The sequence below is a fragment of the Micromys minutus genome, assembly GCF_963924665.1.
Source record: "Micromys minutus genome assembly, chromosome: 3".
Taxonomy (NCBI): Eukaryota; Metazoa; Chordata; class Mammalia; order Rodentia; family Muridae; genus Micromys; species Micromys minutus.
The window spans coordinates 83759255-83903433 of record NC_137972.1 but is presented as its reverse complement, the minus strand read 5'-3'; the positions used below and the strand labels follow the sequence as shown (position 1 = coordinate 83903433).

General features: G+C 45.9%; 1 protein-coding gene across 1 annotated transcript; it reads left to right on the top strand.

The window, feature by feature from the left end:
- Positions 1–63025: 63025 nt before the first annotated feature.
- CEMIP (cell migration inducing hyaluronidase 1) lies at positions 63026–128863 on the top strand (the record flags this gene model as incomplete). Its single annotated transcript, XM_080913865.1, has 28 exons — positions 63026–63119; positions 67156–67302; positions 67765–67903; positions 69769–70005; positions 73494–73673; positions 76424–76494; positions 77499–77594; positions 78425–78546; positions 81609–81741; positions 82501–82692; positions 92848–93023; positions 93744–93953; positions 100470–100675; positions 101518–101587; positions 103375–103503; positions 106353–106438; positions 107212–107343; positions 109487–109522; positions 109604–109759; positions 111980–112160; positions 113286–113501; positions 116339–116550; positions 117779–117964; positions 121282–121486; positions 121662–121748; positions 123178–123335; positions 127060–127160; positions 128736–128863. The coding sequence occupies 28 exons, from the start codon at positions 63026–63028 to the stop codon at positions 128861–128863; spliced, it is 4086 nt and encodes a 1361-aa protein (XP_080769991.1).
- Positions 128864–144179: the final 15316 nt, after the last annotated feature.

Genomic DNA, 144179 nt, shown 5'->3' with positions numbered 1-144179 from the left:
TGCAATGGGTCAAAGTGTTTGGCTACTTCTGATTCTTCTTTCAAGCCATCTCCAAGAATTTATTAAAATCTATATCGTCACCGATTTTAACAGTGCCAGGCTCACCAACAGTCAATATTTCTAAAGTTAAAATTTAATTTTAGTATGTGAAAATTATAGCTACATTTATTTATTGTTGTATTTATTTACCACTAGTAAAGTTGAAGATAATTTTCAAGTACTCTCATCTCATACGTTTACTTATGAGGTGTTCATGTTTTTATTATGTCCACAGTGCCCATCAATTTGGAACATTCTCTCTTCTAATTTTCACTTACAAATAAAATATGGTATGTGAAGTATTTCCATGTAATCTATCAGTTAGCTGCATCTTGATCTCTTTATCAAGGAAAATTCTAGAGCTACCTGATGAACCATGAGTTGATTTTTAAGCCTGACCTGTCTGGAATTCCTTTCAGCTCCTGGTGCGAGGAGATATGCTAACTCCATTATCCCTTCAATTACTAACCTGTTAGCCCAGCACAATTCTATCGAACAATCTTTTCTTTATCCACTGATTGGCGATGCCAGGAAGAGTATATTTGATCCAGTTATCAGCATAGAGATAACAGGAATGTGATAAAGCTAGCTCAGTAGGAATTCAGGCAGACACTTGATCTGACCATCTGGGCCAACTTCAGTGATTGTCTCTGAGCAGGCCAAGCCTGGATATGTCTGGGAGTGAAGGCTGGGGCCAGCCTGTAGTGGATGTGCTCTGAGGGTTAGCCAAGTGAGGATTAGGCTGTGGTGTGCTGGGGTGCTGGCTGCTTAGTGTAGGAGCCACAGAGCCCTTCTGCAGAGCTGGCTCGGTATCTGTTCCCTAGGTGTCTCATCAGCCTTCATGCGTGGCCACACACAGTCCTTCCTTTCACTTGTCTTCAACTTCTGAAGTCCCTCTACTAAGCATTGACTGTCTCTCAGGAGACAAGGGTTTATGTTGGATTTAATTCACAGATGGTGGAAGAGGCAGCTGTAATCACTGCTGTTCTCTCTCTTCTCTCAATGTCTCCACTCTTTTCAGCCACATGAGGTGTGGTATGTGGTATAGAAAAAAAAGAAAATAAAAGAAAAGAAAGGAAGGAAGACATTGTCTCAAAAAACAAAACAGAACAGAAAATACTGCACCTCTCCAAATCAATCAATCAACCAATCAATCCTGGGAAACAGGCTTTCACACTTTGGGACTTTTTTCACATCTTCTCATCTTGTGTTGGGACTCCTTCCTTATTCTGTCATGGGCATGTTTTTGAGGGATAACCATAGTTTTATCAGAGCCAGAGAGAAAACTTGCATGACCGTTGACATCCTGCTGTGACTGCTCATGTTTGAACTATTTCACTCCTCAGCATGGGAGAAAACCCATTGACTTTGTTCTCCATACCTTGTCAATTATCTGTGATAAACTGGGGCTATTGGTCATGGTGACCAATGGCAAAGCATCCCATGGCTGGGTAGCATGGTTCTCTCCAGAGTCTGACCCAGGTATGTCCCCCCTTCAGTTTGTATTCTAATGACACACCAAGACTCTTCATGGCCCTTTGGAGCATAATTTTTCTTCCCCATTCTTCCCTTCTATATGTTCTGTTTCCTCTAACCAGTCATTCAACAATCCATTTTTTTTCTTCCTGGTCCTTTCTGAGCATCATCCTCTCCGCTGCAAGGCCTTCTCAACCCTCCTTCTCGATGTGTGCTATTGCTGGGTAACAAAGCATGCCCCAGGCCAATGGTTTAAACAACCAACATGTCTTCATCCTGTGGACTGGCCAGCTGTATTAACTGATGTAGACAGGGCTTTTGATTCCCGTTGAGCTCTTAGGTCTACATTTAGTTGGCAGACAGCTTGAAGCTGGTTGGTCTGGAACAGCTGCATCTACACGTCTGGCCTTAGAGTCAGCTGTCTGCGAGGGGAAGAGGGTTGATGGGACCACATGTCTTTCATTACCATTAGATCAGCCTGGAGTTGTCCTGGTGGTAATTAATATAGTTCTGTGAGGTAGAAACAGTATGCATTGTCTCTCCGAGGCATCTCCCAACTTAATGCTGTAATTCTCCTTTCCTTTCTATTAGTTTAAATTAGAACTGTCCCCCATTTGAACTCAGGCATTTGAACACTTGGTCTCCAGTGGTGGCTCTGTTTGGGGAGATTTAGGAGGTGCAGCCCTGCTAAAGAAACTATGTCCCTGGAAGAGATCTTCAAAGGGTTAAAACCGAGCTTTTAAATTCGTCCTTTACTTCATGTTTGCATTTAAGACACAGAACTCTCAGTGTTCCTTTTCCAGCTGCCATGCCAGCTGCAAACTGTCATGCCTCCCCACCAGGATGGACTTTATCCCCCTAGAACTGTAAACCAAAATAAACCCCTTCTACAAGTTGCTTTTTATCATGGTGTTTGATCAAGGCAATGAGAAGTGACTAATACTGTTTCTTTCTTCTTCCTTGCCCTTCTAGCTGAAGCAAGGCCAGCTCCTAGAAAGAAGAGATTTAGATTCTGCCTCCTATTGGGAGAAGCTAAAGTACATGGATCTGAGGAGAGGCAGGAGGGGAGGAGGAAGGAGGGCACTGTGAGGTCAGCCTGCCACACTCACTTTCAGATATCACGACACTGGGGACAGTGGCATGTCATGTTGCACTGTTTATCTCACCAAGCCCCTGTTCTGCTAGGGTGCTTTGTGTTCATTTCCTATGACATCTAACTGGCAGCTCCGTCTCCTTGTGGGACAGATGTGGTAGCCAGGCAGGATGAGAGTAGGAGAGAGTGCATGTCTAGAATCTCAGCTGCAGATCCTAAAACCTAGCTTAACCTGTCAGAGGCTGCAGGGCAAAGCCAGAGCAAAAAGAAAGCCTAGCGGTCCCTTGACCATTCCCAGTGCCCTGTTTCTGACTCCAGCCAGCACACCAACCTCACCAGAAGGCAGCTTCTTTCCTACCACTGCATCAGCAGTATGGGCCCCAGGGCCTGCCCACACACCGGATGCTGACTGGGGCATAGCTCCAGCACCAGTTTTCATAGATGGTCTCATCACTTTTAAAATAATGACCATGGGGTGTGGGCTAGCTAGAACAGTGACATCACTTTCCAGTGATTCTGGGTCAGTTCTCACTGCTTCTCTCTGAATCTTTAAATGACTGAAATGAATCTTTCTGGTTTGGTCCATGTTCTGGGAACCTTCCTCATATGTCCACATGCCATCCTTAAATGTGATCAAGATGGCTTCAGATTTCAAGCTAGAGGCCCCATGTTTTAGGTTCTGGAACTGGTTTGTGTGGGAGCGGGTACTGTTACTGACAACATAATTTCCCTAGTTTTTATGTGTACAGTGATAGTAATAAGTCTCTGGTTTGGTAAAGAAACCAAAAAAATGAGTTGGCATCTTCTCTCCGAGTCCCGTCCCCATCACTTCGGTCTGCTATAATAAATATACTTCTGGATGGTGGAAGTCTGAGGTTGGGATGGCAGCATGGGAACTCTGATGAGGGTCATCTCTGGTTTATAAACAACTGTCCTCTGGTTACACTTTTCACATGACAGAAGAGAGAGAATGTGTCTGTCCAGAGTCTCTGTGTAAGAGTGTCAATCCCTTTTATGAGGGCTTCACATGCATGGCCTAGTTACTTCCCATAGGAAGTATACATACTGGAGGGACCTAAGCATTTAGTCTGTGGTATAGCTGCTGGGATTTGTCAACTGCACAGAAGGCCTGAGCCAGCATCAATGAGAGATGACATTTCTGTTAGGTAGGGAGCAGTCATTGTCACAAACTATTTGGTCAAAGGAGGTAATGCATAGAGAATGCTGGCTGGATCCAGCCCTTGCTAGAGTTAAAGAAGAGATGACTCACTGAGTGACTTGCTCATTCCAACATGACAGCTGTGTTTCTGGATGAAGAGAGCAGCAGACGGGCTCCTGACTGCTTGTCATAGGGCAGAAGCACTCCAAGAGAATAGATGATCTGTGCCTGCGCCTCTGCGAAGACACTGTCACAGGAATGAACCACTTGGAGTGGGCATGGGATACAGGCCTTCTGCAGAATGGCTTCTCAGAACTGCTGTTCTCTGTTGATACCTTACAAAGCTCAAAGTAAGAGACTGAGTTCCCGGTTTGATTGTAACTGTTCCTCTCTCCACTGCCCAGTCTATATGTTCTCAGTTAGAGTCCAGAAATGGTCCTGACTTTCTCTGCTTGAATGAAGAGGTGAGGAGTCTCTGCAGATGGTGATACAGAGCAGACTTTATTACCTAATGATCCCCTCAAAGTTGTATAGAACTTCTCTTGGGGCCACAGGAGCCTAGATCTGTCTGTCCACCTTTGCACATGGAGGCCAGAGGCATTGTACAGAATAAGTATGCGCATGTGACATGGCTTTGGGTACCTTGATATGGTCATCAAAGGAGCAACCAGGGGTGCAACTGTCTACTTAGCAGATATACGGAATGCATTTTGTTCAGTAGCTTCGGGGTTAGCAAAGGCCAACCCAAGAAGCTTTAATTCCCAGACTGGTTTAAATATCAAAGCAAATGAATCATAAAAAAAGAAAATTATTGAAGTGCAAAGTGTCTGGGATTGAGAAACAGGTGATAATGGTGTGGTGTGATGGTAGTAGGAATGATGGAGACGGTATAGCGGTGACAGATGGTGGTGGTAATGATGACAGCCTGGCTATAGTTGTGGTGATGGTGATTGTCTTAGTTACTGTTCTATTGCTGTGAAGAGATACTGTGAGCAAGACAACTAACAAGAGAAAGCATTAAATTGCAGCTTGCTTACCACTAGTTTCAGAGTGGTAGTCATAGAAGGAAGCAGAAGGCATGGCACTGGGGCAGTAGCTACATCCTGATCCATGGGCAGCAAGCAGAGTGGGGTGTGGGGGAGGGGGTGCTGGGCCTTGCTCACCCCATGGACCTGGGCAGGTATCACACGACTCTGGCATCTCCAACATCTTGGGGTCTCCAGTGAAATCCAGACTTCATTTTCCCAGCTTTGTGCAATGACTTCTCTGGGCCTCTGTACAGGGACACCCCTATACATGCCTGGCCCCAGCAGCTTTTCTTAGCCACAGAGGGAGATTCTATAACTCCTTTCTTGTCTCCTTGATTCTAAAAACCGGAACCATGTGGCCAAAGCTGCCAAGTTTTGCTGCTTAATGGAGCTGGAACTTGGCCCCTTCATTCAATTACATTTGCATCAGCCTTTTGTTGTTGATAGTTTCCTTCACTGCTTCAATTCCTTTCCTCAAGTTGAAAGCTGAACTGGGTAGGGTCTTGCACTGAGGTCACCATTTCCTTAACTACATTTAGCCTTAGGCTCTTCTTTAAACCTTTTATCTCCTTGAGCACAGGAATTGTCTCTATTACACTTCCTGGTGCTTCTTTTCTTCTCAAACTGTACATTTTGTGTTTCTCTTTGTCTAGCTTGCTCCATCTCATATAGAGCTGCAGAAGAGTGATTACTAGTAAACATACAACAAAGTCAATACTAGACTGTCTTGAAATCTCCTCTGCCAATGCAATTAATCCAAAAAGCTTCAGGCAGATTTTTAGAACAAAAGCAAAAAGCAGTCACATTCTTTGCAAAAATATAACAAGAATGGTCTCCAGACCACTTCCCTTCTGACACCTCTTGAGTTGGGCCTTTATCATTTAAATCACTTTCAATACTGTTTTCTGTCATTCTACTATAATGACCTTTAAACCCCACTTACACTGTTCAACCACTTCTAGTCCAAAGTCCCAAAGTCTTCCACAGTCCTTTAAACAAAAACATGGTCAGATCTATCACAGCAATACCCGCCTGTGGCACCAACTTCTGCCATAGTTGTTGTGAAGAGACAATATATGAGCCTATAGGGGCCATTCTTATTCAAATAACCACAATGATGGCAGTAGTGGTAATGGTGATGGTGGTAGCTACCAGAACATTGGATAAGCCCTTACACTCATTTTATTCTGATTTTCCTCCAGCCTATGAGCTTGGCTCACAGCTAATGTGGAATATAAGAGGTATGCTATCTCATCTCAGGACTCCCTTGGACTCCAGATCTATAGGTCTTTTCTCTGCTCTGATTCATTTTTCTATTGTGGATAAGTAACTATATCTCCAAGCCTCAAAGATCCTATCTGGAATTAGTTGGATCTTAAGAGTTCTGTTTTTACAATATTTTGTTATTATTGCATTGTGCTGGCTATGTGTTGGGGTGGGGTACATGTATAGTGGTCGGAGAACAATGTTGTAGAATCAATTACATGTGCTCCATGGATTGAATTCAAGTTGTCAGGCATGCTCACCTTTACCCACTAAGCTATCTCACCATCTCTTCAGATCTCTTTTGGGGTCTAAACGTTTTGATATCCTTGTCTGGCATCTTCCTGAAGAATCCAGTGCCTTCTCAGGACTGTCATTGGAAATGATGTCGCTGCTTAGCTAGGAATGTGTGGAACTGTACCTCCTTGTTTGGAAGATGTAATCGTGGTTCTCGGGAAAGAGTTCTGGAGTATGGGTCAGCTTCAATACCAAGTGCTTGTGTGAGCTGGGATAGGTGGCTTTTATGAGCCTGTCCCCAAACAATGAAAGGACAACTTGTACTACATTATCTCTGGGTTCCTTCCAGCTCTGACAGGAGGATGAGGACACCAGGTTTCTTTGCCAATTTTTTTTCTAACTATCCTAAGGCTAATTCCCAGGCAGGATCAGGCTTGCTTGAAGTATACTTATCTTTCCCAATGTAGTCCTGGCTCCTCCTTTTTTTCACCTCAGGTAGACATTTACACCCCCTGGGAAAGACTCTGATGTTAAAATAGATGTTTCCCTTTAATGATGAAGCCAAGATCTTCCCTCCAATTGATAACAAACTGGCACAGAATTCTCACTTTAGTACTTGAATGTAGGAACAAGCAAAAGCAACAGGTTGGTTGTTATTTCCATCCATGTTAGGAGAGCTTCAATGCCTCTCTGACCTAAGAAGAGCCAAGGTTGGGGACAGACTCTCTGGCTATACGCAGAGCCACAGTGGCAGCTCTAGTTTTACATACATCCTCGTTCTTGTGTGAGTTTGCCTGCACAGAGGCTTCAGTTCCCATTTCCACATCTCTCTTCTTCTTAGCTCCCACACCACATGAAAAGCAGGAGAGGCACATTTATCCCAAACAGCCCAAAGAACAAGCTTTGAACCTCGATAAAATCAGAGATCCCATCAGCCCTGGAGAAGGCTGGTCGGCTTTGCTAGCTGCCTGGCAAAGTTGTTAGGGGCGGTTTGCATTCTGGAAGTCAGATCCAAGGCAGAAGGAACACACAGAAGAAGATGATTATGGGTGTTTTGAAAAACCTGCCTCTTCCTGCCCAGCCCGGGACAATATTTACAAAGAGGGCTTACGAACAAGCAAACCTTCTTTTCAGGTTAAAATCACCCACCAAGGCAGGTTCTTCCCGTGCCCAGCCATGCCCAGCGCCAGTTAAAGGTTTGGAGAGTGAGTTTGTCAGCCAGCTACTGCCTTTGCCTCGGTGGTTAAGCTGTGGTTTATCAGGCTCAGGACCAGTGTTGCTCTCACTTCTGCAGCATACAGCCTCTTTATAAGGGAAAGCATTCCTGAGGATGCCCGGTGTTGACTCAAGCTACCTTTCTTATTATGTTATTTAAATGTATGTAAACATTTAAATAACTAGGTAGAGACCCGTCAGCTTATACTTCTTATACACTCTTAATCTAAAGCAAATTTACAAATGATATGCAAACAAAAATGGAACTTGAATAAAACCCAAACTGCTACCATGAAGTTTCTCTCTCTGGTGGTGGGCTTAGTGGGAAGCAGCTTACCTCTCGATTTCGTATGTCACCTGCTAGTGTCTTGATTTGATTTTTCACATAAAGGACTATTGCTTGAATCATCATAGACCACTTTTTCTACTTTTTAAACATGGGACTGATTCTGAGCCACAAGGCCATTATCCACTTAACCCCACTTAACAGCAGGAAAAGAAAATACCAAATTGTTTCTCTCTCTGTGTGAGTACACGTACATGCACATATGTGTGCAGGTGCATGTGGCATACATGTAAACATCAGAGGTTAATGTCATCCTTAGTTGCTCTCCTCTTTAATTTTTGAGGCAAGGTCTCTTAATTACTAATTTTGCTTCCCTGGCTGGCCAGCAAGCCCTAGAGATCCTGCTATCTCTACCTCCCAAGCACATCACTGTGCCTGGCTTTCTTTCTATTTTTATGTTTTTAAACTTTGGTCCTTGACTGTCACTCTCAGGTCCTCATACTTTCATGGAAAGCATTTTATTCTCTAAGCCATGTGTGCAACCTGGGGATTTCATAGCATCTGATGCTTTTTTAGAAAACAAATTCAAGTTCTAATTGGTAGAATGTTCTTCAGTGTGCATTCAGTTACCATTAATGAGTGATGAAGAATGCCTCTGTTGGCCCACAGAGTAACCACTGAGATGCTTGCAGTAGGGAGCTTGGCATGCCCACAACACAGGGGTCACATGACGACCGTTCTTCTTTACCTACTAATGATTGTACTCCCAACATTTGTTAGATGCTCCTAGACGGTTAGCCTTGACTATTACCTTAACATATTCCCTAATGCAGTGTGGGTAGTGGAACATGAACAGCACTTTCTTCATGGTGACATGTTCACCCTGCCAGGTCACACAGTTCTCACATGGTAGAACTCAGAGACCATGCTTATAGAGGCTCAAGAACCATGGTTTTGGAAAATGTTCTCTGAAGAGAAGCATTGTGCTTGCTCAGAGGACAAAAGCTCTCCCTACAGTGTGGGATGACCCAGGAGAACAATTTTATTTCATAAAAAGGAAGGAGTACATTTGATTATTTGGTTACCAGATATTTCTGGAATTCTATCCTCTGCCTGTATGTCACTCTGAGGACAGAGGAGAGGGCAGTGGTAAAATGCAATGTGACTGCCCTCTTGGACAGCTGCTTGGGGGAGTCTGGAAGCTCTTTGGAACTTATTTCTAAGATAGACTATAAGCCCCAGAAGAAATTTATGGCTAACCTTTAGAGTCGTGGGACCAATGTCTTGTACAGTTGGGTTCCGTTTGGTCATTTCCTCATGACTACTCTTTTCAAGAGATGTCTGCCCATTTCCAGGGAATGGAAATTCTAGGAAGGATTTGAAAAAAACAAAACAAAACAAAAAAACCTTCGCTGTTAAGACTAATCTTAAACTGGGTGTTGTGACACACTCCTATAATCTTAACCTCAGAGGATTAAAGCACAAGGATCCTGAGTTTGAGGCCAGCCTGGACTTACATAGTGAGTCAAGAAAGTGAGCCATATGCATGTTATGCGACAGGAAAGCTAGCCGTAGTGTGAACATGGGACAGACACAGAAGCAACACAACAGAATCACCACAGAGAGCAGGAGAGAAGTTTGAACACATCTGTTATGGAGTCTGTATTTAATAAAGCCAATTCTGTAAATGAAGAGCCATCAGGCTGAAACAGAATGAAGTACAGGAAGGCATCTATGAGGAGGTCAGCAACAGAGCTGGGCGATTCGCAGCAAGTTGGAGATGCATGGTAAAGGCGAGAACCCACTTACTGAAAACTGTACCTGATGCACTTGATTGCCAACATAAGCTGTTCTTCAAAATGCAGAGAAATGGAATGAGATGCCAGTTGTATATGTGAATGCTACTGAAGAAAGATGCGGGGGCAAACTAGTGAGGTGTTTTTAGTTTCTCACCTGTAGCCAGGCATGGGGACTTGAGCAAGTCATGGAATGGTAGTTGGAAAGTTTGCAAATGAGCATGCTAGCAAGGTCTCGGTGTCACTTCTTAGACTTTAATTTTAACACACACCCAATGCATTTAAAATATTTATTTTTAATTAGACATGAATGTTTGCGTATGTGCAAGTGTAGGTACCTGACAAGGCCAGAAGAGGGTGTCAGATCTCCTGGAGCTAGAGTTACAAAAAGTAGTGAGCTACCTCCGTGGGTGCTGGGGACCAAACTCAGGTCCTCTGTAAGAGCAGCAATAGTTCTTAACGGCTGAGCCATCTCTCCAGACCCTTGGACGTCATGTTTCAGAACTTCCCAGGGAAGATTACAAAGTTTCAACTACAACATATTTTTAATTGAATGATGATTGTAATAATGAAAATTTGGAAATTCCCAAACATCAGTAGGGGAAAGGTTCAGTTCATTATTCTGCCTCCACTGTATATAATAGTATGTGGCCATTGAAAAATCCCCCAAAATGGCATTTAATTTTATGGGAGAAATATTCCTGTCATATAGTCAGCATATGAATCACTCTAAGAAAGACTGTTGCTGCTGAATATTTCTTCAGACCCATTGTCTATCTAGACTGAAGTCTGGAACTGTTATGGAAACCAATGTGTTAGTTTATATGACTGCCCTTAGTCCAAGTGCTGAGGATCTAGGTAAGAGTCCAGAGAACTTTGTGCCTACAAATGAACTGTTTTCACTTTTCTCTTCATTTTTTTTTTTTTTTTTTTGGAGGGGGAAGGAGGTTAGATCAAACTTTAGCACTGAGTATTCTAGAAAAGCTGAACTCCCATTTGTTTTTTTTTTTAATGTTATTTTAATGGTCATATGATATACAACACTGAGACATTGTTAAGATCAACCGTAATAAGACAACTGAAATAATTAATATAGCTTAGAATTATTTTCCATTTTGATTTGGGTAAGATTAGCTTTGGGTTGAAAAACAACTGCTAATTCTCTTTCTTGAATCATCTCAGCCTTTAAAACTTATGCTTAAGATGACTCAGTGGCTTGGCTTCTGGAGATCTTGTCTGCTCTTTATCCATCTAACCACCCACTAATCTCTCCACTAACCAAATTTTTTGCCCCTCCCTCCCTCCTTCCCTTCCTTCCCTTCTTCTTTCTCCCTTCCTTTCTTCATTCCGTTCATAAATCGATCTATCCATCATAACTCCTCACATCTGGTTACCTATGCAACTATATATTCAATTCCACTCACCCATCTCCCTGTCTGTTCAATACTATCACATTGTAGGCCTCGTAGTGGGTGCCACAATCTTAGCCCAAAACTTTTCTCTTAACTTGCTTATGTCTAGTAAAAAGTGGGACAGGAAACAGATACAGCTCAATGTGAAGAATCCTGTAAAAAAAAAAAAAAAAAGAATCATTTTAATAGTCTGTGTCAGGTGGGTTAGGAGTCCCTAACTGGGTGACATCTGGTAAAATCAAGAAAGAAAGAAAACATAGAATCTGGCTTTGGAGGATGAACAGTTGCCTAATCCTGAGTGAAAGCCATCTGTGTCCATCATAAAGCTTGCAGCCTATCAGAGCTCTCATTCTTTAGGAAGGCGGGATTTACTCAGGGTGACAGATGCACTCTACATAGTACTCTTAGTCCACAGCCCTGAAGGGCTATGTTGGGGCGTGGTCTTTGAACATGCTCAAGAAAATGATGACTCTGAAGACTGAGAACACGAGGCCAAACATGGCCCACAAACATCTAGATTTCTCTGGCATAATTTGGCCACCAGTGTTCAGTGCCTAGTTCCCCGTACTCTGTAGTCAAGCTCACAGAAGTACACTTTTTACTGTGAGCCCGTCGACGGTTCTAACCTTTGGTGGTCAGTCTCGGCAACTCCGTCATGAAGAGAGTGTTCCTCAGTGTTCTGGTTACCTGCACAGCACAGCATATAGGAACTACTAAAATGCTTTCCCCCCATGTTCACCCGAGGCGAGTTCCAGACAGAGGCTTGGAAGTCCTTTGTGTAGAGTTCTCTTCACACTTTCCTGTGTGAGTTACTGTTCTTATCACTGTAGCCGTATTCCTGTCGAGTGAATAAGGATTTAGTTTAGCTCAAGTTTTTGGGAGGTAAGTCCATCATACTGGTGAAGGTACGATGGTAGGCGCTTGCGGATGCTGCTTCCCCACATTTCTGTGGTTCAGGAAGCAGAGGGAAGATAATGCCTGTGCTTAACTGGCCTTTTTCCATATCTGCATTTGATTAAGCCAGGGACTCTAGCCCATGAGATGGTACTACCCACATCCAGGGTGGACCTTCCCTCTTCAGTTAATCTTGTATGGAAATGTCCTCACCGATATACCTCAAATATACCCAGATATACTTACTAATGCTTTAGGCATTTTTCAATGCAATAAATATGACCACTGAAATTAGCAGAGTCTCCTATTTGTCTTGCAAGCTGGTGTACAAATCAGGGAGTTTGGAGATAATCTTGAGACTAAAATGTTGTCCGTCAACTGCGTGGTCTCTCATCCTGGCTGAGGCTCAGGCCTGTCACCTGCAGAGCAGACTTAGTGTCACTTGTATGTGAGCTTGCTGTGGGGACTTGTGCTAAGGCACATGAGGTGCAGAGCATGAGGCAAATTAACATTATTAGTCAAGGGGAGTGGCTTTTGTTATTGCTCTTATTACTGTCACTTGTAGGGACATTTGATATTTTCAGCTCTGTTGGAAGAATCTTGTATTTTTCTGCAGGCACAGTTGGCTCGCTGATCAGACGAAGCAGATTTATGGTTAAACATGTTTATGAAAAACATGCAGTCATGTCCTTTTTAATGCAGCAGGAAAGCAACTCATTAGGCCTAATTTATTAGGCTGGGAAAATGCTGGAATGAAAGTGTTCATAAACACAGCAGAGGCCAAGCAGTGACCACAGCTCTGTATCTTGAAAGGTTCAGACGCTGTGTTCGAAGAGGGATTGGTGGGGGACTTGGGGAGGGTGATCTTGAGTGACAATCAAGACTTCTCAAGATCTGTGCTAGCAGAGACATCTCTACCCCAGAGTCACACTGAAGTGCAATGGACAAGCTCCACGGCACCGCAGCCTTTTCCCTTCTCAGAGAAGGGTTCATTTTGCTTCCATTCATGTATCTGTCTCTTTGAAATAAAGGGGACCTACAAGCAGTGCCTTTGATTGGTTTTCTCCCACTTCAACCCCTTAGCATCTGGGCTTCATAGGGACAGGAGAGCCCCTTCCAGTACCTGGCCTCTTTCCGACTCCAGCTTCGGAGATGCCAGCAGCCAAGGTTTATTGGTTAAAGCTGAGCCAACCCCTCCTACCATCCCAGGGTAAAGTCCAGACGTGCTGGCTAGTTCCTGGGCACAACTGGCAGCCTCGCTGCTGTTGTCAGCTCAGCCTGGTCCCCTGAACATCTTTCTCTGCTACAGCTGGGGTGGTGCCCTGGCCAGGCTCCTGTCTCAGAAGACCCTCTCTAAGTTCCAGGTTTCCCTGACAGTCTCCTGTTGTTTCTTGAGTTCCAGCTCCACTCCACCATCTTCTAGAGGCCTGTCTGCTTTCTACTCCCCAGGCTTCTCAGAAAAACATACAGCAGGTGCCATTCCCTTTCAGGGTCTTCAGGTGGTTCTTCAAGGATAGGTGTGCTCTGGGCATGTGCAGATGAGGCATCTTAGCCTCACAGTACACAACAGTGTGTGTGTGTGTGTGTGTGTGTGTGTGTGTGTGTGTGTGTGTGTGTGATGCTTGACTTTTGGGAACTACACGCTTGAAATCTGTATTTTCCTCAAACTTAATTGAATTACCTTTTCCGCCCAGGGCAGAACTAAATTCCATGTTACACATTGATTTACTTACCACCTTAAAGTGGTCCCTCCCCTCTATGGTATAAAAGCTACAGTTTGTGACTTCACCTCTGATTCTTTGTTTCGTCAAGGATGTGTATTCTGTATATTGTTTGAGGCTGTGAATGAGATTCATTGCTGAGTTCATTCTTGTTTCTGGATTGTGGTGATGTTATTATGGTTTTTCATGCCAGAAGAAGTTTTTATTTCTTCCCCATCCACCATGGGAACCTTTTAAATTTGTTTTTTTTTGGGGGGGGGGTGATTCATTTTCTAAAAGGTAGCTTTGAGTGATAGACTTAATTTTGATCTACACCTGGACTGAAGCAATGCTGTCCTGCACCTGTTGTGAACAAGGACAGAGGCGTTCAAAGACTCCATGAGCTGTGGGGAGCAAGAGCTGTCAGTTACCCTTCTGGTTGTTGTGACAAAATGCCGGGCAAAAAGAGCTCATAGCTCATGCCTTATGAATACAGCCTATCACTGTAGGGAGGTAGGGGTGGGGGTATGAGGCGGCAAGCATGCACAGTCAGGAAGCAGAGAGCTTGAATATTGACCCTCGCTTCGTTTTCCCCTTTATCCCTTCTTCTTCAGCACAGGACTGCAGCTCAGGTGCTGTGGAAACAGAGGGCAGGTCATCCCTCTTTCTTTTACGTCTCTGGGAAAACACCAGAGCTACACAGCCCCAGGTGATTCTAAGTCCAGTCAAGTTGACAAAGAAACTATTTCAGGAGGCATCCAGGTCGGTCTCTGCTGGGGAGCCTTCTCTCTCCTCTGAGGCCTCTGTACCAGTGGAACAGATTTCTGACATGTGTTTCTGGTTCGGTGTGTCCTCCTTAGTGGGTACGATCAGTGAGGGTGACACCGCCCTTTGAGAGCATATAGCTACAAAAACAGACCACGACGAGTTTTGAACCATTTACCTGGGAAAACGAGATGAAGAGTGCTTTCCAGACAGCTTGGCCACGAGGATAAAATAAGGTTACTTGGACCCTGTATCCACCAGATTCTTGGGGGATGATCTTCCTCACCCCATCCCTCCCTGACCCTTCTAACTTCATCTCCCCCCCCCCGCCCCCTCCTATTTGCCCTTCCCTCCTCCTTCAGCCCTCCCCTCAACACTACCTTCTCTGCTGTCTCTTAGTTTAAAAAATGTAAAGGTATGGTAGAAATCTTTCAGTTAAAGAGTTCAAACCAGTTCCTTTTAAATAAAGAGAATCAAACAGTTTTTTTTAAAGGCAAGATATTGTTTGGAAACCTAAGGAAACATGCTTGTTTGCAAAAGAAGGGAAGACTCCTATATCTTCTGGGAGCAGTCGAGTTCAGGGCAGGATTAGAGGCCATCAGAACCGCTTCTTTCTATTTTAACTTTCTCCCTGCAGCTTAGTTCATGGTGAGGTGCTTTTTCCAGAGCAGAAACTTTCCTTGGCCGAGAAAAGGCGAGAATAAATACTTTTCCTGGGATGACTCCATCGCTGGGATGCCCTCTTTCCAACATTCCCCCACACTGGAATTCATGCTTAAAAACCCAAGCAAGCTGAGAGGCACTGGCTTTTTCCAACAGACCCTTTTGCAGGGCTTTTGTGGTGCAAAGGCAGAGATGGTCTCTTAAGCCTGCGCTAGCTCAGTGTAGGCTCTTTTCTCCTGTCTGAGCTATGGCTGCTTCACATAGACCAGTCCTATTTATGAGTCCTACTCATACAAGCTAACTTTTCCTGGCCCAGGTAAAACTGTTTCTCCGCCTCTTGAAAGCCTTCTCTGATTTCTCCAGCTCTGACAAGTTTCTTTTTTGAGAGCTTTCAACGCTCCTTCTGAAATGGGGATGTTCTTGTTCTTCCAGCATCCTAGCCTTCTTCTCCAGTTGGATTTTAACTCTCCTCTTGATTTCATGTGTGTTTGGAGTAGACAGACCTCAAGACATGCCATCGGAGGGGTGGAGAGTGGCAGAGTTAGGTGAGGGAACTTCATTTCTGTGCAATCCAGAGCTCAGAAATGTGTATGTACCAGATAAACAGTTGGTCCCTGAGCATAGGAACTGCTGCTTCTTTTCTTCCATGACAGAGTCAAAGAGTTTGTTTCCTCTCCCTGTTTCATTGCTGACATATTTATATGCCTGATGAAAAGGCAGAGAAATCTATTATGTTTTTATGTGTGTACTATGTACTCTGCCTGCTTGTGGAAAATAATGAAGTTGGCTCACAGTAAAGTGTTTGCAATAAGGCTATTTATGTGGAAGTAGACATGGAAAGCCATTGTGTTAGAAGAGTTAAAATTATAACACTGCCCGAAATAATGATAATAATAAATATTATTATCATATATACTTGAAAGGGGCTATGGAAGTCTGTTGGTCAGGCTGTCCTGGAATGTGTAGTATCTTGTCATTTGAAAGGATAGGACTGGAGAGAATGGTTTAAATAATTGTACACTGCTTACAGAAGAAAGAATTTCCATATATAAGGTGTGAATAGGGGCAGAGAGGATGATGGGAACATTGGGGGTAGGGTGTGGCTGGATGCAAAGGGTGTGATCCTTAATTTAGGAGGTTCCTTTATTTTTAAATGGTTGTATTTGTTTAACATAGAATGATTCTGGTGTTGAGTCAGTCTTTAATCTTCAGCGAGGCCTTGATATGTCCCATCTTTGTAAAAATTACATGATTAGAGCACATAAATCACTTGTTATAATTGGTTGACTAGCTAAGTATTTTGCTTTTTAGGCACTGTTTGGATATAATTTGTATACATTATTTATACATGAATGTTATTTATAGAATGTGAACAGTAACGTGTTTCCCCTTTGCTGAAGGCTGTCGGAAGGATCAAAGGAATGGTTGGTTGTAGACATTTTGTAGGAGTCAAGCTAAGCAAAGCAATGTTACAGGGACAATTCCCAGCTCTCAGCAACTCAAAGCAAAACAGGTTTTATTTCACGTTGATGATCATGCTCAAGATGGATGTTACTGAGGAAATGCCCATCAGAGTTACTGGCCAGAAGTTGCACCTTGGCATGTGCTCTCATGATCACCAGGGTGGAGGAAAAACATGGTGGGTTCCATGCTGACCTTCTGCATATGATACATGCTGCTTCTGCTCAAATATCATTGGACAGATCAAAGCACAGTGCCACATCCAACTTCAAAGAGAGATGAGAAAGGCAGACTTATCATGGACTTCTAGAAGACCAGGATGATTGTGGGCATGTTGAATTCAGGTACTATTACTTGCTCTAGAATTTAAAGTGCCCGTGATTTGTTCCAGACAAGTATAAATGTTCCACTCTTCAGCTAAACAGAATCCTTGCATACTAAGCTACAGAGAGCCCTTGGCCATATTAGAATATTTAGAGCTCAGCAGGCCAACCTCCCAATGCAAACAGAAGCTAGTGGGCTGTTTGCTAGTGATTGAAGAGCGTAAAGAGATGTCTTACTGCAGCTATCTCCCACTGGTCATTGTTGGTGGTTTCAGGGAGTCTTGTATAAAGAATTCAATGTGGGGTTCACAGAATATGAGCTCTGTGATTGACTAGTAATGTCTAACATGGGAAAAGAAAGTGGAAGCCAGACCTTTGTCATTCTTGATCTGTTTTGTCTCTTGGATGGAAACACGGAGGCTAGTGAAAGGATTTGTCTAAGAATAGCTAAATGGGGAATGGTTTACAAACACCTTTCCCCCTGGCATGCATTTGGGGAGCCTGGTGAGAATTTAGAAAGAATTCACCTCAGTACACATTGTTCTGTCGTAGGGTACTCGCCTTTGTTGGTCCGACCAGGCGTGGGTATCTTCATTCCTCTTTGGTGGGGTCAGATAAGCCAGTTTCCTAAAGACCCAGAGAGGAAGCTGTTTTTCAACTTCCCACAGGCTATCCAGAAAGACTAGTAACCAACTCATCCAGCCAGTTCTTTCCCAAAATACCCACTCCCGTTTTAAAAAATGAACACTTATATAATTCTTCAAGCAGCCTCACCCATTTCCCTTCTTGCCTAGATGCCATGGTTGTCACGGTGTGGTTAGGTTTTCAGGAAGCCATGGAGAGGCACATGGGAAGAGTTGAAATCTGGAGCCATACGGCAAGGAGGTCTGCTTTACTCATGATGGCGCTGAGTCTCGCTCGAGAGCTGAATACTTTCTTCAAGATGCTCCAATATGTCTGGCTGGTTTGGCTTGCACATGTTTGCTTTAAGCAGGAGGTCAGTGGCTGCAATTCGGAAGTTGCTTTTCATCTGGGTTCTTGTCACACCCATTTATGTCTGGGTTAAGGCAGGATGTGACCTGGAGTGAGAAATCTGGTACATTTCCTCAAATTAGGATCTACTAAGGCAGCTGGCAGTACCGCTGTGTGTGCCCTCAGGATTCTCTAGAGCATTCGTGAATAGAGGTTGAGGGGATGCATCATTTAGAAAGAGGGCTAGATTTTTCTCAGTGAATCTCATTATCATAAGGAAGAAAATAACAGAGAGAATAGCCTAGGGCGTGTGCATTTATAACACCACCCAGAGTTCATGAAAGCCTTTCATAGATGGGTCTTCTTCATGCTGAGTAAAACTCAGTTAAATTGAAATATTTTGCATCTTACCTTCATTCAGGCAGTCGGGGGTCAAGGATGAGCTGGCCTAACCCCCATGGGTTCCCTCAGATATCTTCAGAACCAAGTAAAGACATCTCAAACTGCCCAGCAGCCTGGGTAGAGAGAGCAAAGCTCAGCCTGGGTTTTCCTCACCCATTGTTAATCCTCTTTTCTTGGCCTCTGTGCAGAGCTTTCCTGGAATTGTGTATAATTGTACAAAGGCAATATACCCTGCTTCTGCATGTCTGTTCCCAGGCTGGCTTTCCTCTGTTTAATCTGGAATTCTCCTGGGCAGTGGTATTCTATGGTAGTTTGGCTACTCAAACTGGCCAGAGGAAAGTGGGCAGTCTGTTCCTTATGAATACCGTGAGACACATGTCTTTCCAACTGCAAAGAGTGATGCAGGCAGAGCCCAGGATTTGTCTAGAGGGCTGGTGGCACAGTGCATGCTCTCTATTCTGGCAAGTTTGCTTTCCTGGGATCTTCTGATCTTAGGACCCTGCTCCCCAGAGGCCGAGCTCCCCAACCCCAGATACCCTGAGCCATGGTAATGCCCGCCTTATAAAGGGAGTAGTAATTGGTCATGAATAGAGAGGGCAGGCTTAGCTACTTACTAGCTATGTGACTCTGAGATGCCCTCTAAATTTTCCAAGCCTCCCTTTCTTCATCTGTAGAACAGGGTGGTAATAACTAGTTAAAGCTACTGGATCTGTACTTGATACCTGAGGATTTGGATATACCCAGTGATGCTCCTCTGAAGAAAACCAGTTTCCTTTTTTCCAGCAGACTTCAATTGCAAATAGCTTCTTGGTTAGGGTTGGGGCTTTACATGTACTTCCACGTTTCAATGCTGGGAAGTTGTCTGGTTTGGACCTGTACCTGTGCAGGTGTTGTTTGTGTTGTCACACTTTGTGCGTTCATATGCCCATCAGTCCTGTTTTGTCTGCATGACTCTGTTTTCTTGGAATCACCCAGCACCTCTGCCTTTTACAATTTCTATGCCTCCTCTTCCACATAGACCCCTGACCTTCGAGGGAAGGGGTTTGATAAAGGCATCCTATTTTGGGCTGAGTGCTCCAAAGTCTCTTACTCTCTGCACATTGTCCAGTTGTGACCCTGGATATATTAAAAATAAAATTTCATATTTTTTTTTAGTTTACAAAATAACTTGAACAGAAAGGCATGGTAGAATTTAGATATTGAGGATTTAGAGATGGAAATCATGATCCCCATTCTTCATTGGAACAGATAACCGACTACTGAGACAGTACAGGGTAGAGGATGGGTGAGAATTATGATGGTTCACACTCAGGATAGCACATGGAAAACTCCATTCTCCACTGGATTTTTGTAGTCACAAATTTTCATTTCTGTTTCACTTTATTCCTGGTAGTTTCATATGCCCATGTTGTCAGTGACCAGAAAGACAGACAGAGACCAAGTTGAAGGATCATGATGAGAAATGATGACCCTTATATAATTAATAACCATGGGGTTAGAATGCTCCAGGAGAGAAGCATGAGAGCATTTGCATTTAGGAAGAGTTTGGGTTAAAGAGGTAGGTAGGTAAGGGCAAGGACGCTCGCTAACTTGGATGCTTTGCCCTTAACCAGGCTAAAAAAAAAGAAAAATGCAAGAAGGATTTCAAATAGGTGGTCAGACTTAAGAAATCTTCAAGAGAAAAGTTGGAAAGTTTTGTTCAGGAAGATGGAATGCCAGGCTCCTGCTTGGGGTATGAGGTAGAGAAATGTGTGGAGTGGAGATAGGGTGAAGTCAAGGTTGATATACAAGTCCTTTAGACCTGCTTTCTTTTTTGGGTCATTTAGATGCGCCTGTGAAACAATAGCACAAAGCTTGGGTTGACAGGAGGTGGGGCATTACTGTTACTGGGGGGGGGGGATAGATAACTCTGGGTGGCAAATTCCTAAAACAGTCCACGGCTGTGCCTTTCTGCCTTCTCTTGGGATTACAAAGAGGTACATGTCAGAAATTCTTGGATGCTCTTGAACTTTGTAGAGACCACCATAGCAGGGGTGGCTTCCAGCTGTCACTGAGTGCTCAGAGAATGGCATAGCCAGTTATCTTTTCCTCCTTGGTTATTGATACTTGAGACCCTACTTCAGTGATGGATTAATTTGTCTACAAGTTGGGAGAAAATGGAGGTGTGCTGACTTGTTCCAGCCTTACCTGGTTGGAATCTGATAGTACCTGAAGTCATGGTACATCCATGGGCTTTAATGTATGTTCGAGTTAGGACAGAAACCCTATGGATGTCCCTCTACACAGATGCCTGGCTGCATAAGTGTCTTTAGTGGATGCATTTTTCCATCAACCTCAATGTTTTGCCCAGAGCCAGATCTCTTCAGCCCTGAGAATGGTCTTTTCAGTGACATGCATGCCTCTCTCTGCTGCTGCCCCTTAGGGTCACCACCTCCGAGACCTTGTAGGAAGTGAGGGTGATGGATGGTTGTAATGATCTAATGGTGTTTTGATGGCCCTCTCATGTGTACAGTCATAGCTCTGTCTCTTTCCAAGCCAAACTCAGCCTGTGCCAGGCAGCAGGTCCCTGAAGCAGGGGGCCAAGTTCCCCCTTGGCCAGGGTATCTCAAGCCTCCCCTTTAGCTCTTACCATCTGGCTCTCAAGCTGATTCTGTTTTCACAAGCCTCTGCCTTCCTTAATTTCCCACAGCAGAACAGAAGAGATTATGGACAAGCCCCTAAAGCTTGGATCTGACTTCAGCAGAGTCTTTTACATAGTCACTCGCTGGGTGATGGTGAGCCTGGTAGAGGAGTCCAGTGCTTGGAGAAGGAAATTCAGACACGTGGCTAATGGTTTGGCTTTCTTTCCCTCCTCATGTCACTTGTAGCTAAAAGGAAGGTATTTTCAGTATGAGAACATCTCTGCCCCCAGTGTGTTGCCATTTGGTTCATACTCTATGACTGACTTCCATCTGCTGCCACAGAGAACACCTCACTTTGCAGCCCCTCAAGCAGATGGCCATGAGGGAGAGCCAAGTTTGGGAAAAAGGCAACCCAAGTGAGAACATGGGCTGGGACTTGAGCCTCGCAGGAGCTACTGTGTGGATGGTGTGGTCCTGCCAAACATTGTCTAATATTTCCCGAGGCTAGGCTATCTTATACACTAAAGCAACAATGGCAAAACCCAATTCCATTTTACACTGAAGGATAGAATAGGAAAGAACAGGATTTCAGGAGGGAACTGGAGAAAGAGGCTGTCATAGTTCCTTGTTGAAATGAGAGTATGCGGGTGTTTCTTGTAAATGTGTGAAGCTAAGTACAAGACACACCGTGGATTAGATCCAGCTTCCGGTGCAGTGAGACCCCTCAGATGGTGAGCAAGGAACAGAGTGTCTTCTCCAGTGACCCCACTTTGCTGTTGACCCCACTGGGGAAATTTCCTGTGGCAACCTGAGACCAGAACTTAGGACAGGGATGAGAACTCCGGACCCTCCCCTTAGTGCAGAACTCTTCTAACATATCCCCACAGAGCCGCAGGCCAGCTGTGTCAGAGCTCTCCTTCATTCCCACAGACCCCAGCGGTCCACTCCTTTCTGTAATCCTGACATTACCATGCTATTCCCTAGACCTCCCCTATCTTGAGAAGAGATATGAGGTGTCCTTGTCCTCTCATCTCAATCCCATGATGGGTTCCTCACAAGCCAGATGTGGACAGATCTCAATGGGTTTACTAACTGTCATGATGTCAAAGGAGGCACTAGGCATGCCCAGTGAACTGTGTCTGATTGGACCTGACTCCCCCTTTCTCAGATACAAGAGTACAGCCCCACTTTTATCTACTCAAAACAGGCAACTTCCCACCCTGGAGCATGCAGGGCTGACTCTTCCCCCAGAACTGTTCTTGGACACATCAGCAAATTCCAGTCTCCTGTCTTCTTACCATGAAGCAAATTTGGCATTACACTTAGTGTTACTAACTCATATTTCATCCATAATTTGAGAATCTCTCATGTTATTAGTGAGCCCATTATGACAGAGGTTCACCCTTCAGAAAGTGATCTGCATGCACCTCTGAAGAAGCAGGTTCTTCTGGAAAAAAAAAATGAACAACAAAAGAAGAAACCCCAACAACTCTGATCAATTTGGTTTGAGACATAAATGTTCTGGAATGTTCCCCAGCTAGCGGTTTACCTGTGAGCCGTAACAACAACTTTCATATCCATTTAGGTTAATGTGTTTTCATCAGTTAAATAACTGCAACGAGCTCCAAGACTGTTTATATGCTCTGTCTCCTTCTGGGTTTTCAGGACAAACCTGTACTTCAGGTTGGTTTAGTCTTGGTTCCTCCACTGATGACAAAGAAAACCACTGAATGGAATATGCCATGTACCTCATCACCGCACTACAGGATGCCCATAGTTTTGTGTAAAATCTCCTCCAGTAACTATCTCTGAAAACCTATATTGGCATTATTATCCATTTGCAAATGGAAAAACTGAGGCTTGAGGAGATGAAATGATGTGGTGAAGGACTTACTTGTACCAGGGTTAAGATTCAAGTTCTGAACTCTAAGGTCCCACTTCTCACCTCCACCCTCAGTGAGGCAGGCATTATTTTCTCTTCTTATTCTTGGAAATGCTCATAAGAATTTCCAGGACAAGGCTGGGCTGTGACGGCTTCTGCCTGACCTACTATTTAAACCACTCCAAATGCCGAGCACCTGCCAAGTCCCGGTACACATGGCCAAGGTTCAAACAAGCAAGCTAGGCCATTGCGCTTTTCATTAGCATCTGGGATGAGAACAAAAGTCTCCATCAGCCACTCAGCGCTGGAGCCAAGCCACTGACTTCTGCCTGGCCAAAGAGCTCAGGTATTCTTCAAGCCAGAGGGACTGCCGGACACTCAGGGACTTTTCAGACGCTGAGCGCGCTCCTTTCCTCACGAAGATCTGTGGGCAGTCCTTCCATGGAACTGTTTGGTTGCTTTACCACTTGACCATTGCAGGCTCTCTAAAGGTGCATGTAATATGTTTGGTGCTGTCCAAAACACCCAAAACACTAGATAAGAGCGGAACGGGTCCATATTGTTACATGATATGCGTTTTGCATTTCTTATAAAATTTATTTTTTCTCCAGTACACAGGCTGGGTATTTCTGGTATCTGCTCAGGTAGTCTTTGCTCCCAAGAACCCTGCTGCAGACTACCTCATGCGTATTGGAATCTATAGCCCTGCATTCTGAGTCTTACTTTGAAATAAGAAGGAAGGTATTTCCATGTAGCATGGTGTCCATCATGAATGTTACCACACTGTGCAACACTGTGTTGTGTTATGACATTTGGGGTTCTTTTGGGTTAGTGGTGTATAGATGAGCTGTGGCTTCATACTGAAGTTTATTTTCTCAGGGTATAGCTGAGAGAGAGCAGAGATCTCAATGTGAGCTTCAGAGCCGGAAAACCCCTCGGCTTTTAAATTCTACAGGCCTCAGATCAGAGTTTCCAGCTGCAGCTGTTGTACTTAGCACAGACTGTGTGTCAAAGCAAGGGTCAGAGGTGACAGGAACAGGCACAGTTTGACCTTTGACCTTTGTTAGTATAATCTGAATGCTTTCCAATGCAGCATTCATTCTTCAGGGTGATGTCCATAGTCCCTTCTGCTCTGTCTTTAATTTGTAACCTACACATTCCCCACTGAAGGGACATGCTCACAGGTGAGTCTCTCGCCAGTTCTTAAGTGGAGATTGTCTCTCCTGTCCAGAGTCCCACAGTAAGACTCAGAATTGAGGCTGGTCTTTGTCTTTCTAAGGTCAGACCCTCCCCTTCACCCCCACTGTGCTATAGCTTGACCTTTTGTCATTTCATTAGCAAACTGTTACCAATATGGCCCCAATGACAAGTTCATTCCATGACCCCAAATACTTAACTCAGAACTCTGTAACTGGGACAGGAGGATGGGTGAGAGTCAACGAGGAAGGCTGAGTAGGAGGAGGGAGAGAGAGAGGAACAGAGGGAGGGAGGAGGAAGGAGGGAAGAGGGAGGAGGGAGGAGGAAGGAGGGAAGAGGGAACAGGGAGGAGGAAGAGGGAGGAGGAAAGAGGGAGGAGGAAGAGGGAAGAGGGAGGAGGAAGAGGTAGGAGGAAAGAGGGAAGAGGGAGGAGGGAGAGAGAGAGGAACAGAGGGAGGGAGGAAGAAGGAGGGAAGAGGGAGGAGGGAGGAGGAAGGAGGGAAGAGGGAAGAGGGTGGGAGACAGAGAAGCTACTTTCCGACCACCCACCAAGCAGTGACTAGAAGATGAAGGGAAATTAGCTTATTGACAGAGACTACAGTTAACTGGGCTGATGCTTTTTAATACAAAGTCAAAAACAGTGAGTGATCTGTATAGCTCTTTAAAAACTCTAGCCCTCCCTCTTTGGAAAAAAAAATTTTAGGAAAATCCCTAACAAGTCCTAACAGGAAGCAAGCATTTTACTTTTGTGCTGACAGTTAGGGAATACCAATGCACCTGGGGTGTGGGAACACTTTGATAAGCTTTAGTAGAAAAAAAGAATGAAGACCTTCTATTCCTTCAAGAACACCAGGCTTCTAAGAAAGCAAAATTAATGCAGCAAATTACAAGTCTGGCCAGTTTACAGGCTATCTAAATTGTCCTTGACTCTCCTCGTATTTTGGGAGAGATGTAGACAGGAATTTGCATTATCTGTCAGGATCTCAAACAGGTGGCAGGGAGTGAAAATGGGTATCGTCAAAGGGTTAAAGGAGAGAAAGGGAAAAGTATTTCTTACTAAAAAAAGCACTTAGATTTGTCCTAACATTTCTTCTTCAGAATGTGGACCCCAGGAATTGGTTCCAAAGCTGGATACGAAGGTTCAGTTCACATATCACACTGTTTAAGATACAAAGTTTATATAAACCATTTGGGTCACTGTATCATCAGACTTCTTAATTTGAAAGATGTGGCTTGATTGCTGAACTTCATATTTTAAACAAACCCTGTATCTTATTGTTTGGAGAGGAAATTAACCACCCCCCCTTCTCTCTCCAGTCATTATCCCTTTGGTGCTAAGCTCTTCCAGAGTATTCAAGAAGTTTATGATCTGAGAAAATGGCAGTAACTTGTTAGTGTATGGGTGAATTTTTGTTTGTTCCAGCCTGTGTTGCAAGTTCCATCATTAAAAAAAAAAAAAGATTTGCTTCATGCTTTCAAGATAGTTCAATTCATCTAGGCCTGAAACTGAGCAGGTGTCTAGAGATTGGAATTACAGTCTGGATTCTGGATTGTTCTCCCTTTCTTTTGATTGAAACATACTAATTATACTTATTTATGGAGAGTATGTTTTCATATGTGTATATGTTGAGATTAACCAGTATTACAGAGATACAGGAAGAATAAACTCTGCCATCACACAGCAGAGAGAGTGTAGTTGACAAATACTTAGATTTGTAAAATATCTAGAAAAGATGTTTTGAACATCTCATCATAAAGAAGTGGATTTTTTTGTTTGTTTATTTGTTTGTTTTGTTTTTCTGGGAAACCCAGTCTTTCCCTCTTCTCCACCGAGAATTGTTGATGAAATTATAGGTGTAAATAGTCTTTTGGCAGCCATGCTAAGATTCTCAGTTGGGCACACATATACATCCTACCAGTGCCCCAGGACTTATGTGCTCCCCAGATGCCCCAACTTTATAGAGCATGTGATACAATCTGGTTATCTTCATCCCTGCCTCTAAATGCTTGCCATTTCCTGTGTCCCTGGCAACTGCTCAGCTCTCAGTGGTGAACTGGGCTCTCCTTTTGCTGCTTGAACATCCTGTGGTGGCAGTTGGTCCCCGAGCCACCTAAGACCTCTGCTGTTCCCTGAGGGATGCATCCTTACTGCCTTCCCCCACTGCCCAGTTCCTTGCTTTCACTGCTGGGTTGAGGTTCATTCAAACGCCACTGAAGGTTCCCATACTTTTTGGGCTACCCTGTTGCTACCCTTGGCATACTTCAGGTTTGCAGTCCTCAAACTGTGGAACTCCACCATAACCACAGAACTTTCTTGGGCATTTGGGAGAAAAAAAGGGGTGGGGGCAGCTGGCCTCTACCCAAGTTCAAACAAAGCTCGTCTCCTCTTGACCTGTAAAGTCTTGGGAGATTGTGAGGAGTTATTAAAACAAGGTTGTGTAGCTGAGCTCCAGACTTACTAAAGCACATCATAGCAGAGGGGAGAATCTCCAAGGGTCATCTAAACACCTCCAGAGGTTACTGGGCTTGTACATGGAAAATAGAGAGGCTGGTAGATCACTTCCCCAATTATCAGTCCTCTTAAAAATTGTCAGGCTTTTCTCTAAGAGCCTCTTATGAACTCATACATTTTAACCCAGCACCCCAGAAAACAGACATGTGTCTGTGAGTGCCCATGTGTGTTTGTGTCTATGTGTGTCTTTGTGTATCTGTGTGTGTCTGTCTCTGTCTCTGTCTCTCTCTTATGGATTTCTCTGTGTGTATATGTGTGTTTTTGTGTGTCTGTCTTTGTGTCTCTCTGTAAGTATCTGTATATATATATATATGTGTGTGTGTGTGTTTGTGTATGTGTGAGTGTGTGTGTGTGTGCGTGTGTGTGTGCTTGTCCCCAGTGAGTGACAAGTCTTGGTCCTGGTCACACCTAGTCCAATGTTTATGTTCTAAGAGGATCTGGAACAACTCTGCCTAGAATCCGTTTATCTCTCATCTATCTGTGGTCCAGGTTTCTAGTCTATGCTGACAGCTTTCACATCCACTAAGAAGCTTTCTTTGTTCCGCACTCCTGTTGTCAATTGCTTAACATTCTGTAATTTGGTTTCTTTCATATCTGTCTGTTGAACCAAGTTCAACTTTCCTGCAGTAATTATCACCATCATGGAAAGCCCCAACTGAAACTGCAGTCACAGCTCCTAAGATGGCCTGCTGAGAGGCCATCCTCATTCCTTAGGTGTCAGCCTGAGAGCAGCAGGGAGGAGGATTAGGGCAACCCTTAGTTTGGGGTGTCCTGCTGGTTCTGGAACTTCAATTTCTCTCATTTGATTGTTCTGCCACAGCTGAGACCAGTCCTCAGGATTTTGGAGCCCCCTCCCTCCTGTCTAAAAGGCAGATTAGGTGAGATGGTCCCTATGGGATTATCTTTATCAAATGGCTAATGTAATCTTGTATGTTAAGCAAGTGCTGACTCCGTAATGGAACTTCCCCCATCCCAAGCCTTCCATGTGGCTTGGGAAGGCAACTGAGAAACACTTATGGTTCAGGAGACTTATGTCCTGCTGGGTTTGAGAAGCGTGGCACCTTGACCCCACTCTTCGACCTGGAGGATCTGGTAGGTATGGTAAAGAGGTTGGTAGCCTTGGGAGGCTGATGGGAACTCTAGGAGAGATCTAGGCTGAGGTGTAGGTAGGAGGTGAACAAAACTGTCTGGAAAGAGGATAAGGCCTGGGCAAGGTACAAGGTTCTAAGAGGCACACGGATTAGGCAAAGCACAGGCTGTAGGGGTGGGAAAAACAATAGCAGTGCCTGCTGGTGACATCCAAGAAAGCTGTAAATTCAGGCATAGTGGCAGCCATAGTATTTCTGAATGACTGATCTCTCCTGGGAGGGTAGAGGAAAAAGCGGGATGCAAGGAGGTGGGAGGGGCAGCTGGACCTGGGCTTCCATCAGGCAGCAGCAGCTGGACCGGGAAAGAATAGCCTCTGACTAGGAGTCCCATGTGGAAAAAGTGAATGCTGGAAACCTTCAAACAACCCCATACATTAAAGTTCAAAAGCCAGGGCTGGAGCTATGGGTTTACAGATCTTTGCTTCCTTATCCTGACCCCTCTCCTTACAGATGACCAAATTCTAGGTGTTAGAAAGTTTTAATCTTGGAATGTCAGTACTGAAGGTCATTGTCCTTAAGCTGACCACAAGGCACAACTTGTCATCAGTCTTCTTAGAGGGCCCTGGGTACAACTGCTGGCCCTATGGCTCCCTCCAGGTCAACAGTAGCAATTTCTTTTCTTTTGGCATTCCCCAGGCTGTCTATGTACTGAAGCCTGAGAAAGGTGAGCGACTGAAAGAAAAGGGACCTGACTCGGGCATTTCCTGGCTGTCATTTTGTTGTAAGCCTCACCTGCTCAGTCCTACAGGACAAGAATGTGCTTAGGAGAGCTTGCATGCCTAGCATACACTACCACAAAGCCCTTCCTTGTCGGCCAGCTTTGATTTAAAAAATCTGGTTGGAAGCTTTTGCCCTTTCTACATTTAGCACATTTCCGTGGGTGCAAGCTGGTGGCATTAGAGTCACAGTTGCAAGTAGTGCACTCTTTGATCTGTATTGTCTTCAGGTTACTGTACTGGACACTGCTCCAAACTGATGTAGCTTTGAGATCAAGCAAAGTATGAGTGTGTGTGTGTGTGTGTGTGTGTGTGTGTGTGTGTGTGTAAGAGAGAGACACAGAGAGAATGAGAGAGAGACAGAGAGATGAGGAGAGGAAGAGAGAGAAAGGAAAGGAGGGAGGGAAGAAGGCAGGAAGGAGGGGAGAAAGAGAGAGAGAGAGAGAGAGAGAGAGAGAGAGAGAGAGAGAGAGAGAGAGAGAGAGAGAGAGAGAGACTTATGCAAGGCGTCTTCAATTCCATTTAATGGATGCTTTGGTCCAAAAGTTGGTAGAGACTGAACATGTATAAACATCAGGATTCAGTGCCTGCTGTCACATGAGGTATCAAACAATCACATGTTCTTTGCTTAAGTTATCTCAGAATGAGCTGGTGGTGGTCGAAGTGCAACAGGCTCATGGAGAACCTGGCGTCCATGAGTGCCTTAAAACTCTAGAAAGTTCACACTAAACCCCAGATACTCCATTATCAATGGCTACCCAACGGTCTCAACACTTTGATTTTCAAAAGAAGCAATATTTTTCTTTTCTCACAAACCCAGGATGTGGGCAGCTCAGCGGGGTCAGCTGCTTTGGTCATGTTCTGCTTCAGTTAAAAAGCTGGGGCTGGAACCATCTGAGGCTGCTCACATGTCTGGCAGCAGGAGCCGTCTCCCCACAAAGACCTCCTCTGGGCTACAGTAGCCTTTCCATGTCTGGCTTTTGCACAACATGATAGCTGTGTTTAGACCGTGAAAATGAGGCATGGGGAGTGAGGAAAAGGAAGAAGAAGATCTAGGCGGACCTAAGAGGGGCCACCAGAGTCAGAGTCTGTGGAGGAGGGTCAGCAGATTGTGTTGGCAGAACCAAGACATAAAGAACAACCAGAATTCCCACATGAAGAGGAGGGTCTGCTTCCCAGCAGTGCCTAGTCTAGCATAAGAGCATAGGGGCTCCCTCAGCATAAACTCATGGGTAGCTTTTGTCATGCCCGGGGTCAGGTTGGCCCTGGGTGGTATTGAGCCCTTTGGGGACAGTTGATCTGTACTCTTGAGCCCACATGGAAGTGGGCTAATGGAATCTATTAGGCAGTCTTTAACAGTCTGAAACTCTGGGGTGTCTCAGGAAGTCTAGGAGCACATGCAGCTTTTCCTTTTATGGACTGCAGTCGTGATTGAAGATCAGGTGCGTGCGTACCTGCATTTCTAGAATTTGTGAGAACCTGGAAGTCCTTGCAGGTTTCCTCTTCTTAGGGGACTCCAGGGAGGATGCTTCCATGGCCGCCTGCTCTCTCACTTCCCACATCCACAGGTAGGACAGCTTGGAGCCCGTGCCTCAACCTGAACAATATTTTCTACTTTTTAAGTAATAATATCTATAAGATTTAGGTGAAAATGGAAAGATCCACACTTTTATTTTTAAGTGGCCTTTTCAAATGTTAAGTGCTTTGTTGGGAAACATCAAAATAGGTCATGTGTAACTTGGTCTGCTCATAAAAGCAGCCTCATGTTTGGTATATTTAGAGAGGGGAAGAAACTTTTTCTTTGTAACATTTTTTTTTCCTTTTAAACCAAAAAGTGCGTGGAAAATTTCCCCACCCTCTCTACTGCTGGTGGTTTTCCTGGCCTCAGAACCCTGGTCTGGGATCCTGTTGCCCTGACTGAAGAGGGAGATCCAGTGAGCTCTGTGGGACCTGAGCTCTGCCTCTCAGTAGGCATTGTGACAGGGCTGAGGCTGGTAACGGCCAGCGTGGCAGAGTTCTGAGACTCAAGTGCCTCCCTTTGTAAGGTTAGGCAGTAATTTAAAGTAAATTGTGTTGACCACTCTCTGGCTGTCCCTGTAGCTTATATTGAGGTTTTGTTCATTTGTACCAAAATTGACTTGAGGGGCTGGGAGCTAGCTCAGTCACCCATGCCAGGGAAGCATGAGGACCGGAGTTGAAGCATTACTCCCACTGAAGATGCTGGGTGTGGTGCGCCCTGCTTATAACCCCAGTGCTGGGGAGCGGTAGATCCCAGGAGTTCAGTATCCAACTGGCAGTGTCAGTGAGCATGAGGTCCTGGTAAGGGACCTGTCTCAAAAGACAAGGCAGATGGCAGTTGAGGATTCCACCTGAAGCTGACCTCTGACCTCCATGTATTCCCAATAACAGACAAACAGACGTACACTCCAAAACACAAGCTAAAATTCAGCTTGAAGCCCATCTTGAAACACATACGTCCTCTATCTCCCTCTTCCTTTCAGTATCTGGTCTACCCAGCGTTTTCCTTCTTCTTTTCCCTCTATGTTCTGCAAAATTTGGTCTAGCACCAGATTCCATGTTCAGACGTCCACAGTCCAACCAACAGAGCATTCAGCAAACATTCACATTCTCTAAGGACCTCGGCTGCAGAAGGCATAGTGGTGTTTGATAGCAAGCCAGAATAGTAGTTGGTAATATGAGGACCAGACTTGAAAACCAGTAAAAGGATTGGATGCTTATAGCCTTGTTCTAGAAAAATTATCTCTCACTTCTCCCCAGCTTTTATCTACACCATCTTTCCAGGGCAGGACCCTTCCTGGTAAAAATATTTAGCAGTTCCTATTTCTGCAGTTATTGTGAGAACAGGACCCAGTGTCTTCCTCTAAAGGCTGAGGAGCAGCTAGAGCTGCTAAACCCTCAGAGTGGTCCTGAGCCTTTCTGGATATTCTGTAGCTGCCTGGAACCATCTAGAAAGCATAGAGTGCATGCCAGGTACCTCAAGATGCATATATCAGGCAGATTGTTGCCATGCAGATCCTGTGATACACAGGCATGTGAAAGGCAGGGGCTGAGATGCTAAGGGGGTGTAGAGAACGAGGGGTAATGCTTAGAATCATATAAGCAAAGGAACTTTCCAAGTTTTTCTGGAAGAGCTGTTTAATGTGGCAAGACAGACAAATGCCACAGTTTCTCCATGCAGGCCATCAGCATGTGTCTGTCCTCAAAACATTCCTGAGAGGCTTCTGGAAGGAAACAAAACCAAATAAGAGCTGTCTAGATTGAAAGCCACCCGAGTTCAGCAAGGCTCTGAGCCTTGCTGCGCCAAGGAGTTGAGCTAGCTTGCTGGGACTCCTGTGCTAAATATTGTCATATGTTTTCTTCATCCTCATCTGCCTTTCATCAAGAGAAAGTGCCTGGATATTGCAGAGCATCGGAATCAAGTAACCTTGTATTTATTTGTGAACACTGCTAACTCACATTTCTTGTTATTCCGGATGCTCACTTGTGGAAGCAAAGCCATCCCAAGTGAACAGAGCTTACGGTATAGCCAGGGTGGTAGCTAATATAGTACCCTCTACCAGGAGGTTTCACCTACACCCACAAACCCTCCCATCTGTCGTTTTTCTCATGGGACTGCTCTGTTTTCTGTCTAAGCAAGACCCATTTCCCCATTTAGCTGCCCCAGGTCTCTGTAGATCTTCCCTGGTCCTTGCTTCTGGCTCTCTGCTTGTCCATGTCCTAACTATAGTTCAAGTTTGGGTGAAATGTTCTGTCTCTCTGCTGCCCAGGAGCTGCTGATTGGGTTAAACTCCTTGGTAATGATGTCTGAAGCCTCAAAGTCCCCTTCTTAAAGTTCTCCTCTGTGTGTGTCTGCAGTTCACACCCACCTTGCTTATGGACAGGACCACAGACATCTTTAATGGTCAAGGCCATCCCAGAGCCTGGTCCGCAGAACTCTCAGAACCATAAAGTACTTACACTTGGTCGCCTTGGATGGAAAATGAGGGACTTCCCATTATTTTTCCTTGAGATCACATAGGTTGAGCAACTAGCTTCAGTGTTTCAGCAAGGAAAAGCAGAGTGATCCTTCAGCCTTAGGCTTTCCTATCCCCCAAACACATGCTCCCTGCCCCTGTCCCAGTCTCTCTAAGTTACTGTCATGCTTGACCTCAGGTAGCACAGAGTTTGAGTCTTGAAGTACTTAGCACTTATCATCTGAGGATAACCAAGACATCCTGGTGTGTGCAAGGCCCTCAGAGGGCAGAGAGAAGCCCAGCCAGGCCTGAGGTGAGGTGAGGCTGAGGCTGAGGCTGCTCTGGCAGGACAGAAGCAGTAATGAGGTAATACACTCTTCAAGAAAAGAGGTGTCCTGCCCCCTTCTCCCCAAACAGGAACCCTCTATATTAAGGATACTTGTCAGAAGGCTCTGGAGTTAAATGTGTGTGTGTGTGTGTGTGTGTGTGTGTGTGTGTGTGTGTGTGTGCATGTGTGTTGGAGCCCTAACTAAAGGCTATCTTAGTTCAGATTAAGGGGCTGGGCTATACCTCAGTGCTTGCTGTCATGCAAGGGGCCCTGGGTTCCATTCCCAGAACCACGTAAACTGGGCACAGACAGTCTACATCTACAATGCTAGCACTTGGGACGTGAAGGCAGGAAGATGGGCTACAAAGCCGGTTTAAGACAGGCCTGGGCTATGTGAAACTTGGTGTCAAAAACCAGGAGTGAATTAAGACAGACAAGGGAAATTTGTCTCACATTAGGGAGTGACGAATGGAACCACGGGACATGAAGGACATGGCCACCCAAAGAGATTAGCTGTAAAGTCATGGTCTCCCCGGGCTTTTTTGAAATCCGCCCACCCTATCAGGTCCTGCAAGAGTACCTGAAGAGAGTTTCTATTGCTGCCTAGTAGGTCAGACTTCCCACTGTCCCCTGCTAAGCCTATAGGGTGACCATCCTAGAGCTCAGTGCTATGAGCAGAGAATGCTCCTGTTTGTCTTTCTGTTCCTACAGCATCTCTGCAGCCCAGAAGTCAATTGGGCTCAGGGCTAGGCCAGATGTCTGTCCTGGTGCTGACTTAATGGGGTGTGAGCAAGTGTCCCAGGTGGCACTCTTTTGGAAACTTCACCTGCCTACATTCCCAGGGAGCCGGCACCAAAGGGTCTTGAGTGGTGGCTCTCCATTCAGGTGCTTATCCCTCTGGGTTTTTGTCAAGTATTTCTGAAGCCCTACTTGGATTTCATCACAACATATACTCATTACGCACCCCTCTTTTGTCTTCTCAAGTCTTCTCTGTGGCTGTGGTGAAGCTTGTGTAGCTGTGGAAAGAGAACTGTAGGAGTGGGGGGAGGGTTGGGACTAACTCATCTAAAATCGGCCAGCGAGGAAAGCAAGATGGGGACTTGGGGACTTTGAGTTGAGGTTTTTATGAATTCTGTAATATTTAGGGTCCTCCAAACACAAAGGGAAGAGAAACCCACAAGTTTCTACTTATAATGGCAAATGGGCAGCAGGAGAGGGGCCACATGCAGAGAGGATTGTGGGAAGGCAGAAGCCAAAGAGGCCAGTAATTTGCAGAGGCCATTAAAGGTTCCTGGGAGTTAGAACTATGGGAAGAGATGAGAACCCCGGGCCAATAGGAGCAGAGATGACTGTCTGCAGTATCCTACTCCATGAGAGGAAGACTGGGCTCTCTAAGCTGCCTGGCCCAGTTCTGCAAGTCATCCTGGCCCGTCCCACCTCTCTGGGTCCTGCTGGCTTGTCAATTCCTCCCTTCTTCTTGGCTCTGTCTCTAGAGCTATGGCAAGACTGCTGTTATGAAATGTGTGCTTAGATTTTCTGGAAACTTCTTGAAGTCGGAAAGAAAAGTCTGCCTGCTGGTTCTGAGATGGCTTCCTTGCCATCATTGCCTCCCCGAGGAAGTAAACAGGTTTGAGCTCCAGGGAGCTGCCTGGGATACACTGCTCAGATTGTAGGGTGCCACCAGCCTGAAGTGTGGGCAGCCAGCCTGCAGTGCCCAAGTGTTTGCCCAGGTGCCCTTGACAGACCAGGCTGGGCACATGGGGGTAGGGTAGGGGGCACTGTGGCCAGAGGAAGAGCCCTTGAGTGTCCAGACCAGGAAGCCAGATGTGTTTGATGTTGCATTAAAAGTCCCAGAAGTCTTCCTGGAGGGCCTGAGCCCAGTGGTCAAGAAATAGGCAGCTTGGAGGCTGCTTGGCTCCCCACTGTGGGGCCACGAAGCCTCAGCTTCATTAGTTGACAAAGCTGCTCTTTGTCCTCAGCAGCTACAAGGAGAGGAAGGTTCAGCATCTCTCCCAGCACCTGGGGCCTTGGTCAGGGATGGTACCCTCCCTCTGCGCTCCCCAGAAGAGCAGCTATGCCCAGCTGAGGCAGCAGCTGCAGTCCACTCTAGCTGACAGTTGCTGGAGCTGCAGATTTTCCAGCAAATCTGGAACTCCAAAAATGTGTGTGAAATCTCTCAGTTGCTACAAGTTCTTACAAACAGTGCTGTAGGCTGAACTAACCACATCTGCAGGCCAGACTCTCCCTGGCTAGTGAGTTAGTGACCACTGTTTTCAGCTTGCAGACACCCAGGTCCCTCATCTAGCCACAGTCTTCATGTCAATAACAGAAAATGGAAGGAAGGGAAGGAATGACTGAGGGAGACTCTGAAGTCCAGAGATAGCAGAGCAAATGCTCCCCCACTCTTAACATGTCTTGGTTTCTTGCTGTCACCCTGACACACGGACAGAGGAAGGCAATGAGAGCATGCTCTCTCTCTCTCTCTCTCTCTCTCTCTCTCTCTCTCTCTCTCTCTCTCTCTCTCTCTCTTCCTCCCCCCATGCACCCATCCATCTCTTCCTCCTTTCTTGCATTTGTAGTCTTAGTCCATATCACTCCATTGGGTTGGTTCACAAGATATGTGTAGAGCAGGTCTTTCTATCTCTGTTATCCCCTCCTTTGCTCATAGTTTTCTTTTTCCCAGATCCTTGGTAGACACCAGTGCCCAAAAGGTGTTGGTCAGTAGAGGCTGGCCAGTCAGTGCAGTGGGCCATATCATTAGGGTCCAATGACAGCATCTCATGGGGAAGGGGGAAACAGGAGGGGGAAAGGCGTATGCTCTGGCGTCAGATAGAGTCAGATGCAGCCAACAAACAACTCTTCCTAACTGGCCATATGACCTTGAGAGAATTACCAAACTTTCTAGGACCTCATCTGTAAAACAGGACATCCGTTCCTTCTTGGTCACAGTCACATATTGAGATGAATGGAAAGTGCCTAGCATGGTTCCTAGAACATTATAGGCTACATTTGTTGTCTTAGTTAAGATTACTATCGCTGTGGTGACACACCATGACCAAAGCAAGTTGGGAAGGAAGGGGTTTATTTTGCTTACACTTCCGGATTATAGTCCTTTGTTGGAGGAAGGCAGAACAGGAATTCAAACAGGGCAGCAACCTGGAGGCGGGAGTGATGCAGAGGACAAGAAGAAGTGCTGCTTATTGGTTTGCTCCTCACAGCTTGCTCAGCCTGCTTTCCTGTAGAATCCAGTACCACCAGCCGAGGATGACCTCATCCACAATGGGCTGGGTCCTTCCCCATCAATGATTAATTAAGAAAATGCTATTCAGTCTTTCCTACCTCCTGATCTTGGGGAGACATTTTCTTAATTGAGATGCCTTCCTCTCAGATGACTTTAGCTTTTGTCAAGTTGACATAAAACTATCCATCACATTGGTGTTACAAGTGTTCTTGAACTCCTTTTAAGCCAAATCTCTTCCCCAAAACACAATACTAGAGGTCTTCAACAACCTACTTAAAAACTCATTCAGGTGTCATCTGTGCCAAATTTTTATTTCTTAGTTGTGTGTGTATGTGTGTGTGTGTCTGAATATATATGTCTGTTTGTCTGTGTCTGTGGGTCTCTGTCTATGTCTGTGTGTCTGTATATGTCTATGTTTATGAATGCATATGTGTACTGAGGCCAAAGGGCAACATCAGCTGTCATTCCTCGGGTATCATCCACCTTGTAGTTTTCTAACTGGCTTTGGACTCACTAAGTAGGTTAGACTGACTGGATAGTGAGTTCCTGGGATCCACCTGCCTGTCTGTGTTGAGATTTCAACTGTATTGCCACACCTAGATTTTTTAATGTGGAGTCTTAGGGACTGAGCTCAGGTCTTCATGCTTGTAAGGTGGGTATGCTGTTCTCTTAGCTCTTAGCCTCTGAAACAGTCCTGGTCACCTAAGTCCTGATCACCTATCAGCAGTGCCATCAGCAGCTCCTCAGCTGCTTTTCATTCTTCTCTCCCACTGTCGACCCTCTCCATTCCACAGAACCCTTTTTGGGCTACCATGTTTGCTGATACTCTCCACGTGTTTAATAACTCTCCACAGAAGCCTTCTCTTGCTAGACAGTGAGAGGCAGACCAGCAAATAAAGTTTGAGGAACTTGAGGACAAAGGGAAGCCATGGTCTGGTTGGGTGTGGAGAGGGTTACCATCCTGGAGACACTGGAGTGAGACTTGAGAGATTAGATCAGGGAAACAGGAGGAAAGGAATTCCGGAGACCTGTGGAGGACAGTGTGGAGGACTCTGTGGAGAATCAAGGAGCATGTGGGGAGAGATCTGGGAAGTGACCTAGTTTGTTCAGGTAAGTGTTCAGGCCATCCTCTGAGATTAAAAACAGTGGAGAGAGAGTTTGGCTAGTGAAGATGATACCCTGAACAGGGCAAGATGTCCGTAGTGGTGTGAGCCACACAGGAAGAACTGCCTAGTGACCAGGACAAGTGTAGTGAACCATTAGAATAACACTACGCACCTCCGTGGCCTGTCAGGAAAACTACTGTGCATAGCCCACTGTTCTGGGTTCTGAGGGTCAGAATGAAGAGAATGAGGAAACTAATGGGTCCTAGGACCTGAAACTAGTAAGTAGAGCTAGGCTGAATTTCTGACTTGTCTAGCTTTGTATACATCCAGCCCACACATGCTGCACTCCCATGAGGCTGGGTATGCTTACGTTCATTCAACAGGCAAAGACACCTGCCCAGAGGAAGCCTCTCTTCTGGACCTGCTGCTGCCTCTGTAGGGCATGGATGACACCGAGTGTGGGTAGGAGCGAGCATGAGTTTTACAATCTGAAAGCTTTCTCCTTAACCCCATCCCTCTCACTCGGTGTCTGGCATTCCAGCCTAGGCTCAGAAAAACGAGCCCCCCCCCCCACACACTCACACACACACACACACACACACACACACACACACACACACACACACACACACACAGAGAGAGAGAGAGAGAGAGAGAGAGAGAGAGAGAGAGAGAGAGAGAGTGGGGGGCAGGCAGGCAGACAAACAGACAGACAGGACAGACAGACATAACTTTACCAATGGCAAATCTAAGGAAGGAAGGGAGAACAGGAATTACCCAAGGCCTCCACAAATATGAAGCATGACCAGGTGCAGATAGAAGCCAATATTGAGAAGCTGGCCAGATATATATCTCCAAAGGCCACCAAGGCCTTTGCCCTACAGCCGTGCTAATTAATGGGTCCTCACTTCACCCACTAGCCTAGAGAGCAGCTGGTCAGTGAGTGTGGACTTCCTGCCCTGTGGCCACTTTCCCCTTTGCAAGACAACTTGAAGCTTCTATGTTTTACTCCTCCACCCACCAGCCTATGTCCCCTGGCAACACATACCCTAGGATCCTCTGTGCATCTGGGGAAAAGGAGCCCAGGCCAGGAAAAAAAAACACCATTAAAATAAGCAGAATGCCAGGATGGAGGGGGTGGGAACAGCTGCAGTCACTTTCCTAAGCTTAGGCAGGTTACAACTCTGCCTGTTCCTTCCTCTCTGGGCTTTTTGGATGACCATGGCCTCCATGGTATAAGAATGCTACTGAAAGCCACCCCCAGGGTGACTCACAGGCTGTGGCAGCCTAAAGAGGAATTTCTACCTAATTCAGTTGGAGCTTTTTAAAGCCAGTTGAACTCAACCAGCTGCTGTACAAGGACACCCTTTATTTCCTGTGTCCCTACACTACTTCAATGCCTGTCACTACAGAGTGACAGGGCTGTGGGTGGAATGAGGAGGTGACTCGCAGACATCAGAGATGTTCAGAGATGCTGAAGACTCCCTACTCGTTCTAGAATCCAGCAAGGCGTGAAACCAAGACAGGTGCCACCTCTGTTGGGTGAACAGGACACCAGAATATGGGGCACCACATGTTCTTAGCATTAGAAATAGCCTCTAAATCACCTAGTCTAGAAGCATGTATTGGGAAGTGACTATAAACTAATGCATGGTGTCATGAGATCATGGCACAGAGACCTGTCATCACCCTCCAGGTTCTGCTTCTCAGGTCACCTTCTCCACTCTCTCTCCATGGTTGTTGTCTAGGGAGGACGAGTGTCCTTTTGAAACATTTTTTCCTGGGCTGATTTTAGCTTATTTGAGTCTAGGACACCATACATTCCAGGCTTTAACACTCTATGTTGACTTTGGCAGTGACTGGGGAGCAGTCCGGCCAGGACTGAGGTGGAAAGTCTTGTAAATGAGCTAGACAGAATCATCAGGTGGGGCCATGTTAAGTCAGAGGAAATAGGAGAAAACTGAGCCTAGCAGTCTTGTGCAAAGATACACCTGATAATTTGTGACGCAAGCAGACATTCCAGGACTTGCTCTCCTATCCAGAGTTGGGAGAGTTCCCTGATACACCCCTTCTACCCACCCTAGCTGCACCTCAGTCTGACATTGTCCAGGTTGTGTACACCCTCTGCTACACCCACCTGATTCAAGGGGCAAAACATCCTATACCCACCCACATGGATCTAAGTCCCCACACAGACCATTAATTTACTTTAGGCCAGACCAGGTGGCAGAAGGAAGGAAAGACCAGGGAAAAGACCATCAGAGCACATTGTTTGTTTTCCTAACCTTCTGTAGCAGCAGACTCATAGGTATTCTATTATGGAGCTAGATGTGTCCCTCCCACACATACACACACACATCTGCATAAACTCAGTCACTTACTCTGCCCTCTTTTCTCCCAGCACACAGATCTCTATGTTCAGTCCCTTTTGTCATACTCTCTATGGCATTCTGTGGCAATAATTGACTATGTCACTTGTTATTCATTTGTTTTGATACCCAGTAGATTGCAAGCTCTAAGAAAACAGAAAACAGGGCTGCTCTGTTAGATACTGGTTCCCTAGGGACAAATCTAGTATTGATAAGTGATAGATATCCTATCAATGCTTCCAAAATGAGGAGCTGGGGTCTTTGGAGTGAGAGCAAGTGAAATGTAACCTTGACTCAGCTGCTTCCTTCCTGGCTGTTATACAATCAACACACTGAGCATCATTCTTTCCCATGTAGTCAGAAGCAAAGTTATGCACTAGACCGAGAGGGTACAGTATGTAGAACACACGGACAGAGCCTAGAATGGTCTTCAATAGCTCTCACGGGCTGAATGACCTCAGTCTAGTCCTTATGATATTCTTTTTCATCCTTGAGTGACAGACAAGACCATAGCTTGACAGAGGCCCAGGGACTTGTCCAATGGAGACTGAGAAAATGACAGCTTTACTGAAATGTAATTTGCATCTCTAATACCTTCCTTGTAAGTGTGTGGTTAAGTAGCTTTTGTAGAAGGTCTTTTAACTGGTACCAGTATAATCTACTTTTAAGTCATTTTGTGCCCCCCAACTTAGCAGTCATTGGCTATTGCTGCTTTCCAATCATCTTTCTCCCGGTGCCTGACAACCATTCAGCTGACTTCTGTGTCTGTGACTTTGTCAACTGTGGACATTTCTGATAAATGCATCAGAATCAGACAAGATGTGGCCTTTCTGGTCTCTTTCACTGAGCATATTTTCAGGGCTCATCCTTATTCAAAATGTATCAGTACTTTGTCCCTGTGTCTGGCTGACTAATATTCTAGTGTGTGAAAAAAAAAAACATATTTATTTATCTATTCATGAGTTGATGGACATTTGTGTTGTTTCTGTTCCTGGCTGTTCTGAATGATAAATGCTGTGTGTAAAATGTAGATTTTCCCCCATGGGCAAAGATTTTGATTTCTCTTGGGTTTAAATGTAGGAGTAGACACTCAGGGTCCTGTGGTGACCCACTGAACAAGCGCCTGGCTGTTTCCAGGTAGCTGCACTGATTTCCAGTTTGCCAGCAGCAGATGAAAGAAGCCTGCATTTGAACCCAGTTTGAGCATTCATGCTGGGTGGATGCATGGGCTCTGAGTTGTCACTACACAATCTATAGTTGCAGGTCAGGTACCTAGAGCAGCTTATTCTTGGGCTTGAGACCTGGACCAAGCCTATATGTGGAGCCTTTACTCTCAATCTGGACCTTTACAGGACCTGGCTTTTCTCTGGGGGAAGTGGAGAGTAACCTAAATCCCTTGTTATGGACGTATCTTGTAGGGCTGTTTTCTTCCAGTGAGGATCAGTTCAGGGAGGCTGAACCCAGAACATCCTAACAGCCTGGAATATGTCGGGACAGAGCTTCTCAGCAGCTGTGGATGGCAAGAAGGTGGCCCTAACTGAGCAGGTGGTGTGGCTGGCTGGCAGCCAGATATGGCAGGTGGACTGCCAGCCCCACAAAGTGCCAGACAGGCACTTCAAACACTCTGATAACATTGCTGGCCTAATGGTGTGGGCTTGCCTTTAGATAGGAAGGAACTCCTGTGAAGAAGGGGTGTGGGAATTTGCACCCAGAAGCAGTTGACCTTGATGTTACAACACAGAGACAAGACCAGGGCACAGCCTCTACAAGGCCAAGGCTAATTGTGTCTGTGTTCTCAGGCTAGTGACACACAGAGATGGCTTTAGAGACTGTGTGTGTGTGTGTGTGTATGTGTGTGTGTGTGTGTGTGTGGGCGCGCGCACGCACGTGTTCTGTGTTTGTTTGAGCCATGATCTCATTTTATAGGCCCCGTTAATCTGGAATTTGCTGTCTAGATCAGTGTAGCCTTGAACTAGGACTCTACACTACGTCTTAAACTCACACCTCCCCCTTGAACCTCTCCAACTCCTGCCTAATCAACATCTACACTCAATGGCTGTGCCTTGGTTCTCAAGTGAGGAGGGACTTCCAGAAGCTCGCTGCTTTTCTCTCAGTAAGGGCTCCTCTTTGTTAACCTGCTTCTCTCTCTTCATCAACCCTGACTGTGACATGGGCAGTTACTTGCCCTACTAGCGATCACAGACTTCCTAGGCCAGTGATTTCCCAGCTTCAGCTTGGTAACAGGGGCAAAGGAATCAGGGACACCTGGCGTTTTTCTTCCTGTGAAAGTTGTGTGTGGTTAAGAGTGTGCCACCTTTGACCTCTCAGCTTTTCATTTCCCCAATCCAGGCTTTGTATTCTGATATCCACAGATACTTCCTGCCATCTTGTGACTAAGTCACCTGCACTGCCACCACTGAGCATTCTCAATGGTGGTACTTACGTTTTTTTATCATTCTAGAATGTCAGTACCACATGAGGACCTCCGAAATGATTCCCAGCCTCACCCCTCAAAAACCCGTCATCCTCTATTCCCTAGATTGAACCCACCTAGACCTAACTATACAGGTATATATCATCTACCAAGGCCCTCAGTGCTTACATGGCCTGTGCCTGAGTTATCAGAGTTGTCAAGGGGGCCTGAAGGTGCAGAACAGGAGGGACACCTGAGAATTTGTAACTGTGCGATAGTGGAATTCTTATTTCCCTTTATTTGACGTTGCTCCCGTCTTTGTTCTGACGTGGATGCTAGCACACCCGTATAGAGGTCTAAGTAGCTGTGTGCATCACCGTGTGGTTCACACCCTCTGCCTCTCTGAGCTGGAGAAAATGCAAGAGCTTGAACAACTGGTTTGGAACCTAGGATGTATGCTGTGTTTGTATAAACCACTTAACTTCCGAGGTGAAAGGTAAATCTCTCAATGGCCAGTACAGTGAAGGTCCCCTAACCAGAAAACTACTCAGACAGAGTGTGAACTTGGAAATAATCTCTGCTTTTAATCTCTTTCCTTTGTTTGTGATAATAGCTACTGGGAGAATGTTCTTCATCTCCCATGAAGCACAGGCCCTATTTATATAACACAGGAAACCTGAGCCAGCCTGGCATTTCCTCTGCATGCCTTCTTTTAAACTGAGATGTGCTTTTAAAAACAAAACAAAACAAAAAACAAAAACAAAACAAAAAACAAAAAGCCAATCTTTGTCCCTATTCTCAGTAAGTTCTTTTATGTCAACACGTTTGAAGGGTTGTCTTCGCTCCCTTCATCCTTTGTCTGGACCCAGGAAGGCAGACAAACAAAGGAGGAGGAAGACTTATGTGCTGTTAACTTAATCGGTTTATTTGATTCTGCTCCCATCTTGGTTCAGATGTGGATTCCAGCACGCCCTTATAGACGTCTGAGTAGCTGTGGGCATCGCCCTGTGGTCCACACCCTCTGCCTCATCATCATGAATCCTCCCAGGTCGTCCAGGTGACCCCGGGGTCCTGCCCTGGGATGCAGAATGAGTCAGAGAATCACTTCCTCTGTTTTTATAACATGTTAAACACGAACAACAATGAGGCCGATACTCACAGGAGAGGATGTGGAATAAGACAGAAGTCCATGCAGAAGTCAAACTGTCCTTAATGGATAAGGGAGTTGGACTCTTCTGGTTGCCAGGAATCAATGTTGGCTGCCTTCTTCCAGCATACAGGTTAGAGATAACGGAAGAGAGGGTTTATCCTGGACTCAAAAGCCACCATAAAACGGGATTAGGTCAGGATAAAAATGACCACTCATGTTCAGTTGGTAAAAATCTTGGCCTAGTAATTTCACTAATGGGAGATTCTTCTAAGTCTCCAGGGCAAGCCTGGCTGCAAGAGGCAATCCTAAACACTCTCATTTCTGGTGATATGAACAGAGTGCATACTTCGCTCAGGCTGAAACTGCTGGTGCTGCAGAACCCCTAAGAGAGTGACTCGGTTCCAAAGCACAGATCTTAGAGTACAAGGTGGGGTACCCTGGGAAAGAGATCCAAACAGGGAGATCAAATTCAAAAGGTCAGCACATACTCTACTCTGAAGGCAGCTCTGTCCCTCTAATCTTGTGTCCCCCACCTCACGCCCCCACCCCAGGCCCAGACACAATGGTGTTTGTGTGCACTGAGCAGATAAATGATGAACAGGTTGAATTTTATGGGCCCATATTTTTGTAACAGTTGAACATGAACCATTTCTTTTTGTTCAATAGAATATGTAACGCATATGTTGATCAGAATTGAGGCTGCAGTTCATTGAATTTTCTCTGTGAGATCCTTGAATAAGCCAAGGGTTCTGTGGGCCCCCCCTTTCATGTTTTAAGCCTATTTTATATTGGCAAGTGACTATGTGCTACAGAGTGGTACTTCTTTTTTGTTTTGTTTGGAGGCAGTGTCTTATTGAGCTCAAGTTGGCCTCAAAGTTATTACGTAGCCAAGGGAGACCTTGAACTCCAAATCTCTTGGCTCTACCTCCCAAGTGCTGGGGTCCTAGACATATGCCACCATATTGCTTTATATGGTGCTAGGGGTTGAACCTAGCGCTTCATGGGTATTAGGCAAGCAGTCTACCAACCGAATTATGCCTCTAGACCACAAAGCTATATTTTGATGCACCCATGCATGGTGGAATGATATCACAGTAGTTAGCAGCACTATCATCCCAGATGGAACAAGGGGAATCCGAGGAACAGGCACAAAGCTACAGTAGGCAAGGAGGAATCCTTTGGACATTTGTAGGTGACTTTTGATTACATGTATATTTCAAAATCACAGAAGAAGAGAATTCTAATTACAACTTCAGAGATTTAATTGCTGTGGCAAATAGAATCAGGAAAAGGCTGGAGTCAGGTGAGTCTGGTCATCCATCCTGTGAATTTCTGAGGGCTGTGGGTGAACTAGTGAGAACAGCCCTAACTGACAATCCCCTCTTGTTTTTTTCTGCCAGGATACCCCTCCTCTCTCTCAGTGAGAAATAACTTTTTCCAGAAGAAGCTTCTGGAAGATCTTGGGCAATGCAGTCAACTTGGGTTAAACTCGGGCCAGTATCCTGGATCTTTGCTCAGCTCAGGAAATGTAGCCAAAGCTGGAGGCGGGGACTATGCTTGCTGCTTGGCCACCATTTCTGGCTAGGAACCCAACATGGGCTGTAGCCTGAGGACCCAGGGACTGCTTCGAGCGCTTGGTAGATGTTCTTACATTTCACCCTCAGTACCTTCTCACAGGCAGGGAACTTGAGGCTGGCCTGTGTGACTGTCAGTGTTCTGACTTCAGAGGCCACAACTCCCAGAGGGTTTTATTTTCAGGATTTATGAACACCAGTATTGCTCTGAACATTTAGAGAATACAGTTGATGTGTGCTTGGGCATGAGTGAGTGTGAATGCATTCGTGTGTGTGTGTGTGTGTGTGTGTGTGTGTGTGTGCATGCACATACATGTGTATGCATGTACAAGTACTTTCCTAAACTGACTCCTCCCCAGCTCTTGTCTTTTGGGACAGGATCTCACTGTGTAGCCCGGACTGACCTGACATTTACAATTCTCCTGCCTCAGCCTCCTAAATGTTGAGAATCTAGGTGTCAACCACCACGCTTGGCTATTATCTGAATTTCTCCCAAACTACCCAGTAGGTAGAATACACTAACCTATTTCTGTGCTAGAGTGTAGCCTCAACAGAGAAACATGAAGGTAGATGGTGGGAAACATAGGGGAACATGGGAGAAAAAAAAATATGCCCACTAGATAATGTCATAAAGTAGTTTGAATAGTGCAGTTTAAAAGGAGCTTGTGGAAAATTCCCAGACTCACAGAGCTACTGTGTGGTACGCGCTGGGTGTAAGCTCCTACCACTTGACAGGCAAAGTTCCTCCTCCCCAGTTTATGGAAGCTTTGCCATGTGCTCTGCTGAATGCTTCCCAGTCATGTGAGGATGCTTTTTCAACTCCCAGGACCTGTCAGCTGAGAAACCTGGAGAAAAGAGAGGCACAGACACCACTGTCACCCTCCTCCCAGCTTCTTATATATGTGGTCTTATTTTCTGTGGCTTCAGTTATCCATAGTCAACCATGGTTCAAAACTGTCAAGGAGAAAACTTAGGAAATACACAATTTATATGTTTAAAACTGAACAGCACTACCACAAGTCATGTGACGATATCTTAGGGCATCCCATTCCTTCCTGCCCAGAACATTTCTCAAGTTAATGCATCCACACAGTGTTTACTATCTGTTGGCCTATTTGAAACCATCTCAGTTCTCAGTCTGTTGCCGTTGCACTAGAATGTGCCCAAATGATCCCAAAGCTCCTTTAGTGTAATGTGTACACACACTTTGGAGCTGTCTGTGATTCCTGGCATTCACCAGGAGATGTGGCTTGTATCTCCCACAGACAGGCTGCTACAACACCAGCATCTGCCCAGTCTGGCCCAGTAAGTTGTGGAGTGGATATGAATCAACGATGCCTACTTTTGAAGCATCTTGACATAGTATGTATGTGCACAACTGGCTATGACTTAACATGAACTCCTCATTACACATGCAGCAACAAAGATGCATCTATAAAATGCACTAAGTGTGAGCTGTCTTGCACAAAGGGTCACATGCTGTACAGTTCCTTGATGTGAGTTCTATAAGAAGCAAACTGTGTGCTGTCCTATGATACTCTCAACTGGAGAACTGGTTGACCTCCATGAATAGACTAGGCTGGTCGAAGAAAGAGTTACTGAAACATCTTGTTCTGTACCTGTGTGGGTCTTTGGTTAATAGGCATAATATGTTTGCCCAAACTCAAGACACACATACTTCAGCTTTGAGTGTCTCATTCACGTGGATGGACTTTGAACTCTAGTGTACAATTCGTATATCAAACTCATTAGAAAGGAAGCAGTTTCTTTATTTGGAAATGCAGCAAAGGACTAAAGTTGATTTTTGAATGGATGGAAACATGGATAGATGAGTAGTTACTTACATAAAATGTCAAATAGAGCATGGTGTTGCTTGTAATAGTGAGTTGTAAGTCAGTAAGGATCACTGTAAAGGGCTTATAAGTTGCCTGTGTATCTGAGCATTCTCACAGTGGAATTTTGTACTGATAAAGAAAGCAATTATATGGAGCCCTTGAGTTTCCTGGTGGCCAGTCAAAGGTCCTGGGACTTTGAAGGAACTTCTACAGGCAGGAATCTCTGTCTTGCATTTTCCAGTCCAAGCTCATGATCTTAAGTGCTGAAGTATTAAAGTTCATTTTCCCCCTGTAGATAAGGCTGAGGCCCAGGGCCTTGTGATTTCCAGCCATGCCTTGCCAAAACTCACTTTCTTCCTGAGAATGTGGGCATTTGTTGCATAGCCCAGGGCTTCAGGTCATACCTGAGAGATGGGAAGCAGGTAACACAATGAAACAGGCTCTGAGAGAAGCAACTGGTTCTACTGTAGAGGTCTTGCCTACTGGCTTCCTGTTGGTGTATTTGGAGTGTTAGGAAACCACAGTAGTTATTACAAATAAATAACCCGGGAAAGACAAGTCTCAGATCAAAGAACTCTGGGTCCGATCTGGACCCAAAGCAGGCATGGCCCTTGGCACCCACTGTGGCCAGGAGATGGGGGCATGGAGAAGGTCCGTCTGCTTTGTAAACATTCCCTGTCTCAGCCCTTCCTGAGTTGGTAAGAGCCTGAGAACAGCAGCCTGTAGGAAGGCTGGCTCTCTGAACTGTTGCCAGGACTGCTAGGCTAGATCTGCCTCATGACCGTCCAGCCTGCCTGCCCAACCCAACAGGGACCAGCTGGAGCTTCTGGTTATGACCCAACTGGAAGAGATCCTTTGTGGGTGATTGTATGTCTCAAAACTTTCAGGGGATCCCTCTCTCATCACCCCCTCTAGGGACTGCGGTAACCCTGGTAGCAGACATGATGTTGGGTGAAAGGAGGGGGAGCAGAGAGATAACATGATAACAGCCTATTCTCTTCCTGTGGATCTAGATGAGGTAGAAAGGTGTCTCTGGGGCCAGCAAACAAGTGGCCTGGGCCGGGACCTCTCATTACTCAGAAGCTTGCAACTGATGAGGAGGCTACTGGTTGCAGAACCACATTCTGAGTAGCATTAATGCTGGCCATGGTTCCTCGCTGCATGAAGTTCACATTTGCTAATCAAATCCATACTCATAAACTGTGTTGAGTGAAGGAAGCAAGAAGGCTATGAGAGGTTCTGAGGGCAGGATGGGAACAGGGTGTTCACAAAAGCTCTCTAAGAACAGGAGCATGCGCCGAGCCCCCAGGCTGGAGGCGTGGGGAAGGGAAAGGATATTAGAGAGTGGGGAAAGTACAGGAAAAGATTCCAGGGGAGCATGGGCTTGGCACCTCCCAGGAAATGTTCAACAGGCCAATATAGCTGGAGCAGACACGGGTGTGCGAGGAGAATAAAGAGCGGCCAGCAGAAGATGGGGTGTAACACTGCCATGATCGTTCCTGGCAGGTCTATGGTGAGTGTGAAGAGATGAGGGTTGGGAGTAGGAGGCTAAAGGGATGGTCCAATGATGTGTTTTCTTTCCTTTTCTTCAATGGTGTCAGCAGTTAAACCTAGTCTTGCATGCTGGGTAAGTGCTCTATCACTGAGTGATAGCCCCAATCTTTTAATATTCAATTTTATTTGGGACAAGGTCTCTAAGTTATCTAGACTGGCTTCATACTTGTAGGCCCAACAGGTCAGGTCCTACCTACCCTGGTGACAAACCTACCCTGGTGACAACACTGTTTACTTCCTTTCTGGGGTGGCCTACATTTCTTGGGAACAGGCGTGCTGCAGTTTGGAAAAGGAAGTATTTTGTCTCTGTTTTATGAGATCAAAGAGACCTAGAAGAACTTTCATCTTGCTTTCCCCTTTTGGCTCTTTACTAGTTGGAACTGTTTCCATAGTGAATGTCAGAAATGGAACTCAAATTGGCTTAAACAAAATAGAAACTTTATTGCCACATGTAATTGAAAACCCCAAGGATGGTATTAGTTTCAAGAACAGTTGGATCTAGATGCCCAAAGCTTGTTCCTTTTCACCTCTAGACTCTCTGCTCCCCTGTGCATGCTTCATGTTCATGGGGTAGAGGCTGGCACTTGCCAGCCACAGTGGGGTGAGAACCTGTATCCCCAATAACTCTAGCCAATGCCCCTCTCTTCATTAGGCCATGCAGCAATCTCTCAATGAGCCTCGCCAATAGAGCCATTCGTGGTTTCCCTCCAGAGTGCATGTAGGTGGCTTAGCCCCACTCAAACCGGTAAGAATATCAAGGGGCCAAGGGGAGTGCAGACAGGCAAGCCAAGCTCCCAGCGTACCATGGGGCTCAGAAAGCCTGTAGCATGGTGCTGTCATTCATGTGTTTTCCTGCCCAGCTCCTTTTCCTCCTTCGCACCAAACACCGCATGTCCTCTCAGTCTCCAAGCCTTCAAATTAATCACCTTCATTCCAAAGTGTGTCTGGACCCTCATCTGATGAAGTCCCCAGGCCAGTAACATACTCACCCGTCCCCCGAGTGAGCATGTGTATCCGTTCTTCAATCTATTTCCAGCAGCATCCTGATAATTTGCTTGTTGGTTGGTTGATTGTTCATTTATATTTTTGGAGGCAGGATATTTATCCCTGGTCGGCCTTAAACATGTAGTAGTCCTTCTAATTCAAGCTGCTGGATGCTGGAATTGCATGTGGTAAGCCTGCTGTGATTAGCTACACTGTAGTGTGAAGGATGCCCAGTTCACAGTATAGGTCTCCAAATTCCGCCATGGTCCCTTCCTGTGTAATAGGTCTCAACCCCGTGAGAGCTGTATACACACAACCCATGACAGTGCTGGGACTGAACTGAAGTGCAGGACACAGTGTGTACAGAGACTTGGGGACCTGTTTGGTGTGAAGCGCCCTAGCATACTGAGTAGCCAGTGAGATTGGGATAGTTAAGGGAAATGGTTTTCCTTTATTTTAATAGAACAGAAAATACTCTTTCGTTTCACTGTGCCTCTGAGAGAGCTCTGCCTGTGCCAATCATCCAAGGGTCTGGCAGGACTACAAAAGCCTGAGGCTGGGCTGTGCCCAGGAACCAGATCTCTGGGAAGTGAGGAAGAGACTGTAAGCTTGTCAGGTCTACACTGTGACAGCCTTCCCTACACACACACACACACACACACACACACACACACACACACACACTCACACACACATTCTTTCTTGTTAATCACTCTCACACCCACTACACCTCTCAGCTCAGCTACTTTCCTCTCTCTACTTGCCTTCTGAGCCCATGGTGCACTTGCCTCTGGTGCTATCCTCTTTTCTGTAGTGGGGGAAAGTTTTGGAATCATACTCTTCCCAGGCTTGGTGGATCATGCCTATAAGCTCAGCAATTGGGAGGCTGAGGCAGGAGGATTAACTAGAGTTTGGGGCCAACTTAAGATACAGAGTTTCAGGCTAACCTGGGTTATAGAGTAAGACTATCTTGAACAATACTAACTAACCGAGTAACTAACTAACTAACTAACTAACTAACTAACTAACTAATAACTACTTTATATTCCATCACACAAAAGTAGCTTGGATGCCCAGAACAGAACCATGCACAGAGCCCTTAGACACAGCTGACTTTCTTCAGCTGTCTCTCTGACAAAATTTCCCTTCCCATGTGTACTGTGTGGCTGGAAAAAAACACTTTCCTGAACCTACCACATTACTGTTCTTCCCCAGGGTCTAGCTACAGTTTTTATTAAGGCTCACTCAGGCCTTGTGATATACTTACCATGGTTTTGGAGGCATTTCTTCTCCAGAAATAATGGTCAACATGGTAGCCATAGATGGGCATAGCTCAGGACAATGGCAAAGGCACAGAATGAAAACAGTGGCCAACAAGGGAAATGCCTCCCTAGGTCAGAGAGTGGATTTCCCACTAGCCAAGTGCGTCTCTACATTGGACCAAGATATTTCTCTGACATGCCCAATTCCAACTCTTTATTTCCTTCCCTGCCCCTTCTTCACTCCCAGTAGAGTTACTAGAAGGTCACTACCCACCTCCTAGGCCCATGGTAGTATTCCTGTTGTCATCAGCTCTGCCCCACTTATAAGTCCCCACCTCAGACACTCTTCTCCTGTGTATGAACAGCTCCACTGTGTCTTACTTAGGTCTCTACTGACAGACAGCCCTTTCCTTACCCTTTCTCTTCTGCTCCACCCACCTCATCCTGCCAACTCCCAACACCAGCAGATATTCACATCTGCTTGTTTGGTTGGTTCTTCTGCTTTCTCCACCCAACCCCAACTGTAATGATGTAGGGCAGGGTGTTTCCTGCTGCATCGAGTGATGACCTGCCTAATAGGCATCAGTGTGTGTGTGTGTGTGTGTGTGTGTGTGTGTGTGTGTGTGTGTGTACAGCTTTATAAGCTGGGCCTGCATCCTACACTGACCTGCTTAGCCTTGGCATCCTCAACTTTCATGCACACCCGAATCTCTTTGTGGAACTGTAAGCTTTACCCCCTCACCCCATGCTTACCCTAGAGAGGGCAGTATGGATCTCCAGCCCGATGGGACGCCTGATAGGAAGGGGCACTTGGCAAAAATCTTTCTTGAGCCTCAGAAACAAGTGAGCATGCACGGGGAATTCTCAAGCCAGAAGGAAGACCTAGTCAATTGCTGATGCTAGGCTTTTTACTTGAAACTACAGCTGATGAAGTGTCTACCACTGCTGTCACTTTCTGAGCCAGGGAAGACATGAGGCCAGCGTCTCTGACTTTGTCCCACAGGAACTCTCCATGTTCTGTGAGTCAGCCAGATGCTCATGGTCTTATGTGTCCTGGCCACAATGAGTTTTCCCAGTCTGCCAGGAACAAAAGCCTTAGACAGACGAAAGCTCAGGAAACTACAGTTGAGGTCTAGGTTAACTTGCCTTTGAATCCAATTGATGGTTCTTGTTTCCAAATTCCTACTGGAATCGGCACACTTGTAAGGAGGCCGAGGAACCTGGGCTGGGCAGTACAGATTCATTGCTCTTTCCAGATGAGGAACACTTTTCTATACCCTTCTGATGGGCAGAGAAGACTCCGCACATGCTCCTAGGTAGGGAAGGACAAGAGGCTCCTGAGAGAGGCATGTCACAGTAGAAAAAAGGATCATGTGCCATGCAGACAAATGTTGGAGCTAGAAGGACAGTGGGGAGGGCACAGCTATTCGTACCCAATACGTTCTACAGGCCTCTGTGCTGAGGAAGACATTCTATGAGCTTTTCAATGCCTTCGTGGGATGCAAATCCAGCTCAAGCTCTGTTTCTTTCCAAGTGAGATGCAAACAACTTGTGAGGTAAGAGGCAGCCAGGACCCCACCCCACCCAGGGATGTTGCTAGCACCAGGCACAGATCGAGCAGCAGCAGGGGGAGAAGCTGAAGCCGGGTTGGCAGGGGTGAAGCTCAGAGCGGCAGACATGGTGTGAAGTCCCAGGGCATTTGCAGCTAGAGCGGGAAAAAGGGCGTGTGCAGGCACCATGAAGTAGCTCAGCCATACCTGAAGGAAGTAAGAATCATCAATTGGATTCAAAGGCAAGTTAACCTGCATGAGCAAGTGAGTCTTAGGGGTGTGTCAGGCATCTAATATTGGGGGAATGAAAGGAAGGGACATTGAGATACTCCATTAACTTTTATAGCATACAGTGGTCTCTCTGGAAAATACTGGAATTACTGGAAGAGACCAAGACCCTCCTCTGCCACAGCCTCAGCTCATCCCTAACTGAGCTACAGGCAAGCTGACCTTGGATTTGGCAACTATATCCATCAAGACTTCCTCTCCTGCTTCATGGTGTGTGGGGTCAAACCCAATTTGACATTACTTTCCTCAGGTGAAAGCAAGGCTTAAATGGCAGACAGAAAACCAAAGAGGAAGAAACAATATTTTAACTTAAATGAATCCAGTTTCAATATCAAAAAACTACACTCACCTGTTTTGTGAAGAGCACCAGAGTCCAAAGCTGCAGAGTGACTAAGCGGATAACTCGTTTGTTCATTCAGTGAAGAGCTGGCAAACCCTTTGGTGACTGTCCAATGCTGACTTGGCCCCCACTGTATGCCAAGCCTCAAGCTGATGTCTTCATTAAAGAACTGGGGTTGTAGAGTCTGGACAGTAAGGCAACTGTGTCCCCAAGTGGAAGGCACAACAACCCACAGCTTAATGAAATACCCTTCAGAAAAAATTTAAGCAGGGCCTAGGGAGCTAACTAGTCAATAAAGCGCTCACCGCACAAGCATGAGGATCTGAGTTCAAGCACCCACATAAAAAGACAGTGTGACAGTGGGTGCTTATAATCCCAGCACCAGAGACACAGAGACCAGTGTTCCCCAGAGCTTGCTGGACAATCAGCTTTCCGTAACTAGTGAGACCCAGGTCCCACTGAGAGACACTGTCTTAAAAAACAAAAAAGTAGATGCTTCCTAAGAAACAACACCTGAGGTTAACCTTTGATCTCCTCATACAAGAGCACACACCACATACAGATGAACATGCAAACACACACACACACACACCCACACCCACACACACACACACACACACACACACACACACACCTGCAGATGCAAAGGAAGAAATGGGGACTTTAAAGTCAGGGAGAACTCAAGGAGGTAGAAATTGAATATTCAACAGTAAATTACAAAATGTGTGAAGTGGCAGCTGAGTGGACAGTGGTAATGTGGGGGACAGTGGTAAACTGGGGGACAGTGGTAAAGTGAGGGACAGTGGTAAAATGGTGGACAGTGGTAAAGTGGGGGACAGTGGTAAAGTGGGGGACAGTGGTAATGTGGGGGACAGTGGTAATGTAGGGGACAGTGGTAACATGGGGGACAGTGGTAAAGTGGGGGACAGTGGTAAAGTGGGGGACAGTGGTAATGTGGTGGACAGTGGTAAAGTGGGGGACAGTGGTAAAGTGGTGGACAGTGGTAATGTGGTGGACAGTGGTAATGTGGGGACAGTGGTAAAGTGGGGGACAGTGGTAATGTGGGGGACAGTGGTAAAGTGGGGGACAGTGGTAATGTGGGGGACAGTGGTAAAGTGGGGGACAGTAGTAAAGTGGGAGAACAGTTTTTTTTTTCTTTTTTGGCATTTATGTATTTTATTGTATAACTATTTAGTGCAAGTTTGGCATTCAATAATTCATGATAAGCTATAACTAACTTACCTTGTACAGATACTTCTCTATCAATCGGGCTCAATAATTTATTTTTTATTAATTATTTTATTTATATATATCCCAAATGTTGCCTCTCCTCCAGGTTCCCCCTACCAGAGTTCTTTACCTCATCCACCCTTCCCTTCACCTCTGAGAGGGTGCTTCCCCTTCCCCATGGGGCATCCTCTTTCCCTGGCGCATTAAGTCTCTACAGGATTAGGTCCAAGCATCCTCCCTACTGAGGCCAGATAAGGCAGTCCTCTGCTTCATATATTCTGGGGCCTGGGACCAGCCCGCGTATGCTCTTTGGCCGGTGGCTTAATCTCTAGGAGCCCGCAGGGGTCCAGGGTCTAAGTTAGTTGACACTGTTGGTCTTGTGGGGGACATTTAAATTAAAGAGGCAAATCGTAGACAGTAAGGGAGACCTGTGGGTGTCAAGGGGACAAGGCTGTGGTACAATAAATCTGCTCTCTGGGTGCCATGTGGTTCTTTGTTCTCTTTTTCAAGCGTATCTTCATTCCTAGACCCCAAGCAGTGGTCCTGTAATGCTGAGTTGGGTGGACAGAGTCATCTTCTTCCTAGATTTTCATCTCTGTCCTCTTCTTTCAGGAGTTGGGTTTTACTAAATTCAGGGGCCACCAAGCCTTCCCATTCCATGATAAAATAATCCGAGCAAAATTAAAATGTAATGAAAAATGTAAGTAACCAAAGAAGTGTCTCTGGCACTCCATCCCCAGCCCCTGAGGCAGCAGGCTAGCTCCCAGTTTTTCTGTTTTCTCTCCAGTAAACAAGCTGGCTACACCAGGCATCAGGACCCTGAGTCCAGTGGTGCATTCATCACAGTGCATTATCCAGGTAGAACCTATGCCTGGAGCCCAGTGTGTGGATTCCATTAGGTCGTGTTTATGTTTTCTCCCCATTCCATAAACATGTTGCCGTTTCCTGCTGGCCGTCCAGGTGACAAGCTTTGAGAAAGCACTTCCTGTTAGATGTACCACCAGCCCATTACTGAGAGACCACCAGCCCTATTTAATCATCCAGGCTGACAGTTGACTGAGTCAGGTAGTGATCACAAGCCAGACATAGGTGGTGACGATGTGCCAACATTCAAGGAGGGTCATCCTGGACCTGCACTGTGCCACACGCTTTGGGGGGGGGGTTATCTTGCCGTACCCAACAGCTCTGTACCTCTGCATTTTGAAGCTGAGAAAACTGAGTCTTAGATTGCTAAAGGACTGATTAAACTCACACTCAAGTGGCCCATCAGAGGGCCTTGCAGTGCATCAGGATTGTCAGCATGTAGCCAATTCCTTGCCGTACACTCACAAGGCTGACACTTAACTGCTGCTTGACAGGTGTCCCTTTTGGACTGAATCAATACTCTGCATACGTCACAATCACTTAGAGGATTTTTAGAGAAGGTTGTGGGACCCTTAACAGGACAATTTCTGATTAGATGGTCAGTAGGCCCGAAACCGTGTTCTAATCCCTGTTGCCCACACTGGCCCAGATCACACCATGAGCCTCCTTAGCTCTAAAAAGACTTACCACTTCGGAGTGCTTTGTCTGAATCACTGAGCACCAAGGCTGGTGGTAACCAGAGCTGAGTGTGAGCAGATTGTTTACGTCCATTGCTCACTGTGGAGACCCCACCACACACTTGACTTGCTTCGGGACACACTTGACTTGCTTCAGGTTGCTAAGAAATTAAATTTGGGGCTCGGGAAGTAGCTTGATCAGTAAAGTGCTTTTCACGTAAGCATGAAGACCTGAGCTCAAGTCTTAGAATTCATGTAAAAAGATGGAAATAGTAATATATAGTTATAATTCTAGTGCTGGAGAGGCAGAGACAGGGGCATTGCTGTGAGTCATTAGCTAGCCAGCCCAGCTTTTTGAAAAAATTATTTTATTGGATACTCTTTGTATTCACATTTCAAATGTTATCCCCTTTCCCCCTTCCCCTGTTTCCATCCCCCCTCTCCCTCAACTTGTCTCTATGAAGGTGCACCCTCTCCCAATCACCCTCTCTACCTCAGTGCCTTGGCATTCCCCAACATTGGGAAAACACGCCCTCATTGGACCAAAGGTCTCTTCTCACACTGATGTCAGACACTGCTATTCTCTGCTACATATACAACTGGAATCATGGGTCTCTCCATGTGTGCTCAATGGTTGGTGTTTTAGTCAATGGGAGCTGTGGAGAGTTTGGTTGGTTGATAATGTTGCTCTTTTTATGAGGTTGCAAACCCTTTCTGTTCCTTTAATTCTTTCTCTAACATCTCCAATGGTTAGCTGCAAGCATGCTCAACTGTATCTGTATGACTCTAGCATAGCCTCTGAGGAGGCATCCATATCTGGTTCCTGCCAGTAAGCACTTCTTGGCATTAGCAATAGTGCTTGGGTTCATTGGGTGCATATGGGGTGGATCCCCAGGTAAGGCAGTCTCTGGATGATCTTTTCTCCAATCCCTGCTCCTCTATTTGTCCCATTATTTTCTCCCGTGAACATCTTGTTGTTGCTTCTAAGAAAGACTAAGGCATTCACTTTCTGGTCTCCCTTCTCTTAGAGCTTCATCAATTCTGTGTATGGTTTCTTGGGTATCCCGAGCTTTTTGGGGTAGTGTCCACTTATCAGTGAGTGCATACCATGAGTGTTCTTTTGTGACTCGGTTACCTCACTCAGGATGATAGCTTGAAGTTCCATCCATTTGCCTAGGAATTTCATGAACTCGTTTTTTTTTGTTTGTTTGTTTGTTTGTTTGTTTGTTTTTAATAGCTAAGTTGTACTCCATTGTGTAAATGTATCACAATTTCTGTATCCTTTCCTCTGTTGAAGGACATCTGGGTTCTTTCCAGCTTCTGGATATTATAAATAAGGCTGCTATGAACACTGTTGAGAATGTGTCCTTGTTAGATATTGGAGCTACTTTTGGGAATATGCCCAGGAGTGTATAGCTGGGTCTTCAGGTAGTAACATGTCCAATATTTTGAGGAATCGCCATAGTGATTTCCAGAGTGGTTGTACCAGTTTACAGCCCCACCAACAGTGGCTTAATCAGCAAATTCTAGGCCAACCAGAGACCTTGTCTTAGAAAGCAGCATGGGTAGAACTTGAGGCCTGACACCCGAGGTTGTGTTCTAGCCTTACCATGACCATGTTTGCATGCATTCACACACACACACACACACACACACACACACACACACACACACAGAGAGAGAGAGAGAGAGAGAGAGAGAGAGAGAGAGAGAGAGAGAGAGATAAACAACGGGAAGGAGGGAAAAGCTAACTGAGGGTTATTTTTTTAACTTCACTTTAAGTTGACACAGCCATATGTGGTAAGTAGATACTGAATTAGACAGTGGAGCTCTAAATAAACAACAACAGCAACAGAGGGAAGTGAGTTGTCCCTTGCAGGGTAAAAATGTAAGCACCTATGCTGAAGTAAGCGTCTGCACTTACTGCAAATATCTGGTGTGCTAGAGGGTTGTGCCTATCATTTCAATTTCGGGCCCTTCTGCTTAGAGTGATATAATTGGAGGGGTCCCTGAAGACAGAAGTCTGGTTTACTTCTTTCCACACTGGCATAGTGCTCGTGGGGCACTAAGTGTGGAGGGGAGCAGGGTACCAGGGCTGCCCTTTCCCGGCTGTGCCAGCTGTGAGGAGCTGATGGTGAAGAGACCCATGCAGCGTTCTTGATGCTGTGCTTGAGTATGGAGTGAGTTTGTGGTGAGGGTACAGCCATTATGTATGTACTACAGTACCCAGGCTGGCTCCTACAGTTGGCTCCAGTGGGAATTTCCCAGATCTCTGGGCAAGAGAGTGAAGATGGGGTTGATGGATGACTATCTGAACCTCTGCAGGGTACCCAGGACACGTGTTTACAATACAAACTGTGACTTAGTGGGAAACAAAGGGAGAAGGCATACACCCAGTTCTCCGGGTTCCTCCTTCTTCCCAAACAGGATGGTAAAGAAGGTGCTACGTGTCTTGTAACTTTGGTGGAAGCATTCTGTTAGACACTGAATCAGGTCTTCCTTTACCTCATTCTTCTCAATGCAAGCAACCTCCCTCTACCCTGTGGGTCTCAGTTTGTCCACCTGTAGATTGGAAAGTAGCAAACTAGATCCTTGCTACTAACAGTCTACTACCCAGTCATATTGGCCTCACTTGAAAGCGGGTTAGAAAGCCTCAATCAGTGCTAGATAAAGTGACACATGTCTGTCATTCCGGAACTTGGGAGACTAAGGCAGAATCATGACTTTTGAGACCAGCTTGAGCTAAAAAGCTTGTTTTCCCACCTCTCCAAACAAAGCAAGAAAACAAACAAACACCCAACAACAAAACCTCAAAAACAACAACAAAAGAATGACCTGAGTGTGATAGCACACATTTACTCCAGCATTTGGGAGGAGGAGGCAGATGGACCCGAAACTCAGTGTCACCCTTTGATACACAGGGAGTTTGAGGCCAACCTGGCATGCATGAGACCCGTTTTTAAAAACAGCAGCCCATGAGACAAGCAAAAGCCGAAAAAGAAATGCAAAACCAGTCTCCTTAGACCTGCCAGGTGAGAATCTGCTCATAGAAGTGTTTCCTTGGTAACAGGTACCCACAGAGAAGTGAAGCTGGGAGAGGTGTCTGTGGGCTGGAGAAGAAGATGCAGAGTATCTCATATTAGGAAGCCAGTGGGCTCGTCTTGGGAAAAGCTGCTGGGGCTCTAGTCTTTGCAGTAATGAGGCAGGTCTCAGCAGGTGCGTGTGATGGAGTGGCCCATGCCCAAGAAGCCAGTTTCATGGAGTAGCCTGAAGAATGCTGAGCATTGGGGGCTAAGGGTCCTCTTATGGTACCTATATGAGGGACAGGCTAGACTTTGTGACCCTGGAGTCCCTTACACAGATGTCTTACATATATCATCAAAGTATATTGTGCTAATGGGCACCCAGAAAAGGGCAAAGGGGTGCAGAACTAAGCGAATTTCCTAGAGATTCAACTTTCTGTTCACCCATTATTCAGGGGAGTATTCAATCTGTCTACTCTCCTGGCTCCTTCTCCTTTAAAGTGCTCTTTCCAGATCAGGTGGCCAGAAAGATACATGTCTCTGTCAGGAGAAAGCTAAGTCTGGGTACAGATGAGGTGTGACCAAGGGGACAGCTGTTGCCTGGCTTAAGAAGGGGGTGGCTCCCTTGGAACATATTGGAGGTGTCCGCTTTGTTGTGTCTGAAGGGCTTTCTGCCTAATGATTGAGATCTTCTGGCTCCTGCATTTCAGTTTTGCCATAATTCTTGGTGGCCACTGGGACATCTTGTGGCTCTCCAGAAAAAGTCTTAGCCAATACTGGATAGGTGGTCTGGCTCTTGGAACCATGATGGAGGTCTGGGGTTCACTGAGAGAAAGGCTTGTTCTTATGAAAGACGGTTGAGGCCACAGCCTTTCTGACCTTTAGAGCATTGGTACAGACGTCTGCCCACATCTCAAAACCTTGCTCCAGCTTTACTTTAGGATCACAATTAAGTCATCAGGGGATATAATTGGTAGAGATAAAATTGGTGTGCCAGTTTTAACAGGGTGAGATGCTAGAGTCAGACCCAGGGGTTAAAATGGCGATGAAGCTGCCTTCCAGCATAGTCTCAGCCCTTGTGTGTGAGAATGTGCCTTCTAATGAGCATCCTTGGGAACCTATAGACATACTGAGGTGTGAAGCCTACTTACTGACAATGTCTTGTGTTCCCACCAGCCCCTGTGTTACGAGATCCTAGGGTTAAACTGCCCACAACTGACCTTAAGGAACTGGAACCATAGCCCTGGAGGAGAGAGCTAACCTTCAAGCTTACCACCTCTTAACTGTGATATTAAGCAACACTAACTTGCGTGCCTCAGATGCTAAGTTTTTTGTCTATAACTAGACATTGCACAGAGGGTGGTTGTGAGAGAGCACAGTGGTCACTGCGGAAAGGAACCAGGCGGTGGTCATACCTAGCAGGGGCCATGCTCATGTCTATTCTAACTGCCATGGGTGAGAAAACTCAGCTGCAGAAAGATTGCAACCATTTTCAAAGATTTGCACTTGCAGGCTTTCTGTTCCTGTAACAAGCACCTGTGATAAATCAAGTAATAAAGCAAAGAGGTTTATTTGGGCGCTCAGTGTAGGAGGTCCTGGTTTGTGATCAGTTGGCTGTGGGCCCTGTGTTGAAACAGCACATCGTGGTGAGACTATGTGGATGGTAAAAGAGCTGCTTGGTTTATGACTGGCAGGCAAGCACGAGAGAGGAGGAGAGTCTAAGATAATGTACTAGATCATCTGTCTCATGCCTCTCATAGGACATTCGGGAGTCAGTTTTCTCCTCCCACTTTCGTGAGGCAGACGCTCTCCTTTTTGCTACAGGGCTCTGTATTCCAAGTAGGGTGGCCTGCAAGCTTCCAGGTGATTATCTCTCTACCTTCCTTATTGCTGCAGCTTTATGTGGCAAGGACTTTTACCTACTTAGCCAACTCATTGGCCTCATGAACTGGCCATGAACTCTATGATCTGATTGCTCCTCACAATCTAAGTCCAGATTGTGAGAAGTATGGCTGCTTCCATTTTGATAAGAAAACCAAGGCCCCAGCAGGCTGAGGGACCTGCTGGGAACCACCTAGCTGATGGGAGCTACAACTGGAATTCAAGCCCAGCAGTTTAGATTCAAGTCTTTGAGGTTCTTCTTACTGGACGCAGAGTGTGCTTGATATGAGCGTCTCCCAGGGCTCCTATGCGACAGTTTGTCCTGAGGTCAAACTCAGAGCTGTGTGGTTTTCACAGGGGCATCTATTCTGCTGCTCATATTCAGCCTGATTCTATTTCATTTCATTTTTCTAACATTAATGAATGAGAGAGCTTTGTGGCTGGGACTTTAGGAAGGCTCTGATGCTCACATTCCTGATAACTGTATTGTGTTGCCCATCTGTTAACTCAGGCTTGCCTAGGGTTTGGTTGAGTAACAAGGAAGGAGATATGGCCCCTGCTGTGTCCCCCATAGAAATGTGGTCTGGTTCACTCTGGAGACCTCAGTTTCAGGGTACCCTTCTCCCTGCTCGTCATTATTTCCTTGTGGAATCTCTGTAGAGAATCTCACATTCTATAACCTTTGAGGCATCTTGGAGCTGGGAAACCACAGGACACAAGTGTGTTTGTGAGTACACTCTGGGATACCACTGGATCCTCTTTAACACTCTGCTTGCTCTACAGGTGACAACTCTGGGACTCCAGGACAGTCATGGAAGGATGAACAAAGCTCCTGTACCTACAGCCACGGACACTCTTGTTCTTCTGTTGATCCCTGCATCTCCAAGGCTGGGACAGCATCTAGACTGGGAACAGTGGACATCTGGAGACTTGATTTGTTAGTGTGAAGATGTGCAGTGGCCTGAAGTACAGGTCTGCTGAGGAAACCATATGGTTCTTCTCACGTGCTGATGGGGTTCCCATACCCTTCAGGGACAGGCCAGCCAAAACCATCATGACCAATGTCTAAGCAACCCTGAAGCCTGAACAGTGCAGTCAGCTGACTACCCCCAAAATACTCCAGTGTCATTTCCTGTGAGCTCTTCCACAGTTGAAACCTGCTTCCAGCCTGTCCAACCCTGCTGTCAGAAGTTTCAGCTGAAAGTGCTGTCCTTCTGAGTAGACAGTTCCGAAGAGACACTTGGGCATCTGTAGGATGCACGGCAGCAGCACCGTCTCCAGGCCCTGGGAGCTACTCTGCTGGAAAGCTTAAAGTCTGTGTGCTCTACAATGGGACAGTTCTGGGAATAGAGACCCCTCTACCTCCTGTGGCTCAGATACTGGAGAGAACACAGACAAAGGTGTAATGTCAGGAAAGGGTACTGGATATCACTCCCTTCTGTGGAAGTGTTCTTACATTCATTCCCAAGGGAAACACCCTCTGACACATGACCTCTTGCACATGACTCTACATGAGAACTGTGAGGTTGTCACAAGTCCATCCTGGGGAATGTCCCACTACCTCATACTGCCCCATCAGATTCCACCATAAAGTGAGGGTGCAAGTTGTCCAGGTCTGAGTTCCCTGGAGAATATGTGGCCCAGGGAGGTTATAAGGCTCATTGGCAACTGGTGGCAAGCTACCTTTGTTTTTTTTGTTTTCTTTTGTTTTCTTTTATTTTTTCCAAGCCAGCTGAGACCAGAGAAGGGTGCTGTGTCTTTCCCCTGAGGTTTGGATGCCCCACTCCCTGTCGTCCCTCTTCGACTTATGAAGCACTCCTCCCTGGGAACCATGGGAAAAGTGGCCTCCCAGATACGAGAGACAAGTGCCCCTGTTGTTCTGGCAGAGCTTTCTGGGTTGGGCAGGGTGATGGAAGGGGACACACAGGCTTTGATTCGAAATTGTTTCTTCCTCCTCAGCCCTCCTCCCAGCCCACCTGTGCACAGCGTCCCCTCTTCCTGCCTCGGTTGGCTGAGCTGGCACAAAGAGCTTCACTGAGCCCAGGGTCAAGGGCATCAGATTAGCCACTGAGGAGGCCTGAAAGGTGGAGCCTCTGTGAGCTGCTTTCTCAGGATAATGTCTGCTTGTTTTAGGCACAAACACAGGTCTGTTGGGAAGGACCTGGAGAGATGGCTCAGAAACTAGAGCTACCCTTCCCAAAGCTCAGGAGGAGTCTCTGGGCACAAAGATAAATGCAAAGCAAAACAACAAAAATCTGTGTTGTTTCAATTCCTATCCTGATGTTTATCTAGATTCCTGTAGTCACCTGAGTAAAAAGTAAAATGAACAAGTCATAGAATAAATCTTTCAAAAACACACGTTTAATAAAATAGAAATTAAATTGTCTCAACTTAAGAATGAGTCCACCACCCAGATTTATTTCTGCCCTACATTTCTTCTCATTTGCTTTGCCGTTCTCAGTGCTTGGTTCATATCTGCATCCAGCCATCAGAAAGGCAGAAGGAAGGAAGGGAGTCCTTTTTTCCTTTCCCTTAAGGTCCTTTGCTGGAAGTCTGCTTTATTGGTTGAACTTAATCCCAAGACCACAAGGAGACTCAAGAATGTGCTGCCTACTCATGACGGCTAGGCACCCATGTAAAATTCGGGGGTTCGGTTACTAGGCGAAGAGGAGACAGCTGAGCAGCGCATACTAACAACATCAAGTTCAAAGATTAGCAGATCTACTACATCCCTGATTAGGCAACAAGGTCCAGAGAAGTCCATGATCAGCAGAGAGCACACCAGCAAGCCTGTGGCATTGGATTTCAACTCCCGTTTGGTTTCTTCTCTGTTTCTTGGCTTAAGTAGAAAGACTCCATTTCTAAGGGAGAGAGCTTGAGGGCCACTCAGCTGAGAGGCCAGAGACAGAATGGTGACAAAGTTTGTGTGTCCAGATCTGCCTAGCCCTGAGTCATGGTTAGTGGGGAACTACTCACAAGGTCTCTGCTCTGGGCCTGTGGGGTATGCTTCTCCTGCTACGTCCCTGTCCCCTGCTTCGGTGTGGGTGAGTGTCTGTCTCATGTTGCCACTTACTGTGGAGCTTCTGACCCTCTGCTTGTGTTTCAGGGAGCAAGCTGTTGGAATGGGAGCTGATGGGAGGCATAATGTCTCCCTTAGGATTGTACTGGCCATGGGCTGCTTCTTCCTGGTCAGCTTCTCAGGGGCCACAGCTGCAGGTGAGATTCCACAAAAGCTGGACCAGTTTCAGCCAGGCTGCTGGGGGAGGGAGATCACAGGGAGTCTCTCAGGTAGGGTCCTCACTGAACACCTTAGTTTCTGGCAAGCCTCATCTTGCCCCAAGGTTGCTTATGCAATGACAGCCTGGCCTAGAGTCATTCTAGGTTGCAAACTCAGCGTCTGCCTGAATTCCATTGCAAGCAAACCTAGTTGGAAAGGTACTATCATCTCTGTGGAGCTGAGGCTTCCCTAGTAGAGCACCTAACTCTCAATTCTGCATAATTGGAAAGGGGAAAGGGGAGATGCTGTTATAAGATATTTTGAAATTTTTAAAGAGACTAGAAATTTGGATTTTTATTAAAAATCTTGTGTTTAAATGTTAGCTGCTAATACAGCATTTAGCATCTGTCCAGGAGAGAGTAGGGAGTAGGGTTGGAGAATTCAGCCGAGACTCGGCTTTCTACCTCTGGTCTTCTCACTTTCAGAGCATCCCTCCCCACAATGTGTCATCAGGTCAGGATCTGGGACCATGAAGCTCGTTTTCAGCTGCAAAGCTCCCAGCAAGAGTTAGCTTGTGATTTTCTTCTCTGTTTAGTTTGGTTTAGATATATTAAGATAAGACTCCATAAGATAGCCCTGGCTGGGTGTAAACTCACAGATCAGCCTGTCTCTGCCACTAGAGTTATGGGATCAAAGGTATGCACCACTACACCAAGACGTCTTCTGTTTGAGACAGTGTCTCTCTCAGTATGATCCAGGCTAGTGTTGAACTTGCAATCTTCCAGCCTCAGCCCCCTATGTGCAAGGGCTACAGGCCTGTGTCACAGCCCAGTACCTACTCAGATCTACCTTACTACCTCAGTATTATCTGTTTTACTTTATGTTGTTTATTTTATCTTATGGGGTTTTTTTTCCCCCTTTTACCTCATGGCACCAAGCAAGTGATCTTTAAATGAATTCTAAATTAAAATTGGAGGCACAGGACACTTCTCCCAGGCTACAGGAAGCAACCATTGAATAGCTGGTACCTTCGGCAGACACGGGAGGCACAGGGTACAAATCTTAGAAACTGATCAGGGGTTAAATAAAACCACCACGGATGCCATGGTTCATCTTAAAATGCCTTTATTACTCAGTGAGTTGTGTTTTCTTCCATAAGGACCTCACAGTGAATTGCATTGTTTACTAGCTCACCGGGGCCAGGAAGCACTGTAGCATAGGGTGCCTTCACCAGGATTCCTTACAAAATCTCCTCAGTTCTTGGTTGACATAGCAAGTAGGCAAAGTGTCAGTGTTCAGTGCAAATGACTTACGGCACTGCCTGAATTCATTCATCTGCTCTTTCAATTAATAAACACAAAGTAGGTGTTGACTCCTGGCTAGGAACTGCATTTGGGTTTATGTTTTGGGGTGATTCAGCTTAGGGAGTATTCCGATATTTCCTGGGTGTTTCCTTCCACACCCCAGCTTGCATATAAACCCTTTGGAGCGGAGGCTGTGCCTCTCTCTAGTGCCCTTTAGTCTGTGTTCTTCGGAGGAAGTAAAAATTGCCTTTGTCATTCATGCTTTAAGTATTTCTAGCCTGCACTCCCTTACAGTCTGCTTCACGGCCCTCTGCTGTAGTCAGGGAAATCAGTGTGGTTGCCATGGTGATGTTCTTCAGATGATTTACTGATCCATATGGATGAATACCCAGCTTCCACAAAGAAGGGCCCACCACATCCAGTCACAGAAGTACTATTTCTTAGCCACGGGCTCAGAGCTTTTGGAGTGCTCATGCTCCTGATGGTGGGCAAACCTGTGGTGTGAGATGCAAAGTTCCCTGCAGAATCGCATGCCTAGACAGGGAAAGGACCATGGGCTTGGCTTGGACGTGAGATGGTGAGACCTGAAGCACTGTCCACTTAGTGGTATGGGTCCTTCCCAGGAGGCTTTTGTAGCACTCCAGGGAGCTACATTTGTTCTTCACACTCTGGTAATCAACTCCTTGAAAGCGATTCCCACATCCAGGACCAGGTGGAAGGCTGCTAGAAATTCGTGACTATCCTCTTTGGAGATAAGCCTCGGTGTGGAATTCTTTGAGCACCAGCTTGATCTCTCTATACAGGCTGGCAGCAGCTCTTCTCTCCAGCCAACAGGGACGTCTGCATCTGCTCTCTGTGCTGTTATCACTTGAAACTTAGGAAGTGGTGACTCATTGAAACCCCACAAATGTGGAGTTCTCATTGTAGCGATACTTAAAGTCCGAACTCACACCAGCAGTGAGGCCAACGGAACCAAAGATGGCTGCTGTGCACCTGGGGGAGAACGTGGGGGCTGGCACGCACGCAGAAAATTTGACTCGGTGGAAGACTAGGTAGTCCTTATCTGGTGCTGTTGAGTGTAGATAGCAGTCTCCCTCTAGGCCTTTCTTTTGAGATCTAACTGTAGCAAATTTTGCCTTCCTTCTTGCATAACTGAAGAATAATCAAATACCCCTCAGAGCTGCTGTGCAGGCCATAGTACTAACTGAATTGGAACTGGTTCCAGCCCCATGTTGTGGATTTGACTCCTGTACCAACTTTACTTGGGTAATGTGGTGATTCCAAGAACTGTGGCACTTACTTCCACTCCTGATACCCACCCTAGTCTCCCAAATGAACCTTTTTCCTTGTGGGCTCACCTAAGCCTGACCTCCATCTTCCCACCTCATCTGCATTAAATCTGATTTATTCTTCACAATTAAATTGCTGAGAAAATGAAAATAGCCTCATATCAATTAGCCCCCTTTTCCTGCTTCTTTTTCTGGATCTCCACTTGCTTTCCACAGGGTGGTTCTCCTAGATCTTGGGACATAGTTGTCTCTTTTCATATCTCCCAGGGCATAGATTTGGAGCAAACCCCAGCAAACCTTGTGAAAATGCAGGAGTCTCCAAATCCTACTAAACACCCTGGCTACATGCTTGCTAGCCACACTTGGGTATAGACTGCTTTGTAGGGCAGAAGCACAGCCTGACCTCAGAGCATCAGCAGGCAGCTCTCTTCCCTGGGGAGTCCACACAACCCACAAACCCACTCCAGGAGTGATAGCTCAGAACAAAAGGAATAAGAGCAACTTAGCCAGGAGGAGGTGGTAGACACCATTAATCTCAGCACCTGGGAGGCAGAAACAGGAGGATCTGTGAGATCAAGACCAGCCTAGTCTACAAAGTGAGTTCCAGGACAGCCAGAGTTACACAGAGAAACACTGTCTCAAACAAAAACAGAACACAACAAACAAGTATAGAACTGCCCAACTCAGTAGCCTTGTATGCCACCAAGACCAGCATCTCTTATATTGATGTTACCCATACCACATGGCAAATGCCTACAAAGGACATGTTCAGTGTTAAGAGTTATTACCCTCAGAGGAGCCACAAGGCAGAAAGCTTTAAGGAGAGGCATGGAAGAGGTCAATGCAAGGCTTGCTTAGGCATACAGTTAGCCCCTGTTGTCTCAAAAATAATACTAATACTAATAGCTACTAATATAATATTAATACTAATACTATATAGTTGCTCCCTGTTTACAGGGTATTACCAATGGCAGATCACATGTGTTGTAATTAGTGCTACTTGTTTGTCCAATTTATTTCTTATCATCTTTCTCAGGTCTCCGAGAGAACATAGTTAGAAAAGTAACCCAAAACTATGTATGTGGTGAAAGAGCTTGGTTGACTCTTCAAACACTGCTTGGAAAACCAAGAACTCTGAGCCAATAGTAGTGTCATTTCATACCCTACAGTACCCTGAGTGGCCACCAGATCCCTCGTGCAAAGAGGGAACCGAATCAGAGGAGGAAAGGGGCTGTCCAGAGTCAGGTGATAAAATCATGAAAGGAGGTTGACCATACCCGAGGACCTGCCTCTCAGATCAGAGCATCTCTCGTATCTAAGAACTTGCTTTAAACCCTGGTAGAGAAGAAATGGGTGTCATGCAGTGCATTGCCCTCACCCCTGTCATTATGTGCTTGGTGATATGGTTGATCTGAGAGGGGACATGTCATTATCTTTGACAGTGGCAACTGAGTGTCCTGACCAGAGTCCTGAGCTGCAGCCTTGGACTCCCGGCCATGACGGAGACTATCAAGTGCACATTGGCCATGGGAGGAAACTACTGCTTACCTCTTCTGCCACCGTTCACTCTATCACTATCTCAGGGGGAGGTAAGCCTTCCATCATCTTGAGTTCAGCAGATGTATCTACTTAATCAGGAGCTGAGACAGACAGAACAAATGCTCTGTGCTTTGGGTTCACGTCAGAAGACCTGGAGATTTGAGATCGCCAACCACTTCAGAGCACTGAGAAATGGCTTGTCAACGTTCTAATCTTGGGTGGAAGGTGCTTAAAATGACAGTTCCTATTGGTGCTCTGAGGAGACCTGTTATTCTTCTGTCTACATGCTTGGTAATGAAGCTCAGGACATGGGGTAATGGCAATGACCCAGATGACCACTGTGTTGTCTTGCAAAGCAGATGATGGAGAAGAGTAATTTCTGCAAGACAAGTGCTGAGAAGATGCCCTTTTGCCTGCCTGAAGGGATGGGGTGCAGGAATCTGCTCTGGGCTCTGCCCTAACGTTACCTAAGATTCTTGTCTTCTCAGACACCCCCTTTCCTCTCTCTTCAGGAAAGCTTGTCATTAAAGACCACCATGAGCACATCGTGCTGCGCACCAGGCACATCCTGATTGATGACGGTGGAGAGCTGCATGCTGGGAGTGCCCTCTGCCCTTTTGAGGGCAATTTCAGTATTGTGCTGTATGGAAGGTGGGATGACTTTACTCATGGGTCAAACACTGCTGTTGGTTCTGAAGGGAAAGAGGTTTTTCAAAGGAGGGGAAGCCAGAAGTCTAGACTTGTATAAAGGGCAGGAACCACCACTGTGTCCCACTGGAATATAACCATGAATAAGATACATGTGATGAAATGAAGTGAGTAATCAGACATCCAAGATGTACTTTATTCATCATGCTGTATATGCAGTAGCTGCATTACAGAAGCCCCGGACAGGCTCTCAGTAGCTTTCCAGTCATTCCATGATTTGAAGAGACTCTGAAAGAGGTTACTTAGTGCTATAAAGAGCAAGGGTGCAATGCCTCACAGGGACCAGTGACAGACCTGAGATGTAATTCTATCCAGGTCTAGCTTATGGAACCTGTAGGGTTATTGGGGTCACTTTTAGTAGCATAGATGATTCAGAGTAGCTACATCACCTAAAAGCAACTATAGCATGGGTGCCGACTCAGAAAAACTGCATCCCTGGAGCTTGCAGCCCAACAGGCAGGCACTGGAGAGCCCCCTCTACCTAAACAATTGTTTAGTGCTTGTGTATAACTAAGGGAGGGGGTCCTTCTGAGACTTCTAACTTTCCTTAGGCTTCTGAGTCTTATGAGCATCCCTCCACTCTCCAGGAGAGAATGCTTCCATTTGGAGAAAACAGAAAAACATCAGTAAGACTCAGGAAAGTTCCATGTGCCTTTCCCTCAGGCCTGGGACCCATCTTTACACAACTGAAAGTTATAAGAAATGACAGCTAATGGCGAGGATGCGGAGAAAGAGGAACACTTCTCCACTGTTGGTGGGGTTGTAAACTGTTACAACCACTCTGGAAATCAGTCTGGCAATTCCTCAGAAAATTGGACATAGTTCTACCTGAAGACCCAGTTATTCCACTTCTGGGCATATACCCCAGAGACGCTCCAACATACAACAAAGACACATGCACCACAATGTTCATAGCAGCCCTATTTATAATAGCCAGAATCTGGAAAAGAACCCAGATGTCCTTCAGTAGATGAATGGATACAAAAATTGTGGTACATTTACACAATGGAGTACTACTCAGCTATCAGAAACAATGACTTTATGAAATTCTTAAGAAAATGGCTGCATCTAGAGAATATCATCCTGAGTGAGGAAACCCAATAACAAAAGAACAGACATAATATACAGTCACTGATAATTGGATACTAACCCCAGAAAGCTCAGAACACCCCAGAAACAACTCACAGACTATATGAAGTTCAAGAAAAACAAAGGCCAGAAAAAAAATGATGAAAAATCATTATGCTTAATCTTTACACACCAAGAAAACTTTGACTATTTCCAGATTACATCTTGTTTTACATGTACTTTATCCTCATTGTAACTAGTAAGATCTTAAGGCATACTATCAAACCTTTAAAAAGATCAAGTACTGACAAAAATGTATTCATATACTTTTATGCAAAAATGCTTTTAAAAGCTGTACATTTATCTTTGTTTTTTTTTTTAAATTAAAGTTGTTCAATTAAAAAAAATAAAAAGAAATGACAGATAAGAATGTTTGACTGAAGGACAGGAACACAGTGAAAGTGCCTGGGATTCCACAGCCAGTAGGGCAGAGACAGAAACCAGGGCTGAAGATAGGGGCAGCAGCGTCTGTTAGGCACTTCGGCTGCCCTATGCACCCACTATCGCTCTGCTGTGGGAAGGTCAGCTTGCTGATGCTTTTCTGCAATCTAATGTCATCACCAAAAATGCAGCTTGGCTGTCTGAGGCCACAGTGGGAATCGGGTACAAGTAATGCTCCCCTAGGGAGCATCTGACAGAGATGTTTTGGCCAACCCCTAGGAACCTCTCTCTCTTTACAGAGCTGATGAAAGCATCCTGCCAGACCCTTACTATGGCCTGAAGTATATCGGAGTGGGCAAAGGAGGCACTCTTGAGTTGCATGGGCAGAAAAAGCTCTCCTGGACTTTCCTAAACAAGACCCTCCATCCGGGTGGCATGCAGGAGGGAGGATATTTTTTCGAAAGGAGCTGGGGCCACCGTGGAGTCATTGTTCATGTCATTGATGCCAAATTGGGCACAGTTGTACATTCTGACCGGTAAGGCTGGCTTTCCTCTACTTATGTCCTCGCTTGTTCTGAATCTCCCCCAGCCAGGGGATTTCCCCCGGGACTGGCATGCTGTGTGAATGACATGGAAGTTCTGCTCCAGAGAGGCATCTTCTTTTCTAGGCATTTGTCCAGCAAAGCTGAATTCAACCCAAATGTGTGCAAGTTCTTTCTCTCTCTCTCCCCCAGGTGGTCATAACTGGTGATAGAAATGTAAAATGCATAGAAGGATATAGTGAAATAATAGAGAGAACTGGAGAATTCACTTTAGAAAGTGATCAGGAAAGGCCAGTGTGAAGGATCAGCCTGCGAGCTGAGAACTGTCAGAAAAAAACTCAGCACAAGTGCAAAGGGCTGGAGGTGCCCGAAGAACTGCACTCTCACATGAGGGGAATGGGCCCAAAGGTGGACGTGCGGGGCAGGATGGAGGAGCAGAGGTAATGGTTACAGTAAAGAGGTGGATTCTATTTTCAGTAAGATGTGAAGCTGTCTGAAGTCTTGAAGAAAGGTATGGTCAGATTGTAAAGAACATTCCGATGACAGGGAAGAAAATGGGAGGGGGAGCAAAACGGTGGCTGTCAAATGTTGTGCAATTATTTAATTGCAACCCAGGGTTTCTAACCTGCCTTTGACCATGCAGTTCCCAGATAAAAGACACACATGACCTTTATATTTATAATAAGCTTTAATCTGCATAACAGCTGGGCAGATATCTACCCTCTACGCTATTATGTCTGTTTCCCAGCCAACAATCCCATTATATAATGTGCCGTGTTTCATCTGAACTGCTATTACCTCCAATTAGCCAACACACATAGCCATGTTTTCGTGATTTATCCAAACCATGGTGGCTTCCTCCTCTCCCGTCTTCTCTCCTTCTGGACCCTGCCTATGTCTCTTTTGCCCAGCTTTTGGCTGTCGGTATCTTTACCAATTACTTGGGGGCAAGCAGACTCTCTTGTCTCTGGGGCAACCGGATCTTGGGGGCCTGCATTTAGCAGACTTCAACAGTCAAGCCCTAGCAGTGGGACAGGTGAGAGGTGTAGGTGGGGGTGAAGCATCTGCAGGAACTACAGGCAATAGAAGACTATAGGGTGACTTGAAAGGCAGAGCAACAGGCCTCCTGCTCCTTCACGTTTCATGTTTCTTCTGGGATCTACCTAGGTTCCACAGAGCTGGAACTACCCTGTTTCCTCGGGGCTTGTAAGCTCCCCTCTAGAAAAGATCCCTGGAAGGATAATGCTGGGTGGGTGAGTAGAAAGAGATCTGTGGGTACAGCTGCAGAGTCAGAGACTCTCTCAGGGGCAGGTACAGGAATTAGAGTCACATAGTCCAGCTGCACGGTGGAGGCCAGTCAGGAGGACCGAAAGTGCTGTCAGTACAGGGGACAGCTAGAACAGGTGTTTGAGTGACAGGAGACCTGCTTGCTTCACCTCCTTGGCTTAAAGAAGGTTGGAGACCTTAAGGATCCCATGGCTGAAAGTATGGGGAGATTAACAAGCACAGACAAGCACAGGTTCTATTCACATGGGGAAATGGGGAATTTACCTGAAGGAGCAAGACTTGGGTTGGCTTTTAAAAGTGGCTGGGCTTTGATGGGGTTGGGATCAGGGAGAAGACAAGTCTCCTGAAGGAGAAGTGGATGTCGCATTATGGGCCTTGGGTAAGGGCTGGCTGTGGGAACAGGCTGGGGGGGCTTAGACTTCAAAGGCACACTTGAGCCAGATGCCATGAATCTGCACCCGGGCGGTACCTCTCCAATTACCACACTGCGCTGTGGAACCTTATCCTTTTCCAAACTTTCCCAGCTGGTCACACGGGCTTATTTGCTCGTTACATTCCGAGTCAGATCTCTTCCATTGTATGGACAGAACAAGGCTCACACCAGCAGACATGGCAATGTGGAAGTGGGAGGTCAGATGGTCTCAACCCTACAGAAAGAACTATAGGCAACAATGGATACTGAGGGTGGGAGGAGATAGCCTTCACTAGAGATAAAAAAAAAAAAAAAAAAAAAAAAAAACATACCAATTGGTTACTAATGCCAAGTGATCAGCCCTGAAAACATACCTGGGAGTAACGTTATACAGACAAAGCAGGTTGTATTAGAAATCAAAGTGACAAACACACACACACACACACACACACACACACACACACACACAACACACGAAAAGGTCATAAATTTGAATGAGACTCAGGTGGGTTTACACAAGAGGGGTTGGAGACGGGAGAGGGGAGGGTTGGGAAAAAGTGATATAATTATATTATAATTTCAAAATTAAAATGATTATTAACAAAAGATAGTTCCTTCTGTGGACTTGCCACCTTAGATTAGTGATGCTGGAGCAACTGTTTTCAGTTATGATTTCTTACTGTCAGGGTATAGTTGTTGGTTTTAAACACTTGTAAAAGTGAATTAGCCAGGCATGGAGGTGTGCATCTGACATTTCAGCTACTTGAGAAGCTGAGAAAGGATTACTTGAGTTCAGGAGTTCAAGGCCAGCCTGAGCAACACATTGGGATAACCCCCTTCATCTCAACAAAACAAAGCAAAGCAAAAGTGAGATGGCACATTCCTGTAATTCCAGCCTTTGGAAGGCTGAGGAAGGCTCTCTTTGAGGTCAAGGTCAGGATTGATATATTGTGGGCTGTCTCAATTTATCTCCCCCCACCCCACACACACAATGTAGTAAGGAATGATCATTTCTTACAACATTGTACTTATAAATGGCCATAATGTGTTATCTACTTAAAACTAGTTTAAGGTCAGTTTTTACAACATTGTACTTGTAGTCAACCATAATGCATTATGTACTTAAAAGCTTGTTTAAAAGGGTGAATTTCTTGATTAGAGTTCTTAGTATACTAAAGTAAAATGTTTTAAAAAGAGAAAGGATAAGGAAGAAGGAGAAATGCAATATAGCATTCACAGTGGTTCAAAAGTCTGTCTTTACTGCAGTGGGAATCAGATGTGACAGTTTAGTGACTCTGAAATACTCAGGAGCTGCTCCAGGGAGGGAGACTTGACATGAGGCAGCCTCAATGGACTTTGGAAGAGTTGCTTTGGTCTAGATCAGAGATAGAAATCCCTGATGCTCTAGGTGTCTGGATTGTCTCCTAATGCCAATCTCTTCCAAGAGACATGAGCAACAGCTCCCAGGAAGAAAGGGAACATGTAAAGCCTGAACCCCAAGAATGTGACTTACTCTGCATCTCAGATCCAAAGCTCTCCACCACTGTAGTTATTTCTGAGGCATTTTCCCCTGAGAATGATAAGTATGACCAAATCAAATTCCCTCTTCTTGAGTATCTCTATATGGCAAGCCAAACAGCCAAACTTGTCTGCTCTTTGTTTATGGCCCTCAAGGTCTATGGACAATTATCTTAGCTGCTAAAACAGATGTGTTCTTAGGTCTCTGTCTCTTTCAGACTGCTGCCAAGGCTATCTACAACTTTACTCTCTCTATTCCCTCTAGGTTTGACACTTACAGATCCAAGAAAGAGAGTGAACGTCTGGCCCAGTATTTGAATGCAGTACCCGATGGCAGGATTCTTTCTGTCGCAGTGAATGATGAAGGTTCTAGAAACCTGGATGACACAGCCCGGAAGGCAATGACCAAACTGGGCAGCAAGCACTTCCTCCATCTTGGATTTAGGTACTGCCCATCACTTCCATCTCCACTCAACTGAAGAAGCCTATGTTAACCAGGGCATGTCTCCAGCTCCACCAGACTTAGAAGGAGGTTCTGCAGGCACATTGCTCACTCACACTGTGGCATGGTGCTCAAAGAAAGCCTAGGCTTTTGCTTTGTTTTGGTTTGGTTTTGTTCTGTTTTTACAGGAAAAGTCCACTACTGTAATGCCCAGGTTTTTATATGAACTTTCTTCCCCAGTCACTTACAAGTGTGCCTAGAATGAGCAAAGAAATAAGAGCCCTGATGGACAGCTAAGGTCTACTTACCCTTTCAGGTTCATATTGTGCCTTGGGGATTGGCAGACAGTGTTTTAGGGATTATGTAATTATCTCCACCCAGCTAAACACCAAAGGAAAGGGAGCCCTTTAACAGGTTCTGGTGTGTAGCTTCTTGCTTTGGATTGTAGCATCATCCCTGACGTTGGCGTGTGCACACATTGACAACTGTAGGTAGTTGTTTGGCATACTGCAATCACATCTTTTGGTCCAGTAAGCCAGCTCTCAACTTGGGTAAATGTGAGATGACCTGTCCTTTAGCTGTCTGAGATTATGATACCTACTCTTCAGCCTCCTCAGATAAGGGCAAGCCAGAGATGCTCAAAGCCTTTTCTAGCCTGCAGAGTAAATTAGCTGGCTGGACAGAGAACCTCTGGGCAAGAAGAGACACCCCAGGTTCCAGGCAGTATTCTCTGGGTGTTGTTTCTGGAAGGGAAACTGGGGCAGGAAACTCAAGCAGCCAAATATGACAATGATATCTTGGTGTGGCAGGCCTCCTTTGTCAGCAAGTGCCAGACACACTTTCGTTTCACCACATTATAAACCAAAAGTCAGTTTACTAAGTTACAATGAGAGAGGGAATATGAAGCAAAAAGCTACTGAAGGACCTCGGGAGACAGTTGTGGTGGACCAGAGCCCAAGGCCTGACTTGTGATGCCTGGCTTTGAATTTGTGCTGCACTGCTTCTGAGGTGTGACCACAGGCAAATGACTCATCCTCTTTCCTTAATTCTTGCATCTGTAAAGTAAGGTATCTCAGGATCTATCTCAAAAGAGTGCTGGGAGGGGTTCCATGGGATAATATGAGTAATATAGTTGTCACCCTGCCTGGCAGTTAATGGCTGTTCTTTCATTTTAAGAGAGTTACTGGAACAATGGGAACCTCCACATGCCATCCTGGTCACAGCAAGCAGGAGTTACATAACCACCCCTCCTTTCTATGTTTGGGTGATAAGAGCTGAGCATCTAAAATCAATAGATGTGCTGGGACCGGGACCTCTCATTTATATTCATTCAGGAAATAGTGAGGAGGTGTTGGTGGGATTCACTCAGCTGGGCCTGTTGGTCTTGCATGAGTAGGTAGAGATATTCATGAGGGGTTGGGGGAGAACAAGATTGTGGGCAAGGGGAGCTGGTCCAAGGGGAAGTGCAGGAACGGAGCCCGGAGGAGGCTAAGCCAGCTGTGAAGCCATGAATCTAGTGGAATTGGGAAGGACCAAACAGTGATGAACATGGGAGAGACAAGGATGTAAGATTGACAATGGGGGATAAATGGCTCTGTGCTGATGAGCTTCAGTTTTGCCCAAGGGCAATGGAGAGCCATGTAATTATGAGTGTGACAAGGTGGATCTTAAACCCCAGCTGAATAACTTTCAGCACTAATTCCCCAACACAAGAGGTCCAAGCAAAATCAAAAGCTACTCACATCATGATTTTTTTGCTTTGTCATACTTGCTGCATTCTTTGGAGATGAAAGAGTCTTTTAAAAGAGTCTGGTTCTCATAAGAAAGCTACGCTATGTTAAGTTAAACACCATGAAGGACCTTTCAAAGGAAACAGAGGTCATAAGAATCCAAATGGTTCAACCTGAGTATTTGTGTGCTAAGTTTCACGAAATGTAGAGAATAACAAGAAAATCTGATGTCTTTCTCCAATAAGCCAACTGTCATGAACAGACTTGGAATTCTTTCCAGAATCCAGTTCATTCAGCTCTAGAGAGAACAACTCTCTCCTGGGGCTGAGGAAGAAAGGATGGAAGGTCATTTCTGCCATTTCTTCAGTATAGAATACTCAATATGCCAGGGTGGTGTATTTGGGTGGGCCCCTTACCCTAATCATGGCATGCAGCATGCTAGGCAAAATCCAGAAAAACCTGCTGATGAGCAGTGCACACTTTCAGAGAGAAAGGCTCTGGGACCTTTCCAGACCTTGAACCTTTCTTTCCTTCCCTCCCCATCTCCAAGCCAACATGCTTCATCCCTTTCTAAGATCCAAGGCAGATGGCTAAGTGGCCAGTCATCGTATCCTGTGCCATTTTCCTTGAGCTCACCTCTTTTGGGCAATGGGCATGAGTGGAATCACCTCTGTTGGTACCAGTCCGATATTTACTGCAGGCTCTAATTGGGCTTGGCGGGTGGCACGGTTGGTTGAGTTGTTGGCGTGTTTGTTTGTGATTCATATCCATTCTTTGCCAGCATTGAGTAAAACTGACTCCAGGGAAGAGATGCCCAGGTTAGCTGGCTGCTGAGGAAGCAGGAAGCCTTGTGCTTGCAAAGAAAGGTTCTTGTTTTATGGGAAAAGGAAGCCCATGGGTGAATGGTAGATTTCTCCAGTAGTTAGGAATACTCAGCTATAAGACTGTGTCTTCACTCTGTGAGCCCTACTGAGTACCAGCTCCAACATGCAAAAAAACCTGTCCCTCTGTTGTTTTTTTCAGGCACCCTTGGAGCTTTATCACTGTGAAAGGAAATCCCTCCTCTTCGGTTGAAGACCACATTGAATACCATGGTAATGAATGATTGGTGAGAGCCCTAGTCTGCTCCAGGGTCTCCCTGATGAGAGGCTATGGGTGCTAAGTGACTGACTGCTCTCAGAACATAGCTGCCCATTGGCAAGGACCCAGCTAAGAATCTGGCCACTTCACTCACTGCACTGTGAGCCAGTAACACAGGTCCAGGCTAGAGGAAAGTAGGTCTCTCCCTAGGATTCCATATGTTCAAAGAAGTCTTCACTGACAAAGAAAAGCTAAGAGCTGAAGAACAGTATGGACTAGAAACCATAGAAATATTTTTTTGTTTGTCCTTTTGTTTGTTTGTTTGTTTAAGACAAGTAGCCCAGAATGGCCTCAAAATCAATATGTAGCAGAGGAAGATCTTGAACTTCTGACCCTCCTGCCTCTACCTCCTAAGTGTTGAGATTATAAGTACATACATACCCCCATTGCATAAACCTATGGCTCTATGCATGCCAGGCAATCACTTTATCTGAGGTACATCCATGGCCTGTAGAGGGTCTTTCTCAGACAGTGTAGTGCCTTTGCCCATGTGGTTAGGGCAGGTATTGCCAGTTCAAAGCCCAGGGCAGAACTCAGACCATGAGAAATAATAGTTTCTCAATTTTCCATCTGTCAGAATTGAACTTTCAAAACTGAAACACACACAGGAAAAAAAATGTATGTAACCTCTTTCTAAGTGACAAGAATACTTTGATTATGGGAAAATACTCCTCAATAAAATGGTTCAAGATCTGAGTTTTAAAAAAATCCACTAGATGTGAACTAGACGTGGTAGTGCACATCTAAAATCTCTACATTTGGGAGGTGGAAGCAAGGTTATCCTTCGCCAGCCTGGGCTACTAATTCAATCCCAAAACAAAAATAAAAATAAGACACTTAAACTAAACCAAATCAAAACAAAGAGGCATCGATGTAGGGGTTTCCTTTCTGTTAAGGCCAACATCATCATGAAGTTCAGGGTCTGTTGGTTTGCTCACATGTCTGGTCCTTCTGATAGGTCACAAAGGTTCGGCCGCTGCCCGGGTTTTCAAACTGTTCCAGACAGAGCATGGCGAACATTTCAATGTTTCTTCATCCAGCGAATGGGTTCAAGGTGAGGTGTTTCAGACTGTGAAAACCAAATATCAGAAGCACAGGACAAGATGTCTTATTCCAGTAGGGACACTTTACTAGGCATCAACTGGGAAACTGCGCTGAAGCTGTCTTTCATTAATCAAGTCACATTGGCAGATTGTTAGCATGCTCTTGCCTGTGGTTAAGATTTGCCTTGCCCCTCCACAGAGATTTGTGCCATTTTTTTTTTTTCAAAGTTGAATGTGTTTTGGAACTCATCACACTGTCTATTTTCTTTTCTTTTATTGGATATTTTTTAAGTTTGCATTTTAAATGTTATCTCCTTTTCCAGGTTCCCCTCCAGAATCTCCCTATCCCATCCTCCCTCCCCTTGTTTCTATGAGGGTGCTCGCCCACCACCCACTTACTCCTGCCTCCCTGCCCAGGCATTCCCCTATACTGGGAAATCAAACTTTCACAGGATCAAGGGCTTTTCTTCCCACTGATGCCCAACAAGGCCATCCTCTGCTGCATTTGTGGCTGGAGCCACGAACAGCTCCCTGTGTACTCATTGGTTGGTGGTTTAGTCCCTGGGAGCTCTGGGGGGTCTGGTTGGTTGTCATGGCGTTGACCAGGAAATACAGGCAGAGGCTGGGATACAAGCTGGCCTTCGAGCAGCTATCTCAGGCTTACATGGTAGTGATGGGTACCGGGGACAGGTTGATGGTGGGTTTTTATTTCTCTCCATCCTGCTCATTTCTTTTGTAAGAACAAGAGATCCACATTGCCCTTATGAAAGGAAACAGTCATCAGGAGATAAGTCGAAAGGAAACAAGGTCCTGACCGACCTTGTCTTTGCGTTCTGCCTAGATGTGGAGTGGACGGAGTGGTTCGACCACGATAAGGTGCCTCAGAGCAAAGGTGGGGAGAAGATTTCAGATCTGCGAGCAGCTTACCCAGGAAAAATCTGCAATCGGCCCATTGATATACAGGTACCAAGCTCACAGCAACCAGGGAGTCTGCTGGTTGAACCCAATAGCTGACTGAAACAGACGCAGACACACAGCCTTTGAAGAGGGCTCTGTGGGTCAGACCTTTTTCCTATGTTTTGTCCATTAATAGTTATTTATTCACTTTACATCACAATATCAGCACTCCCTCCTCCAGTTCCCGCTTACATAGCCCATCCCCCCACATCCCCTTCCCTTCCTTCTCCTTTGATAAGGGGGAGGCCCCACCCTGGGTACCACCCACTCTGGCATAATAAATCACTGTAGAACTGAGCACATCCTCTCTCTCTGAGGCTAGACAAGGCAGCCCAGTTACAGGAACAGGATCTACAGCCAGGCAACAAAGTTAGGGATAGCTCTGTCTCTAGTTGTTGGGGGACCCACATGAAAATCAAGCCGCACATATGCCACATATTTGTGGGGGATGGGATAGCCTGGGATCAGCCCATGTGTGCTCTTTGGTTGATGATTCAGTCTCTGGGAGACCCCAAGGATCCAGATTAGTTGACTCTGTTGGTCTTTTTGTGGAGTCCCTATCTACTCCAGGTCCCTCAGTCAGTCCTTCTCCCAGTTCTTCAACAAGAGTCCCTACGCTGTAGTTCTGCATGTACACTCAGACTTTATGCCTCAGTAAATAGAGGTCATAAATATTCCTTCACAACTTGGCTTCGTGAAGTGACCATGTATGGACACGGTGTCTGAGTGTCTTCTATAAATTTTACTCAAAAGCCCAGAGAGGGGTCTGAGACAGGGTCTCATGATGCCTGGCTGGCCTGAACCTAACTATGTAAACCAGGCTGGCACAGAGACCCATCTGCCTCTGCTTCCTGAGTGCTGGGATTAAAGGCAAGTACACTTGTGCCACACTGCCCTGCTCAAAATTAACTTAATTTACTGTTAAAATGAAACATTATTAAGTATTTTATCTGCAAGTATGGCTAATAATAATATTTCTTTAAAGATTCCTGCCATTTAGCAATGATAGATCTTTTTTACTCTTCTTAAACAAGACCGACTGAGGTCATTAAATGAGAAAGCAGTGTAATTAAGCAGTTCCCTTGAAATTATTACTAGAGTTTTTGTTCTGTGACAAATATCCAACTTTAATATGTAAGGAGTTGAGGCTCCCACTGAAGATGAAGCTGTTGTTGTGGGGCTCTGAAGTCAGAGGAAGAAGGATTGACAGTTGATGAACTTGAATTTGGGTGATGACTCCTTTGGGTTTTAGCAGGTACCAAAGGGACAGGTTTACAACCTGGTCTCAACTGTAACAGGGACTCGGAAATCAGGGCTGTGAGGGTGACTTTGAAAGAGCTGGATTTTGATTGAATTTTAGTATCTATATCTGGGAGACTTCCTTTCAGGCCAAAGACAACACTGCCTCTGTAGTCTGCCAGAGAATCTTTCCTAAAGTGCCTCTCTGTCTCTCTGTCTCTGTCACTCCCTCCCTCCCTCCCTCCCCCACTCCCTCCCTCCCCCACTCCCTCCCTCCCTCCCTCTCCCACTCCCTCCCTCCTTCCCTCCCTCCCTCCCTCCCTCCCTCTCATTGGTGATACTTCCCTCCCCTCTGCAAGCCTGCCTCCTTGTCTGCATGGTCTCTGTGCCAAAGATGGCCACAGTGCTTTTCTAAATTGCATGTTTTTGAATGACAGCCACCGTCTGCAGAGGGACACACCCTGGCTTTGGGATGAGCCCCACTTGGCAGGAACCACAGTCCTTTGAGCCTGTTCCTAGATTCTGTTCTGTCCTTGTGCTTCTTGCCTGGCATCCCTGGTCAGTTGCAACTTCACTTTCAAGGATGCAATGGGGGTGGATGAGTAGTGGGATGGGAAACAGGGCGTCTGACCAAAGGTCACTAGACTGAGCGTGCCTGAAAGCTAGAATGGGGGCTTTGAAACTAAATGAGCTTGGGCTTCAATTTTCACTCCACCACTTATTATCCTTGTGGTGTTTGGCAAGTTACTCATGCTCTTTGAAGGCCACTTTTCTTATCTCTAAAAACAACTACCGCAACATAGTTTCACCATGAGGAGGTGATGGATATACACAGGCATTTAGGTCTTTAACGGAGAGAGTTGATCCCAAACCTTCCTACCTGTTAGAATCACCTGGGCAATTTTGAAAGTCAAGACGCCCAGGCTACAACCTAAACACATCAGATCTTTGCCTTTGAGGGTAGTGTTTAGTTGGAGCCACTGCTCACCCTTATACAAGCTGGTAAACTCCATCTGCCCTGCTTCCCTCAACCCCACCCACATGGAAAACACTCTGGGCTAACAGATCACTACTCTTCCATGTTCCCAACAACCTACCTGAGAGTGGCCATCCAGGGGCTCAGGTCTTGAGTTTAATGAGCACAATCCCAGCTCCTATCGGACGCATCATCCCTCTTCACCTAAGCTCTATAAAAACCCCTTTAGAGGGAATGCTGACCTTCAGTGACCTGCTCCTTTGAGATCAGTTAACCTGCTGGAGACCTACCACCCCATAAATCTGCCTTTGTATTCTTGTTTGGACTGAACTGGCTTATTGTGTCAATAGAAAAACCCATTAGGTAGAGCCTGGGCACAGACTTTTGAGATTCCTGGTGAGGAATAGAAACCCATTTGGGGACCTGAAGGTTGTGTAGAATGAATCCTCAGTAAATAAATGTCAGCCTTTTCATAGACTGAGGGTAGTAAGATGGTCATAAGAAGAGACACATCAGGGTTCTAAGAGAGCCTGTGCATGGTGGATGCTCTGTAAATGTGCCCACAATCATGAACAGTAAGTAGGACTCAGGACTCCTGCTAGATCACAACCCTTCTTACTGATTCTCTGCCAGAAACCAGGCCTCACCACCTCCATTTTGACACTTAACAGTATCTTTCTTATAACCAAACTCGCAAAGACAGTTAGGATAATAGTCATGGGCTGTTGTAAGGAGTTTCACATGGGGGACAATTTTAGACTTGTAAATATAAGTTGTGGACATTAATCAGCACTCTCCCTCTTCATAAAAAAACAGAAGCATCCTTGCTCTGTAATTTCCATTTCATTCTCAGGCCACAACAATGGATGGAGTCGCCCTCAGCACTGAGGTTGTCTACAAAAATGGCCAAGATTACAGATTTGCTTGCTACACCCGGGGCAGAGCCTGCCGCAGCTATCGAGTGCGATTCTTGTGTGGAAAACCTGGTAAGCAAGCAGATCCTGGTTTCTAATTGGGTTAGAAATGCAACTGAGCTCTGAACCCTAACCTGATCCCTGACCTGACTTTAACGCACTGTGGATCAGGATGGCTGGGTCAGCTGTGTTGAGTTTCAGAATGTCATAACCACGCCCACCGAGTACAGAAGCAGCCAGAGAGTCCCAGGCATTAGAAGCAGATAGCAAATCTTTGACCTGTCATAAGCCTTTCCTTTCCAGAGGGGTGGGCGTGGTCCAAGAATGCAGTGTGCTGACGGACAGGGCTAACACAGACTCTCTGCTTTCTCTGGTGCTGTTGTTTCAAATCCAGTTCTCCAGGCAGTGTTCATTAGAGAAAAAGTGGAAATGGCTGGTTTGTTCTGGAACCAGCATCTCCAGAAAGCACTCATTAGGGATGGGCTTGGGGGTGGGGCTTATGGCTACTGTAAATAACAGTGGAGAGGGACTATATTTGTTTTATATCTTGGGCAAAGTGGGTGTGGTGAGGCAGCACTCTGAACACCAGCTAGAAGTCAATGGAAAATTCCTCTGCCCAGAGCTAATGAATGGGTCTTTTTTGGTTGGGTTTTTGTTGACTTCAAAAACCTGTAAGTACTGAGACTGGGATGAGAGAGCCTGGTGATTTGGGTTTTGGAAGGGCACACCTGGCATTTACTGATTCCCAGAAGGGAGGGGAAGAAGTGGGCAGCCACATGTTTGCTGAAGGCAAAGGGCTGTATTTGTATTCCTTCCTGTTTTGGGTTACAGTGAGGCCCAAGCTCACGGTTAGCATCGACACCAACGTAAACAGCACCATCCTGAGTCTGGTGGACAACGTTTGGTCATGGAAGCCTGGAGACACGCTGGTCGTCGCTAGCACCGACTACTCGATGTACCAGGCAGAAGAGTTCCAGGTGCTCCCCTGCAAAGCCTGCACCTCTACACAAGTCAAAGTGGCAGGTAGGAAGCTCCCCACTCCAGGCTATAGGAATCTGAACACTGGTAGGCCTCAGATGAAAGGAGATCTGTATCTGTGAGCTATTCTCAATGTTCTACAAAACAAACAAACAAACAAACAAACAAACGATGAGATCTTCAAGCATTGGTTCCCCGTTGATGCAACTAAACATTGCCCAGGCAGGCAGCCTAACTGATATTCAAAATAAATTGACCTAAAAAGAAAGACACATGGGTTTGGAAGCTTCAGTTCATGGTTTGTTAGGCCCCGTTGTGGAGGCTAAGAACTAGTGATGGAGAAAGTTGTTTAGCTCATGGCATCCAGGAAACAAAGAATGGAAGATGTTGGAGTCCCAGCATCCTCTTCAAGGACATCTTCCCAGTGACCTAACTTCTTCCCACAAGAGCCTACTCCTAAGAGCATCACAGGATCATGGCAAAGCTTTAACTTATGAGCCTTTGGAAGACACAGTCATAGCTCCAGTCTAGAAGCTGGACTCACACTGGCTCCATACTATTCTCAATCTTCCCCAGACACATTCTTCTCCCGACAGAAGTGTGAAATTCCTATAGCAGGGAGGGAGAGTGGAGGATTTCTAAGGTCTGAGCTTAGAACTGGTGCATGATGGTAATACTAGCTTATATCTAAAATTCTAGAACTTGGGAGAGCAGAAATAGAGAATGGCTGTGAGTTTGAGACCAGCCTGGGATACATAGTGAGTACCAGGCAAACCCGGGCTTCAGGATAACACCTCACTTCAAAACAAAAGAAAACAAAATGAACTCAGAAAAATTAAACAAAACAGTCAGTTTGCTGGCCAAAACACAGGTCAATTTAGAGCACATCCCATAGTCAAGGTCAATATGAACTGTCAGAAAAGCCTATTTTTCTCACTGAGATTGAGAGCACAGAATGAACGTTTGTTGGAAAATAAGTTAGTCTACCACAATGCTTTAAATCTCTTCTTTCCATAGCCTTTGAGTTTTATATTTTCTTCTTCTGAATCTTAACTTGCATGCCCTATATTTTATGTTTTGGGATATTACCAGAATCACAAATTCTTAGAGAGCAAAAAAGACAGTCTTAGTCCATGTTGTATTGTTATGAAGAGACACTATGACCACAATTCTTATAAAGGAAAGCATTTAATTGGGGCTAGCTTACAGTCCAGAGATTTAGTTCATTATTGTCCTGGTAGGCAGCATGGTGGGACAAAGTCAGACATGATGCTGGAGATGTACCTGAGAGTTCTACATCTGGATTGGCAGGCAATAGGAATAGAGGAAAATAATGGGCCTGGCTTGGGTATTTAAAATCCCAAAGCTCACCCCTAGTGATATACTTCCTCCAAAAAGGCCACACCTCCTATTCCTTCTCAAGTAGTGCCATTTCCTAAAGACCTAAGGAGCCATTCCTGTTCAAACCACCACAGAGACCTTATACATAACGTAGGTCAATTGCTCCTGGAAATTATGTATGTACATCTTTGGGTTGTAAGCAACAGAATCCAACTTGACTATCACATGAAAGGAATTGATGGGCATGCCATTTGTGTCAGAGAAACAAATTAGATACCGAAAAACAAAGCTACAGTGGACTCAGTGCAGGGCAGCTTTGAGGAACTGGGCAGCAGGGAGCAGTGGGCAACAGCTCTAGGCATCCCTGTCTCGAGGAAGCATGCCAAGTCCCTGGGACATCATGCCGCACAGCCACTGTCCAGGGAGAGTCAATAGAAGGGTCATTTCTTAAAACCAGAATGACCTGTCAGAAGGGAAGAGACTCACTACTGGATGTTCAGACTGTCACATGCTGCAGCCTGAGGAAGTCGCCTCACATTGATAAAACTGACCACTGAGAAGGCATAGCCAGTATTCCAATTGTCGAGGGTTTTAGAAATAAACCTCGAGGAACTCAAACTCAAAACCATCTCTTTCAGCCGGTTAAGAATTTGAGAAACCTCATTTGAGTGAAGTGAGAAGCAGTTGTAGCCTTCCACCTCCTGAATTTGTTCTTAGAGGAAGCGGCCCTGTGAATCAGACGAATGAGGCAGTGCACAGCCTTATTGGAATCTCAAGGCACCAATCCTGGGAGTAGTCAACAAAACACACAGTTTTAGTGAGATGCTAGTTTGAGAGTATGGCTAGAGAAAGGAGGAGGTAGCAGTGGGCAGGTCAAGTCTAGAAGATGAGAAGCTTACAAGGTAAGAGATGCTATTTAAATGATAATGTTTGAATCCCTATGGTCTTCAAGAAAGGCTTTGGGGCATCTCATAAATAAGTCCAGATCAATCTGACACCCAAAGGAAAGAAATAAAGTGGAATAAAAATGACAATCTGGAGGATAAAAGTAAGTAACAAAACAGGAAAAAAAGGGTCCACATGAGTGGTGGACATAAGCCATAAAGGTTATCTCTGAGCTTCCTGGCAGTCAGAGCAGAGAAACTTATTTATATTCAAAATAGGGGAGGAGATAGACCTAAAAGATCACCCTTCTCTTAGCCCTGAGCTCGAGGAATTAGCCTATTATCCACAGGACAGGCCATGGCAATATGAACTTGACACTATGCTAAGATGCTCTGGATGGGGGTTCTTTGTGCTTTGAATTCTAATGTTAGAAGGGAATGAGATGCTAGAAATAATCTGTGAACACATTCTGCAAAAGGCATCTTTGACTTTGTCTTGTTTGGCAGAGGCAAAGAAAGAGAGGGAGGGAGGGAGGGAGAGAGAGAGATAGAGATAGATAGATAGATAGATAGATAGAGAGAGGGGGGGGGAGAGAAAGGAACCAAGCAGCTGTGTCTCATTTATAGAGATAAGATTCCACTAACATAGCCCAGGATAGCCCCAACTCACAATTCCAAATGCTAGGATCAAAAGCCTGTATCACTGCACCTACCTTGCTGCACTTATTATTAACATCAGCTACAATAGTTATTTTTATTATTCTCATTCATGTGTGTGTTTAGTGTTCATATGTGTATGCATGCTCACACTTGTTAGGGCATCTATGGGGGGATGTGCATGTATATGCATGGTAGCTCAGATTTCATATTGGTAGTTATCCTTTATTATTCTCCTCCTTATTTAAAAGTACTGGGGTAGTTGCTCAACTGAACCCAGAGCTCACCGATGCAGCTATGACTGCCTAGCTTGTTCCAGGGGTCCCTAGTTTCACCTTCTGAGAAATGGAATTATAGGTGGGCTGTTCCACCCAAGCAGCATTTGTGTAGGTTCTGGGAACTGAACTCAAGAGTCTTCACATTTGTGTGACAGGTAACACTGAGCTATCTCCACAGCCCTACCCACAATAATCTAGCATCAGTATGAGAAGGCTAGAAGGAGCGTAGTTGGTTACTAGTGGTTGGACCTTGTATGCTTCAGTGTGCCATTTCTGCCATTTAGGACCTGCAGGTACATGGCATTGTGAAGGAAAAAGCAACCTCTATCTGTCACCATTGGTAACATTCAAGGCTGTGGCAGTCTGCAGTAATCTGGAGATCTGACCAGCTAGGTGTACAGTCCAGGTGTGGGAGTCACATCTGTGGATAATGGGTCAGCACCTTCCTCCCCTGGGAATGAGGAGGTACCCTAGGATCTGCCTTTGTGGGGACAGAAAGAGGGGTGGGCCATTTTATCATCTATACACCTGGGAATTCCCGAGTGTGTAACATCCGAGTGTGTAACATGTGCCAGGCAGTGCATCCAGGCGTGATGGTGAGTACAATGAACAGCATTCCCCTGCCCCAGGGACGCTGCATCCCAGCAGGGAGAAGGGCCTCTATCAAAGATCACTGCGAGAAAAACAAGACTCTAGCCACGAGAATTACAAAAGGGATGTGTAAGGAACTGGGTTAACTGGGAAGCTGGCAGATGACACAGTGTCTAGGAAAAAAAAAAGTATTGTTAGAAAGGAAGGCATTCCTTGGTGGGCACTTAACCTGAGCGGGTGGGCCAGCCATCACGAGGACAAGTAGACTGTAGGGGAGACCATGAGAGCTCCTAGGGTCACAGACGGGAAAGGAGGTTGCAGGACAACTCTGCTTGAGTGCACAGGAAGCTACTGAGCTCCGTGAGTCTGTTGGGTACTCCTAGCCAAGAAGGATTTCCCATGTCTGCATCTATAGGATACTTAAGCTGTCATCACAGTGCATGGTAGACAGCCTCCTGAGATGTCAGTTGCCCCTTTGGCAGATCATTTGAGCTCATGTTACTCCTTGATGGGTGAAGCCTGACTTCCACCCTTGCCTGCATAAGAAGTAGGAGGAGGGTCTCCCCTAGGGTTGGGCTAAACCTTGGGTACACCCCAAGACTGAGAGATCTCAGTTTGAGCAGGTCCTGACAGGGCAGCTGTGAGTGCCAAAGAAACCATGAGGTTGAAGAACCCTTGAGATGCCAGGTTCACACAGCAGAGATGTGGGGATTCATGCCAAGGCTACTGCTCCTGACGGAATATTAGCAACCCAACCAACTGCCTCATGAATGTGCCTAGGATGGACCAAGAATGTTAGGGTGCTTCTTGTGGGCCAAGTTCTTTGTGGGTAGTACTAGTATAGATCAAGCAAGCCAGTTTCCTTGTCCCCAGCTGCCCAGCTGCAAACCTATGTATGTTGTGTTGTCTTTCATAAAAGTACATAATCTTAGCATCTCCATCTGAAATGGCCATAGGGGTCCTAGGCAATTCTTGTCCCTCTGGACCAGTCCTTGCCCCTGCACCAGTCTCCACCTTCCCCTGACTCCCTGGGTTCTAATCTATAAGTACCTGTTGTGTCTGTCTCCCAGAGAAGGTGTTTGTGGTTTATTTTGCTCTTGTTCTCAGGGTGTCTGGTTCTCTGCTTGTATTGTGGGTGTTCAAAGAGTATGGTATTGGGGTGCCTATGGGTAAATCCAGAGAATACCAATGTTAAAAGACTCCCTGTGCCCCGGCACCTCTTCACCTTTCCTGGTAGGCCCATTTGAGACAGTTCTGACCTGATCAGCCTGCATGTGAGTGCTGTGAGAAGGCAGGGAGTGGGGGTGGGGAGATATGAAGAGTTGTGGAAGAACCCCACACTCAGGAAGAGATGAAAGAAATCAGACACACAACTTCCCTGGGATTGCAGTTGGGAGTGGCCTGTGAAAGGGACAAAGAGAGATAACTGCTTGCAGTGTGGACAGGAGCAATGTTGTAAAGGTTCTGATAAGGAGTCTTGGAGCAGGGGAGGTGGCTGTGATTGCAAAATTCCTGTAGTTCTCAGTAGGACCTGCATTTCCTCAGTTCATGGGAATCTCATACACAAGCCTTCCATCCACCTGAAGCTAACCGTGCCTTGCTTCCCCTGGGAAACCAACTGTCCATTAGTTTCTGTCACTGGTGAAGCTCTGGAGACAAAAGTCCTGACAGCTGCAAATGTCATTCCTGTCCCTCTGACCTCAAACCATGTGCCCAAGGCTGTTTAAGCACATTCTGTGAGTTAACTAACTTGTTGATCTAGCTACCTCTTGAGATGTGAGCTCTTTTTATCTCTGTTTCCTCTGTAGATGAGGGGCCCAAGGTTCAGGGAGTTTAAACCATGGCTCCAGGACTCTGCTGCAAACTGAGTCATACAGCCTGGCTCAGAGCCATGTGGAGAATGGCGCTCCTCTAGAGGCATCCAGGTGGATGGGAACTCTGAGGTAACAAAGACCCTCAGGAAATAATCCCAACCAGCCTGGAGGGAGCTGAAAGGGATGTCTGGGAGAGAAAGAGATGAGCCCACCAGGAACCAGGGTGTCTGACCCATCCACCGCAGACTATTAGAGAGGGGTATCAGGGCTGATGTGACTGAGTCAGTCGCTTATGGTGCCACCTGTTCCCAAAGCAAGTCTGGCCTTGTGGGAACATCTGGAAAGCCAGCTCTATACTGTACCTCTCAGCTTACCCAAAAGAATGCTCATCACTTGCTTTGGGCAGTAGCAGTCCATTCTCCCTCTCTACCCCTGACACAACTTCAAGCTGTCTTGCTTGGTTGAGAACTCCTTTTGAGAGTTTCCCTGGGCATTGTCAGTAACACTGTCCTTTGGTGTTTTCATTGAAAAAGATTAGCTCTGGAGCTCAGCAGTTAAGAGCACTGACTGCTCTTCCAGAGGTCCTGAGTTCAAATCCCAGAAACCACATGGTGGCTCTGTAATGAGATCCGATGCCCTCTTCTGATGTGTCTGAAGATAACGATAGCAACAGTGTACTCATATACATAAAAAAAAAATCTTTTTGAGAGAGAGAGAGAGAGAGAGAGAGAGAGAGAGAGAGAGAGAGAGAAGGAAAGAAAGAAAGAAAGAAAAGAAAGAAAGAAAGAAAGAAAGAAAGAAAGAAAGAAAGAAAGAAAGAAAGAAAGAAAGAAGAAAGAAAGAGTACCTCGGAATCTAGCATGACTGGAGACCTGGTATCCAGAAAACCAGGATCCCAGATACTCTTCGGGACAGATATCCAGCTTTGTAAGAAGACCTAGTTCTCTGCATATTGAATGGGGGTGGTTTAGGAGAGTAGATGTTCTCCATAACAAAGAAAAGAGAGAAGGAAGATATATTCAGACAGAGGTAGACATGTAAGAGGCCCTCTGGCTAGATGCGTGTGAGGACTCTGCAGGATCTGTAAACCACCATGCAAATGCAGAAGGAAGGACAGAGATTAGTCAGATGTACCTCTTCCTCCCAGGAAGCCCCAAGCCAGTTAGAGTGGGTCTACAGGCACTCTGGAACAAAGACAGGAGGGGTTCAAGGCTCTGTGATCTAAAACTGCATGAGCTAGACTAGAAGGAACAGTAGTGGGAGGGTGGCTGTTCAATCCTTGAAGAGAGGTCACAACAGCACTCTCCTGTGGTTATCATAAAAGAAGATACAAAGATATAGTGGCCTGCTCTGCCCTTGAAGTCAGTCAAGTGTATGTGGGAAGTAAACAGGTTCTGGAAAGAGCGACCTCTCACCCCCCATGAAGCATCACCCCCAAGTCATAGGCATTACACAGAAGTGGCTGTGCTGGAGAAGGCCCAGGCTCACAGCACTCCCCTGGGCCAGTGTCCAGTTGTAAAGAAAACTGCACCCCCATCATGTACCCTATGATAGTCATGTCCCCACATTCTTCTCCAGGCTCACTAATCTCTAACCTTCCACATGTTCATGAGGAGCCTAAAAACAGGAAGGTAGAAAGTCCTCCATGATTGAGACATAATTAGAGATGGACTTCATCAACTTCTAGAATGTCTCTTTCTGAATTTAAGTCTCTTTCCTTTTCATCCACCAGACAGACTCTAGCTCTCCAAAGAGAGTGTCCCTCAGAAACTATGCACACCACATTGGGAAAAAGGCTTTGCCCTTTAGAGTGCAGGCCCTGTGGCCTCACAAAAGGCTTGTTTGTGAAGCCATAGAACCAACAGGTAAGGAGAGCAGCAGGGATGGAAACAGAGGCTTCTACATGAACAGCCATAGAGCCTTAAAGCAGTAAAGACAATACATAACCCATGACCCAACCCAAGAACCAGGGAGGAAGAGCCCCAGCATTCTGTAGTTAACTTGCTTCCAGTGATCTACTCCAATGATGTTAGACCAGTGTAGAACTGTTAGCAGGTGGTAGAACCTAATGGAGGTTTTTAATTCATTAGGAATAAGTCCTAGAAGCAAACTGTGAGATTCTGGTCTCCTTTCCCTGTTTCATTCCAGGATGCAAAGTAAATGGATTTCTTCTGCCATTTGCAACCACCATGATCTTCTGTGTCACCATTGGCCAAAGTAACATAGCCAATGGGTCTCGGAATCTCTGAAACTATGAACTGAGATAAGCCTTTCTTCTTTGTAAATTTATTTATCCCAGGCATTAGTTATAGTAACAGGAAGCTGACTGACACCATGCCTGAGATTCTCAAGAACTCTGTGATAGGCTGAATTCATGTTGTGATTCTTGGTTCCTGTAAACATTGCCACACATGACAAAAAGGTATTACAATGAGGATAGATTAAAGTTCCGGTAATGGACGTGTCCTGGGTTATATGGGGAGGGAGGGTTCAGTGTAATTACAAAGGTACCAGAAAAGAAGGATTGTGGGAGATTAGGGAAGAGAAAGCAAAGGAAAGGCAGAAGCAGAGGGAGCTGTGGAAAATAGAAAATGGGATCTCAAGCCAAGGAATATAGATGGCCACTAGAATCTGAAAATGCTCAGGGACAGATTCTATGTGGTACTTTCTCAAGCCAGCAGCCATGCCAACACCTTGACTCACCCTAGAAAATTAATTTCAGACATATAACCTCCAGAATCATAAAAAAAATAAATAAACCTGTGGTAATCTGTCACAGCTGCAACAGAAAACACATACCATTCGCTTGCCTGGAGTTATTTTCTCAGCTTTAATATGCACCAATGTCATATTGCTTCAAAGAAACCACTATCTGCACTGAGACTGCAGAATTCTAAAACCATAGGCTTCCTTAGCAATACTGTCAGCTCCCAGGATGTGTGCTTAGTGATGGAGAAGCAATGGTCAGCTCTTCCTGGGGATGAGAAAGCAGAGGAAGGTCGCTGTGGTGGGTATTGCTAATTTTAACCGTGGCCTTCACACGTGGGCACTAGTGGTATCTCAGGGTTGAGGCAAGAGCCTGCTTGATCAAGTCAAGGCCAGAGCGAAAGCCAAACGGTGTAGGTGTTGTGGTTTGGGATGGAAGTCCACATGGGAGAGAGTTGCTCTTTGTATTACAATCTCAAATGAAAGAGAAAGTATCCACATGGCCTGTCAGCCATCTTAGTGACCAGCCTGTCTTAAGCTGTGTTTTCTGCACAGACCTAGGAAGAAGAGATGAGAGCTAATACTAAGGGAATCTGGCTAGAGAAGGGGTGAGGTCGTGGGAGGAAGAAAATGGGCAGAACACAGGGTCAAGGATTCAGCCACACAGGTCAGGAACCGGAGTGTGGGAGGGTGTTTGGCTTGCTAGGTTTTTCTCAAGGATAGCAAGGCTGGGGGATGTCTGAGGGCAGAGAACATAACAAATGAGGGACAGGGTGGCTGAAACGGAAAGGACTGCCAGCTGGAGGCAATGCTTTCTGGGTGTGCCACAGAATGAGGCTAGTATCCATGGCCTCAGAGCCTCCCCGCTGAGGGAGACAGGAGGAAGTCAGTACAGATCAGTACTGTAAGTACTGATGCAAGGCCTTCCCCATTACCTCTTTCCGTACTCTGTGTGTGTGTGTGTGTGTGTGTGTGTGTGTGTGTGTGTGTGTGTGCGCGCGCGTGCAAACCCAGGGCTTTAAACCCAGGAATGCCGGCAGCCTGCTCTTTCTCTTCGAGTCTGCTGAGCGTGTGGGTTGGCCCTGCTTGGAAGCAGGGGTCTGAAAGGAGGTTGTTTTATCCTAAGAATTATAACTAGAGACCTGCAACAGTGCAAACTCCAAGGAGTCATCTGGAGACAAGATCTCTATCTACTTTCTATCTATCTATCTATCTATCTATCTGTCTGTCTGTCTGTCTGTCTGTCTATCTATCTATCTCTATCTCTATACCTCTCTCTGTGTATGTATCTCTGTCTTTCTCAGATTCTGTCTCTGTGTCTCTGTCTCTCTCTGTTTATGTCTTTCTATCTCTCTGTCTCTGTGTCTGTATCTGTCTGTCTCTCTCTCTCTCTCCCTCTCCCTCTCTTTCCCCTCTCCCTCTCTTTCCCCTCTCCCTCTCCTTCCCCTCTCCCCCTCTCTCTCATTGCTCTGCCATCTCTAAGCTGTGGCTTTCCTCTGCTGTGTGAGGTTGGCCACCAGAGAGACAACCCAAGATTATACCTGTCACTTCTATGTACATACCGTGGCCACACCTCACTGTAGGGAAGTCAGGATGCACAGCTCCTCTGGGGGGGCCCTGTGTGAAATAATTCATGAAAGAATCTAGGTCCAAAAACCAGAAGCAGACTATATATTATTGGACAAGTAGTAAGGCCACACCTGCCATGGCCTTAACAAAGTACAAGTAGCTATAAACTGTGGCTCTACTCCTAAACATGTGACTACATGTATCAGAGCTTTGCTCTTCCATATCGTGGGAGTAAGGGCCATGGGGCCCAAGATGAATGAGGGTCTGGTGAAGAGCAAGCTACAGCTGTGGGGTACTAGATAGCAGCCCAGTGGGCACACTTCACCTACCATTCTGCTTCCCTACCCTCTTGTGCCTTAGGAAAACCCCAGTACCTACATATTGGGGAAGAGATTGATGGTGTAGACATGCGGGCTGAGGTCGGACTCCTGACTCGGAACATTGTGGTAATGGGGGAGATGGAGGACAGGTGCTACCCCTACAGCAATCACATCTGTGACTTCTTTGACTTCGATACCTTTGGGGGCCACATCAAGGTAGGAATGTGCCTGGCTTAGGCTCTTAGCCCTACAGGAGGAAACTTGAGGTTCTAGCTGTAAACAGAGACTCGTGGGCGGGAAAGGGATGGTGGAGCCGGGGTTAGGAAGAGAACTGCACCCTTAGGTTCTGCTGAGTTCCTGGGATGCAGGTATCCTCTGCCCAAGCAGTTTTCGTGCACATATCCAGGAGCAGCCCTGTGCTGTGATCATCTGTCACTCACATGCTTGTCCCCAGAGCAGAGGCTCATGATATTGCCTTTGTTAGCACCCCTTCCTTTCCCAGATTTCACACAGTAAACAACAGTCCTCTGCTCTCCAGCACTCCCGGGGCATGTTTTATGTCACCCCTACCCCATAAGCATTTTAGGGTTATCTCTTCCTCATAGTTGGCTATGGATGTGGTAAAGGAAGATCAAAGCATTTCCTGGACATTTCCCAATCCAAACAGTCTGTTATCCTGCAGCATTCTCTAATGCCTTGCTGGATTTTCTTAGCATAAGAAGGACCGGGCATTCTCAGCCATGTATGTGCACAGAACCTCTTTGATTTGTTGAGTAACCAGGATGTACTCAGTAAAATCCAGTGACAAAGCACTAGGAAGGTAATATCTCTGTCCACTGGGAATGCAGGTCAGCTAGCACAGTGTTGGGGAGTGTGGGAGGGGGGGAGATCAGGGGCTGTCTTGGGTTTCCTTTGATTTTCACTTTCCTGTTGCAGTTTGCACTGGGGTTTAAAGCAGCCCACTTGGAGGGTGTGGAGCTGAAGTACATGGGGCAGCAGCTGGTGGGCCAGTACCCAATTCACTTCCACCTGGCTGGAGATTTGGATGAACAGGGCGGCTATGACCCGCCTACATACATCAGAGATCTCTCCATTCATCACACGTTCTCCCGTTGTGTCACTGTCCATGGCTCCAACGGTCTGTTGGTAAGTGCCTGCAGAAAAGGTGTCCACACATAGGCCACGCGGGGCAAGGGAGACCTTGTGCTGTGCTTTCTCACCGACTTCCAGTGTAAATGTGGACACGTACTGAATCGGTCAGGTCTTCCGTTTCTTTTCTGTGAGCCCTGAAGAACACAGTATCACCTTCGGTTTGCTCAGCTCGACAATGAGAGTGAAATTGTCCTGGCTATGTTGACCTAGCAACTCAATACAAGCAGCTCAACTCAAGGGAGTCCAGGTCTTACCACAGAACACCTGGCACTGGGGAAGCTGAGCAGGCATGTGGGACAGCCATCAGGAGAGCACGGGGAGCCGGTACCTCAGTGAAATACAGCCTTCTGGAACTGGGCTGGGGCCAGGAGTCTGTGTTATCTCAGCGAGGTGGGGGAGTCAAGAGATTGTGGTGGGAGAGGAGAAGCAATGAATTAAGGTACCCACCCCACCTTCCAGATCTGACCTGGGACAATTAGATATGTTGATGGTCCCCACAATAGAGTCAAACCCTTAGAGCAGAACCCTGGACATCTTCAAAACAGAAGATTTGTGCAACGCTGTTAGCGAAGACTTCCTCCTGCCCAATTCCCAGCAATGCGAGCAGCCAAATTGGGAAGAAGCATCTCTCAGATCCCTTGTCATCTGGATACCACATGGGTGAGGTGCCAGTTTCAGTCTTAATCTAGTGGCCATTCAGGAACCTACCCCCAATCAGTTCTGCACTGTGTCTGCTGGCCAAGCTATCGAGATAGATCTGAAGGCCGTCTTGTTGCAGCCTTTCTAAGGTGGAACCAAATCGCACAGCCTGCCATCGAGATGGTCCAGGTCTCTAGCTCTCTGGGCCAAGCAGGCAGCAGCAGGGCTGTATCCCAGACAGACCGTCAGTTTTACAGATTAGCTTTGAATGCTCTTGGAATTTACCGTTGTACGCCTTCCAGAATGCTGCTGCTGTGGGAGCTGGCCTTCGACACTGCATGCTTTTCTTTGCTGCCTGAATTTATGGGTTTACCAGTGGGTGACTATGTTTGGGGTAAGGTGGGGTCAGTTAACAGATCCAGAAGAGGTCATATAGAGACAAACATACTATTATGCTTTAGAGTACAGAGGACACAGTGGTGTGTGTGTGTGTGCGCGCGTATGCGTGTGCGAGTTAACATAATTCCTGGTCAGAAGTGGATGGATCCCAGACAAGAAGCTCCCCAGCACACTAGAAAGAAGGGCACCTCGCTGCTGTATGAAGCTCTGAGGAGCCTCAGCACCTTGTTCCACTGAGCAAGTCCTAAGTGTCCCAGGAGGCTGCCTCTCACATCACCTCCTTCTTCCCCCCTATATACTCCCCACCCTCGGGAGCCAGCTTCCCTCATCCCCTGCTTCAAGCAGCTTCCTGTCCCCTCATTTATTATTTTATTTTTAAAACGGTTTTATTTTATCCGTAAGAGTTTTCACATTGAATGTTATGTATGTATACCATGTGACTGCCTGGTACCCACAGAAGTCAGCTTTCAGCAATGTGACTCTAAAGTGCCATTGAGTTTAGCAAACCATAGTCCAGTTCATGCATCTCTTTGCTCTTTCTCTGTGTCAGTGAATGGATGGCCCTGTTAGCAATGCCTGCCCTTCTCTGGTCACAGGGCCCCACTCTCACCCTGCTTTTGCAGCTCACGAAGTCCCTGTTCTTAGTACACGACGTGAAGCTGTAGGAATGTCTCCTGTGACAGTAGCATTGCTGATGTCCTTCTGGAGATGTAGCAGAAAGCACCCAGGCTCCCTGGCAGGTACTGAGAGAAAGTGTTCCTTCAGAAGGAGGCTCTGCACTGACTATCCCCAGGACGCTAGCAGGTACAGCGTGGGAGACTTTCCCCAAGGAGAGGTTCTGCAGGACCACAGGGAATGGGCTCAGAGCATCTTCATGTGTATTTCGAGCTCCTAGGCAGGACCTTGAACATTGTTTTTCTATTATTGGAAGGCAATCAATATATTCCTTGCCTATAACAAGAGGCACAAAGACCCAAGTGAGAGTTCTACTCTCTTCTACCTCCTTTTTTAAAAGCTTAGGATACTGCGCAGAAGAAAGTGCATCCTTTCTGAGGATTGGCTTGCAGTTTATCTTTATTATAAATGCCTGTGCTATGAAGCCAAGATGTGTCGAGCTGGTTGCAACGGCTGTGCCCTGCATGGCTCCAGGTGCAAGCCAGTCCCTAAGCTTTCTATCCCTGGAGCCACGCCTTTTGCTTGGCATTCTGCTAGATGACTGGAGCCCATGAGGGAAATGCAGCATCCTCTTTGCCAGCTGCACAACCATGGGAATTGTGGGAAAGGCTTCCATTTTCTCCGCCTCTTCCCTTCCAGTGTCTTTGAATGTGTCAAGTGGTTAGCTGTTCTCTTCTCTCCTTCCCACTTGAGCCCAGATGTTGGACCCAGACACCATCTTTCCTTTCCCTCAAAGCTAGCTTGGTCCAGGGCTGCACTGGGAGACTGAAATACAGATGAAGAAGAGGATAGAGAAGACTCCAGAGCAGAGCAGAGCAGAAATTGACCCAGTGAAAGAGAATGCCAGTCTCTGGTCTCGCTGCCCCTTTCCAGGTCACATGCTTTCCCCCAGGCAGTACCCTAACCTTGCAAGCTCTACCCTCCCCTACCCTTGTCCCCCACCCCTCCCTACCTTCCCTGCATACCACAGCCTTGGAAACATTCCTTCCCTTTTTAGGTAAGGTTTGGTTCTGTTTCCTCTCTCAACTTCTATTTGCATATTCATAAACTCATTAAGATCTTCAAAACAAATGACCCTTGCCTGTGCTCCAAGCTCAGCTTCTCCTCAGGAATTTCATTTTTAAGCTTTTTAGTAATGTCAGAAGCTTGGAAGTAATTTTCTTTTTAAAAGGACTGAATTTGCTGTGAGGCTTCTCAGTGACATACATTATTATATCATTTGCACCCTAGACTGCAGAAAGAGCACCCTCTTTGGTACCAGGAAGCCCTGAAGGGTGTCCTTCATTCCAAGCCCTATAGAAAATGACCTGGTATTTGCATAGTGCCTATGGGCCAGCTCCTTTGTACTTAAAAGCCCCTCTTGTTGGCTCATGTAAATGCCTAATAAACAGTTGACATTCCATATTGTTTGAGGACAAATGACAAGGTGTAGGAACCTCTGTACGTGCTCCTCATAGGCAGTTTCCTTAAAAGAAATATTTCAGGTCTGAGCTTGATTGAATCTGTAGTGGAACCCTGCATATCCAGAGGTCAGCCAATCACTTCCTGCATGTGCTTGTTTAATTGAAACACCATCCTTAGAGAATACAGGTTGTTGATGGAAGCTAGATCAGACTGGGGTGATCATGTATCTTGACATACACCGAAAACAGTCTTCAGACCTGGTGTTGCCTCCTGCTAGATTCCCCTAGCACTAGCACCCCAACCCCAACCCCCAACAAAGCCCTGACTTGGTGACAACTAAATAGAGAGTCACACTAGTTGAAGCAATACCTGACAGCTGTTTCTTTGTCTTTTATTACTAGGCAGAGCCTAGAAATTTTGTCCTTTATAATCTCTCGATCAGACCCTACTACAGTGAAAGACTTAAAACAGCTTCCAGGAATCTTGGACCACAGCTATCAGCAGGCAAGAAGAAATGCTGAAAAACAAAGGGGAGAATATAGTTTTAGCTTTCTCAAAGAGAATAGCAGAAGGGTTTACATGTTATTTCTGGTTAGCATATAAAGACGGCCCTCTTTCAGTTGCTATGTCTATATATATGAATCTATTATCTATCTACCTATCTTTCCTATTTTTCTATCTATTTATTCATGTGACCTATTATTATTTACCTATATGTCTATCTAACTAACGAACATATCTATCCACTATCCCTATCTATTTATCTATAACCTATCATTTATCTATCCATCATCCATTTCTATCCATCCATCCATCCACCCATCCATCCATCCACCCATCCATCCACTCATTATCCCTATTAGTCAACTGTCTGAAATATTCTAAGGAGAAACAATCTACAAATGTTTTTAGCATCCCTTCTATTACACAAGGGATACCCAGTGTAGCAGACAGTAAGTCTGTGACTGAGTAATGATGTGAATTACACTTCATCTCCCGCTCTAGACTTTTATTTGCTTTTGCTCTGCTTTTCTCCTGACTCCACCAGCCTCATTGAAATGACAAAGCAAAGGACTGGTTTCTGTTTCTGGTGTTGATGGGAATCACATATGAGTTATGTCCTTGCAAATGGGCTTGGGACACTCAATTCAAGTGGCGTCCACTGAGATAAGGCTGACACACGATAACACGTATAAGAACTGGACTTCCAACAGCAGCAGCTGTTTTTCTTCCTTCTGGTGAAGCCTTTTCTGTTCACGGTACCTCTCACAAGTCTTAGAAGCTGGCTCTTCTTTAAGTGTTTGTTAGGAAAAATGGCTCTAACTCATTCACTCACTTTCAGAACTCTGAAGTGCAGGGCATATGGGTAGGGACAAATCAGAAAGATCATGAGCAGGAGACAGCAGACTCTAAAGTATAAATTCCCTGGGATACCCCACATCCCTTCTCTGGGCATGGTTTCCTCTTCTGCACGGCCAGACATTGAATTTGATCTTAGAAGTCTCTGCCAGCAAGAGCAGCCACATTCCCTCCCAGACTTGTCTTCCTGGACTATTTATAACAAGCTTTCATTTCTCACTAGCAGAGATGGGAACATCCCACTGGGTGACCTTGTCATTGACTGAAATGCCCATTGAAGGAGTGAATGAGCCTCAAGGTCATGCCCTGTCAAAGATTAAAACCAAAGATTAAAGGGCAGATGCGCATTTTAAGAGGCAGACGCTTGCCTGTTATAAGCAGGCAGTGTGGAGACCGGAGTAAGCTGGTAGAGTGAATACACAGGCCTGAAAAACCGATTGTCCCCTCCTTGGCTTTGCCCACTAAGCTTTTGTGACCTTGGACAATTGCTTAGCTTCTTCCAGCCCCATCGCCCTCATTTCTAAAAGCAATAATTTGCAAGAGGACCTTGTAAGATTGCATTGAAACTAAAGGTCTAAGAGGCCAGCCGGTGTTCAGCCATGCAGGGGTTTGCTGTGGGTGTGGTTCTAACAGCTGACAGACAGCCTGGCAGTTAGGGAGTAGGCACCTGGAAGGACCTGGGTTGCTCACCTTGGATCAATGCTTTTCCATCAGACACAGTCTTGTCACTGAGTAATGGAAGTCTGGAAACTGCTTGTAGGTGGTGTGTGATACTGACACCTGGCAGGGACAGACCAGGGTTACTGAGTGTCCTGCAGTGAGCAAGACAGTCACTTGTAGTGAATGGCACCAGGGCTAAGGGCAATGGCCTTGGTATTTCAGTCAGTGCCAAGGGCATTTGGATGTTGTACAGATTTTCCAGTTCCTGGTACACTAGCAGCTCCTTAAGAAGTATGGGTTGATCTGAGGTCACAAGAAAGCAGGGAAGATCTCATTGGATGAAGTCACTGGACAAGTGGGGAATGGAAGAACACAGTAAAAATATGCAAAGGGCTCCAGCTCTCACCCACTGTACCTTGTAAGCTGAGAGCATCTCTAGGGTGTTTGAGCCAAAACCAGAGCCTCTGTGGAAGTGACACGGTTGTCAGTCTGGTGTGAACAGGGAATTGGGGCTCAGAACAGGGCTCTCTAAGGATTCTGAGGCTTTGGGGATGCCGGAGGTCAAGCCCATAGCTTTGTGGTAGTGACTGAGCCAGGCAGACAGGCTGGTGTAAGATTTTCCTGGTGCTGATGTTGAGACCACACTCTGCTCTCACAGTGTCTCTTCAAAATGCTCTTTCTGACTTTCTAGCCAGGAAGGTGACCCAGGAGCTGGATTTACCAGCCTGCTCTGATTCTCAGCCTGGGTTTCGAAGGTGTCCTCATGAGCATTGTGGGTTAATAAACTGGCTTGGGTTAGAGGAGTCATAAAAGTAGACTACTGTTGCCAGGTGGTGCTGGTACATGCCTTTAATCCCAGTGTTTTGGGAGGAAGAGGTCAGTGGATCTTTATGAGTTCAAGGCCAGCCTGGTCTATAGAAAGAATTCCAGAACAACCAGGGCTACACAAAGAAGGCCTGTCTGGAAAATCAAAACAAAACAAAATATATTAGTTCAGACCTTCATGAAAGGTCCTACAGGCCCCCTATGGTCCTACCTACTGGAGGAGCTGTCCTGCCCCTCACTCTGGCCCTGAAGACCCTCCTCAGGAAGTCCTGGCAAGCTGTCTCCTCAGCAGAATAGTCTCTGGAAGCCAAGCCTGGGTCTCCCTTGAACCTACCTTTCCACTTCTGATACTTTATCCCCATCCTTATCCACCAAACCTCATCAAGCACATTCAACCTCTTGTTGCCCATCCTGCCTGAGGGCAAGGTTGTCATTACCCCCAGGCTACTCAGGCCTGGTGTAACTCAACACTATTTCCTGTTTGTTGAATGAATATATAGACACGTGCACACTTGAGTACTGAGTAAACCTCCTGTCTTGACCCTGCAGATCAAGGATGTTGTGGGCTATAATTCTTTGGGCCACTGCTTCTTCACTGAAGATGGACCAGAGGAACGAAACACTTTTGACCACTGCCTTGGCCTCCTTGTTAAGTCAGGGACCCTCCTCCCATCGGACCGGGATAGCAGGATGTGCAAAGTGATCACAGAGGACTCATACCCAGGGTACATCCCCAAGCCCAGGCAGGACTGCAAGTAAGTGTGCACATAGCACAGTGGGATATTCCCTACACTTGGGTCTGTAGGAGGGAGGGAAAAGGGTATGAGCATCACGCCTCAGGACCCTTAAAAGCTTACTTCTCACCTCTGCCTGCTTCTCAGAGTGAGGTACCAAGAGTAGCTCCTCCCTCCTCCCTCCTCCCTCTTCCCTCTTCCCTCCTCTGTAAGCCTCACTAGCACTGTTTGGTTTGGAGAACTGTGGTTCACCTGTAGCTCTGTACCATATGGAATCTTGTGAACAGGAAACAGTTGCCACATTAACTCCCAATATGTACCCATAATACCACAGTGATCTCTTTCTAACCAGAGAGAGACATGGTATCACAAAGAGACACAGAAAGGCGAAGATAGAAAAAAAAAAACAAAAAACAGACAGGCAGGAAAACAGACAGACAGGAAAAACAGAAACAGACTGAGAGACACAGAGATACAAAGGCAGAGAAACAAAAGGAGAAATGGAGGGGAAATGCAGACATGGAGACAGAAAGACAGAGAAATGCAGAGGAGAGACAGAGTCACAGGCAGATACAGAGACACATCTCTTCCTGCACAGACAACCTCCCTTGGACAGGGTGCTTTCTTGAATACACGTTTCTGCAGAAGTACAAACCATGCCTTGCTTTTCCAGCCCTGAACAGTGCACATGTGTAAATGCTCTGTCTTTTGGTGAGAAAGTGAAGTCACAAACATATGCCAGTGATCTCTTAAGCCTCAGACAATAGCCTCCACTAATACTGCTGTCTCTCATGGGCTTTCCCACCGGGTAGCAAAGAGAGTGCTTGTGGTCCTTACGTTCAGCTTCTCTCCTCTCCCTGCAGTGCTGTGTCCACTTTCTGGATGGCGAATCCCAACAACAATCTCATCAACTGTGCAGCTGCAGGGTCCGAGGTAAGCAGAAATAAGCAAGACGGGGCTGGCAGAGGCTCAAGACCACTCATCCGTGTGACTAGAGATGGGGAATCCTGAGACTTGGTTTTAAATAACAGTTCAGCCTGTTGCTTCATAACCCTGGTGATGCATAGTGAATAAGTCATTTATTTTGGCTTGTGGCATAAGGGAATACAGTTCATAGGAGGAGAGAAGGTATGGTGGCAAGAGTCACTTGTGGCTGTGACAGTGAGAGCTTGTGCATATCTGGGTGGATCAAGAAACAGTAGAAGGGGCTAGAGAGATGGCTGCATGGTTAAAAGCATTGGTTTTTAAGAGGGTCCAAGTTTGATTCCACATGGTGGCTCACAACCATTCATAACTCCAGTGTCAGGAGATCCTACGTTTTCCTCTGACCTCTGTTGGCACCAGGCACATATGTGGTATACAGACATACATAAGAACCAAATACTCATACACATCAAACATTAAAATAAAAAAAAATTTTTAGAAAACAGAGAATACAGGAAGTGGAGCTAGGTTATAATTTTCAAGCCCCTCCTCCAAAGACCTACATCCTTTATTTTTGTCTTTCTCTCCTAAAGATTTCACAACCTCCAAAAGCAGAGCCACTAGCTGTAGACCAAGTGTTCAAACACATGACCCTGTGGGAAACATTTCATCGCAGGGTACCAAGCAATTTATCTACAGTAATTCATTAGAGAATGAGTCATTTTGCCTTAGAATACTACCTGTGTACTGGTTGGTTTTGTGTCAACTTGACACAAGCTGGAGTTATCACAGAGAAAGGAGCCTCAGTTGAGGAAATGCCTCCATGAGATCCAGCTGTAAGGCATTTTCTCAACTAATGATCAAGGTGGGAGGGCCCAGCCCATTGTGGGTGGTGCCATCCCTGGACTGGTAGACCTGGGTTCTATAAGAAAGCAGGCTGAGCAAGCCAGGGGAAGCAAGCCAGTAAGTAACATCCCTCCATGGCCTCTGCATCAGCTCCTACTTCCTGACCTGCTTGGGTTCAGTCCTGACTTCCTTTGGTGATAAACAGCAATGTGGAAGTGTAAGCTGAATAAACCCTTTCCTCCCCAACTTGCTTCTTGGTCATGATGTCTGTGCAGGAATAGAAACCCTGACTAGGACAACGTTGTATGTCGTTAGTGCTGTAAGCTAACACCAAGTGATTCTAACATAAAGGGTACACTCTGGGCTAGGGTGGAAGCTAAGGCAGGAGACTTTGTGTGTCCAAAGCTCTTTATAGCTGGTGGTGGCAGATTGACAACAAGTGTCATGTTCTGCTCCAACAGCCTTGATCTAACCCAGTTTTCTCCTCTCTGTTGGTTTTGCTTGAGGCCTTGATCCTGACCCTGTCTCTTGTTCTTTCTGAACCTCAGCTTCCAGATCTCTAAGGAAAGGGGCTAACATTTGCTTTCAGAATTTCTCAGTCAGTAGTCTAATGTCTGCAGTGACCCACTAACTCAATCAGAGCAGACAGAGAAAAGGCCAATGTGAAGAGTTGTCAAGGTGAACCCCACAAATTATAGTAGCCTCAAGCTTTTCTCTTTATCCAAGTACTGGTCCACATGGGTGTGTTTGGTTGTGTGATGTTCAGTCAAGCACTGGACCATGTGGATGTGTTGGGTGGTGTATGGTGTCCAAATACTTGACCACTCAGATATGTGTGGTGATGACTTGCTCTGGTCACAGTACTGCATCAACTACCCCTTCCTGGGCCACTCAATCAGAAACTCATGCCACTAATTTCTGTGTCTCTCTCCTGTGCCCTGTCCCAACAGGAAACTGGGTTTTGGTTCATTTTTCACCATGTGCCAACAGGCCCCTCCGAGGGAATGTACTCCCCAGGTTATTCTGAGCACATTCCACTGGGGAAATTCTACAACAACCGAGCACATTCCAACTACCGGGTAAGTCTTTCTGTGCTGTGTCATTGCTGCCAGCCTGTTCATTCCTCTGCCCCATCCTGTGGATGGCTAGAGTCTGGAAGAACTGCATTCTTGTTATGGGTCCAGAGCAGCTTTTCAAAGCATGCAGATCACTCATGACAAGATCCTGTGGGGCAGTACCTCATCACAGCATCTGTACAGCCAAAGGAGCAAGGCGTGCCTCACCCTAGCTTCCACTCCCAGAAGATGCTGGGTTGGACGCCATATTTGATTTTGCGATATTGTTGTGGGCATCAGTGATATTGATTTTGAAATCAGACCTGGGCATGAACTACAAGAAGGTTGAATGTGGTTCTGAGTGGCAATGGCATCCAAGACTTTCTCCTTTCTTTCCAGGGAGTAGGTGGCTCCATCTGTGCAGTGTTAAGTAAGTAGGTAGAAAATGAGAAACTTCTTGACCACTTCCTTTATCACCCTCCTTTCCTGAGCACCAATGCAAGCCTTGCTTCAAGCTAGGGTCTAGAGCAAAAGAGGAAGAACTGAGATGGCTGGGGCCTCAATATATCAAGAATCTTCCCATATAAGCAATAGTTAAGACTGGTACCATTGAACACACTAAGAGGGCTTAGAATAAGGCTGAGATAAAGATGACTCCCTGTATCTCTAAGACATAGAGATGGTGAAATCGCAAGATTATATCTGGTCTAATTCTTAATAATATAGAAGACTGTCAGAAAGGGATGGGTGATATCCAGAGTCAAGTGAGATAGCTCAGTATTTAAGGTTCTCTCTGTGCAAGCACAAAAGCAAAAGTACATGCCTGTAACTCCATTGGTGGGAAAGCAGAGACAGGCAAATCACAAAGCCTTTGGCCAGCCAGTTAGCCAGTGAACTCCAGGACCATCTACCAAAATAATAACAACAACAATAGAAAGCAATGGAAGTCACTTGTCATCCACCTCTGGTCTCCGCATTCACCTACACAAACCAAACCTGTTTTACAAACATTGAGCCTGGGAGAAGACCCAAAAAGAAGGAACATATGTTCAGAGCAGATCTGGTGCTGAAATCTGGGGGTAAGGGGACAAAAGCCAGTGATGAGGAGAGAGCCATGAGGAGGGGAGATAAGGCACCTCCTTAGTCATTCCTCAGAGACTAAGCAGGGGGACAATTCCAGAGGCAGTGGCAGAAATGTGGAGGAGAGTTTGTGGCTGGATGTTGTGCTGCCCCATGCAGAAGCAGATGCTTAGACCGTATCACTGTCAAAGGACAGAAAACACATTGACCTTTTGTTGGGACCCACCATTTAATAGACCCTCAAGATTTCCTACTTGAAAGAAGGACCACAAGACTGAGAAGGAAATAGGAATGGGACGGGAATAATGCAGTCAAAAGTAACATCTCTAATAGAAAGGCAAGTCAGAGTCAAGAACATAGATGTGTGTGGGATGATTTAGCCATTGTGAAGGCAGGAGGGGCTCTTATCCTCTGAGATAGGCAGGGAGAAATGAAAGAATCTACAGCTAGGCCAGCTTGACAGTCTGAGCAGAGAGTATAGGGTCTGCATCCTAGATGCTTCTAATCAGAAACACTGACACCACACCCACCTCAGGTAGTCATTTCTGAGGCATCTTGTGTAGTTACCACAGCTACGCTATGAAGCAGATACCATCAGCCAACTTTACTGCTAATGATATGACTAGCCAAAGAGGTGAGGGGACTTGCCAACCTCAGTGCGTGAGAACAGAGCAAAGGTCATAAGTTCATTTCATCATTGTTGTGAAGTTACAGCCAGCTGGAGAACAAATAGGAACTTGGAGGCATAGCCAGTATGAGCCTTCTAAAAGGCCACAGGGATCTGGGAGTGATGGTGGCCTCTATTCCAACCCACCTTGTGTCTGCAAACTGGACAGCTTTGGCACTAAAGAAGAAAACCAGGCTCGGAGCTGGGATAACTCAGTTGGGAAGAGTATCCGGCAGGTGTACATGAAACCCTGAGTTTGTGTGCAGACTAGACATGATCCCACACACCTGTAATCCCAGCACTCTAGAGGTCAAAGCAAAAGAATTAGAAATTCAAAGTCATCCTTGGCTACATAACACATTTGAAGCCAGCTTGGAATACATGAGGCCCTGTTTTTTTTTTTGGGGGGGGGGGTTGTTTGTGTTTTTTTGTTTTTTTGTTTTTTTTGTTTTTTTTAAAAAAAAGTTAGCCTTTCTCCTCAAGTCAAGTAGGAGCTGGAACAGGCTGTAGGAATTCACTGACTCTCACATGATGGGAAAGAGAGACAAGTTCAGTATTTTGCTTGAATGTCTGTGACACATTTCTGAGTGTACACTGGTAGCCCATGTTTGGGAGTCTAGAATAGGAACTTCACAAAGTAGAGTGAGTTTGGAATTGGCTATATGGCTTCATATTAGACACTTTTAACCCTAGTTTATGGAAGCTGGAGAGATGGCTCAGAGGTTAAGAGAACTGGCTGCTCTTGTAGAGGTTCTGTGTTCAATTCCCACATGGTGGCTCACAACTGTCTATAATGTGATCTGATGCTCTCTTCTGGCATGCACCTGGCACAAAGATAGAGCACTCATATACATAAAATAAATAAATCCTTTTTTAAACCTAGTTTATTCATCTACACTCCACCCCTACCACGCCACACGCGTGCACTCGCACACAGGCCTGCTTCTCTCAGATCTGGTCAGAGAATGACACTGGTTTTCTCCATCTCTCACTGTAGACCCTACATCCACGAACACAGACTAAGGGCTACACTGGGTTTATGGACATATTCAAAAACATTTGCCTAGGCTGGCATAAGATGATGGCTGTGGGCAGTGGTCGTAGCTGATGTGTCCTTTGTCCCCAGGCCGGCATGATCATAGACAATGGAGTCAAGACCACTGAGGCCTCAGCCAAGGACAAGCGGCCCTTCCTCTCCATCATATCTGCCAGGTAATAACCCCTGGGAAAACTTGTCCCTTGGGACCTCTTGGCTCTCTGCCTTTTCTTCTTCAGTTATGCATTGTTCTCACTAGCTGGCACTGAGCCAGTTGTTGAGATACAGTTCTGTGCTAGAAGTCTAAACTAACTCTGAATTAGAGTCCAGGCTCCAGTAGCTAAAGGCAGACTGGAATTCCTAGAACTTTCCAGATCCCTCCACAGAGCCGGGGCCATAAAACAGAGAAATGGCCAGAGCTGTGACATGAAGGACAGGGATACAAAGGTGATCAGGAAGGAAGCATCTACTGTCACTTTAATGGTAAGGAATTTGATAGCCAGGCTGATAAGTCAAAGCCAGAGCTTAGCTGGAGACCAAAGGCTACTTATTAAAATGTTGTTATCAAGGCTGGATGTGGTGGTACATGCTCTTTAATTATGCACCCAAGAGGCAGAAGCAGGAAGATCTCTACAAGATCAAGGCCAGCATGGTCTGCACAGTGAGTTGTAGCTCACCCAAGGTTTCATAATGAGAACCTATCTCAAAGAAGACAAAAATAGTGTTGTCAAAACTTCAAGGTCATTAGCAACAGTGGGACCCCTTGTCTGTCTCCTGCATGGAGCAGGGCCCTGGAAATGTAACCTCCTTCCTGCCTCTAGGAGAAGCTCAGAGCTGTTCATGACATAGCCAATGAATATCTGTTGAGTCAGAGATATCTGGATCTGTAAGTGGGAAGCAGCTTACAGAGCTCAGAAAAGAATACTCCCTCTATCCTCCCATGCTCCAGGTACAGCCCTCACCAGGATGCAGACCCACTGAAACCCCGGGAGCCAGCCATTATCCGACACTTTACAGCCTACAAGAACCAGGATCATGGAGCCTGGCTTCGGGGTGGGGATGTGTGGCTGGACAGCTGTCGGTGAGTCTGGAAAGGGAGGTGACTCCACCACAAAAGAGGCTTAACATTCTTGTCCTAGACTGAAGTGTGAGCAAGGTAGAGGCAGGTGTAGATGACAGCAGACAGTGACCAGGAGAAGGAGAAAGCCCACAGTGCATGTTAGATTTGCCAGTAGTGCTGGGCACTGTGGTTACTTATGGGGACTCTGTTTCCTGGCTATATGGGTGATGAGTGCAGGGAATGAAAAGGGAGTCATGGTCCTGGGCACTCACTGTATGCCTAAACTTTGACTTTATTTCTTTCTCACTGTGCTTCTCAAGAATGTAAACTTTAAAATAAAGGATGCAAAATCCTAACTCTATTGATGATAAATTGAAGCTCAATTAGTGAGTGTCTTAAGTTGCATAGTTATACCTAATAAGTGGTGTGTGTCTGTGTGTGTGCGCACCTGTACACACAAGAGAGAGAGAGAGAGACTTTATGTTTAAGGATGTTAAACTCTGTGCCCAACCAAAAGATCTAAACATGGTTCTCCTTCTGCAAGAAAATGATTAACCACCCTGTCAATAGGGTCACATCTTTTATTTTAAGATTCATTTATTTATTATATATAAATACACTGTAGCTGTCTTCAGACACACCAAAAGAGGGCATCAGATCCCATTACAGATGATTGTGAGCTACCATATGGTTGCTGGGAATTGAACTCAGGACCTCTGGAAGAGCTCTTTACCGCTGAGCCATCTCTCCAGCCCCCGAGGCACATCTTCTTATCCTCTACCAGACAGTTTAAGGAAGCCTACAGTCTGGCTGGTATCAGGGCTGTGGTCCTATAAATAGAGTTGACATGGTCTGGTGATGACAGAATGATCTCTTCCAGATCTTTAGGTATTAGTCTAGTGGGGCTGTTGGGGAGTTAGGGAGTCTCTAGTATTCCTGGATGGATACAGGCAAGGATGGAAGAGGTTACTCCCAGAGGTGGTAAAATAGACAGCCAACTGGAATAACACATTGTAGTTTTGGAGGGAAAGAAACATAGATAAGGAGAGTGTGAATAAGCCCTAGACTTCAGCATAGTGAGCAAGTGTGGGTGAGTAGGTGTGTCTTAAGATGTGTTGAGTTGAAAATTCTCACAATGTATGCAGTAGAAATGACCCAAATCTTCCAAAGACAAGATAGGATGAATGTTTGGTTTTAGAGTCACCTAGATGGGTAGAGAAGAAAGTCGTGAGTATATGTAAGGTCCCTTAGGGTCACAGGGGAGGGTGAAGGGACCATAGCAAAACACCAGGTGATATCAGAGATAAGGAGAGCTGGGACAGGGATTAAAAGAGAGCTGGAGAGCTTGGTACCCTAGATGAGACTTGATTGATTGGTTTGGCTAGATAGATCTTTGAAGAGGGAACACAGAATGCTGAAATAGAGCTCGGTTGAAGTGTGTTGGGAACTGGAGAGCTTGTGGAAACCAGGATTAGCCTAGCATGACTGAAACAAGGGAACAGGGATGACTTGGGGCTTCCGTGCTAGAGAAAGACCTGGGCTTGGGTGACGTGAAGCCACTGAAGAGTCAAGAAGCAGCAGGTGGCACATGAAAATGGCACCTGGAGGAGATGAGCCTCTTGGGGTATACTGGACAGGAAGAGAGAAGAACAGAGGAAATGAAGGCAGCACAGCACAGACCCAAGGTCCTGCTTCTTCATGAGGCTATTTGAGTTTCTTACTATGCCTAACAATAGTCTCTACATAGCCTACCTTCAGTAATGCTGGTCTTGGGGTGAAAAACACCTCCCATCCCACCACCCACCATTTCTCCTGATCAACCCTACAGGCCCTGGGGGCTCAGCTTGAGGTGGGCTGGCAAGGGAGGCCTGTGAGACCCAACCCTCCTGTAGCTAAAGCTCCATTTCCTCAAATGTTGAGTCATTGGGTACCTGTGCCAATGTGGGTACATCTTCTAGCTCTTTACCCACCACTCCAGGAATATCAAATCTGTGAGTAGGAACCAGAAGACCCATTTGCTCTGTAAAGTGGAAAATTATGATTCGTCACCAAAACTCTACCTCAATGTCTGCATAGACTCTAGTGACAAAGAAGAGGTCTTTCTTATGCAGCCTCATTGACTGTGGAGTAAGAGCATGGACTAACTATCTATTCTTGTCCCTAGGTTTGCTGATAATGGCATCGGTCTGACTCTGGCCAGGTAAGAGTGACTGCCACTGTGACTGGTCTTTTGTGGGAGTTTATATTTGGACACCTCATTTCTGCCATCTTCTCTCTGCAGCGGTGGAACCTTTCCGTATGATGATGGCTCCAAGCAGGAGATAAAAAACAGCCTGTTTGTTGGCGAGAGTGGCAATGTGGGCACAGAAATGATGGACAACAGGATCTGGGGCCCAGGTGGTTTGGACCACAGTGGAAGGACCCTCCCTATTGGCCAGTAGGTTTGCAATGGTGGGAACTGCCCTTTGTGTGTGGGTGTGGGAGGGGGCAGGGGACTTGAGTCATGAAAAGAAAGACATTAATGGGTAACTATTTGTTAACTGAAATTTTTCTGCACTCTACAACCTGCAACATGTAATAATTGAGACACAATGAGGATGAAATCTGGAATGAGGAGAGAGATGTCAAAACATACTATAGACTAGATTCCAAAGAGCATACAACCATGGTGGAACATGGTGTCCAGAAAGAGGGATTCTGAGTCCCCTTAGCAACTCACTTGAAGTTTTTCACTTCTGATTATGTCTGAGAGGCAATTAGGATAAGCAGAGATAATCAAGCCTGCAGCCTTATACCGTACAGGTTAGACTCTTACACCAAGAGACAGGTCATCCCTAGGTGGTCACAGCCCAAGGCGGTCAGTCATGCAAGAGGCTGGGCTTGTTCCACTGAGTCCCTAGAATTGGTTTAGTTTTCTTTTCATGAAAATGATATTTTTTTCCTGCTATAATCAAGACAAAAATATACATGCTGAAACTTTCAACCTGTGTGTAACAGGTCTTCCAAATCATAGAGGTATTCGCCTGTTCTTCTTGAAGCCCTTGTTTCCATTTTAAGAGATATGGAAGACCCTTTTATTTATAAGTGATTCTGAATTTCTAGAATTTCTTTCTAGAAGGTTACTAACCTCCAGGGACAGAATATTTCGGTGATTTCCAGAGGTGTCTATAGTAGCCTGACAGGCTCAGACAGGTTTCTTGAAGTATCTTTGAGAGAGGAGACCTAGGAAGAACCATGCAGTTTTAATTGAGGTATATTAGGATCTTAAGTATATTGTTTATGTAGAACTAGCAAAAATGTGCTGCCTGAACACCAGAACTGGGAAAATGCATGGATGCACCCCATGGGAACCAGGATCTAAGGTGATGGCATCAACACTTACTAATAAAAAAAGAAATAAGGACACACAAGGGGATTTGGGGGTGAGTGGAAACTTCTTGGGAGCCATATGCAATATCTGGTAGCACAGAATCTTCATGTGCTTCCTTTTCTGTCTTCAGTCCCTTGCTTCCCTAAGCTCCCTATGGAAAAGAAGGGAAGGGACCAAGCCAGAAGCAGAGGCATGGGTATAAATAAACATGTTAGGCATAGAAAATGACAAGCTGGAGATTTGTGACCAACCCTAAGAAAGGCCACCAAGCAATCTGACCAGTCTCCCCATGGGCCTTCCTTTCACTTACCCTGCACAAGAGTCTCAAGTAAATGGGAGAGGTACTTCTGAGCCCCTCCTCCCTACTCTATGCCACTGATTTCTTTCCTGGTCCCTCTATGTCTCCCAGCTTCCACCTCTTCCCACTTCCTTCCAGCTGCTTGCCAGTATCAGACCTTCTCAGGGGCCCTGTGCCAGTCTGTGGTCTTGCTTTTCCAGCAAAAGCTCTCTTTGCCTCTGGCGATGCTTTAAAAGTTGCACTGTAATTCTTTTCTACCATTGCCTATTCTTTGTATTTCTGTTCCTATTTCCCAAACCCAGCACATTGCCAGTGGATAGGCTTACAGAGGAAACACATCTGGATCTTAATCTAATTAAATTGTTATAGCAACTAAAACTAGGTCGATAGTGACTAACAGTCCCCTCCCAAGGGACAGAATATTGGCAGTCTCTAGAAGTATTTACAGTATTTTCCTAGTGACTAGACATGTTGATGGGAAGAGTAGAGAAACTGCCTAAACAGAGGTACCTCAGCCAACAACTTGATAGACAGCTATTTATCTACCAACTTACCATTCATTTAGCTAACTAGCTGTCTAATCATACCATTTACTCTTTTATATTCATCCACTATCCCCCTCCCTACAAACTCTATTTATTCATCCATCTGCCTATCTGCCAGTATCCATCTACCCATCCATCCACTCCAATCCACCCACCCATTTATCCACCATCCATTCCTCTACCAAACATTATCCAGGCAGTGCATTCCTACCATCCATCAGCCATCTGTACAGACACTTATCCATTAATAACATTAATAATTCTTTCATTGACATTGTGCCCATACATGTCTTCTCGGTGAATTAATTAATGATTTTCAGTGGAAGGAGTTGCTGGAGGTGGAGATCAGAAACGGCTTTACCCAGAAAAACTTTGTTATCAGTCACCGCCAAAGAAGCAAACAACGTGGCGTTCAACTGACACCTGACTTCCTTAACTCCACAGGAATTTTCCAATTAGAGGAATTCAGTTCTACGATGGTCCCATCAACATCCAGAACTGCACCTTCCGCAAGTTCGCAGCCCTCGAGGGCAGGCACACCAGTGCCTTGGCCTTCCGCCTAAATAATGCCTGGCAGAGCTGCCCGCACAACAACGTGACCAACATTGCCTTTGAGGATGTCCCGGTGAGTGCGGTGCCAGGACAGGTTCCTGGCACAGCCAGGCATTGAGTGATGACTCACATGTCCCCCACGGCTTGGAGATTGAGATGTTGCCACCACCACAAGGGTGGAATAGCTTCCTCCAAGTAGGCTGGACCATGTCCCAGTTTACTCTCTGCCCAAACTGGAAAAGTACAAGCTCAGGTCATAGCAAGAGGTCAAGTCTGGGTGATGCCCACTGGCCTTTCATCTGTGCCTCATCTGGAGATGAACTGGGGATTCTGTTCCTCCAGAACATTGACACACTGGATGATGTCACTAGGCTCCTGAGTGGGCACAGACCACCTCAGAACTGTCGCAGTGCCCAAGGGAAGTCTGAAGACATTGTTTGACTTCACCCTGAAAGTAGATGAAAACAGGACCTTCCTGGCTGTAGATAGTGAGCTCAGGTAGAGGGAGCTGAGGGTCAAGAGAGCAGTCCAGGGCTGCTTGTGAAAATTGATACTTCTCACTCTCTATAGCAAACACCATATAGAGCCTGGATAGAGAAACACTATCTATAGCCTGGGGTCTCCCACACCTTCCCCTCCATTCATTCCTCTCCTCCTTACTTCCCCCTCCTCAGTTCTTCCTCCTCCTTCCAAACTTAAGTTACATAATTTCTTCTCTCAGACCCCTGAGACGTCCAATGGCTTTCACTGTGAGACTGTCTTTCTTAAACCCACCACACTAAAAGGCTCTTTTACACACTCACACGCAGGTACCCCCTACATACTGTACACACTTTCTCATACAAACACCCACCCATCTCAATTCCTTCCCAGCCCATTCTTCAGAGCACTCAAATTCAATCAATCCTAAGCCCCTCCTCTATCAGACCAGCGTCTAAGGCCACCTACAACAGCCAAACCAGTGAGCAGAACCAAAATTGTGTGCTAGTTTTTTGGAGTTAAGGCACAGTGACACTCTGACTGTTTTTTTGGGTTCTATGAGATGGTCAGCCACGCGGTTTCCTCCAGCGCCCAAGGGCAGCCTCTGTCTGGCTGCTTTGTAATGTCAGCGGAAATTGGAAACTTTGCCCTGGTCTGATGACGGCTGCAGTTTCCGTTCACCTTCTGGCTCAGCCTTATTTTCCTGGGCTCTGTTCAGATTACTTCCAGAGTGTTCTTCGGAGAGCCCGGGCCCTGGTTCAACCAGCTGGACATGGATGGGGACAAGACATCTGTGTTTCATGATCTGGATGGCTCTGTGTCAGAGTACCCCGGCTCCTATCTCACTAAAGACGACAATTGGCTGGTTCGACACCCAGACTGCATCAACGTCCCAGACTGGAGAGGGGCCATCTGCAGTGGGCGCTATGCACAGGTGGGGATGCCATCCTAAGCTACCTGCTCGCTTACTCTCACTCACGTGACAAGGACCCAGAGAGCCTGCTGTGTTTCGAGTTAGTTGTGTTGGCTAAGAATGATGCAAGCTGTTCCTTCCTTCCTTCCTTTTTTTGCCCCACACTCCCATTCCACAGGATCTTCAGTCAACACGCTGTCCGGGGTCCTTCTCTTCCGGTCCCAGCACTTACAGTCTTGGAGCCTCAGCATCCTCATGTGTGAACTTAAGCTAAAAGCCAAAGTTCTATGATGATATTTTAGGAATGGTTTCGGATGATCCTAATAGAATCCTTCCTCCTGTCCCTTTTTAGAAATAGGAATATAATGTGGGCCATAGCTTTCTGAGTAGTCATGCTAAAAGGTTAAAAAGAGAGAAATTAATTCAGTACTATTTTACACATATTTAAAATATTATCCTTTCAACATGTAGTTAATATAAAAGTAATTAATCGATTCTTTTTTTCTGTTTGGACTTCAAGCTTACATATATATATATATATATATACATACATACATATACATATATACATATATATATATATATATTTCTAGTCCACCACTTCTTAAAAATATTTAGTTTATGTGTATGAGTGTCTTGCCTGTGTGTGTACAAGCACTCCATGCATGTAGGGCCCACGGAGATTGGAAGGTGCAGTCCCCCTGGAACTGGAGTTATGAATGGCTGTAAAGCACTGTGTAAGCACTGGGAGCTGAACCCAGGTCCTCTGCAGGAAGAGCAAGTGCCCATAACTGCTCAGCCATCACTGTGGCCCACTATCCCATTCCTTTTGAAATGCTAGTTCTACCTACCAAAATAATCATGTTGTGTTTTAGTAAGAAGAAATTTTTTCACTGCTTTTGTTTTGAAATTTCCTGAGTGATTGATTTTGTGACTTTAATCTGCATTTTTGTGTTTTAAATGAACTAAAACGGCATTTTAAAGCTGGTTCCTGGGCCACAATGTCTTCATGTCCAGGACTCAGTGCACATGTGACCCATGACTAACACATGAAACAGTGTTATACAATGTCTGGAGTGTAACAACCTGAAATTATTGCCATGACCCTGTGACCATTACTGCCTTTACTGGATGAATGAGCAATGAGTGAGTGAGTGAATGAATGAATGAATGAATGAATGAATGGAAAGAGGCCAGAGAAAACTGCCCAGTTAGGAAGGAGGCACTATGGGCTATGGACCAGAGGATAAGGAAGTATGCGAGTGAAGATGTCTTTATGACCATGGTGGGCATTCTTATCACCACAGCGGAGCTAAGAAAGTAGACTTTAAGAGAATAACTAAGTGGAGATTTGGTGAAAAGGACTAGAGAGAGAAGAGAGAGAGAGAGAGAGAGAGAGAGAGAGAGAGAGAGAGAGAGAGAGAGAGAGAGAGAGAGAAAGTCGGTACCCTGCTGATAAGACAGGACCTCAGGGGCAAGGTGGGCATGGAGTGCAGGTTGGGGGAAGGGCTGGCTTTAGCAGAAGGGGTCCAAGGACAGGAAGTTGAACTGGATGGTGAGGTCATGAGCTGAGAATCCAGGAGTGGGCCTGAGAATGGCCTGCAGAGAGCAATAAATGGCTGGCGGAGCTGCTGCAGAACGTTGAAAATGCTGACAAGAGGCATGCAGACAGAACGCCTAGCATTCTGTGTTGAATGATGTTGAAAACCCCATGGGGATTGAGAAATGCCTCTCTCCTCAGCAAGGAGATTTCCTCAGCACCAACTGAGAGCTCTAGAAGCCATGGTAAGGGGCAGTGATCCAGGACCAGGCTTCTGCCATGTGTGTGGACAGGGCAAGCGCCAAGATGCCAGTGGGAGTGATGGTCTATGGAAGAGGAGAGGAGAGCTCATGGATGGGAGTCACGCCTGCATAACTGAAGGGTCACAAGCCATCAGGGAGCACCACACTTCTAACACCTGGCCCATGGGCTGAGGCCGAGAGTGAATAGGACAACACTCACAGACAAAATCTCAGTGAAGGCCTAGTTGTCTCTGCAGTAGAGTTTGAATACATCCCTCCCAGGGGTCTGGTACTACAGGCCCTGACATCTCAACTACTAGGAAGATGGAGGCAGGAGGATTGCAGGTTCATGGTCTGCCAGAGCTAGAGTAGGTTTTAAGACCAGCTTGGGCAGGCAACTTAATGAGACCTTCCTTAACTCAAAGAGTAAAAGGAGGCCTGGGGATAAAGCTCGGGGTGCTTACCTAGCATTTAAAGTGTCTAATGCCCTATAGTTAATGCCCAGCATCAAAAGGGGGAAAAAAGGAAGAGAGGGAGGGTTAATGAAGGAAGAAACAAAGGAGGAAAAAAGAAAGGGAGGAAGGAAAGAAGGAATGAAGGAAGGAAAGAAGGAAGAAAAAAGGAAGGGAAGAAGGAAGGAAATAAGGAAGAAAAAGGAAGGGAAGAAGGAAGGAAAGAGAAAAAAGGAAAGAAGGAAGGAAGAAAGGAAGGAAAAAGGAAGAAAGGGAGGAAGGATAGACAGATCTTCTCTCCCCTTTTCTTGTCCTTCCACACATGATTCTATTTTCCACAGTTTACCATGTGACTAGCAGCCAACTCCTAGCAGTTCCAGTGGTGACTTCTTCAGCAGAGGTCATTTTTTGGAAATCAGAGGACACATCAGCTAAACTGCACAGTGCTACTTGGATTGTGTCCACCAGCAGAAAGAGACATCCCCTTATTCGGTCTTCCTTTCATTCAGGCTCTGCAAAGAGACAGTACCTATGAAAGCCCTCTGAGATCAAACGTTAGCCAGACCCTCTAGAGCAATCCCTTCTAACAGCCTCCTTGTATGTTTCATTTTTGGGTTTTCAAAGATGTACATCCAGGCCTACAAGAGCAGTAATCTGCGCATGAAGATCATCAAGAATGACTTCCCCAGCCACCCCCTCTACCTGGAGGGGGCCCTCACCAGGAGCACGCACTACCAGCAGTATCAGCCGGTCATCACCCTGCAGAAGGGCTATACCATCCACTGGGACCAGACCGCCCCTGCTGAGCTTGCCATCTGGCTCATCAACTTCAACAAGTGCGTGAGAACAGACAGGAACACATGACCCAGGACGGTAGTGCTGGCTGAGCCCAGGCAGAGATAGTGAGAGTACCTCATTGAAAAATCTTGGGGTTACTGTTCACAGGACCTCAGGCTGATCCCTTTAGTCCCTAGAAGAGGTACCCAGAGGTTTTCATTGCCCACAATTAGGAATCCAAGGGTACAGGTCGAAGCTGCATCCTGGGCTCATCTTTGTGCAGAACAGCTAACCTGTTAGAGGCCTGGGGTGATTATCACTAGCCGAGTAAGCAATGAATGTGTAGTGAGCTAATAATATGATCACCCAGCTCCTGTTACTACTATGTGCTTAGTAAATGAAAAAAAAAATTACAAAGCATTGCTGATGTTTTCTATAGAGAAGGGAGCAAAACTCTATGAGCGCATCTTAATTACTTTTTTGTTACTGTGGTGAGATATCCTAACAGAAGCAGCTTAAGGAAGGAAGGATTTATTTTGGCTCAGGGTTTGAAATCAAAGTCTGTTGTGATGAAGACATCACGTGGTCAGGAGCTTGAGTCAGATGGTCACATTCTATCCCCAGTATATTTGGTTTAGGATCCCAGCTAATGGAATAATGTCATTCTCATTTAGGGTGGGTCTCCTCCCCCCCTCAATTAAGCTAATCAAAGAAGTTCCTCACAGGCATGCAGAGAGGCTAACTGAATCTAGATAACTGCCCAAAGCTGAGACCAGGGGACTGTGTGCTCTCCTAGGTGGTCCAAGGGCCTACCAAGCCCACCAGTTTAGCACAGCAGAGAGGAAGCAGTTGGGTTAAGCACATCAGGTCAGCTGTATATATCCACATTTAAGCATTTCCTACATGCACTGTGTTCTCATGGCCAGACTCCTGAGACAGACAGTTATCCACTGCAGAAAATAGGGTGAGGGGCCTCCAATCATCCTATTTTAGGGCTGACCCTGGCCCTCAGTTGCTTATTCTCTTAATCATAGACCATTCAAAAGAATATCACTTTCCCAGCCAAACCCCACACCGAGCACCTCTAGCTCATCCCTTGAATGCTCACAGGTGACTCATCCTGATGGCCCTCAGCGACTGGTGGTCACTATCCAATCTTCTTCTCCTTGAACACTTTATATCTTAGTTATTATTCTTTCAAAACTTCTCTCTTAAGAATTTATTGGCCCTATTTCTGTAGTGTGCTCAAGGGCTCTTGCCCAGAACTAACCCCACTTTTCTTTTTAGGGGTGACTGGATCCGAGTGGGCCTCTGCTACCCAAGAGGCACCACCTTTTCCATCCTTTCAGATGTTCACAATCGCCTGCTAAAGCAAACATCCAAAACTGGGACCTTTGTGAGGACCCTGCAGATGGACAAAGTTGAGCAGAGCTATCCTGGCAGGAGCCACTACTACTGGGATGAGGATTCTGGGTAAGGAGGCTCCTGTGGTCTGTAGAAATGAGGCTCCTTCCTTATGTATCTTGGGTGTTCCCATAACCCTAAGAACTACAGTTTAGTTTATACTAATGAATACAGAATGCTTCCTTAAGTACTTTGACCCTAACATTAACTATGCTCTCAACAACTTAAAAACATCAAGACTTTGGAAGGGAAACAAATTCTCTATTAAATCTGCAAGTGGATTATAGGGAAATTTTCAGGATAAAAAGTAAAGGCAATTAATAAAAACAAACAAACAAACATGTTATGTTATCCCTTCCCACAACCCAAATGGAACAAACAATATTCTAATTTGAAAATGTGGGGGAAAGACCCTGAGAGAAAAAGGAGTGAATTGCTCTGGGGTCATAGCACAATCCTACCCCAACTGGATCTGAGCCTCAGACTATCTATACCCCAAGCCCTCCTACTTCTGCTGACTGGGTCCTGGTCAACAGAGACACAGTGGGAACAATGTGTCTGCATAAAGACACTAAGGAACTAGTGATTATTTCCCCCAAAAATAAATTGTGGCTGGGAGATGGTTCAGTCAATCACTTGCTATGCAAATATGAGGACTTGAGTTCAGTCCCCTAGAATTTACAGGGGGGAAAGATAGGCACATCTTTGTGCCTGTCTTCACAGTGTCATGCATTTGTAATCCCAGAACTAGAAGTGGAGTGAGGTGGAGACAGAGTGGGGGCGGAGGCAGAGTGGGAGCGGAGACAGAGTGGGAGCGGAGACAGAGTGGGGGAGGAGACAGAGTGGGGGCGGAGACAGTGGGGGCGGAGACAGTGAGGGCGGAGACAGAGTGGGGCGGAGATGGAGTGGGGGCGGAGACAGAATGGGGGAGGAGACAGAGTGGGGGCGGAGACAGAGTGGGGGAGGAGACAGTGGGGGCGGAGACAGAGTGGGGGCAAAGACAGGTACATTACTGTATCACCAGCCAACCTAGTTTAATCTGAAAAGTCCAGGTAAAAACGAAAGTTCCTTTCTTAAAATTTAGTATGGACACCTCCTGAGAATAGCACCAAGAATGGTTCTGTGGTTTTCACAATCATGCACACACATCAAATATATATATACATACATGTACACATACATATATGTATATATGTACACACACACACACACATACACACACACATACACACCAGATTAATTGCTGAGGAAGTTCAGTATGCCCTAGAAAGATAAAGAAGGCCACAGAAGCCTTCAAAGGAGTCAGGCAAAAGATTATTTAATGGTCTTTTTGCTTTTTCTATGATTTGAAAACAAAGTAGCTGAGATCTCTTTTAAAAGGATAACCAGCTTACCATGATTAAGGGTAAAATGAACATAGTCTGGCTAAGACGAGGGAGTTCCACGGTGGTAAATGAGCCCCGACTTAGCTTTAGCTGTATTCTGCACAAGTGGGTTTATCAATTGCTACCCAGGGAGTACCACCAAATAATAAAATATGATATAATAGAAGGAGTACTGCCCTATTTTCTTCCCGACCACAGGGCCTTGGTATTCAGTTCAGCTTACTGGAATATCCATATATTGGAGGTCAAAGCCAGAGCTGTGATCTGTGTGGGAATGTGGGATGAATGATGACTCAGACTCCCCTTGCTCTGATATATATGGCAAGAAGGAAGTCTTACCACTGTTAAGACCAGTATAGGAGCTAAGGGGCCATGCCAACTTCTGCCCCTGGGTCCTTAGCATTGATTCTTACAAGGAAGGGAGCCTCAGTGTAATGTACCCATGGGCAACACTCAAAGGAGATGTCACCTCCACCATGCAGCCTTCCCACCATGCAGAGCATATATGACGCTGGCTCTGTTCTTGACCTAGAGGTGGAAACTCCTATATCTGACAGTTTCCCATGTTAGTCAGGGATCACTTAATGCCAGGAAAAGAGGTAGGTTTTTTTGTTTGTTTGTTTGTGTTTGGTTTTTGTGTTTTTGAGACAGGTTCTCACTATGTAGCACTGGGTGGCCTAAAATTACTATATAGACCAGGCTGTCCTTGAGCCCTCAGAGATCCATCAGCCTCTGCCTTCCAGGTGTGAGATTAAAGGTGTGCACCACCACACCCAGCAGAACAAAGAATCTTGTTTTGAAGTGCCTTAAAGCAGCTCAAGTCCACCTCACGTGAGGTTTATTGCCTCATATTCTCTCACACACTCACACACACACATACACACACACACACACACACACACACACACACACACACACACACACACACGAGTGTGTGTGCACCAAGCCTCTGGTATCAGGCTCTCTCTCAAGCTGCCTTCTTTTCCTCAGTTCCTCAGGACAGCCATGTTACAAAAGAGTAACAGGAGCTACTTCTCACTTGCCCTTACAATTCAAGTACCAACTAGTAGACAAGACCCGCTACTTTCTTTGTTCCAGCTCACAAGACGGTGCATCTTCTTGCCTCTCTATAACCAATAAACAACCTATTAAAAATCCAGTGTGAGCCCCTTCTGTGGTTGGACGTGGGTAGAGTAGGCTCTGGCACCCTGGCCCAAAGCCAAGTGGGTTCGTTGAAGGTTGGCTCCCCTAAAGAAGAGTATGGAGACAATCCGGACCTTATCTTTAGGTTTTACAGACAGGACTTGGCTGGAGAGCATTTCTCTGAGATGAAAGAACCACAGTAATAAATGCCAAGTTAGTACCATGGCAGCTACACTATCTGCCTCCCTGGAACACAGGCCAGGTTCCTTCTTATTATAATTGCAATAAGTTATGGCTTGAACAGAAGTACAGTTACGATCCATGGTGAAACAACTCTCAGTTCTGTTACTCCCAGTGCTGTAGGCAGTTCTCTGAGATAATTTCCCATCTGCAAACCAGTGTGATAATAGTACATAGTAGAAGGTTGATGATTAAGTGAGATGATATGTTGTATGACATTTACTGGTCCTCAGAAAATATTTGCCAGAATTTTTAGCTTATTCAATATCTATCCATCTATCTATACACACACACACACACACACACACACACACACATATGCAGGTATTATATATGTATGTATTAATAATTATTCTTTCAGCTGCATATGACTCTCTGACAGACACAGTTCCATGATTTAAGACCCTTGAAATATAACCTCAGTGAGCAGAAGATTTGCTATTTGTTTGCTCATTTATTTGCTTAAGACAAGGTCTTGATAGGTAGTCCTGCATGGCCTTGAACTTAATATGTAAGCCAGTCTGACCTTAAACTTGGTGGGAGCCATCATGTCTAATTTGAGTGTGGAGGAGGTTCTAATTGCCCCCATAAGAATGCCTAGGTTTCTTCTGTTCACAGGTTGCTCTTCTTGAAGCTAAAAGCCCAGAATGAAAGGGAGAAATTTGCTTTCTGCTCCACGAAGGGCTGTGAAAGAATCAAGATTAAAGCTCTGCTCCCAAGGAACGCGGGGATCAGTGACTGTACAGCCTCTGCTTACCCCAGGTTCACAGAGCGGGCCATAGTGGACGTGCCAATGCCCAGGAAGCTCTTTGGAGCTCAGCTGGTAAGTAGCCGTAGTAGGCTGAGCCCTTTGCCTCTAGGAGGCTCAAATCCTGCTGAACTCATTCCTGGATACCTACTCAGCTCTGTGACGCAGTTCTGGGTCAAGGCACAGAGCACATGAGGAGAAAGAGCACTTGTGCCTCACAGCTCACAACTGTTCTGTGTTTGTTTTTCAGAAGACAAAAGACCACTTCCTAGAAGTGAAGATGGAAAGCTCCAGGCAGCATTTCTTCCACCTTCGGAATGACTTCGCTTATATTGAAGTAAGAGGAGATTCTGCTCACTGGCATGGAGTGGGTATATGAGCTGCAATGGTCTTACTGTGACCACAGGATGTTACTGATGGGAGGAAAGACTTATTTGGGCTCATGGTTTCAGGGAGCTATGGTCCATTTTAGTGAGGAAGGTATGACAGAATAGGCCAGTTCACAGAGGCCTGAGGTCACAGTTGCTTTTCTAGTACTGTGACGTTTATCACGCAATGCGACTTTTACCACACTGACTCCCAGATGGGGAAATTATCTCAGAGAACTGACTACAGCACTGGAATTAACAGAGCTGGGAGATTTCCCATCCCATTATGAATCCCAACTCTACTTTTGTTCAAGCAATAACTGTTTCCAATTATAACGAAACACCATAACCAAGGAAACTGAGAAATGAAAGTGTTTAATGTGGAGCTTACAGTATCAGATGGCTTGAGTTGATGATGGCAGAGAAAAGGTATGGTGGTAGGAACAGCTGGGAGCATCCATCTTGGTCTACAAGTAGGAGGCGGAGAGAGACAATGGGAATGGCAGACTCTTTTAAAACCTCAAAGCCTGACCTTAGTGGCACACCTCCTCTAACTAGGCCATACTTTCTAATCCTTCCCAATCAGTTCCACTAACTGGGAAACCAGTCATTCAAATATATGGGCCTATGGGGCCATTCTCATTCAAACAACCACACCACACATGGCAGGGGCTGTTGATCTCATGGAGGACCAGAAAGAGGCAGGAAGTGGGAGCCAGGAATAACTTTCAAACACTGACTCATAGTAACCAACTTCCTCCAGCTAGTTTAGTTCCCGAAGGTTCCTGACACGCCTGAAACATCAACATTAGGTAGGGATAAAGCATTCAAAACATGAGCCTGTGGGGCATGTCAGATTAAACTGTAACAGGTGGTATTATGATAAGTTGCCCCAAACTGGATGAGTTAAAACAAAAGAAAGTTGTTCTTTTTTCAGTTTTGGAAGCCAAATAGCTCTAACTTCAGGTAGCCCTAATGGACCTTTGGATTAGAGTTCCATCACTAACATCTCTGTCCCATCTTCAAGAGTCCCTCTCCCCTTTGTGCCTATATCCTATCTCTTACCTTTCTTCCTAAGGGACCCCATCATTGGATTGAGTGCCTACCCTAGACATTAGATAATCCTGCCCTGAGATCCTGAGATCGTTAATATATATGTCATTAAACGTCTTCAGAAACACTATTTCTAGATAAAATAAAATCCAAAGGCTCCTAGTGGGTGTATCTTTGGGGAGGTCACAGTACAGTTGGAAGGGGTGTGAAGGGTTCTTATAAGTTGAGCAGCTGTGTAACCAAACTCTGTCTTTAGTGTCCATAGGAAGAATACATACGGGAAGGAGAACTCTGGGCCTCAGCTGCCCCGGGATCTCTCACTCCTTTGTTGCTTTGGCCCTGCAGGTGGATGGGAGGAAGTACCCTTGCTCAGAAGATGGCATTCAGATAGTGGTGATTGATGGGAATCGAGGTCATGTGGTGACCCACGGTAACTTCAGAAATGCTATTCTGCAGGGCATACCCTGGCAGCTCTTCAACTACGTGGCAGCCATCCCTGACAAGTGAGTCTGTCCCCGTTTCTGAATATCCAGTGGCACAACAGATTCCTGGCTGGGCCCCAGTTCCTCATGCCCAACCCCTCATGATTCTTGCCAGTCAGGATTATCTGTGCCTACAGATTATGTCTACTGGGTGGAGAGAACTTCATGTCTGTTGCCACACATGCTGGAGGCAGGTCTGCTATGGATGTAGGTCAGCCTGAGACAGGGGAATGCTGCCTCACTCCTTGGAAAGCTGCCTGACCCTCTGCCCCCATCACAGAACTCTCTCCCAGTGATCTCATCCCCACCCACACCTTCAATAGCATCCAAATGCTGGTGGCTTCTGAAGCTCTCCAGCCTGGATCTCTTTCCTAGACTCCAAACACTCATATCCAAAGGCTACTTAAAGGTTGCCACCTAGATGTCTTGAATGGAACTAAATTCTCATCCCTTTTATCTTGTGGTCCTCCAGATCAGTCCTCCTTCTGTTTGCTCTAAATCATCATCCATCCAGATGTTTGAACCAGAATCTGAACTTAATGCCAAATATCTGCCCCACCCCATATTCTAACACAGTCTAAAACAGTCCAGTGCTGTCCCTCCTGGTCTCTCCCTCATATCTTCTTTGGCCCTGCTCTGTCACTGTTGGTCAACCAACACCATGACCATAGATTCCTGACAGGCCCTTTTCTTTCCTTCTCCCATATTGGAAGTTAGTTTGAGTGTTTTAAATGCTAGGATCCTCAATAGCCTGTCCTCACTTTCTTCCACCTGTTTTTTCCTCACTGATGGCTTTCCCCACCCATCCATGATTCTCCACTGGAACACTGCTTGAAACAGAAACAAAAACCTTGAATGATGCCTTATCCAGGAACCATTCCTGACTTCCTGATATTGACTTCACAATAGACTCACTTATGCTTGTTTAATCCCTGAACTACAATATGGGTGTGGAAACCTCTCTGGAGCCAAAGGCTAGTGGAAAGCCTGTGCAATTCATGTGGCACCTGCCACCCCTAGGTGCTTAGTAAACTGCTAATGAGTGGAGACAAGGGCCTTTCAGGATGCACTCTTGTGGCTGGGGGTTGGGGGAATGACTCCCTGTGCAAGTCTGGAGAATGGGTTTTGCTCAGTCACAAGTTCTATCTGTTCTTCCCACACTCAGTGCTCCTGTCACACCATATTTGCATGTATGTGTGTGGATGTAGATGTGCACAGGGGTGTACACACATGTCTGTGAAAGCCAGAAAACAAACAGCCCTTGCACATCCCTAGGAGAAGTGAGGATGGTCTGAGTCAGACTTAGGCTGACAGTGGATACACAGACAGGAATGGGTACCACCGACCCCTCCCTGGCCTCCTGGGAAGCAGCAGTTGAGTGGGATGTGAGAGGTGCTTCTGTTCTGTGACTCAAACTGAGCCTGGACCTTATACCTCCCTCTCCAACCCATCCACAGGACTACCACTGGCCATACGGTGCCAACTCAGACACTGAGGAGAGCTTCTAGAATCCCCCTCTGACCTTCCACATGTGGGCGATTATGTCATGAGGCACAGGGGCTAAGTCAAGAGGATAATTTACCTGGCAGAGACCCTAATATGAATTGCACCTGGAGGCTGTATGTGATAAGCAAGCCTATCTCCCTGTCCCTGATGCCACTCTGAGTTTTTGACCTTCTTTTGAGTTCACGAGTCAGCCATAAGCCTTCAATGTTAATTCTCCTCTGAACAATGGGGAAATTTCCTCTTGGGAGCAGAGCCTGGATTCACCCCAAGGATGTGTTAGCAAAGAATTCTTTCTCATTAATGGACCTCACCTTGCCAATCCCTTGGGCCTCCTCCTTTTAGCCTTCTTAAAGAGCCCAAGACAGCCTCCCCACTGCCCTCCCTTTGGTACTTACTGTGCACTTGCCCTTTGCCTGTTGATAGCTTTCCTTCTGCTCCTAGTGGGACAAAACCGGGGATAACAGCAAGTTCCAGAATCCCATACGGTTTTTCCATGTCTGAACTGTGGTCTGTGGTTACAGAATTTCACTGAAATGGGACTTGAAAGCCCCATGGAGCGTCTGCCCTGTTTCTGTTCTGAGGGCGGTGCTCATGCCCCCTGTCTGGCTCAGCATGAGTCTGTCACCACAGAGGCTGTTTGCTTAACGTTGGGGGCTAAATGCAGCCCAAGATAGGAAGAATAGACTTCCCAGCTCAACTTTTACAAACTGGGTTCTTCTGGCTCCTGCCCTCTCCTTCCCTCCTGAGCAACCCCTCTGGGAACCCTTCACAGATAATGTGTAGCTGCTCAATCTCTCATTGACAAAGCCAGGCAGGCAGATCTTGCCTGATCAGAGAGGGTGGTGACCCACAGCAGAGCCATTCTGGAAATGCAACAACAACATAGTGTTCTTCCCAGAATGCTCTCAAAAACTGGGCCTCACTCTTCCCACAACTGAGAGGAGGTTGGGCTGCACAAAGCTTAGTGCCTTCCACGGAAACCACTAAAATACACATATGGGCTCCAAGCTTGCTACCCATGTAGGACCAGAACTCAGATCCCAGAACCAGTATAAAAAGCCAGCCAAGGGCCACACCTGTGCCTGTAATCTGTGGGAGACAAAGATGGGGGACTGCTCAGGACTCCCAGCCTAGCAGAAGGTTCAGCGAGAGACCTTGGATCAAGAGAATAAGATGGAGGGTGTTAGAACAGGATGCCTACCATCATCCTCTGGCCTCTACATGCGCAAAACACCCAGAGATCCACACAAAATTAAGACAGGAAGAGAAAAAGAAAGAGAATGTGGGTCCCACTGGGAACCTAACGTGGAGCATGGTCACTGTTCTTACAAAGTCAGATGTGGTCTTGTGGGAATGAAGCCTGTGTGGCAGAAGGCCTGCTGTGAGAAGGCTGCAGGTCCTTTTGAGCTCCCAAGTAGAGCCACTGTGGCAGGTCTCCAAGGCTGCACGGTGTCAGGCACTTGTGATGGCTTGTCTTTTGATGGCTCATTGACTTTTATACCCAACAGTGTTGAAATTATTTGAATTAAGAAGTACATATTCGCTGGGCAAAGATAACGTATGCCTGAAATGCCGGCATTTGGGAGGCAGAAGCAGTTGGATCGTTATGAGTTTTGAGGGCATCCTGGTCTACATAGTAAATTCCAGGCCAGCCAGGGCTCCTAGTGAGACCCTGTCTCAAAAAAAAAAATCAGAAAGGAAAGGAGAAAGGAAGAAAGGAAGAAAGAAAGAAAGAAAAAAAAAAGAAAGAGAGAAAGAAAGAAAGAAGATAAAAGAAGGAAAGGGAAGATGAAGAGAGGACAGAGGGAGGGGAAGGATAAGAAGGAAGGAAACAGAAATGCATGAAACAATGAAATAGCATTGAACATTATGAGCAATGTATCTCAAGTGGAAAATGCAATGTCCTAAATAAAACCATTTCATGTCAGAGGAATAGGTGGGGGAAATGCCTGTGAAGTCACACTGTGCCGTATAGCACCCAGAGACAGCATGCTCCTCACACTTACTCTGTCCTGCCTGCTGGAACACATTTCAAGCAGTGAAGCCTGTCTAAGCTTGGATACCAGATGTGAGCAGATGCTGAGGGTTATTTGCCATTGAAAGGAAAGAGTATGTTGGTTAAGAGGCCAGGCAATGGCACTACCACCTCAGGTCCTGTCTGAGGCCAGCATCCCTCCCACACACCCTTCAATGGAGTTTGCTCTCCTTCCTGACATCTAACCAGTCTCTTCCTCCTCAGTTCCATAGTGCTCATGGCATCAAAGGGCAGATACATCACCAGAGGCCCATGGACTAGGGTGCTGGAAAAGCTTGGGGCAGACAAAGGTCTCAAGTTGAAAGGTGAGTCTGAGTGGGGTTTAAGTAACTTCAGAACCAGGGCAGATGGCGTAGAGATGACATTATCCTTGCTGCATTTAGGACATTGTTTCCCACTAGGCTTGGGTACAGTCCCCAAACCCTCAACCTGGTCAGTGGCCTCCTGACCCGGTGCCATGAGCTTACCAACCCTGCACTAAAGCACATTCATATTTCCTTATGACCAGACACTGGTAGAATACTGCTAGAGCTATTTGCCCCTCTATTCCACAAGTGGCCCTTTATTCAATGAAAGCATCATCAGAAACTGCCTTTGACCATTCAGCCTGGCCAAGGGTCTGCATCCTCCTCACAAGTCCAAATGATGCCTGCTTTGTAGCATCTTTTACAGTTTGAAATAAAAAATTGTCTTCTAAGATAGGAAGAGAGAATTAAATCCCAGAGACTTTCCGACGCTTGTTTACGGTCATGTGAGTCTTCTGCAATGAAACCCAACCCAGACTTCCTGGATATGCTGGATAAATCTAGCCAGATATAAGTATCCATGTGATGCTCATTAGTCATAGATTGTTCACAGCAAGGCCCCAGGGAGGTATAAATGAGAGAGAGCAGATGTGTGGATGGTGGTGATCATGACAGCTATTGCTGATGCTAGGCTTGCACCTTGCTGAACTTCCATTAATTATCTTGTGCATCCACAAATAACTTGGGCAGCAATGATAGCTCCTTCCACAGAAGAGGGAGACATCTACAGTTACATAGTAAGGTGCTTGTTTTAACTAGGATATGGACCCTTCCTGAACCAGGTCCTGGCTGTCTGTGTCCTGCTTATGATGAACATCAAAGCCAGCAGCAGATATTTATCCCAGGCAGCCAGAGAAAGGCCCAGAAAGACACAAGCCTGTCATGACAGCCAGTAGAGAAAGATACTCAAGGTCCTTTCCTGCAAACCCCAGGGCTATTTGGGGGCTTCTATGTTTTAAATTAAGAGGCTGTTGCCAAAGCCTCTGATATACAATGAATGTCAGGTGGTACTCGTCCAGACTTGATAGATATATACTGCCCCCCAGTTTGGGCCACTACTGACCTCCAAGTCACCGAAGTACGGCACAGAGACAGAGCACGCAGCATGGAAGCTTAAGGTCTGGACTTCTACTTAGTCCCACACTGCATGTCATTTGTCCTGGGATAATCCTTTTCTCCTAGAGCTGCAAAGGAACAGAGCTGAGGCTAAGATCTTGAAGACAAACACCACCATTTCATAGGTGGGATCTTAGGATACAGCAACTTTCTGGTGATTGTAAGTCAGCCAGAAAGCAGGCAGGAGTCCTACCAGGACCCTTCCCTCCCCAGCACCTCCCCACTGTGCATGGCTCTTCTGTAACATACAGAGCATTTACCCTCTGAGGTGGCCGTGACACTCAAGAGTGATACCTAAAAACACACAAAAAGATACCCAATCCCAGCACTAGCTGGACTGAGAGCTTGCTCTAGAGGGTCAGAGCCCAATGTCACTAGGAAGGAGTTGCCCTGTGGGGGGCAGAGGATGCTAAAGGGGAATGCTGGCATGGCTCACACACATGGTTCCTCACTTTACAGAAAAGGTGGCATTTGTTGGCTTCAAAGGCAGCTTCCGACCCACCTGGGTGACTCTGGAGACGGAGGAACACAAGGCCAAAATCTTCCAAGTGGTGCCCATCCCTGTCGTGAGAAAGAAGAAGCTGTAAAGACAGTTGGTACCACCCCTGGCTGGACCCCTACAGCAGCCAGGGACAGGATGGCTAGGTCCCATGGTTCTCAGCTCTGCTGGGCTAAGGGACAGATATCAGAGACCTTGGTGCTGCCACCTGCCCCTGTTCAAGTCTACCTGCAGCCCCTGGGCAGTGTTGGCCGATGCCACAACCTCCTCTTGGGTGCTTCTCTCCCAGCTGTGCCTCAGCAGTAGGCATGGGGATCATACAAAGAGACCTGGGTTGAACTGGCAGCAAAGGTCCACTTGGGCAGGTGTCTGGACCCACCTAGGGAATGGTCTGAATAATGGGACCACTCACAGATTTCCACAGTCACTTTTAGATATATTAAGTGGCAGATGGAGGGAGTACATCTATTCCTGTAAGTGAGGGTATGGCTTCCTGGGTTTAGGAGCTGGTGTGCAGACAGAGCTGCCCAGCATGGCAGACTGTACTGTGGAGGAGATGTAACCCTGTCTACAGGGAATGCTTTTTCAAGAGACTTAAGCTGGCACATTGGGACAGGCACTAGATGGTTCCTGTTCGTCCTTCCTGAGATTGCAAAACTCTACTGTGTTTTGATCTGTGCCTAGAGTCCATCAGTAGAAGTAATCATTGTAGCTGACATCTCCATTGATTACCCTGCATATAAAAAATGGAGAGGTGGGAACTCACACCTAGGGGTCAGCTACTGACAGTCAGCCAGGTCTCAGTAAACGCTGATACCAGGTTGGCAGCCAGAAAGATGTGACATAGTTGAGCAGAGGTAGATTAGAAGAGGGGAACTTCACCACACCCAGGAACATAGGAAAGGCTTCTTCTGGGAGGTGGCAGTCCTGGCAGGAGTGAAGGACAAAGATGATGGAGAGAGATGAAGTGGCCTCTGGCATGGCTCGGAGGTGAAGGCTTTCCTGCCACCACTCATAGTGTCTGAGTCATGCCAGGTCACCTCTTACTCTACGCAGCTGACCCACATATGATAGAAAAGCAGTGTCTGTAGAGAGAAATGGACTGAGTTACGATGTACAGAACCTTGTTCAGATTGGTCTCCAACCTGCCCCCTCTGACTCTGAGAGAGGATGGAGTAAAGTTCACAGACCTGAGGCTCTACAATGGGTCTCCAGTGCACTTCAGCTAGGAGCTGACTCCAGGAAATCTGAGCATGTTCACATCACAGTGAACCTGGTATGTTAGAGATGGAGAGGACCTTGGGGGCCCTCAAGGACCATCTAGACCAGCGTTTTATACCTACATCTAAGAAAAATGGTACAAACCACACAGCCAGGTTCATGAGCCCCAAGCTCAGTACCCACTGCTATACCACACTGCCTGGGGTGTCCAGTATTCCCAAAGTAGCTTTTGGAAGGGAGCATATCCCCTGGAAGGAGAGAAGAGGTCCAGAATATAATGGTCTTTTGCAAAGGGCTTTTTCCTATTCCCCCTCAGAACACACTGCCCACTCTCCTCTGGACAACAACCCTGCCACTTTCTTTACACTGCCGGCCACGCATAGGCCTAGGCTACTCATGACTGTGGAATTCTCTTGGTGCCACCTTATTCCGCAGTGGTGCTAGTATGCTCAATGGATAGCATCAGGATATGCTGGGCCAGTTGGCTCCTTGTAGGGAATCTGAGAGTGGTTGACTCCAGCCCAGGGTCTTTCAGTTTATGTTTACTCTAAGCAAATAGCTTCAATGCCCAGATGAGTGGAAACTATCCATGTTTAATATTCTTCTGAGATATTAGGGTTTCTCTGTGTTTCATGAAGGGTATTGGTCCCCTTTCCTCCACAACCACAAACTCTTTCTTTCAAAGAAGACTTGCTTTGGTCCCCTCTGTCCAGTGGTGTCAGGGAGCCTTAGTCCAAGAGTCCCTTTCCAACTGAGCCGACTCCCAGAAGGTCTTTCCCATTGAATGGGTCTTCCAGCTGCTGGGAGTGGCTGTAGGACCAAGCCTTTTAAGTCATAGCTTCAGTTGTCAATGTCAGAGGAAAGACCTCTTCTGGGGAGATGAGGGGGAGGGGATAAAAGTGACCTCATTTTTTTTTTTTTTTTTTTTTTTTTTTTTGTCTACGTTTCATTGAATTTTCAATTCGAGGGTCTCACACTGTGAACAACTTAAGACGTGATCACTTTCAGGTGGCCATGAATGTTGAATGTCTTTGGCTCAGTTCATTTCAGCAAATACCTATTGGAAAGTTCTCCGGGTTGTACATATGTTGAACAGTACAGGGTTCTGTAGGGGAAGCATTCTTTCCTAAACCACCCACCAAGAGTCAATGTACAGGCATTTTTTTTTTTTTTTTTTGGTAGCACAAATGTCTTTCTAGCTTAGAAAGTTGCTCTTGTCCTTTTTGTTTGTCATCATTGCCATTGGGCCAGGGGCCTTTGATTTAAAGGCTCATCTGTCCTGTTGGCTAAAGAGCTAGCCCTTTCTTGTGAATTGGATGCATGGCATGTTTTGTATGTAAATGTTCCTTAAAGATGTCACCATGAACAAAGGTATATTTTCTATTTATTTATTATATATTCTCTTCAAGAAGTCAATGTCAGAGAAGTGAAGAGACATCTTAAATATTATATTAGAGGGTGTCCTCTGGACCACCGGGAGGAGGTGTGCCTACAGCCAAGGACATTAGCTCTGATTTGGAAAAATCCTGCTGTACCATATTAAACATACGAAGGATGTCTGTGTCTTGTCTGCTTGTTTCATTTTTCTGGTATAGAGGGTCTGATTGTTAAACCAGTCATCTAGAGAAAATACGATAAAAATCATGTGAGTTTGCCTCACTTGGTTTCTAGTCTTGTTCCAAAGAGCTACTTACATATCAGAATCCCACTTTCCCCCATCCCACAGGAGTACTGAAAAGAGCAGATAGAAGGGCCCACTGGCAGAGAAGATGCCCTTCATGTGACCAGGCAAGATAGCACTTGCCTTATCCTCATGCCCCTAAGTTATCTGGAAGCTCTCAATCCTACCCTTCTTACTGGGGAAGGTATCAGGGTGGGGCTAACTGTCTTTCTTCCCAAGTTCTGACCAGAGGACAAACTGGAGGACTGAGAGAGGCATGGGCATAGAGAGAGAGAAACAAGTCCAACCTGAGCTCCAGACAAGGGATGGGGATATAGGTGGGATGGGTTCAAGAGAGGAGTGAAGGAGGCACAACCGTCAGAGGAGAGGAAGATGGTCTAGACCACCTGTGGACACCGACATTTAATTAATTTAAGAACAACGTAAATACAGTTCCATATGTGCACTGGCCACACTGGAGATACTTTACTTCCATAGGAATCTAATGACCACCATTGTGGACTATATAGATATAAAACATGACCACCATCACGGAAAGGCCTTTTCTTAATACTGTCCAGAAGGCCATTGATACTTAGACATTGGCATTTAAAAAATCTATGCCCCTAGTGTAGGCAACAGGGTGTGAGTGTGGGTGTATACAATTTACTTAAGGGAGCTAGCACCAGGTTAGTGGTATAAAGCTGTCAGTAAACAACCAATTCGGTAATCTAGCCCTGGATATACGACATAAACAAAACAGTGGAGAATATAGGACCCACGACTTACAGAAATGTCATCATTAAATATGAGGGATTATATCTGTAATTCCAGCGCTGGGGAGGATGAGGCAGGAGACTGCATTGGAGAGCAGTCTGTATGACAGACTTACCCAGAGTTGCCTCTATAGTAACTCCTGGGTGTTCCTGGTGAATATGTCAGGACCAACAGAACATCCTCAGGATCCATTCTGGTCATGTGTTGCTTCTCTTACTTTGAGTCCTTCTAGAAGCTGTATGGTCCCGTTTTAGACCCATAAGATGGTCCAGTGGGTAAAGGTTCTTACCTGGTGACCTAAGTTTGAGCCACAAAACTGATAGGAAAAAAAAGAGAATCAATTTCTGAAAGTTGGGCTCTGACCTCTACACATATACTGTCACACAGACTTGTGCATGTACAAACACAGAGACACATATACAGACACATACACATACACACCCACAGACACACAGATACACATACACACTATAATAAATAAGTTTTATTTTTTTAAAAATAGACCTAGTCGCAAGAAAGGAGGTGGAAGAGAAAGGCTAATGGGGGCAAGGGAGCAGAGGAGAAACTTTAGCATCAGGAAGCAATCACATTTCTACCCTGCCAGGCGCGTGCACAAAAAGCAACATGAAAGAGCAAAATATGCCAGGGCATGCTCAGGGAGGGGTGTAGCAAAATTCTTTAAATAGGGAGGAATTTTTGTCATCTAGAACCATCAGGAAGGTCGATGGGCTAGGCAAGGATACCAGAGTTCACCTAGGAGTTATGTAAGACAAAAAGGGGGACTTTTACAGTCTGGGAAGGGGTAATGACCAGAGTTTGAAGACCTACGGACATCTGAGCACGTAACATATTACCTTGCAAGAGGGAAGTGGAAGGTGGGTGGGACCAGATGAATCGTGGAGCTGATGGGGGCAGGATCCTTAGGATTCCTCAGCCAATTCTGTCCTCTTTCTCCCTCACTTTAGTAGAGGATTAATTGAGATAGTTTCCTATATCGAACAGTTGCTAAGAGAGAAGTAGGAGTGCTTGTGTCAAATTAAAGACGTTCACAGCAAAAATTTGCGTGTGATTTGGAAATTATTAGAGTATTGTACATAAAACATTATAACTCTAGGAAGTAGTTTTGTATTGTTTGGCTTATTTAGAAGATAACTTGAAACATGTTATTATTTTTTAAATTGATACACTTTTTTCTTTATCTACTTGGACTGTCATATAACTGTACAAATAAATTCCCAGCCAGTCGGTAACAAAGACGCCTGAGAGAACTGTAGAGGCCTTTGGCAGATGACTGCCATGCCCACCTGGATCCAAAGAAGCAATATATGACCAGGGTAGATCCTGAGAGCCTCTGGTTGCTTCTGAAACAGTCACCAGGTCCCCACAAAGAGTAAACGGAGCAGCACTAGGTAAGCTCTTTGCCACTGTTTAGATGGCACTGGGAGGCAGGCTGACTGGCTGCCTTGCTGACTGGAGATGCACATGATGCCATCAGCCTGGGGAAGAGGTGGAAACAGGAGACGCTCCATGAAAGGAGCAAGATGCACTGATGACATTACCTCCTGAGGACCCCAGGATACAGCCTAGAGATAAAAAGGATGTGGTAGGGGAACTTCCTGCAGGCTGTGAAGAGTCAGTGAGGGTGAATCACTTGAAGAAAACATGGTCTGGATTTAAGTGGTCAGGAAGTTTAGAGCTAAGGGCATCTGCTTAAATGTCTTAGCAAGCCAACCGAAGAGCTCAGAAGAGTCTGTCCTCGTTACTAACAGGATGTTCTTGGCACAAAAGTGTCCTTAAGTGGCAAATGTCCACATCCCCATACCTACTATTTACTTAACTCCTGTCACCAGATAAGCACCAAGTATACAAAACTCGTCTTTCCCCTCCCATCTCTCATTTCTCCTGTGCTTACGGATCTTTGTGTCTCCTCCACCTGGCAAGCCTACCCCCCCATTCTCTCCCACTTTGCTCGTGAGAATCATTCTGTGGAGTCTCCACAAAGTGCCCTAGCCCAGCCCTAGGCCCAGAATCCTGGAGTTTGCAGCTTCTGTGAGCTGTCACTTATCCCTTTCCCACAAGTGGTGGCCTCCTGCAAGCTGGGGCCATCTGCCTTTCTTATCTAAGGTAGCTGTGAGGTTCCACACACAGTACACAGGGGGTGGTGACTAGATTTCACTTTTGCCACTACCAGTGACACCAGGATCCTACTAGCTGCCTCTGGTCCCCACCTCAGATCTCTACACTACAAGCTGGGAAAGTAGAAGGCTTCCATTCTTCCTCACAGCAGGAAAACGGAATGAAATATGAGAGATACCTCCTAAAAAAAAGAGGTTCCCATGTCCCCAGACTGGGTTGAGGGTGAAAAAGAAAGAAAGTAGAGGAGTGGGGAGAGATGCTTCCTTGCTCCCAGAAAACACCAAGAGCATCTATCAGAGTCAAAAATGCTTTCCAGGGAGCTCCCAGAGCTCTACCTGCAGCTGCTGCTTAGCCCCAATGTCAGGGATGTAGGCTCTTGGGGCTGAGGATTTAGCTCAACAAAAGAACGCTTAACCTGGGCTTGGTTCTCAGCACTGAGAAATAGAAATTCAAAGTCTGAGCACCTCTGCCATGGGCACAGAACGTGCTGCATTAGGTTTTATTTTATTTATAGGATTTCTCTGAAGAGATGACTCACTCTGGAAAGTGCTTATGTGTGAACAGGGGAACTTGAATGCAGATCCCAGCACTCATGTGAAAGGCAAATGGGGCAGGACAAATGGTTTAACTCTTGGAGAGGATTTGAATTTGTTTTTGCAGCAGCCACACTGGGTGGTCCACAATAGCCTGTAACTCTAGCTCCAGGACATTTGATGGCCTCTTCTGGCCTCTGTAGGCACCAGAACTCAAAGGTACACACACAGATAGAGACATGGCACAGACAAGGCACAACCAACATGGGGACTGGAATCTGAACTCTGTAACTCCAGCTCAGCAGGGGACTGGGAATGAGTACCCAATGCCCACACCCTCCTTTGGCTTCTGAATGTCTGCATACATGAAGCATACTGTAATAGCTAGTTTTACATCAACCTGATACAAGATAGAATCACCAGAGAAGAGGGAACCTCAAATGAGAAGATGCCTCCATAAAAATGGGTCATAGGTGAACCTGTAGGGAAATTTCTTCATCACTGACCAATGGGAGTGAGTCCAGCCCACCGTGTGTGGGGCCACCCCAGACTGGTAGTCCTGGGTTCTATAAGAAAGCAAGCTGAGCAAGCTATGGGGAGCAAGCCAGTAAGCAGCATTCCTCCATGGCTTCTGCATCAGCTCCTGCCTCCAGGTTCCTGGCTACCGAGTTCTTGTCCTCACTGCTTTTGATGATGAACTGTTCTATAGAAGTATTAGTGAAATAAACCCTTTCCTCTCCAAGTAACTTTTGATGTTTCATAACAGCAATAGTAACCCTGACTAGGACATACCATATATATGTGTAAAAGAATAAATCTATTCCATTATTTAATCATGTGTAAGGGTGTGTGTAACATACACATGAGTACCCAAGAGGCAAGGTTTCAGAGTCTCCTGGAACTGGAGTTACTTAACATGGGTGCTGTGAACCGAATTTGGGTCCTCTGCAAGCACAGTGCTTCTAACCACTGAGTGATCTCTCCAGTCCCACATGCTACATTTTAAATGAACCCCAGAACAGTTGTGGGCACTGTCAGACATAAGAAGTATGGCCCTGAGAGTCTCTTAGAGTCTAGGAGGCAGGCTTGTCATGAGTGTGAGAAATGGGCTGCTTAGCCGTGATAACACCAAGGCTAAAGAATCAGAAGCTGTCCAGTTGCTCTCCCACTGCCACCCAGCCCCTCTCTCCTGTGCTAGGTCCCCAACTCACTACATTCATAATGAAAAGGAACCAACCAGTCTAAACAATGGAATCAGGTACCACTCAGAATAAGAGCAAAGGAAAAATAGGTCTGGTATCCATGACTTGAGAGGGATGAGTGACGCTTGGGTGCTCGTCCTGAAAAGATGCCATCGAGGTGATCTCTAAGCCACATGTCACAGTTCTAAGAATTCTAGAATGAGGGAGAGGTGTCAGAAGAGCTGGGAGCGAGGCCTAAAATGACTGAAATGTGGAAAAAGTTTGGCTGTATCATCCCAGCCTGGGGGCAAGGCCAGGGTAACCAGGAGCTAATGAGATTCCGCAGAGAGGAAGGCTGGATTTCTGTAAGAGACTCCTGATGAGCAGAGGCAGGGGAGGAGCAGGTAGGAGAAACTGTTCAGATCTTCCCACTTCCCCGTGGGAGGAAAACTCAGTATGCTGTCCTAGACATTGATTGGGCTGTAATTGCAGAGTTAAGAATGCAAACAAAAACTAATGACGATAATTAGTCCTACTCAGAATAAGACGTCTCCTTCCTAAATCACCACAGAAGATAAAAGCAAACAAAACCCAGTCTGTTCAGAAAGGGAACAGAAAAGTCACCAGGAGAAAAGACAGATGACCTCATGGCATGTGGGCAGTGGGCAGAAGAGATGCAACCCCACCAGCAGCCTCAACAGCACAAAAGCAAGCTGCCCCATGAACAAAGAGCCGGAGGCAACATAGAAAGGGAATTTAAATATTAGCTTGCTACTGGGTTATTACTGTGAATGTCGGTTATCATGTCAGCTTTAAGAAGCCACTTTTATCTCCCAACAGTTAATCTTCTGTTACTGCAAGAAACTTCATACCTCCTACCTACTGCACACACATACACACACACACATATACATACACATGGCGCATGTGACACACACATGCCCACAGCACATGCTGGAGTTATATCTATATACACATACTTGCAGTACATAAATATATGCATATGTACATACACATACATATAAGTCTTATATATATATGGTCTGGAGGATAGTGGGCATGCAAAGAGAAAACTGGAGACCCATCAAACCTGCCTGCTGCCTTGGGTAGAAGAGATTTGTAAGGTGCCTCCACTAGGGGAGTCCAAAGAAAGCGGAGGGGAGAGCTCCCCTTGGGACATGGAATGGCTAAGATCAGCCTCTAGAGAACACACTTCTGCCTTGTGGCCGACAAGGTGAATAAGGAATTATATAAGCCCTGCACTAGGTGGAAGTTAGTCTAGCTACCTTGTGTTCAAAGCTGGAGGAGTCAGTCCCAGATGACTGAAGGCTCAAAGGGAGATTCCTGTCTCCAAATGGCTAGGGATTCTCCAAAGGCAGAAGGTACATGAGGAAGGGGTTCCACCAGTATCCAACTGAAAAATCTTGGCTGAGATCACATGGTCTAAATCTAAATAAGTCTAAATGGCAGTGAATAGACACAACTCTTGCCACAATACAGGACATTTAGAGGCACTTTAGAGCATGTACTATTAACGAGTTCCTAAACTTTTCCCTCCATTTTTTCCTTTGTGCCCAGCACATCAACAATAGAGAATTTGGGAGCAAAGGAGGGAGGCAATGAGAAGAGGAGTGATGACTTCACTCTCTCCTGTGGGTGGTCAGGAGGCCAGGGAAGGAGAGCAGGAGAAATGGGTGGGCAGAAGGAAGCCCTGGGTTGTACCACTTCTGTTTCCAAAGAGTAAATCTTTCTACCATAGGAAGCACAAGCTATAACAGCTGAACAGCCAGATTGCAAAATCCTTGCTTAACAACTGTTTCCAAGCTGGTACTATCTGGCCAGTCACCAAGAAAGCTTGAGTTAACAGGTGTACTTGAACACTGTCTTAGGGTTTTACTGCTGTGAACAGACACCATGACCAATGCAACTCTTTTAAGGACAGCATTTAATTGGGGCTGGCTTACAGGTTCAGAGGTTTAGTCCATTATCATCAAGGCAGGAACATGGCAGAATCCAGACAGGCATGGTGAGGAAAGAGCTGAGAGTTCTACATCTTCATCTGAAGGCTGCTAGCAGAATACTGGCTTCCAGGCAGCTAAGATGAGGATCTTAAAGCCCACACCCACAGTGATACACCTACTCCGACAGCGCCACACCTTCTAATAGTGCCACTCCCTGGGCCGAGCATAGACAATACATCACAAACACAGCTTGAGAAAAATGAAAATATCTGCCTGGGCCTATCAGATCAACCCATGCAGACAAGCAACCACACAAACCACAGGGGACTGCAAGAGTCACACTCTAGGAAAGAACTAAGTCTCAAAGGTGGGATTCTGTTCATGTATGTGTGTTAGTTTGGTTTGGGTTTGCATATAGCCTAGGCTGGCCTTAAACTCAACAGGTAGCTAAGGAAACCTCGAGCTTCTCGTTTTCCTGCCTCTAGCTTCCAAGTGCTAGTATTACAGGTACCGCCACGCCAAGTTCTATGTGCATCTCCTACATAAATTGCCCTTTCTTCATCTTCTAAAGCAAAACACTCCGTATTTAGTTGAATGATGATAACTTCTGGGATAGAGCAATGGCCAATATTGGCTGTCAACTTGACTATACATGGAATTAACTAAAACCCAAGCCGCTGGGTACACTTGTGAATGATTTTTCTTGGTTGGATTACTTGAGGCAGAAGACACACTCTAAATCTGGATTATTTGACTTCAAAGGATCCACCCTAAATCTAGACCCCACCTTCTGGTGGGTAGTCCATGTAAAAGGACAGAGAAGAAGGAAGCTGCATGTTCTAACACTTGCTCTCACTTTTGCTGGCATCTCTCCTGACTCATTCTTTTGATGGTGTTAGAACTGACTTCTTTGGAATTCCGATGCAGACTGAAACCTAGCATCTTTCTTGGACCTCCCTGGAATTTCAGCACCAGATTGGGACTATTAGACAACCAGTTGTGGGAACCTAAGCAACTAATAGGTATCAGCCCTCTAGACTAATATATATCCTGTTAATTTTGTTCCTTAGAGAACCTGACCAATGCAGATGGGAAATGTCCTCTTAAACACAGTATCATATCATCAAGACTGATACAGAACTAAATAGGTGACTCAGTGGTTAAAAACACTTGCTGCTCTTCCTCCAGAGTCCTTGAGTTTGGGTCCCAACATTCATGTTGGGCAGCTCAGAACTGTCTATAACTCCAGCTCCGGGATGCACATCCTCACACGCTGACAAATATCTATACACAATGTCTTAGTCAGGGTTTCTATTCCTGCACAAACATCATGACCAAAAGCAAGGTAGGGAGAAAGGGGTTTCTTTTTATTCAGCTTATACTTACACACTCCTTTTCATCACCAAAGGAAGTCAGGACTGGAACCCAAGCAGGTTGGGAAACAGGAGTGGAAGCCATGGAGGGATGTTACTTACTGTCTTGCTTCCCCTGCCTTGCTCAGCCTGCTTTCTTGTAGAACCCAGGTCTACCAGCCCAGGGATGGCACCACCCACAATGGGTTGGGCCCTCCCCCCTTGATCACAAGTTGAAATAAATGCCTTACAGATGGATCTCATGAAGGCATTTTCTCAACAGAGGCTCTTTTCTTTGTGATAACTCCAGCTTGTGTCAAGCTGACACAAAACCAGCCAGTACACATAATTTGTAATTTATTTATTTATTTATTTATTTATTTATTTATTTATTTATTTATTTTAAAAACTGGGTGATTCAACTATGTCAAATTATTGAAACTAAATAATACTGAAAATAAATGCACCAAGGAAATTAGTTTAAAAATGTATATCCTAGGTAAGGGATGATGCTTTGAATGCCTGCTTCTCTGATTGTCCTTTTCTTACTCCAGGATTTTATTCAGCTCCTTAGAGTTTCGTGAAGTATTTGAGGAAGTGCATATCTCTGGACCTAAGCTGTATTGCCTTGGGATAAACTCCCAGATAAGTAATTAGGAGAGCAAAAAAAAAAAAAAAAAAAAAAAAAAAAAAAAAGACTAGAACATTGGTTTATAATGCTAAATTCAATCTAAATGCTGCGCTACTTCTACTTTTCAAAAACTTTTGAAAAATACTTTAAGTGAATACATAAACTATATTATCAGTCCCTACAATCCACAGACCCCAAAAAAGCCAAGTTACAAGGAGGGCCCAGGGAAAGATGGTTACATTTTTCTCAGAAGGGGAAATAAAACAGATATCAGAGGTGGAGGGAGGGAAGTGGGTAGGAGAGAGGATGGGGGGGGGAAGGGGGATCAGGTGAGAAAGAGCAGTGGAGAGAGAATGAAATTCACAATGGGCAGTGGGGTAGAAGCATCTCTAGAATGTGCTAGAGACCTGGGATGGGAGGGAAGCCCCAAGGTCTATGGGGGCGACTCTAGCTGAAACTCCTACCAGTGTAGGATATGAATCCTGAAGTGATCACTTCCTATAGTCAGGCAGGACTCCCAGTGGAGGGATAAGGACAGCAATCCACCCACCAAACAAACCTTAGACCCAAAATTTGTCTAAGATGTGCCGGGGCAAAGAGCAGGCTCTACTCAGCAGCCAATGAAAAGAGATGCAGAAACCCACAGCCAAACATTAGATTTAACTTGGAGAGACTTACGGGAGAGTTGGGGAAGGATTGGGAGATCGAAGACGACAGGGACTCCACAAGAAATCCAACAGAGACAACCAACCTGGACCCTTGGGGGTTTCCAGAGACTGAACCATAATCCAAAGAGTGAGCACGGGCTGAACCTAGGCACATTTGCAGCAGATCTGCAGCTTGGTTTTTCACGCAGGTTTCCTAACAACTGGAGCACAGGATGTTCTGAATCTGTTGCCTGACTGCGGATCCAGTTCACCTAATCGGGCAGTCTTGTCTGGCCTGGGTGGGAGAGGATACACCTAGTCCTGCAGTGATTTGATGTGAGGGGAGGGAAGAGGGTGAGGGCGGGAGCAATACGGGGGAGGGGGACGTCCCTTCTCAGAGAAGGAGAGAGGGTAATGTGGGGAGGATATGGGCGAGGAGGTTCTGGGAGGAGAAGTGGGGCTGATACTGGGATGTAGGGTGAATAAATTAACTTTAAAAAAATGTAAAAATAAAGATAAATAATAAATTTAATAGAACCGGGAAAAAAACATACTGTGGATTACCACGGGTGACGGGTGTCCCGATGTCAGCTTTAATAGTCACCAGCATTTCCGTGGTCACTTGACTCTTCAGTTGGGAGGGGTGCTGATTCAACTGATCTCTGATCACTCTTTGGACTGTTTCACGATGTGCATGACCACATAAAACACTGAACCGCGTGTTCTTTCCATCGGCCCTTTGTATCACTGAAGCACGTTCGTTGGAGCCAAAGTCTGCATGCTTCTTTGATGCTGTTCTTATACAGCACCAAACTGCTCTGCAGAGAAGTTGGTCCCAGTGATTCGTCCAACACCAGTTCTTTTTGCTTTGTTCTAAGTATTTGTTTCCTACTTCACTTTACAACCCTCTTGTTCAATAGTTTAGTAGATGCATCTCACTGTTCTTTCTAATGATACCTTGTAATTTCAGAAGGCAGGGACACACATGGAACTTTAGCACCATGTTTGCCCTTATGTGAACTGACCACTTCTAATCTCTCTCTCTCTCTCTCTCTCTCTCTCTCTCTCTCTCTCTCTCTCTCTCTCCTTCCTTCCTTCATATGTGTAAAGTATCAAGAGTGTCTAATAGTCCTAGTCACATGGGAAGTCGAGACAGGAGGTAGAAACACAAGCTCATAAGCTCGAAACCAACCAGGGAGATATAATGAGACCCCATCTCAAGAACCAAGAAGAGGGAGATGTTGTATAGAGGTGAGATTGTAGGGAAGAGACTAGACTAAGCTATTAGAATGCAACCTTCTTAGTCTGTGACTGGTTTTTAAGGCTTTTTTTTTTTTTTTTTTTTTTTTTTTTTTTTTTTTTTGAGGAAAGAGACCAAGTAGGCCCAGGTGCAGCATTTTTCTAAAGGGTTTTTAATGACACACAACTGGTCAGGCCAATCATACACCTGTAAGGTCTGGAAGTCACATAATATTCCAGACTGAAAGCGTTCTGCTGGTCCAGTACTCCTCACATTAGGGATGTTCACTGTGTGAGCACATACACACTCATGCTCACATGCACATTTACACATGCATACCCACTCACACAAGGTGTTAGTTACTCATGTGTTGTGGTGATAAAATGCTCTTCCCAAAGCAACTGAGGGAAGAAAGTAGAAGCCCGTTTCATGGTGCTGGGGGCTGGAGGGGGAGGCAGGAAATAGGATAAGACACTCTCTTATAGCTTGGTTCTCATACCTGCTTTATTCTGGTCTCAGTGGTAGCTGTTCTGGGAAATCCCCTCCCCACACATCCTTGGCATAGTCTCTCATGAGTTGACATCTCAGCTTTGCCTCCCTGCCCAACCTCAGCTGGGTGGCAGTTGGTAGGAAATTTCCCCTGGCCTCCCTGGAATAACCCCTCTTCTGATGGCTGCTCAGCCCTGTTCCCAACAGCCCCTGTGCACTCTAGTGGACTGATTTGATTCAGGCCTCTTCTTACACCCCACTGTCTCTGCCCCAGAGCCTTGCACCTCCTCCCCCTCAGGTGTACATCTCAAAAACCCTAAAGAAGTAGATGAAAAGTGGCAAACTTCTGGGGAGATGGCTCAGTGGCTATGAGCACTGACTGCTTTTCCAGAACCCAGGTCCTGTGCCTAGTGCCCTCATGGTGGCTCACAAGTTTGTAAACTCCAGTTATAGATGCACCAATGCCTTCTGACTTCTGTGGGCACCAGGCAGGCAACACATTCACACATATAAAATAAAAAGAAATAAGTCCTTTAAAAAAAAAAACCTGGAAAACTCCTTTCTGGTAGGCTATGCCTTTAGACAAACTCCAGCTGAGGCCCAAAGCGGGGACACATTCTGGTCCAGAAATCATTGTGAGATATATATATATATTGTCAAGAAGAGCTAAAGGCAGAAATCTCTATCCTCACCCTGCAGGGGTTCAAACACAGAAACATAGGTCTCAGGGAATTCACAATGAAAGTCTGTCCTAGAGGACTCAGGGACCTGCTTGCATTAGGATGAGGGACCCTTTTGTGTCATTTCTTCTGAGATATAAATCTCAAAGCCAGAAGAAGGACTAGTCAGCCCTGCTCATAAAAGAGGCTAATCTGTAGAGCTTTGGCAATGACAACCAATCACCAGCTCTGGGGTCTAAGTGATGAGAGCATCAGGGGCCTCAGTGCGTCAGGCCTGGCCAGACTCTCGCTCCCCATGGGAAAACCACAGGCTGGCAGAGGCAGATACGGACATTTCCAGCAACCCACTTATGACAGCCCCTCAGGCCCAAAGCCAGGCCCTTATCCCTTTGATTCTAGAATGTCACTGGGAGACTTTGGGAGACAACTGGGGTGGGGAGGGGGGGAGGGAGGAGACAAAGAATTCTGAGTTTGGTGCTGAGCATCTAGCCGGGATCTGGCAGGTAGGCCATTGAGGTCCAGAGTGTTCAGAAATCCCTGGTTCAGTGAATTAAGCAAGCTCTCTGGAGACTCTGCCAGTGACCCAGATGATACCTCGTATCTCCCGAGATTGGAACCCAGGAAAAAGGGCTTTTGAGTCTCTGGCTTTATAGCACTAGGTGGTACCTTTTAAAAATCATCCCACTGGAAATGTCTTTGTGCCAGCAAGTGCCCCAGTCAGCCTGTAGCCTCCTGTTAGTCACGTAGACTCTAGGACTCTGCCCTATCTGGTTCTGAAGCTAGGCCATCTCACCTGAGCCTGAAGGCCAGTCAACCATTGCCACAGGCTCAGTCAAGCACCAGAATGTGGTGCTGCCTTGGAAGAAGCTGTGTCATACACATTGGGAGGTGGCCAT